At 42.5% G+C, this 144,179-nt stretch overlaps 4 protein-coding genes across 15 annotated transcripts in view; 3 read left to right on the top strand and 1 right to left on the bottom strand.

Moving 5' to 3' along the window:
- LOC138982834 (PDZ domain-containing protein 7-like) overlaps positions 1 to 613 on the top strand; it is a 53,805-nt gene extending 53,192 nt beyond the window's left edge. For both annotated transcript variants that reach the window (XM_070356191.1, XM_070356190.1), the window contains one exon: positions 1 to 613. This exon is cut by the window's left edge and continues 2,530 nt beyond it. The gene's annotated coding sequence lies outside the window, so the exon portion shown is untranslated.
- LOC138982835 (toll-like receptor 3) lies at positions 446 to 25,735 on the bottom strand. 4 transcript variants are annotated; one of them, XM_070356193.1, is made up of 6 exons: positions 24,811 to 25,047; positions 18,643 to 18,971; positions 16,409 to 16,815; positions 12,252 to 12,489; positions 1,784 to 2,062; positions 446 to 1,490 (listed from the first exon to the last, which is right to left on the bottom strand). In XM_070356193.1, exons 4-6 carry the CDS (start codon positions 12,438 to 12,440, stop codon positions 1,221 to 1,223), a joined length of 738 nt encoding a protein of 245 aa, XP_070212294.1. In that variant the 5' UTR covers positions 12,441 to 12,489; positions 16,409 to 16,815; positions 18,643 to 18,971; positions 24,811 to 25,047; the 3' UTR covers positions 446 to 1,220. The 4 variants fall into 4 exon arrangements, with proteins under 4 accessions (XP_070212294.1, XP_070212295.1, XP_070212296.1 ...); XM_070356194.1 differs by lacking the exons at positions 18,643 to 18,971; positions 24,811 to 25,047 and adding an exon at positions 25,591 to 25,735; XM_070356195.1 differs by lacking the exons at positions 18,643 to 18,971; positions 24,811 to 25,047 and having other exon boundaries at positions 16,409 to 16,964.
- Positions 25,736 to 28,062: 2,327 nt separating this feature from the next.
- LOC138982837 (SMC5-SMC6 complex localization factor protein 2-like) lies at positions 28,063 to 90,401 on the top strand. 6 transcript variants are annotated; one of them, XR_011460988.1, is made up of 22 exons: positions 28,063 to 28,321; positions 32,257 to 32,306; positions 45,692 to 51,838; positions 54,695 to 54,761; positions 55,617 to 55,674; positions 59,037 to 59,123; positions 59,804 to 59,848; positions 60,905 to 60,974; positions 63,873 to 63,910; positions 65,372 to 65,540; positions 66,914 to 67,009; positions 68,015 to 68,167; positions 68,927 to 68,984; positions 69,903 to 70,001; positions 71,581 to 71,658; positions 73,569 to 73,647; positions 74,471 to 74,656; positions 78,656 to 78,784; positions 82,778 to 82,861; positions 83,593 to 83,661; positions 86,723 to 87,872; positions 87,924 to 90,401. XR_011460988.1 is itself a non-coding variant. In XM_070356199.1 (22 exons), the coding sequence occupies exons 1-22, from the start codon at positions 28,275 to 28,277 to the stop codon at positions 86,993 to 86,995; spliced, it is 7,551 nt and encodes a 2,516-aa protein (XP_070212300.1). In that variant the 5' UTR covers positions 28,064 to 28,274; the 3' UTR covers positions 86,996 to 90,399. The 6 variants fall into 6 exon arrangements, 4 of the variants coding, with proteins under 4 accessions (XP_070212299.1, XP_070212300.1, XP_070212302.1 ...); XR_011460989.1 differs by having other exon boundaries at positions 86,723 to 87,822; positions 87,974 to 90,401; XM_070356199.1 differs by having other exon boundaries at positions 28,064 to 28,321; positions 45,692 to 51,232; positions 51,764 to 51,838; positions 86,723 to 90,399.
- A 10,169-nt stretch (positions 90,402 to 100,570) lies between these two features.
- On the top strand, positions 100,571 to 143,860 carry LOC138982839 (alpha-1,6-mannosyl-glycoprotein 2-beta-N-acetylglucosaminyltransferase-like). Of its 3 annotated transcripts, XR_011460990.1 has the most exons (11): positions 100,571 to 100,727; positions 122,553 to 122,970; positions 135,377 to 135,676; positions 136,683 to 136,780; positions 137,486 to 137,585; positions 138,293 to 138,423; positions 138,883 to 138,958; positions 140,084 to 140,109; positions 141,654 to 141,743; positions 142,574 to 142,698; positions 143,045 to 143,183. XR_011460990.1 is itself a non-coding variant. In XM_070356203.1 (10 exons), the coding sequence occupies exons 2-10, from the start codon at positions 122,668 to 122,670 to the stop codon at positions 143,271 to 143,273; spliced, it is 1,452 nt and encodes a 483-aa protein (XP_070212304.1). In that variant the 5' UTR covers positions 100,584 to 100,727; positions 122,553 to 122,667; the 3' UTR covers positions 143,274 to 143,860. The 3 variants fall into 3 exon arrangements, 2 of the variants coding, with proteins under 2 accessions (XP_070212304.1, XP_070212305.1); XM_070356203.1 differs by lacking the exon at positions 140,084 to 140,109 and having other exon boundaries at positions 100,584 to 100,727; positions 143,045 to 143,860; XM_070356204.1 differs by lacking the exons at positions 100,571 to 100,727; positions 140,084 to 140,109 and adding an exon at positions 120,270 to 120,332 and having other exon boundaries at positions 143,045 to 143,860.
- The last annotated feature ends 319 nt before the right edge of the window (positions 143,861 to 144,179 follow it).

Genomic DNA, 144,179 nt, shown 5'->3' on the forward strand with positions numbered 1-144,179 from the left:
ATTTCACTTATAATGTTTGCGTGATCTCTGAATTTCCCCCGTCCCCAACCCGTCATGATTTTGGTGATATTATGTACTTCTTTTTTTGTTTTTACCTGTGTTAGGAGGTTAACAATGCATTTCTTCAAACGCGATATTTTGGCTACCGTGATTACTGCTGTGAAGTTTGAACCACTTTCGCTACGGCCTTTTTTCTATCAGTGCCATCAAATGATATTTATTTCGACATCAAACCAACAATGCAGCGGAAAAGCACAACACAACACAAACATTTTGCCCCAAGCCCATTTTTAAACCATGTCGCTAAGACATTTTTGTGAAGTATTTATGGCAAGCCTTTAAAACAGCGGCCAGCCCACTCTATTTCAAACTAAACACACACACACACACACACACACACACACACACACACACACACACACACAAAGAAACAGAAAAACAAACACACTTTACAGTTGTTTATATTTCATTCTTCGCTCACGACTCGTGAAGGGAGGGACATTAGAAAATATATAACTGACATTAGAAATCATCTAGTAAATTGCCAATTTTACAGATACATTTATTATGTAGATATGTTTCTTGATTAAAGAATATATTTGTTTTATAACAACTCGTTTTTGTTGTTGTGTTTTTTTTTTTAACTCTGTGACTGATTGGGTACTTTGAATAATTTGCAGTCTTTGTTTTTCCTTCGTTCTGCTTTTTTTTATTTTTTTTTTTTTATTTTTATTTTTTTTTTTATCTTGACAGCAGTGACACGAGCTCGCATAGTTTGAATATCCACAGGTGTGGTATGCAAGACGTGTGGATAACAGCCAACACTTAAAAAGACACTACGTTCAACAGAATCGGGGTTAACTTACACCACAGCGAATTTCCTAGCTAACACTTCTTAAGGTCAAAATGGCAAGAAAACCTTTCGAAATGCTGCATATCTTTAAAAATAAAAATTCACAATAACTGTGGCAGAATGTCACTGTTTCTTGGTGATGTGGTGAGCCGAGGTCTTCCACACACGGTGTCGTAGAGGCGTGTCACTGTTTCTTGGTGATGTGGTGAGCCGAGGTCTTCCACACACGGTGGCGTAGAGGCGTGTCACTGTTTCTTGGTGATGTGGTGAGCCGAGGTCTTCCACACACGGTGCCGTAGAGGCGTGTCACTGTTTCTTGGTGATGTGGTGAGCCGAGGTCTTCCACACACGGTGCCGCAGAGGCGTGTCACTGTTCCTTGGTAATGAGGTGAGCCAGTGTCTTCCACACGTGGTGCCGTGGCGGGGTGTCTCTGTGCACGTGCAATATGTTGCTCTCTGGCACCATGCGCAGCAGCAACTGCAGTGAGGGCATGGCGGGCAGGACACGCGGCTCTTCCAGGAAGACGACGATGACACGGTCCGGCATGGTGTCTGTGATGCTGCGCTGCGCCTGCTGAACCGTGAAGCCACACGCCCACTCATCCCGAGAGAGCTCTCGCGTGACGAGCAGCAACACCTGAAGACAGAAAATAAGTGTGGGTAAAATGATGTTAATATTGACGTGTTTCAAGCAAATAAATAAATGAATCAATCTTATTGGTCTGAAGACGACCAAAAGCTATCGAACCTACATCGTCAAGAATTCGGTTGTCCGAACGCCCCGGCTCGATTTTCAACCCACCTCAGAGCGTACTCTCGCTGACTCGAAATCGAATACTGCCCTACTTGCAGCCTGATTTTGAACAACCTTTAATTGTATTAAAGTATCATAAAAATAAATAAATAAAAATGTGGCACGTGAAATATTACCTTCCAGCTGTCGTCAATATGCTGCACGATGCTCTCAGCTCTCACAGACCCAGGCAGCTCCTCTCGGTCACGCAGCAAGAGACGCACGCCGTACTGCTCCTCCAGACACTCACGCAGCGTCACGCAGGCCACGTCACACTCTGCGTCAGAGTACACGACGTAAGCGTCACAGCGGAAGTGGTGACGTCTCGGCAGACGGTGACGGCGGATGGCTTTCCAAGCGTAACACACCTGGGTCCACGAGCGTACGGTGACAAACGCCACGACGATGGACAGGATCTGGAGAAGAAGAACAAAAGTCATTTAAAGGGATATCTTCTATTGAACTGCCAGTTTGGGAGGAATTTCTGGCGAATTTGACGAATCTTGAGTATCCACTGTATAATCTGGACGCAGAGGGCACAATTTGCTCGAAAACGTAGGGGAAGGGCCCCTAATATGGACCACCTTTTGTTTATTGCTGATAACTAGCTTGTTTTTTTGCGAAGAAGTTTCATTTTGTGGTTGGTAGTCCTTCTCTCTTAGTTTAAAAGTTAGGCCTAATTAAAGTGAAATAGCTTTGATAGACCTTCAGCAAAAATTAAATACAGAAAAAAATCACAAATGGTCCCTATTAGGAGCCTGGGCGCCCAATATGGACCAGTGAAGCGGCCTTCACGAATCACTGTAAAAAGCCCCCTATACTTCAAAATAACATGATATAACTTAGTGTGCAAGTCAGACAAATTCAAATATGCTTTAGATTGAGCTGTTTCGGGTTGATGAGAGCATTATTTGAAGCACACCAGGAAACTGAAGAAGCTTATCAAAAACAGAGTGAAAATAAGTGAAATTATCAACTTCCACAAAAAAAAGACTATTTGTTATATTTGTTTTAAATCTCGAGGGCTAGTTATAGGTTATTTTCAGCAAGCTTCTTAATGAATTAATTAAAATTGCCTTTAGTTTTTATTTTCTTCGATTTGTTGAAGGTGGTCCATATTAGGGGTCTCACACATACTTTGAGGTTTTGCTATTATTTTTTGTTTGCAGTAGAAACTCGGGGTACACACTGTTAAAATGTAACAAATACTGTCTTAGCTGTCATATATTATAGCCATTTTTGTGTTATGAAAGCTTTGGCTGTGGACAGAAACGAGTCCGTTTTAGGCGGCAAATTTAGAGTGAACGCTGCCAAAAGTGAAAAAAAGCGAAAAAGCCTAACGGTTTTGAGGTTTGTGTTTCTGCAACTGGTTTGACATGTGCAACTTATCCAGAGAGGGTGAATAAAGCGAATGAAATTGTTTTGAGCGCTCTAGCGCCGTTAGTTTGTCAGAACAGGAGGTGGTCCATATTAGGAGCCGGTCCATATTAGGAGCCTTTCCCCTACCACAAGTGTGGTCATTAATTAAATAAAAGTGAATGAATGCGCTTCATGGTGCTACTTCTCTCACGGTGTTGGAAACAAAACTCGGAAGTCGAGAAGCGCCGCCGGGCGGCAAAACCGCTAGCGCCCTCTATGACGAGGCCGCCTTGCAACAAGCAGCTAGGATTCCATTCTTACGGCTGCGGTGCGGCTCCGGCTCCGGCGACGGCATCCGGCTCTGGCGAGAAAAACGCATCGTCGTGAACCGTATATAACGGCGACGTCGTCCGGATATGTTCTCTTCCCGCCAATGCCGCCATGGCCCAATGCCGCCATGGCCCATGGCTCCACATTCAATGTGGAGAATGTGAATAACGGCTGCCACATTATAATATATTTAATATGCCACATTCAATGTGACATTGGTCTCGTCTCATACAAAATACCAGACGGCGTCCGGCGACGGCAGTCCAGAAAGCTACATGGAGCTTTCTTGAAAAAACGCACGCACGCCGGGCCGTCGCCGTCGCCGTCGCCGTACCGCACCCGTGTGAATGGGGTCATCCCTTCTTTCATCAATGTTTTTCAAATTGCCGTCGCCGCTGCCGTCGCCGGAGCCGCACCGCAGCCGTAAGAATGGAATCCTAGCTTAACGTATACAAACAAGAGAAGTAACGCAGATGAAGTAACCCAACTCAATCATCACAAAAAAGGCTTCTTCTTTGTCTGTTCTACGACATTTAGTGAAGCTTTTAAAACACGTTTCCTTTTGCAAAGTGATGGCAGAAATAATATAAGATGTTTGGTGGCTTGTTGACAGACCAGCTTTTTTTGTTGGTCCAAGCAACAAACATTATGCATGCGTATCGCATGCGTATCGCATGCGTGAAAGCGTGCGTATCGCATGCGTGAAACGCATGCGATACGCATACGATTCTGTAACTTTTGTTTCGTGCGATACGCATGCGTCTTTTGCTCGGATATCGAGCGTGACACGCACCTCTAACGCAGGTCTACCGCATGCGTATCGCATGCGTATTCCATTCGTATTCCGGATTGTTTATGCTCTTTATAAAGCAGGTTTTTAGCTGCTCATATTTTCAGGCACTCTGACAACAACACTCACTCAAACCATGCAAGCAGAAACTCAAAAACAAATTGTTTCATCAAAATATTATGTTATTCAACAATTTTTATAAACATTCACAATCTTAGTGAAAATGCGTAATTAAATTTAGATACACTTACTGGGGCGGGGATGTAGCTCAGTCGGTAGCGCGCTGGATTTGTATCCAGTTGGCCGCTGTCAGCGTGAGTTCGTCCCCACGTTCGGCGAGAGATTTATTTATCAGAGTCAACTTTGTGTGCAGACTCTCCTCGGTGTCCGAACACCCCCGTGTGTACACGCAAGCACAAGACCAAGTGCGCACGAAAAAGATCCTGTAATCCATGTCAGAGTTCGGTGTGTTATAGAAACACGAAAATACCCAGCATGTTTCCTCCTAAATGGCGGGGTAAAAAACGGTCATACACGTAAAATTCCACTCGTGCAAAAAACACGAGTGTACGTAGCAGTTTCAGCCCACGAACGCAGAAGAAGAAGAAGAAGATACACTTACTTAGTTACAACTAAAATTATGAATCATATTCTACCTAGGCTTTACATTTTGAATTTGATGGCATTTTGACACATTTAACATTTTTGATTAGGACAAATATAATAAGAAACCCTTTGCGTATTAAAGAAATAGTCACATTTGTTTTAAAATACAAAACCATGTAATGCTGATCAATTAGTGATTTTGTTTGTTGGTTCATGGGCTGAAACTCCCACGTCTTTTACGTGTATGACCGTTTTTACCCCGCCATTTAGGCAGCCATACGCCGCTTTCGGAGGAAGCATGCTGGGTATTTTCGTGTTTCTATAACCCACCGAACTCTGACATGGATTACAGGATCTTTTTCGTGCGCACTTGGTCTTGTGCTTGCGTGTCCACACGGGGGTGTTCGGACACCGAGGAGAGTCTGCATACAAAGGTAACTCTGAGAAATAAACCTCTCGCCGAACGTGTGGACGAACTCACGCTGACAGCGGCCAACTGGATACAAATCCAGCGCGCTACCGACTGAGCTACATTCCCGCCCCATCAATTAGTGATAATTATCAACACTCAGAATACAATTTGTATTCACAATGCTGCGACTTTTCGGCTATCTCTGAATATATATGCAGCGAAAGGCAATGTGTTTAGTAAGGACTCCCAGTGCCGTGCTGACGTCCTCGGTGATCCATCACCAGGCATAAACAAGTGATGCGCCTTCCCTTCCTTCAAAAGATGAGACTCGATCTGCTTGGCTGCATTTGCTACCTCTCCTCTGCAGCCCAGGTCCAACAGAGTTTCCCTGAAACTAACAACAATTTATCAAATCATTAGTTAGTGTACATAGTCTGAAGCCACCTGAACACACGACAGCCATTTTCCTTCAGTTCTCCCCTTATTTATACTATAGGTACATGTTTTTAATTTATTTACACTCATCCTCATGGTACTGAAAAAGTGCCATGAAAGGCAGAAAATAAGAAATAGAAAGTCAAACAGAATGAGGCAGAGCGATGTTAAGATATCAAATAACCAAAGGGAAGTAATCGCTCAATGCATACAACATGTGTAATAGAGTAAGCGAGAGTTGTACGGAACCTTTTCTCCTGGCACCTGAGAGAATAACAAGCATTGAAATGAACAAGCGACTTTCATCCTCAAAAAAGAATGATCACCGCAAGCTCATATGCTCATCATTCTCCAAGGCACTCCAACTAACACCTACGTACAGTCATATACAAGAACCAGCTTTTATTCTCGACTGGACTTAGTCCTTAGATCAAGACTGGTTTTAAACAGAACAAATTCAATGTTCATTTCAATGCTTGTTATTCTCTCAGGTGCCAGGAGAAAAGGTTCCGTACAACTCTCGCTTACTCTATTACACATGTCATTGAGCGATTACTTCCCTTTGGTTATTTGATAAGAAATAGAAAATAAGGAGCTCAATATTAGCTGATTCTTCAAAGCTTCCTTCACATACAAAGTAACACACACATGAATACAAACACAAAGCCTGTATTACAACATAAGATAAAAATCAGGGACACATAATTCAGAAAACTTCCATAACACAAACATTTAAACCAGGAATGATGACACAAAGTGCTTTCCAAGAGTGTTATTTGTGACTGATCATGCCAAAACATCTTGACAGTACAGGCAAATACTGTGAAACTTATCTTACAGGCAGCTAATTGCACAGTGGAACCTTGTATTGAAGAAACTAGCTTTCCAAGTTTTCAGTTCACAATGTAATTATGTCTGAAAACAATTCCATTTAAAGATGGTTTCTCTCATAAGACGTGATCTGCTTTCAGTATATTTTTGTGTTAATAGTCAAGATCTTTGAAAGGTAGGTTCCATTGTACCCACAAACGAAACAAGTGTAAAACACAAACACTCACCAGTAATATTATTTGAGATTGATTTGTGAAACTCTACAGCAAGGGAACACATGGAATGTATGTGGCTGCCAGGGCTCTGAGTCTGACTTTCCTTGTTTCAGTGTCTCTCATTTGTGTTGACAGCATCGATTAGCAGCACCTTGATAAGCTACACAAAAGAAAAGAACATTGTCAATAAATAATATCTTTTTACATCAGTTTTTTTACATGTAAGTTCACGGATAAATCTAAAGTGCATTTCAGAGCCGTGTTCATCCCAGACACAGAGGACAATCAGCCAGTTAAACCTGCATGAATTCAAAATATATGTGGGTCAATATGTTCACAACAACGCATTGGTATGACCAGGTTAGCAGATAAACACAGCACTGGACCATTGTAAATGCAGGACTTGAAGTTCAATGGGTCCACTGAAAAAGAGATTGTGCACTTTGAAAAATCATAAACCTGGTATACTGGTAACCTTCGTGATAACAATCCTCTCCCTGTATGAATTCAGTTAAATTGAGTTTAAATAATACTTGTCCTAACTAACATTTTTGATAATGTGATATGGAGTTTATCAATCACAGTCATTTTGAGTCAGAACTTCAACCCTGAAAATTACTGACTACAAAGACATTCATTGATTCAAATTTCAGCAAAATATATCATATTTTGGCTTGTATGTCATGTAACTCTGAAAAGTGAAAGCATAAATTACTGAAGTTTCATTCACACACACACACACACACACACACACACACACACACACACACACACACACACACACACACCCACCCACAGTGACACATACACATAAACACACACAAAAACATTCATCATCAAAGGAAGCCTTAATCATACCTTTGCAGAACAGAAACAGCCAAGATCAATTCCCAATAGGAAACATGGTCCGAATGGTCAGCCGCTGTGTACTGGAAACATAATTGGCCACACTGTTACTTATTTTATATGTAACTCAGAATTACTCAGATAATTCCACAACTTACTAACATCACATAAAAAACACACACAAGCCACATTATGAGTCTGTATGGTTAAAGCATGGAATAGATTATAGAGGCAACAAAAAACCTAAGTACACATATACCTATATATATATATATATATATATATATATATGCCGTTCTTCAGAAGTGTTCAAATTAGAACATAAAGCCCCCAAAACCATCAGATACACACATTTTTACACAAAAAAGTAACAGAAAGCCAGAGTGATCTTTGAAATTTAAACTGCACACACAGCACAAAACACATACACTGTGTACATGAATAATAAAGAGGCAACTGACCTTTTCCAATTCAAGACAGCTGTGAGTGTGATGTTTCCATTGTGGGTGTCTCATCTCAAGGTGTGACATGTTACAACAGGATCCAGCTGGTATGCATCTGTAATAATTCAAATATCCTGCATACATCAGTATGCACTGTGCAACACAAACACATTTTATTTAAAACTCTAAGCATCGCTGTTTAAATTATAATTTGAGTCTTATGACACAGTAAAACACACACCACTAACTATATATGCAGTGGAAAAAAAACCACAAAAAATACCATTGAAGCTCGATCAGTAAATGAAATGATTTCTTTTTTGCTTGTGCGCTGAATTCCAAAGAATTTGAACTTGAGTGTAAAGTTAAAAATAACATACTACTAGACCTATACTATTTTTCATTCTTGCTCTACTTCACATCAGTGAGCAAACTACTTTGAATTTGATCGACCAGTTTGGGTCACAAATAAGCAAACACACTTATGGCATTTCCAATACCCGGGAAAATAATATCTACTCGATTCTTAACTCGACTAGAACAGCAAAATACAATGCGCCCCATTCAATGCACATATTAACACTCAACAGTTTAGAAGTTCAACTTCAACTTGTTCAAGGATAAAAAAAAAAAACACACACCAAGAAATGTAGGTTGTTGGAAAGCTTGTTATTGACAAAACAATACATTCCAGTCACAGATATTTCGACCCAGCTGTCTTTTCAGTGCACAGATAAACAAATATTAATTCAACAGTAAAAGACTGACCCTTTCATTGTTTCAATTCGCATCACCAAACATTGACAGACTGAGGCTGATCGAAGCACAGGCGAAGGTGTCGTTCTCTGGACCACTACTTCCATAGAAAGACTACAAGGTTTGACACTCAGCTTCGAGCCTTGCTCCACTAACTTCAGAAAAAAATATGCAAAAAATAATTGCCAATGTCAAGAATCTTTGTAACTTTACATATGCCGTGATAAATGAATGTTCTAACTAGCTGTACCTTTTATATTTAGCTGCCTGTCCGCTGCATGTTTTTAAACCGTATTTTGTGCGACCAAACGTGTCTGCCAACGGCATACCACTTAGACCCTGTGAGTAGGATGCCCGTCTATGTCCGAGGAGATAGTAGTTCGATGCGATCATTGGTTAATAACCGGATATTCGATGATTATTTTCATTGGTCGACTGAAATCGTCTGCATCGCTTCCGTTCATGGCTGTTGTTATTCCGTTGTTATGCAACGAAAATGGCAGAGGCCAACGTTATCGAAGCAGCTCTTGGGGGGCACAATTTTTGTGTGTTAGGCCAAGCCGGCACAGGAAAATCTACGTTAACTAAAAAGTTAAAATGTCTTATGGAAAAAGCAGGGAAAAAAGTCCGCATCACAGCGACAACAGGCATTGCAGCCAGTCAACTGAGCGGCACCACAATCCACAAATTCGCTGGTATTATGGATGGCCGTTTCAGTGACAATGATATCATTAGTCGTGTCATGCATGATGCGGACTGCACAGAAACACGACTAAGAATTTTGAACACTGATTGCGTGATAATTGATGAAATTTCCATGCTTTCACAAAAAATGTTCCTGCAGCTGGAAAAACTTTTCCGCAACATCCGTTTTAGACCAATGAGCACTGGTATGCATATTCGGTGCGGATGCATAATTGCTTGCAACCTACAGGGTGGTGGTTTGCAAACGAACATTCGTCCAAATGATGGTTAAAAACAACCTGCAGATGACGGAAGCTGAAAATTAAAGGTACATACAGTTAAAACAATCATTCAACTGTATTTATTTGACCTCACACATACTGTAGGAAGAGACAAACCGTCTTGAACAAATAAATTGTCCGCAGGAAGCGACTCCAAGAACACAGACGACTCGAAGCTGAGTGTCAAACCTTGTAGTCTTTCTATGGAAGTAGTGGTCTAGTGAACAGAGAACGACACCTTCGCCTGTGATCGAAGGTCAACTTCACGAAACAATTAGATCTAACTTGGCTTAAAACGGCGCCTCTGCACTTACCAAACCTTGATACGCGGTGCAGTGAACAGAATGCTTCGATACTATGCCTGCAAATACTTTCTTAAATAATGAAAACGTCAAAAATAGTGAAGAAACTTACCTGTCAAGCATTCTTGTCGTCCGCTGATTTGTGTTGACCGTTTATCGGAAATGCGGGCTTGTTAAGGAACGAAAACAGAGTTGTTTCCCCTCGTAATAGCAGACGACATTGTCACTGCAATGCTGCTTTTACACTGATTCTGTTCTTTAAACGCAGTTTTGACCTTTGTAAGTGTTCTCTCACGTACACTGCATGCTACCTTTTAAATGCAGATCTATAGATTGTGAATTCTAGAGATAGTCATCTACAGCAGGGGCGGACGAGGGGGGGGTTTCTGGGGTTTCCGGAACCCCCCCCCCCCCAGCCAAAAAATAAAAAATAAAATATATTTTTGGGGGGGTTGACGGTTTCAATTTTGGGGGTATTAATCAGTGACAAAATCTGCTGCCCGAAACTGGTAATGATCATCCTCAGAATGCACCAGATTGCACCATTTTGCATCCTTTTTTTCAAAATGTTCCGGGGGGGCATGACCCCCCTAGCAAGCTCGGCGCTTCGCGCCTTCACACCCATATCTTCACAATATACTTTTGGAAACCCCCCCCATAAAATGAACTGATCCGCCCCTGTACAGGCAAAACCAGTCGTGAGATAAGATTTCGAAAAACCGGAAGTGAAGATGTCGGAGCAAAATGTTTCGAAAAGAAATTAGCGCTTATAAAATATAAACATGAGTTTGAGTTTTCTGTGGGATCATCATCGATTTTCTTTCATTTTTTTAACTGAGAATTTGGCTTTTCTTTAATTTAAAAAGATTCAGAGGGACTGTGAGCTAAAAGATTGCACAGGGCATCGTCGCCAACAGTAATGACGTCAAATCTTGGACCTAATATGGAGGTCCAAGGTCAAATGCAATATAGCGTCATAAAAAGCATGCGTATCGCATGCGAGACGAGTTACAAAATCGTATGCGTATCGCATGCGTTTTCACGCATGAAAGCATGTCGCATTCACGTATGCGATACGCACTCGACTCGAGTGCAGAAATCCGTGTTCGATTTTGTGCATGCGTGACGCGCTCGATTCGAGTGCAGAAATTCGTGCCGAGTGTTTTACGCATGCGATCCGAGGGTGCAATGTTTGCTGGGAGGGGACCATATCGTCTTTTGTTTATCTTTATCGACCAAGGCGGAAGGCCGCGGTTGATAAATATGAGGCAAAAGGCGATATGCTCCCCGAGGACCAACAACAAAATGCTGGTCTGACAACAAGCCACCAAACATCGTTTTTGTCATCATTTTGGTTGTGCAACAAAATGCACAATAACCCACAGGGAGACGAATTTTTAGAATCCAACTCCGGGCCACAAAGCATCGTCACAGTAGCACGAGATAACACGTCAAACTTGTATGTAACGTCAAACGTAGCTTGTTGACGCTTTTCTTCCAGTCTGAAAATGTACAGAGCTGCGATCATACCTGTGAGTTCAGTAAGTGTTGAGCATATTTCTTTTCTTTTAAGTGTTTATGACTTTTCGTTGTGGATTTTGCGATTACAGAGATAAGTTGCAAATTGACCATGAGTCGCCGCGGTAATTATCAACATTGATTGGGTCTTTGAGAGTGAATGCTTGCAATCGTTGTCCTCGGAAACACAAATCCAAAGCCGCGATGGTTCCACACATCAAACAATCAGCCTGATTGGCTTTTACTTTGACAATCCACGTTTCACCTGAAAGCTCAAACCCATTCACCACCTCGATTTATTGCATGGGGAACATGAGATTTATTTCCCAGGTGTTTGTGAATGAAAACTCGTGAAAATGATGACAACATTATTTGTAACGCAGAACCCCATAGTATATATAACTATGGAAGCGATCTGTTGGCTTTTGTCCTCATGTATTATCCCTTTAATGCCCGTTTGCGTTCAACCTGTCTTTCTACTAACGAGATGCTGAAGAAGCATCAGATGATTGAACCTGCAGCAAAATGCACATAGACAGAGTGCCATATAGCCTACCTTTGAACATGTCAGGTTTAGGTTCAGGAATGCCAATTCGTTACAATTACGCTACATTCAATTTTGATATTTTGCACAAGGAATGGGGGGGGGGGGGGGGGGCTTTCAAAATGATGCTGCAGAAGGTTTAACTGAAGAATGACTAAAAAGGGAAAGCATGCTGTTGACGAGTAGGCTCAAGGTGTAATGTTCTCTTTTTTATTCCCTATCTGTGATTAAAAATATACTCAGTCTCGCTTACCTGCAAGAGAAAGGCAGAAAGGGCGATACCAAAGATCTGAACTCCCACACAGCGCCGCCAGTGACTCATCCACTGCGCCATCACGCGCTCCGTGCTGGTGATCTCCCCTGATCCCGTGGTGCACGTGTAGTTAGCTTCGCGTCCTTCGCCATCAAGCGACACGGAGGTGTGCCACAGCCACTTCACCATGTCCAGGTCGTAGCAGGCGCATTCCAGTGCATTTCCGAAGAGTTTCAGACTAAAAAAAAATGTTTTAAAGTGAACACTGAGGACACATAGCAAGCTCGGGCATCTTTCGTGTGCTTTTTTCATTCGCTTTTTTTTTTAATCGTTTCTTGAAACCAAAGTCACGAACATTCAGTACTAGGGCATGTTCGTTTGTTTAGTTTACAACGGCCACCCGATCCTAATCACGGGTTTGCTTCATACCTCCCAATCTGTTGACATGAGAAAAAGAACAGAATTTGGGGCTGTACGTCTGTTTGTTTGTTTGCTTAACGCCCAGCCGACCACGAAGGGCCATATCAGGGCGGTGCTGCTTTGACATTTAACGTGCGCAACACACAAGACAGAAGTCGCAGCACAGGCTTCGTGTCTCACCCAGTCACATTATTCTGACACCGGACCAACCAGTCCTAGCACTAACCCCATAATGCCAGACGCCAGGCGGAGCAGCCACTAGATTGCCAATTTTAAAGTCTTAGAGGTATGACCCGGCCGGGGTTCGAACCCACGACCTCCCGATCACGGGGCGGACGCCTTACCACTAGGCCAACCGTGCCGGTGGCTGTACGTCCTCACAGGGAAGTTCCTATTGAGGACATGTTTGTGGTGATATGCTGGCTATTGTCATGTGGGAGAGCTGAACTTTTACTTCAGGCCCGTGGTGGCTACCCAGAAAATATATGTATTTGAGACAGTGACAAAAGGTCAGGTGTCATGTCTACTGTCCCGAATGACACACGATTGCTGACATTTCACCATTGCCAAAAGAATAAACAAATAAGAAATAGGTAGAAAATGAATGTGAAAACTGACTTTAATTGGTGATCAGTATGTTCTATACCACTAACAAATAATCTACTTACACATAGCTGTTTGGCAAATGTATGTTGCATGGGACACACTGACATAAAAGTGGAAGATGTTTTTCCCTCTAGAGAAACTACATATCAAGTTACACTTTTTGTGCTCTTCCATTCCAGTTGGCAATCAATTGTTAACGCATGCTATTAGAAAAAATAGAACGAAAACAGATTAGATAGAATGAAAAATGTACTGGTTATGTCATTTGGGACATACTGACATGAAAACGTCACCTTTTGTCATTGTCTCATTTGTCTACATTTTGATATTCCCAAATGTTTTATTTTGTCATTGCATCGATTTAAAATGTATTGGTCATGATCAAGAAAACATGAAGATTTTGTGTGAGTTTTTTTCCATTGTATTCAATCTAAAGAGTTCTCCAATAAAAACGAGACAATGAAATAGCGATCACAAACGGAACAACTGATAGGTGGATTCTTTCTTTCGTTCATAATGTCTCTCCTTAACTTCTGTCCTTGAAGGTCATTTACTGTGTTTATCTATCTGTCTTTCTGTCAGTCCGCTTCTCTCTCTCTCTCTCTCTCTCTCTCTCTCTCTCTCTCTCTCTCTCTCTCTCTCTCTCTCTCTCTCTCTCTCTCTCTCAGTACCTGAATGCATGGCGACCAGCCAACCTGTCCAACGAGGACCGTTCTGATGACGTCAGAGTGGTGAGAAAGTTGTGTGAAAGGTCCAACACCTTCAGATCTCCATGGTTATCCACATTTACGGGAACCCTCTGGAAACGGTTGTAGGAAAAGTCCAGTTTACTCAGGCGTACCTGTGCTCTTAGCATTTCAGGATCCGCAAACTGTAGGTTGTTCCGTGACAGGTCCAAAACCTCCAACTGGTCCAGGTTTTGAAACAAACGCCAACCGCGTGACAAGAAGAAATGTGGATTTATTCCAAGATTGGATAAGCCGAGCTGCTTCAAGCTGTCCAGATAATCGAACATTTTCTCGCTGATATTGTAGCAGTAATTTCCATTGACATTTAAAGTTTTCAAGTTTTTCAGACCATACAAAGTGGCATAGCAGTTCGCGAGCCCCAAATAAGAAAAGTCTAATGCCTCTACCTTTGTAGCAGACGAGAATGTGACATTGACTGGCAATGGGTTGATGTGTGGAAAGAGAGACGAAATGTTGAGGTAGGTCAGATGTGGTAGAGGAATATTCAACACAAGAGAAGACAGGTGGTGAGAATGAAGAACGAGCTCATCCTTGCAATGCAAGTCTTGGCTCACCAAACACTGTGCGTCTCCAATGGAAAATGTCTTCTGATCTTGCATTGACAATGAGCGCAACGACCCTTTCGACATGATCAGTTTTAAAATAGCAGAAAGATCACCCCTAAGTCTGTTTCGTGATAGGTCTACGTGTTCAATACAGTCCATGAAAGGAGTGTTTCGAACAGTCAGAGCGTTGCCGGCTACTCTTTGAAGGCTACAGTGAGCCATTGACACACTTAAAACACAAATATTTCGGAGATATCTCGCTGAATGGCTGTCAATGACGTGCAAAAACTCCAAATGATCCCCCACGTCCACTAAGGCTATCTGGGTCATATTCTGGAACTGAAGGCCGTACAGAGACTGGAGCACTTTGTTTGGTGTCAGCCAGTGACCTTGCAGCACCCACAGTCGTTTCAACGAAGGCAGTTCACAAAATGCACACAGTTCTATGTCGTTCATGCGACAGTCATGAAAATGAAGAAACACCAATGACGAGTTCTTAAACCCCTCCAGCGAGTTGTTGGCCAAATGACGAATTTTGCAGTTTTCGCTGAGATGTAAGGTGTGGATATTACGAAGAGCTGCAAAGTCCTGCCCAAAGTGCACATCGTAGAACGTGTCGATGGTCAGAGACGTCAGAGAGACCAGGTCGTTGAACACGTTTTCAGGGTACTCTCCGATCGGGCTGTCGTCGTTGTGTTCAAGATGCAGAACCTGAAGTTTGCCCAGCGAGGCAAAGACCCGAGGGGGGAACACTGATGGTATGAGACTCAGCTGATTGTGTGACAAGTCCAGGTTGATCAGATTGTTCAGCCCTGTCATGGCGCCAGCCTCCAGTCTCTCCACGCGGTTGGACCCCACCTCGAGCCACGTGAGTTGAGTCAGGTGTGAGAAGGTGTCGTTGTGCAAAACCTGAAGGTAATTGTGGCCAAGGTCCAGGTGACGTAGGTGAGCCAGACCCTGGAAGACGTCCTTCTCCAGGGTCTTCAGGTTGTTGTGGTCAAGCTTCAGCACCTCCAGATTCGGAACATTGGCAAAGATCGATGTGGAAAAGGCATTCAGGTTGTTAATGCTCAGATCTAAACTACGCAGTTCCTGGAGTCCTAGGAAAGACTGTTGGTCTAGAGTCTGCAGAACGTTGTGACTCATATTCAAATGACGTAACTGGGTAAGGCGCGAAAACGAACTGCCATGTAAGACATACAATCTGTTGAAACTAAAGTCGAGTGAAGTGGCGTCGTGGAAATCCAAGGTAGGCATTGACTTGAGATTCAAATGACTGCAGTCCACAACAGTTCTGTTGTTGTCGTCATGCTGAACTAGGCAGGACAAAGTATCAGTGGAAACAATGTGTGCTACAAATATAGCTACCCAGGTGAAGAGGTTGGTTATATTCATTGTGGATGAACTTTCCTGGACCACGACTCAGTCGAACAGTGGAAGGTTTACTGCTTCCAGATTACTGTTTTCAACGCGAGATCAGAAAATGTAGAGTACATGTACATTTTTCCCCACTTTTACCAGCCTTTTAGCATATCACTAACTCATGTCCCTAATAGGAACATTTTCTGTGAGGACGTAAAGGATACCCTAGTTAGTTTAGTAGAGTACACAGCTCTGTGTTACCGTTTCTGGTGAGAACTCTAGGCTGGTGTCTGGGGTACATAATGTTTGGTTTAAATTGTGCGTTTGCCCTTTCTGACGCGAGACACTCGCAGAAAATGTATACATGTATTATTACCCTAGTAAAACCTTATCGTGCTGTTGAACACACCTGCAGCTATAGATACGTACAGGGGAAAGTACGTACTACGGGACACATGTAACTGATAGGACAAACCTCCACAGGTACCCGCTCTCTGCCACTGCAATTGGCTTTGTCACAGCTCTGCCAATCGTGAGAAGACTTTTTTTTTCGTTAGGAAGGACACTTGTCTTACTGGACTTTGTCTGACATCTTCAGAAGTAGTCTTTATGCCTTGCTTCTGAACACATCATTTGACAGAAGCGTCGGCATTCAGGGAAAACATAACAGATGGTCACAAGTTATTGTTGTTGTTGTTGTTGTTGTTAACAGATATAATGGTCACAAGTTATTGTTGTTGTTGTTGTTGTTAACAGATGGTCACAAGTTATTGTTGTTGTTGTTGTTGTTGTTGTTGTTCGTCGTCGTCGTCACCGATTTGCAGCTTCCCTTGGCTGTATTGCGTCGTTGGATATACTTGCTATAGGGCTGCGCTGTTGCGACTGAAACAGAGAATGGTGACATGGAAATAATGCTTCCAGAACGGGAATACAGTTCCGTTGACTTGTTAACAACGACAATAACAGATGTGTTTCTTATCTCTAGCACTAAGTATGCTAACTACACACTTGTACAGCTTGAAATGAAACAGAGAGATATGACGACGGAACCTAGGGAGAGGTTAGACATTGTGTGATGACAGATGAACTCGCAGTCAGCAAACCCCCCGCGGGTTAGGGGGAAGAATTTACCCGATGCTCCCCAGCATGTCGTAAGAGGCGACTAACGGATTCTGTTTCTCCTTTTACCCTTGTTAACTGTTTCTTGTATAGAATATAGTCAATTTTTGTAAAGATTTTAGTCAAGCAGTATGTAAGAAATGTTAAGTCCTTTGTACTGGAAACTTGCATTCTCCCAGTAAGGTCATATATTGTACTACGTTGCAAGCCCCTGGAGCAAAGTTTTGATTAGTGCTTTTGTGAACAAGAAACAATTGACAAGTGGCTCTATCCCATCTCCCCCCTTTCCCCGTCGCGATATAACCTTCGTGGTTGAAAACGACGTTAAACACCAAATAAAGAAAGAAAGAAAGTAGTCAGCAAAAAGGAATTCCACAGGCAAAGAAAGCGTTGGGGGTTTCCCCCTCCTTTTTACATTCAGTCAATATTTGACTTGATGGTTTGTTGAGGGTGGAGACCAAATGTTTGACTGGATATCACAGGAGCTTGTATTAGAGCGGCGGTCGATCGAAAATGTCTACTCCTTCATCCTTTCGGTAGGTTTTCTTTCACAGACTTGTTATAGCCCTATTAATTGATGACTTCCTTTTTGCGTGTCATTAAAAGTTGAGGGGGCTCGTTGGTTTGTCTGCCCTTCCGGTACGTGTCATTGACTGAATTATGGCTAATCACGCTTCGGTGTTCTTGTTTACCTTTCTTCTTCGTTCCTGGTGCAATGTAAGCCTACACTTCTCGCTTTGCGGCCTTGAACAATTCTAATTTTCAATTGCATGTTTTGAATACGCACCACTCCAGTCTTCCGCTTCGCATATATATATAGCTGGACTGGGTGGCCGAGTGGTAACGCACTTGCGCTCGGAATCGAGAGGTTGCGTGTTCGACCCTGGGTCAGGCCGCTATTTTCTCCCCCCTTTCCTAACCTAGGTGGTGGGTTCAAGTGCTATTCTTTCGGATGAGACGAAAAACCGAGGTCCCTTCCTGTACACTACATTGGGGTGTGCACGTTAAAGATCCCACGATTGACAAAAGGGTCTTTCCTGGCAAAATTGTACAGGCATAGATAAAAATTGTCCACCAAATACCCGTGTGACTTGGAATAACAGGCCGTAAAAAGTAAATATTCGCCGTAATGGCTTGAGATTTACTGGCCGATGTGAATGCGTGATGTATTGTGTAAAAAATTCCATCTCACACGGCAGAAATTAATATGTAAATCGCCGTGAGCTCTTGTGAGAAGGGGCGATAAATAAATGTCCATTATTATTATTATTATAGCATGACTGACAAAACACACGACAACACAATTAGATAGCCAGAGGAAATTGTTGCTGTGCTTCTGTCGATGATAATTAACCAAAAATCAGTGACTAAGAAGTAAAAGCGCAGGTTCCATTTTTAGCAAAGAATGTATTTTATTATTTATTTTATTATTTTTTTTATTTTATAGAATACTAGCAAGGACTATCCGGCTTCGCCCAGCTCTCACTGGGATACAACCAAATACGTACCCGTGCCTATTTAAACACAACAATGTAAGAGGGAGAAAAAAACATCTCCTGCTCAGATGCAACAAAATACGTTCCTACTTACACATGAAGGTGGAAGGTAAAAATAAATGACATTAAATACAAAAATGTATCCCGCTTCTTCTTCTTGGCGTTCGCAGAGGTTACACAATCAGTCCAGCACTGGTGATAAATGTTGTCGTTTTCTCCAACTCCTGTCGACTGCCGTATAGTTTGGTCTGCAAGGGAGTTGGTGACGGCCACACTTCTTTTCGTTCCTCATCTAGTAAGGATGTATCCCGCTAATATACGAAAGAAAAACGTTCAACCAAATACCTACCTATAGTGACAAAAGAAAAAGACAACCGATGAATTTAAAATTAACAAAAAAAGTAATCCGACCTGGCATTGAACCTGTTAGGAAACGCTACCGTTGCTGAGCTTTGGTTCAGTTTTGTGTGTTGCATGTAGTTGACTTATTTGTACTTTGTGGGAAAGTACCGATATTATATTTTGTAAACACACTATTTATGCTTGGACGAGAATGCAGGTGAACTTTCTAGTCCTGTCAAAACAAGTTGTTTACCATGCTGTTTTAGTCGTGAGTTCGTGGCGTTCGTTCGGATTAAGTGTGTCGGCGCTTTTGATGTACGTCAGAGAGAATGTCGCTAGTTTAGTCCATGCACGGCTCGTATAATGTAGTTGTATCGTGTTCGGTCTGGAATATTCTCGAGATTGAGTATTTACTATATATGCCAGCGCGATTTGAATGTTAAAAAAGCTTCTATTTGAGTTCTGCTACGTTGTGCAGTTGTATGTATTGAATGCTGAATAAATCCTCGAACTCAATTTGACGAGTTGTTTTCTGCTGCTGCGAAGACGGGCGACGTAGAATAAAAGAACACAACTATACGACATTTGAGAACTTGTGGCAATCTCAAGTGTCGTGTAACAATTGGGGGCCAAGCCAAGGATCTACGTTTAACGCCAAGGGTTTTCCAGCAACAAGGACCAGTGTCAAGACAGTCACAGGAGGTAGCCATCAATCGGGTGTATCCTGAGGGATCAGTATTGAGACTACGGAACCGTGGATTCGGTGTGACTGGTGAAGAGTTTGGTAATCGCCGCAGCTCGGTACGGTGAGCGACGCCGGAGTGTATCGGGATTACAGAGGTTAGCTGCCGTTTGGACGAGACGGACTTCGTCGCGGAGCTAGTGCATTAATACTACGAAATACGACTGAGGTACGTCGTGTACGTATCGTGAGCAGAGTGCGCCGTCACGTTAGACGAGGAGGGTGGCAGCCTGCGTCTACGAAGGTGAACAGCGACGAGAGAAGCATCGGAGGTGCAGTAGAGACTGTGTTCTTTTAGAAGACTACATTCGTCTACGTTCGTGGCTGTGAAAGAATACAGACGAACGCACCGGAAAAGACCAGAATGGCTGAGTTCTGGGCAAAAGGAGTTGAACTGGGACTGAAAGGCAAGCAGCTGACGGAGTTCGTCGAGTCCCAGACACAACTGCTAGCGCAGCGTGAAGAAAGACAAGCGCAGCGTGAGCGTGAAGAAAGACAAGCGCAGCGTGAGCGAGAAGAAAAAGAAAGACAAGCGCAGCGTGAGCGTGAAGAAAGACAAGCGCAGCGTGAGCGTGAAGAAAGAGAAGCACAGCGTGAAGAAAGGCAAATGGAGCTGAAACGCGTAGAGCTCCAGATAGAAATGGAGACGAAGCGCTTAGAGCTTCAGACAGAAATGGTGCGTGTTCAAAATGAGCAAGCGGCACCACGCCAAAGAGATAACCAGCAGCAAATGCTACACAGGGCACCGAAACTTCCAGCATTCGCTGACGGGAAGGACCAGATCGACTGCTACCTTGCAAGATTCGAGAGGTTCGCCGAGAGTGCTAGATGGCAGCGCGACGACTGGGCGATTCAACTCAGCGCACATTTGACTGGGGCAGCACTTGAGGTCTACACTAGACTTTCAAATGATGACGCCAGAGACTATGATGTACTGAAGGAAGCTCTGTTGCGTTGCTACAACTTCACTGAAAGGGGCTACCGTCAACGCTTCCGCGAATGCCAGCCATTGTCTGGAGAGACACCGAGCCAGTTTGTGGAGCGCCTGTCGTCATACCTGCAGAAGTGGGTGGAGTTATCAGGTGAAGAGCAGTCATACGAGAGTCTGCGGGACTTGATCGTGAAGGAGCAGTTCCTTAATGCCTGCCCGAAGGACCTGGCGACCCGCTTGGAAGAGCAAAAACTGCGGGGTTTGAAGGACATTACTGATGCTGCTGAGCGTTATCTCATTGCTCATGGAAGGACCCTGGGGACGTCAAAGTCATCGAAACCTTTCCAGAAGAGCGGGAACCAGGGAAACCAACCTGCCAAGGGACAAACTGAGTCCGCACCATCATCCAATGAAGGGCAGAACATAACGTGTTTCCATTGCAATGCCAAGGGTCACCGAGTCGCCAACTGTCCCCAAAAGAAAAATAACGGACATGTCAATGACAAAGCGCAAGAACATCGACGGAGATATTACGACAACAAGAGGCAAACGAGTGGCTCGAACCAACAAGTATGTGCGAGCAGCGTCATACTCCCAAGGGCTGCCGAGCAAGTGGATACACCATCGGACGTGGAAGAATGTATATCTGATGGCCAGCTTCTACTCGCCAATGGCAGGTCAATCTCTGTCGTCGCCAGCGCAGCTGTGTCAGTGTCGAACATGCCCGTGTCGAAGGGATTTGTTGAGAAGCAGGAAGTGACTGTTCTCAGAGATTCGGGCTGCAATGGAGTCATTGTCAAAGAGGATCTGGTGCCAACAGAGAAGTTCACTGGTGACTTCAAGTGGACGCTCATGGCTGACAGCAAATGCGTGAGGGCACCAGTGGCAAAGATCCAGATAGATACTCCATACTTCACCGGAGAAGTTGAGGCCGTCTGCCTGAAGAAGCCCTTGTACGATCTACTAATTGGGAACATTGGGGGTGCGAGACGTCCTGATGACCCTGATTTCGAATGGAGAATGGGCTCAGCTCAGCCTGCTGCTGAGGAGGAAGACCCACTGCCATTCGCGAATGAAGATATCAGCGAACTGTTACGAGATGACAGAGCAACTGTGCATCGCCGCGACCAGCCGCAGGTTGTAAGCGCTGTGACGACCAGAGCCCAGGCGAAGAAGGACAAAACAACTACGCCACTCAGGGTCACCAACAGTTCTGCAACTGCTGTCGTGGACAGGGATCGGCTGATTCAGCTACAGGAAGCTGATTCGACCTTAACAAAGTACAGGAGTCGTCCTGCCAAGGAGATGACTAAGGGCGAAGGCACTGTGCAATTTGAAGTGAAGGCCAAGATTCTGTACAGAGTGTTCCAGCACGCGAGAGTCAACGGTGGGAAGTCATTACGTCAAGTTCTGGTGCCTCAACCACTTAGGCGCCAGGTGATGGAGGTGGCCCACGACTCTATTATGGGAGGTCACCTGGGGGTCAAGAAGACATCGGACAGAATCCAGGCTGCGTTTTACTGGCCAGGACTGCATGCAGATGTGACTCAATTCTGTCGATCGTGCGATATTTGCCAGGAAACCATACCTCGAGGAAGGGTCCCGAAAGTACCGTTGCAGAAGATGCCTTTGATCGACCGACCTTTCAAGAGGGTGGCCATTGACCTCATCGGCGAGATCAAACCGCCAAGTGAAGCGGGTCATCGTTGGGTACTGACCCTGGTAGACTATGCAACCAGGTACCCAGAAGCCGTGCCTCTGAAGAAAATTGACACAGAGACTGTTGCCGAGGCACTTGTGGACATTTTCATGCGAGAGAAAACTTGAGAAAGTCTCAGGATAGTGGAAAGCACTACTACGACCGCAAAGCCGTAAACAGGAAGTTTACACCAGGTAACAAAGTGCTGATACTGCTTCCCACTGATCACAACAAACTACTGATGCAGTGGAAAGGCCCATACGAGGTTGAGGCCGTGGTAGGGATCAACGACTACAAGGTGAATGTCGGCAAGAAGTCCAAGATCTACCACGCTAACCTCCTGAAACTGTATGTGGAGAGACCTCCGGAAGCAGTACAGGTCGCAGCAATGGTGGAAGAACCAGCCGAACTAGACGAGTTCGACGGTGAGGAACTACTGGAGTTGGGAGACCTCCACAAGAAAGAGGGAGTGGATGACGTCAAGTTAGGACCTGACCTGACAGAAGACCAGCAGAAGGAGCTGCATGATTTTATGGGCGACTTCACCCATAGGTTCTCTGATGTTCCAGGCTCTACGTCCTTGGTCGAACATGAAGTCCACCTCACATCTGACGTTCCTGTTCGCTCAAAACCATACCCTATCCCGTTTCAGGCTCGGGAATCCTTGAAGAAGGACATCGACAGCATGTTGAAGATGGGGGTCATCCGTGAATCATCATCCCCTTACTCATCTCCCGTTGTTGTTGTCAAGAAGAAAGACGGTACAAACAGGGTATGCATTGACTTCAGGAAAGTGAATAAGATCACCGTGTTTGACCCTGAACCAATGCCGACGGCGGCTGATCTGTTCCGACGGTTGACTGGCAGTAAGATCTTCTCAAAGATCGATCTCAGCAAGGGATATTGGCAGATTCCTGTGCGCGAAGAGGACATACCAAAGACCGCCTTTGCAACTCCAGACGGAACGTATGAGTGCCTGCGGATGCCTTTTGGCATGGTGAACAGTGGTGCTACCCTTAAGAGGGGAATGCGAAAAATGCTCAAAGGAATGAAGAATGTTGTGTACTACTGGGATGATCTGCTAGTCCACACGGAGACCTTTGCGGAGCATCTGGAGACTTTGAGGGAACTGTTTTCCCGCCTGACAAAAGCTAATCTGACCGTGAGACCCAGCAAGTGCATTTTGGGGACCGACAACGTTGACTTCATAGGTCATTCACTGAAGGAAGGTCAAAAGGGGCTTTTGTTGGAAAACGTCACCAAGATCCTCAATGCGCCACGTCCTGAAACCAAGAAGCAGGTGCGATCCTTCCTTGGATTGGCTGGGTACTACAGAGAGTTCATTCCAAACTTCGCCGCCATAACGGCGCCTTTGTCGGACATGACCCGAAAAGGATGCCCCAACCGAATACTCTGGGGACCAGCTCAGGAGAAGGCATACCAGACCGTGCGCGACCTGATGTCACGAGACCCGGTGCTACGCCTTCCTGATACTGCCAAAGAGTTCATCTTGCGTACAGACGCATCGGACGAAGGGATCGGCGCCATGCTTATGCAAGAGCATGGAGGTAAACCGTTTCCGGTCAGCTATGCCAGCAAGAAGCTGTCAGGAGCCGAGAAGAACTACTCGACCATGGAGAAAGAGTGTTTAGCCATCGTGTGGGGAATCAAGAAATTTGAACTCTACCTCCAAGGGGTGAAATTCGTGCTTCAGACTGATCACAAACCCCTCACCTACCTGAACTCTGCAAAGTTTGTAAATAATCGTATCATGAGGTGGGTGATGTACTTGCAGAACTTTGATATGCGAGTGGAATCGATCAAGGGTTCAGACAATGTTGGAGCAGATTTTCTCAGCCGAGTATGTGAGTAAAACTGTGTTCATTCTCCAACAGACTAATGTACATACCTGGATTTTAATCTGTTATGTATACATAATATGTGTACAGGTAGCGTTTCAATGATTGAAAGAAATTAGGTAAATTTCTTCTGGTGTTGGGGGTAATGTTAGGAAACGCTACCGTTGCTGAGCTTTGGTTCAGTTTTGTGTGTTGCATGTAGTTGACTTATTTGTACTTTGTGGGAAAGTACCGATATTATATTTTGTAAACACAATATTTATGCTTGGACGAGAATGCAGGTGAACTTTCTAGTCCTGTCAAAACAAGTTGTTTACCATGCTGTTTTAGTCGTGAGTTCGTGGCGTTCGTTCGGATTAAGTGTGTCGGCGCTTTTGATGTACGTCAGAGAGAATGTCGCTAGTTTAGTCCATGCACGGCTCGTATAATGTAGTTGTATCGTGTTCGGTCTGGAATATTCTCGAGATTGAGTATTTACTATATATGCCAGCGCGATTTGAATGTTAAAAAAGCTTCTATTTGAGTTCTGCTACGTTGTGCAGTTGTATGTATTGAATGCTGAATAAATCCTCGAACTCAATTTGACGAGTTGTTTTCTGCTGCTGCGAAGACGGGCGACGTAGAATAAAAGAACACAACTATACGACATTTGAGAACTTGTGGCAATCTCAAGTGTCGTGTAACAGAACCACACCGCTTTAGAGCACGGAATCATCACACTGAACCACAAAGATCGTTGGCAAAAAGAGGGACATTGGAAATATAAAACGTAACGCAGGAATCTCCAACCGATGCATGATAGAGCTTCGATGGAAAACTTTCGTGATCGATATGTTCTATTAAAAATCAACATTTTGTGACCTATATCGTGCTATATAACCTGACCATCAGTGGCATGAACGCACACACAAATTAAATTTAGGAACGATTCGTTCAGAAATGGCCGCTTCCATAATATTATAGTGTCAATGCAATTATTGCAGACACACACACACACACACACACACACACACACACACACACACACACACAGAGAATGATCCAATAAATAGGGCCTACTTGTCATTCTGTCTGTCTGAGACAATTTTGTTTGTATTGCTTTTGTTGAGATTTATAAACACAGTTCCGCGTAGGTTTTTGCAACTGTGAATACATGTATAACGAAAATGAACGTCGGTGGGTGTTTAAACAGTAATAAACACCCAGAAAACACTTTCTGCTTATGATCTTCGCTCGATGTTTCTTGGGTTGGCCTTTATCGCTAGTCTCCTGCATTTCTGTCTTGTGAAAACTGGGAAAGACATTTTTAAAGAAGAAAACAACCTAAAGGTCCATCAGGAAGAAGAACAGTTTATTCTCAGGAAACAAATATTTTGTAGAAAAAAAAGCCTGAGAAAGTCCGAGTTCGTTTCAAAGATGGCTTTTTAGTTTCTGTGTATTTTAAGACAAGCTTTCAACAATAGCGGTACCTGAACTTGGCACTGTCGTCGTGGAAATTATCGCTGCCATACCCGAACCAGAAGAGTAGAGAAGGAACAGCTAGGTCGACTTAAGGGTAAATCAACAGCTACCAGGAAGGTGAGAACGTACACGGTCCAAAACCCCTCGCGTCAGAACTTTCCGGGGGGGGGGGGGGGGGGGGGGGAGGGGGCCGGTGAGCGTACGCGTAGCACGGCAAACGGGGAACCAAAATCCCCCAAATCGTGTGATATCATACACAGCAGTACGTGACAATAATCAATGTTGTGGTTCTAGCTGTGTAAACAGGGGTCCCACGTAACCACAGGCACGCTTTTTTTTCCAAAAATGAACCTACTACATGTATAGGGGGATGGGTTTTAATCTTTTGGGGAAGAGGGTGTATCGGTTATCCTTATGATATCGGGGCCTACACCTAGCATGACCTAACCGCCAACACAAATCAAATATAAACGGCAAGCCGGTTGAATAAGGCCAGACCGGTCTGCTTCCAGCGACAAGATCTGGAGTCAGATCTTTCTTGGCGGTCGTCTTGCTTCGGTGCCGTGGATGGTGAAGTCAGTTTTGTGAGGTCGGGCTGATTGGCTAACATGGGGAGATTAATCAGGTCGTGAACAACCCTTACCCTAACCCTTACCCTAATCCTAACCCTAATCCTAACGGCCTTACCCTAATCCTAACCCTAATCCTAGGCTAACCCTAACCGCCTAACCACGGACTTACATTACTTGTACGTCCGTGGCCTAACCCATGGTTCGTTCGGTCAAAGGGTCGCATTGCGCGGCATTGACCGCAATGAGAAGGATTGTTCAGCAGAGGTTTCAGTTCGTGACACCGGTGTCACGATTTCATCTTTCGCCTGTGTACATATTTCCCCCTCGATATATACTCAAGACTGAAATGTTGTTTCCTGGTAAAATTAAGAAGTGAAATTATTGATGGACGAAAAGCATGTCAGTTTCTTGCATGTGAAGAAAATTGGTGGTGAAATGTAATAGATTTCACCCCCAAAATTGATTTATTCGAAAACGTGTACCGAGTGGTTACGTCCCTTGAGTAAGAAGGGAAACATTTTAGGATGAATCACATTTCTAAGTTAAATAAAAAAAAAATTGGTTGGACAAATTTGGCCCCATGAATATAAGGTACACAAGGTCGATCATCAGTACTATTGAAGGGTGTTTTTTTGTTCAGTGTAGAGTTTATACTAGATCAACGAGGCCGAGAATCGAAATATCACCACGGCGAAAGATGAAAACGTCACACCGGCTCGGAGTTGGTTCGGCTCATTTTTGTGTTTGATTGGTTGGGTTGGGTGTGTTTGTTTTTATATTTAGTCAAGTTTTGACTAAATATTTTAACATCGAGGGGGAATCGAAACGAGGGTCGTGGTGTATGTGCGTGTGTGCGTGTGTGTGTGTGTGTGTGTGTGTGTGTGTGTGTGTAGAGCGATTCAGACTAAACTACTGGACCGATCTTTATGAAATTTGACATGAGAGTTCCTGGGTATGAAATCCCCGAATGTTTTCTTCATTTTTTTGATAAATGTCTTTGATGACGTCATATCCGGCTTTTCGTGAAAGTTGAGGCGGCACTGTCACGCCCTCATTTTTCAACCAAATTGGTTGAAATTTTGGTCAAGTAATCTTCGACAAAGCCCGGACTTCGGTATTGCATTTCAGCTTGGTGGCTTAAAAATTAATTAATGACTTTGGTCATTAAAAATCTGAAAATTGTAAAAAAAAATAAAAATTTATAAAACGATCCAAATTTACGTTTATCTTATTCTCCATCATTTGCTGATTCCAAAAACATATAAATATGTTATATTCGGATTAAAAACAAGCTCTGAAAATTAAATATATAAAAATTATTATCAAAATTAAATTGTCCAAATCAATTTAAAAACACTTTCATCTTATTCCTTGTCGGTTCCTGATTCCAAAAACATATAGATATGATATGTTTGGATTAAAAACACGCTCAGAAAGTTAAAACAAAGAGAGGTACAGAAAAGCGTGCTATCCTTCTTAGCGCAACTACTACCCCGCTCTTCTTGTCAATTTCACTGCCTTTGCCATGAGCGGTGGACTGACGATGCTACGAGTATACGGTCTTGCTGAAAAATGGCATTGCGTTCAGTTTCATTCTGTGAGTTCGACAGCTACTTGACTAAATATTGTATTTTCGCCTTACGCGACTTGTTTTTTGTTAGGGGCAGGGGATGGGGTAGGCAGCCTCAGTAGTGCACACATTAATCGTGTGTGTTCAGCTGCGTATTGTCTTGGTGAAATAATCACGGACTTACATTTCCTCATCTCATGTAGGCTACGTCCGTGGCCGGAAAAAATGCAGTGCGTTCAATCAGTTTCATTCCGTGATTTCGACAAATCATGACTAAATGTTGTAATTTCGCCTTACGCGGCTTGTTAGTTTTTTGTCGTCTCTTCAGGGAGCTTTTCAGAATATTGTTCATTTTACTGAGTCGCGTTATTATTGTTGACCTAAATGTAAATAATTTCAACTGACATGGAGACTTGCGTTGGTCCCAAATAGCCATATCGGTTTGTTAACAGTTCATTAGTAAGTCAGTACATTTATACGGTAAAAAGACAATTTGCAAGGGCCAGTAACTCACGTTTGAGCATGGCGGAAAATGGCGTGAGAGAATAAAATGGCGAAGACACAAAGGTTTAGAAGGAGCTCACCTCAGGCTCGAAGGTACAGAAAATGTGTACTTTGTACTGAGTCTTCTGCTTCCTTTATCGTACCGAATTACTATGTACGGGTTCTACGGCTGCTGTATAAACAGCGGCAGAAAAATGAAAGTTGTGCGCTGCACAGAACGGAGTGAACTTCCGGATGTTTCAGCGAACACATAAAAAGCAAAATTTGCGTTACAAGCAGCTGTTAATAAATGATAGAGTGCAGATTAAGTAAAGTTAGTAATCGTTGCCGTGCAATTTTTATACAAAAAAGAGTTGATCCGTCAGAAGATGTTTCACATAGATCCAACAAATGAAATTTAATGTTTGCGTTGAAATTGAAACATGCAGCTAGTACACTAAGTACAGGGAGGACGTCAGCCGGCTTTGTTTATCTCACATAAACTCATTACTATTCCCCTCCCCTCCAAAGTGCTGCTGATTGAACTTTAGACCATCTATTCCACTCTTGGAGTCTAATTTGTGACGAAAAATGGTATTTTGACTTTGAAATTAGGACGTACCTAAGGCCTAAAAAAAAATAGGTGTGGTTACGGTAACCCGACCTACCCTATTTTTACGGGCCGACCCTATAACTTTTTATTACATTTGTCAAAAAAACCAAAAAAACCAACCAAGAAAACGAGTGCAGAAAACGCAATGAAAGCGAAAGCGCCCGAGTCGCACACTTATTTCCCTGTCAAGTAGGTTTAATTTGTACACATTAGAAAAAAAGTAAAAAAATAAAAAAAAAGTGATTGCCTACCTTCCTACCCTATTTTTTTGGGCTATGTTACCGTAACCACACCTATTTTTTTTGTGGCCTAACCGAAATTAGCTTCAAAGCAAAATCGTTCTTTTCTTATTCAAGGGACATAACCACTTGGTGCGTTTTCGAATAAATCGAATTTGGGGGTAAAATCTATCGAATTTCATCACAAATCTGCTTTAATTGCAAGATCTTGACATGCTTTTCTCCCTCTAATTATTTGTACCACTTGAAATTGGCGGAGAAACATTGTCTGAAGTTAATTTTGGCTGACGCCTGGCTGACGTCCTCCCAATAGCTGCATGTGAAATTGAATGCAGGGTTCGACACTAGTGGGGGCGGGGGGCGGAACGCCCCAGAGTTTTGTGTTCCGCCCCAAACATTGCCGAAGCTTGGGGCCCACTCCGCCCCAGGATAAATTCCAAAAATGACAAACCGAAAATTCTAATGCCAGAGCCAATCACTAAAAATCGCCAGTCACAGTCGTCACTGAAATTTGCGTTACGATCAATGCCGCAGTCAAGAAAAAAAAACATTGAAATCGTTGAAGGACAATGCCGCAAGGGAAATAACTCCCAGATTGCGCTCTTTAGCGTGAGAGATAAGTATCGCCTTCAAATGCCAAACGCAAAATGTGGCAACATATCCCTGGTGTAAAAAAACCATGGAAATGAAGATGAAGAACAGGGTGGAGAGAAACGAAAAAAGGAGACCGATGCAGCCAAAAGCGCGAAGCGCTGTCGTAATTTCAATGTCAAATGGTTGAAACAATGAAAGAATGTGTACGATGAAGAAAAACAAACAATGTAGACTATTGCCGCACGTGAATACTGAGAGTGAGCCCCAGATTTTTGTTTTCCGCCCTGGGCAATTTCCATCTCTGGGGCCAGTGTGGCCCCAGGCCAAATAAGTTAGTGTCGACCCCTGGAATGACATGCAGCTATTGGGAGGACTTCAGCCAGGCGTCAGCCAAAATTAACTGTAGACTGAATGTTTCTCTCTAATTTCTTCTTCTTCTTCTTCTTCTGCGTTCGACGGTTGTGTCTAGGGTCGTAGTTCCGCTGCTGTCGTGAACTGGAACGTCGCTTTCAGGTCTTCTGACGTTCCCCAGAGCTTGGTCTCCAGTGTAGCTCCTTCTGGCCAGATTCTCTAATTTCAAGCGGTACAGTTATCTTGAAGGAGAAAAGCATATCAAGATCTTGCAACCGAAGCAGATGAGTGATGCAATTCGATTGATTTGACCCCAAATTCAATTTATTTGAAAACACACTGAGTGGTTATGTCCCTTGAATAAGAAATTTAATATTTTGCCTTGAAACTAATTTCAAAGTCAAACTACCATTTCTCATCACTAATTAAAATCCAAGGGGGAAATACATGATCCAAAGTTCGACCAGCAGCACTTGACCCTTCGGATGGGAGGGGAATAGTCAGTATTAAGTTTGTGTGAGATAAACAAAGTCCTCCCTATAGCTGCAAGTAATTGAATGTAACCCGGCTACTTTTACACACATGTATACTATGAGATCTATACACTAACCAGCTTTGACTTTCTGTTTGTGATTGTGAAAAAATAGAGATGTGTACACACAATTCAACATTTGCTCATGAGATAAGATCGTATTCATAGACGCAATGTTTTGTAAATACAGGCCGCAAGGCTTAGGCTCAGTCTTACTCTTACTACTACTGTACTAGTACTAAATACTAGTCTTTAGTTTTAGCCAGTTCCTACAGAACTAATAAAAGAAAAACTCAGTATTTGTAGTTTAGTACTACAGTCTGTAGTAGTACTGTCAGTGTCACATATATGATATATGATACAGCACAGTTAGCTAAATTAGTAGATAAGTCTCTTCTCTGTTAATTTGATTTAATCTGTAGCTGATTCAGTGATATGTTTCTTTGGTTTTTGTATGTTTTCTAGTACTCAGCATTTTGTACCTCGGTTTATTACTTTATTGCACAATTTTCACAGAATAAAAAGTCACGTGCCTGTTTACTGAAAAAAATGAAATAAAAAACCATTTAAATTTTAATTAAAAAATTTATATTATTTATATAACCCGAAAAAAAAATTGGTGCCTTGTCAATGTCATCAGACAATTTTTTGTTTTCTACTTTAGAAAAACTTCAATGTAGGAGACCACACCAGTTTCAACTGCTAGTGCTACTACTTATTACTACTATGTTGTCAATGTATTGTGTGTATGACATCATGAATGGACTCTATCAGTCTATGGCATAACACTGACAGTGACATTGTGACAAATCCAATGGAATTGGAAGTGAGAAAACAGAGTAGGATCACATGGATAGACTATAGAGTGTAGTTCCAAACTCAAAAGACAGTTGGACCTGGATTAAATTTGACAACATGTGTTAAACTTAAAATGTCCTGACTACAAAAAAAACCAAAATGTCACAAATTGTTATCTCTCTGGACAGGAAATGTGTTTATACATGTAGTTCGAAATTGGTTCGCTTTGATTTATGGTAGCACCGACTGCTTCGGATGAGATGGAATATTATAAAGGCCAAAGTCACTGTCTCATGTGCACATGTTCACCAAGACAGACACCCACAAACACATACAAACCATGGAACCTACTGCCAAAGAGATGGAAACTTCGACCGCTTAGAACATAAAATATTTATTCAGAAGACCTACAGGAAAAAGACCTTTTAAAACTGTCTGATGGTCAACCGACCAGGTGTAATAAGAACATCTGGTGGAAAAAAACATACGTCAGTGATGGAAAACCGAGGGCAAAAACAACACTATACATTTATACAAATAGAGCTGTATACTAAGGCAGTTTATCTGCCGAAATATTGAAAAAGACAAATCTAACCTGGTTACTGATGTGTCCGCTTTTGTTTAAAATATTTTGTAGAAGTGCCAGCACAGATCTTTGCCCACACTGTAGACTGCGGGGGAAAAAAACTCACACTCACAGGGGGAATGTATTTTAAGTTTCACTTTCCGATGTTTCATCAGCACATTCAAATTGTCAATGACTCACAGTGACGTGTACACACGTACACACAGTCACTTACCCAACTGTTTGGGTCTGTTTTCCTCAAATAGGAGAGGTGGGCAGTGATGGCTCTGATTGACATGCTGACAAGTATTATTTGTTTAACCAGTTCACCTGTTGCACTGGTGTTTTCTGTTTCAGTCATTCAACAAGGACAGGAAAGCACAGAGTTCTGAAGAGAAACCGAGATGGTATGTAAATTGTTATCAGGTGCAATTTGACCTTTTTTGTTGTTGTATAGTGCATCAATCAAGCCAACCGTGCCGGTTGGCCTAGTGGTAAGCCCCGTGATCGGGAGGTCGTGGGTTCGAACACTGGCCGGGTCATACCTAAGACTTTAAAATTGGCAATCTAGTGGCTGCTCCGCCTGGCGTCTGGCATTATGGGGTTAGTGCTAGGACTGGTTGGTCCGGTGTCAGAATAATGTGACTGGGTGAGACATGAAGCCTGTGCTGCGACTTCTGTCTTGTGTGTGGCGCATGTTATATGTCAAAGCAGCACCGCCCTGATATGGCCCTTCGTGGTCGGCTGGGCGTTGAGCAAACAAAAAAACAAATCAATCAAGCCAGCTTGCTGCAGCCGTGTAGTACATTTCATCGAGTTCTATCCTTTCATGTTTTCAGCTTTGGTTTCTTGAGTCCTCCCAGATGTCTGCCCCATTAAAATTATTAAATTAATGAGCCGTGTCTGACATGTTTGTATTCTCTTTGCTTTGTTTATTACCATTGCATTGAGCATGGCTAGAAGTAGGATAAGGAGGCTGCTGCGCAACGTTTCTACTCGGATGTAACTCCTTCAGCATTTTGGCATCTTAACAACATTTTAATTTAAAAAATGAACACTTTTTGGGGGAAGATTTGGGGGAAGATTATTACTGTCTTACTTAGATAAATCACCTTTTTGTCCTCTTTTCTGCTGTGTGAAGATTGAGGGGTAACGGTAAGTGCTTTCTTTACTAATGGCGTAATGCACGTTGCGCCATTTTTGTTGTTTGCATGTTCGGTTTGTTTTCAACTACATGGAGTTGAGTAACACCTGAGCCAAATCACTGACTTAACTTGTTGCACATGCATTTTGGGATTTTTAATAACAAAGATAAATGTCACTACGTTGTCAATATGTACTTGGTGGGATATGATGTACATTGTGTACTGATTTTAGTTCTATTGTTAATTGTTATTCATAATGATTTAAACTATGCATTGGAGATGGTCTGATTTAATTACATTTATTTGATTTGACTTGTAAAAGAGTTAGAGAAAGAGTTAGGGAGCTGTTCAGTCTATTTTGACATAAATTTAAAAAAAAAAGATATTTGCTTCAAATCTAGTGCATACTAATACTCAATATACAGTGGAACCCCCCTTTTAAGATCCAAACATCTGAGAAAATCGAGTCTTAAAATGGAATTTTACAGACGTTATGAACAGAAAGTCTGAAAAAACAAGGTCTTAAAAAGGAGGGCGTCTTAAAATGGGGGTAATTTTACAGACGTTATGAACAGAAAGTCTGAAAAAACAAGGTCTTAAAAAGGAGGGAGTCTTAAACTGGGGGTCTTGAAAGAGGGGTTCCACTGTAATAGCTCCCCAGCTTTTTACCACTTACGCTTTTGTAATAATTACATTGTGGCTTCCAGTTCCATGTGGACATTTGGTATGCTCAGAAGAAAATGTTGTTCATGTTACTGATTTTCTGTGCTGAGTCATTTATTTTTTTCAGAATGAAGCAGCGACTTGTAATGTGTTGTGCTGCTGCAATTGTTTAACTGTTTTCGCTTTTTAATTGTAATTCTATGTTGTGAAGCTTTTTTAACAACGCACAGAAAAAGTAGTTACACTTACACATTTACGGTATGGGAGCTTTGAATGTTGTTCGTAGTGCCAGGTATTTGACAGCACATGCTAACACTGATGTTATATAGGTAACTGCTTAATAATTTGTTTATTTGAAACAAAAATCTCATTGGAGCAACTTGCTAGAAATTAGAATAGTCAGAGATTTTAACTTTAAGGGGTATTGTTCATGGAGGACTTGATCTGAAACGACCGACCTTTTGTTTTGCAACTGACTCGTATTACAGCTACAGTTAAATCGATTGAAACGGATACAACACAAATTGTCTAATTTCTAGACTAGTTTTAAAACTGTAAGAAATTGGTGTCAATATCAACATTAACCCAAGGCAGTTCGCTTTAATCCCTCTTTCGTGGCACTTACAAAAGAAAGGCGCTAAATTCAAACACACGCCAAACATTGTGACCTAAAGTATATATATAACAAAAATGGACCCATGAATCACTTCCATTGATGGAGTCGGTACTGTTACTTTGAGCAGAAACTACTTTGGTAAATTTGCAGCTCATTAACTCAACTGGAACAAGTTTGGTCTTTTGCTGTGTTCACGCGAACTAAAAATTTATGTTTTGTTGTTGTTTTTAATGTGAAAACACCGCAAATGGGGTGGGTGTGTTAAGATGGGGGGGGGGGGGGGGGGGGGGGGGGGCGGGGTCAGCTGTATGTGAAAAAATATTGCTGCTTCAAACAAAGCCCCTTTAAAAAGATAAATGGACAATTCCCCCGGCCCGCTGCCTGTTGTTTCTTTTTACATTAATTTCTTTAAATTACCTGACCTGTAGTACTTATTGAAATTGACATATTAATGGCATTCGCAGGTCACTTCACACTTGTACAGTTGTAGTTAAGACTAAGAGTGAACAAACAAGTGTAGATTGACAAAACAAACTGATTTAAAAAAAAAAAGATGTTAAAAAAAGTATAGGTTACCACAATTGGGGAAAATAAAAATGTGAATAAAGATATATACATTTACAAACAAACTTTACTTGCTGCCTAAGTCATGCTGCTCAAAAAATAAACTAAATGACTGATTCGACATACACTCACTTGAAATAAAGAAATACCATGACAATTTCATTAATGATAATTCAGGGAGGCATGCAAAGAATCTATATATATATATATATATATACGACTAGTGTCTGTCTGTCTGTTCGCGATGCACGGCCAAGGTTCTCGGTAGATCTTTTTCAAATTTGGACACCGTATTCAGCTACACCCCGGACACAACCTCATCGATGAGATATTTCAACACGTGCTCTCAGCGCGCAGCGCTGTGCGCGCTGAACCGATTTTGTTTTTGGTTTTTGAGTCACTTGAGAAAAAGTGACTATGTAATCGGTCAGTGTTAGTCTGTCCGGCCGGCCATTTGGCCGGCCGTCCGGCCGGCCGGCCGTCCGTAGACACCACCTTAACGTTGGACTTTTCTCGGAAACTATCAAAGCGATCCGGCTCATATTTTGTTTAGTCGTGACCTCCAATGACCTCTACACTTTAACGATGGTTTCGTTGACCTTTGACCTTTTTCAAGGTCACAGGTCAGCGTCAAAGGAAAAATTAGACATTTTATATCTTTGACAAAGTTCATCGGATGTGATTGAAACTTTGTAGGATTATTCTTTACATCAAAGTATTTACATCTGTAGCCTTTTACGAACGTTATCAGAAAAACAAGGGAGATAACTAGCCTTTTCTGTTCGGCAACACACAACTTAACGTTGGGCTTTTCTCGGAAACTATAAAAGTGACCGGGCTCAAATTTTATGTGAACGTGACTCCCAGTGACCTCTACACTTTGACGTCTGCTTTGGTGACCTTTGACCTTTTTCAAGGTCACAGGTATGTCTTGAAGGAAAAAAATTGAAATATCATATCTCTGAAACTATTCATCGGATTTGATTCAAACTTTATAGGATTATTCTTTACATCAAATTATTTACATCTGTATTGTGTTGTGAATAGCAATTTCTTCCTGTCCATCTGATGCCTCATATAATATTCAGAACTGCGAAAGTGACTCGATCGAGCGTTTGCTCTTCTTGTTTGTTGTTGTCGGGATCCACTACCAGTAACTCTTCCTTATCTTCTCCAGTGCTTTCAGTCGCGATTATCTCCCTTCCTCCGTGTGGCGTCAATCCATATTCCCGTTACTACGTTACTATTTTTAGAAGGTCACTGCACGTTACTATTTTTAGAAGGTCTCCAGTGTTTTGCGCGTTTATCTCCTTTCCTTTGTGCACCGGCGTACACCCGGAAAAGCCGGGTCCCAGGCGCAGCCTGGTATTCGGCTCTACTTCTTCCCGGCGAAGCCGGTAATCATCTAGTGAAATATATTATTCACATTGATGTTACGTAGTGCTTTACTTTTTTTTCTGTTTTTTGTTTTTTTTGTTTTTTTAACCTCAGTTGCATGCAGGTTTGCTACTACAATTATTGTTTGCCTTGTGTGTGTGTGTGTGTGTGTGTGTGTGTGTGTGTGTGTGTGTGTGTGTGTGTGTGTGTGGCTTAGAGCAAACCTTCTTCATGTGTCTTTTCTTTTCTCAGTCAAATGTGTACATTTTTAAATCAACAAACTTTATCAGTAAACTAATATGTTTAAATAAATAAATAAAAATAATCATAACATGAATTTATTCCTAATGTTCAGCTCAGTTTCCAATAATACACCCAAATCTAACTTTTTCCCATATTTAATTTAAATTTAAATACGTAGTGCTTTACCTTCCTGAACATATATCAGGCTGTGTGCTTAATGGCTTCCAATTAGTGCTGCTTACTGTATGTTTTCAGGGCGGGACTTCAATACAAGTCCACATTCACACAACTTTACGCTGACAGAGAAAAAAGGGCAGTTGCACTTTAACGTGGGATAAAAAGACATTAGATCATCCAAAGCACTAGGCAGAGTTTTTCTTTTGGAATGTGTTTGCATTCTGCTGGAAAATGTCCTTGTTTTCTGAAAGTGGACAGGTTGGTCTACAGCAAATAAGGTGCTTTTTGCTTTGAAAAACTTTGCTTGCTCAGGGTATTTGACTGTTGAAGAAAAAGCAAAGGCCTTGAGGATGGGCAGGTTCAACCAAAATGGTAATTTGCGTCAAAGCAGGACAAGATCAGCGGCTGAATCTAGTTGGGTTAGAGATCACTGTTACAGGCGCTCACCCCGGTATCCCCAAGAGGGTCGGCAGGTACATGCAGATCAGATCGAAGATGAAGAAATGGAACGGTGGGATCTTTTGCCGAATCCACCTGATGGACCTATGCCATATCCACCAGATGGACTTATGCCTTATCCACCCGATGAACTTATGCAGAATCCACCTGATGGACCTATGCCATATCCACCAGATGGACCTATGCCATATCCACCAGATGGACCTATGCCATATCCACCAGATGGAAATATGCCATATCCACCAGATGGACCTATGCCATATCCACCAGATGGACCTATGCCATATCCACCAGATGAACTTTTGTCTTATCCACCTGATGGACTTGTGCCGTTTCCACCTGATAGACCTATGCCGTACCATATTGATAGACCTATGCCATATCCACCCTATGGACCTATGCCTTATCCACCCAGTGGAGACAGAGAAAGTGCTTTGCATCGTGGCAGACCCGTGCGTGTGGACCACGAAAGAGTTCAGCTTGGTGATAGACTAGAAGACATGGAAAGAGCCAGGCATATTGGGTTGATTAATGAAGATCGAGGCAGAGCTTGGCGTGGTGACAGGCCAAGGCGTGAAGATCGAGGCAGAGCTTGGTGTGGTGACAGTCCAAGGCGTGAAGATCGAGGCAGAGCTTGGCGTGGTGACAGTCCAAGGCATGAAGATCAAGGCAGAGCTTGGCATGGTGACAGTCCAAGGCATGAAGATCGAGGCAGAGCTTGGCGTCCAAGGCTTGAAGATCAAGGCAGAGCTTGGCATGGTGACAGTCCAAGGCATGAAGATCAAGGCAGAGCTTGGCATGATGACCGCCCAAGGCGTGAAGATCGAGGCAGAGCTTGGCAAGATGACAGTCCTAGGCGTGAAGATCGAGGCAGAGCTTGCCATGATGACCGCCCAAGGCGTGAAGATCGAGGCAGAGCTTGCCATGATGACCGCCCAAGGCGTGAAGATCGAGGCAGAGCTTGGCAAGATGACCGCCCAAGGCGTGAAGATCGAGGCAGAGCTTGGCAAGATGACAGTCCAAGGCGTGAAGATCGAGGCAGAGCTTGGCATGATGACAGTCCAAGGCGTGAAGATCGAGGCAGAGCTTGGCATGATGACAGTCCAAGGCATGAAGATCAAGGCAGAGCTTGGCATGATGACAGTCCAAGGCATGAAGATCAAGGCAGAGCTTGGCATGATGACAGTCCAAGGCGTGAAGATCGAGGCAGAGCTTGGCAAGATGACCGGCCAAGGCGTGAAGATCGAGGCAGAGCTTGGCAAGATGACCGCCCAAGGCGTGAAGATCGAGGCAGAGCTTGGCATGATGACATCTCAAGGCGTGAAGATCGAGGCAGAGCTCGGCATGATGACCGCCCAAGGCGTGAAGATCGAGGCAGAGCTTGGCATGATGACCGCCCAAGGCGTGAAGATCGAGGCATAGCTTGGCATGATGAAAGATCAAGGCAGGAAGGCCCTGAAAGAGCTGAGCTTGATGGCATTGACAGACAATTGCTTGAAGACCTAGAACTAGAAAGACATTTGCGTGATGGCAGACGAGAGCGTGAACCCATTTCTTATGACCCATTTGAAGATCTGGTGCACGGTCAGTCCCTTGCCTTGGCTCTCAGTGGAAGAGAACAAGTTCGGCGCGGAAGGAGTGAGGAACACAGATCTTGGAGTAGCAGCAGAGAGCCACAAGGAAGCACATCTACATATGCTAGAAATTCAGACAGGCAACCTTCACAAAAGTTGCCGTACAGACTGAGAAATGTAGATATAAGTACAATTCCACCTCTGATTCCAGGATTAGTAAGCAAACCTGAAGGCAAAATCCCACCTCTGATTCTGGAATTAGTAAACAAATCTAAACCAGCCATGTATGCTGTTAGAAGCAGTCCACAAAGACACAGGTCCAAGTCTGAGGATTTGGAGGGGAAGGAAAAGAGAAGGAATTTGTCAAACACAGGCAGATCTTCATCATCATCCGTCACCTCTGCCCCTTCCAAGTCTAAGCCTCCATCTGGGAAAGGCAATCGTTCTTTATCTGACACTGACAGTGCTCTCCCTTCATCATCACCTCTGATTCTGGAATTAGTAAACAAATCTAAACCAGCCGTGTATGCCGTCAGAAGAAAATCTGCAAGCGGTTCACAAAGACACAGGTCCAAGTCTGAGGATTTGGAGGGGAAGGAAAAGGGAAGGAATTTGTCAAACACAGGCAGATCTTCATCATCCGTCACCTCTGCCTCTTCCAAGTCTAAGCCTCCATCTGGGAAAGGCAATCGTTCTTTATCTGACACTGACAGTGCTCTCCCTTCATCATCACCTCTGATTCTGGAATTAGTAAACAAATCAAAACCAGCCGTGTATGCCGTTAGAAGAAAATCTGCAAGCAGTTCACAAAGACACAGGTCCAAGTCTGAGGATTTGGAGGGGAAGGAAAAGGGAAGGAATTTGTCAAACACAGGCAGATCTTCATCATCCGTCACCTCTGCCTCTTCCAAGTCTAAGCCTCCATCTGGGAAAGGCAATCGTTCTTTATCTGACACTGACAGTGCTCTCCCTTCATCATCACCTCTGATTCTGGAATTAGTAAACAAATCTAAACCAGCCGTGTATGCCGTCAGAAGAAAATCTGCAAGCAGTTCACAAAGACACAGGTCCAAGTCTGAGGATTTGGAGGGGAAGGAAAAGGGAAGGAATTTGTCAAACACAGGCAGATCTTCATCATCCGTCACCTCTGCCTCTCCCAAGTCTAAGCCTCCATCTGGGAAAGGCAATCGTTCTTTATCTGACACTGACAGTGCTCTCCCTTCATCATCACCTCTGATTCTGGAATTAGTAAACAAATCTAAACCAGCCGTGTATGCCGTTAGAAGAAAATCTGCAAGCAGTTCACAAAGACACAGGTCCAAGTCTGAGGATTTGGAGGGGAAGGAAAAGGGAAGGAATTTGTCAAACACAGGCAGATCTTCATCATCTGTGGCAGCCAGTGAGTCACTAGCTCTCACTTCTCAGTCTTCATCATCTGTGGCAGCCAGCGAGTCACTAGCTCTCACTTCTCAGTCTTCATCATCTGTCAGCTCTAAACCATCAACATCTGCTGCTACTCAGCAGTCAGCATCTGTAAGTTGTGATTCATTGTCAGTGGGCTCTTTGCCATCCGCATCTGACAGTACACAGCAATCACAATCGGTTACTCTTGGTTCTCCATCTGTCAGCTCTAAACTGTCAGCATCACCACTGATCACCACTCAAGGATCATCATCTGTTACAGCTACTTTTGGTTCATCTTTAGTTGGCACTAAACTGGTAACATCTGTCACAACTAAGTCTACACCATCAGTTAGTTTTAACTCTAAGCCATCGACAACTTCTTCCGCTACTCTGCTCTCACAATCAGTAAGCTCTGAATCATCCTCAGTCGGCTGCAAACCATCATCATCTGTCACTGCTGAGCCCTCACTATCTTCTATTTGTGGTTCATCATCAGTGAGGTCTAAACCACCAGCATCCACACGTACTGTGTCATCATCATCTGTCAGTTGTAATTCACTGTCTGTCAGTAGTAGGCCATCTGCATCTGTCGCTGTTCAGCCTTCTCACTCTGTTGGTTGTGATTCATCATCAGGTAGCACTAATCCAGCATCTGTTGGTTCTCGCCCAATTCCTTCGTCTAGCTGTGGCTCATCAGACGTCTCTAGAGCGTCAATATCTGTTACGTCTCAGCCTTTGTTGCCTATCGATTACTCTCAGCCATCACCATCTGGTAGCTGTAAGTCACAAGTGAACGCCTCTCAACAGTCTTCACCCACCAGCTCTGAACATCTGTCATCTGATGTCTCACAGTCAGCACTATGTGTCAGCCCTGATCAGTCGGCATCCACCAGGTCCGTAAGCTCTCATTATCCAATGCCTGTCAGCATTCTGTCATCGCTGTCTGTCAGCTCTGAGTCTTTACTGCCTGCTAGAACCGCCTCACCACAAAGCACCAGTTCTCCTGATGCCTCCACCTGTTCAGCTGCCTCGAAGCCTTTACCTGGGAATTCAACTTCTGTAGACAGTGAGACCATGATTTTGCCTCCTGAAGATGCAGCGCGTTATGAAGCACTGCGTTCATCGACAACCACTCCCTCCTTTGAACCTGCAAGTTTGGTCAACTTAACAGCTGAGGCTGCAGACAGCTGCACACAAACACCATCATCAAACAGCACATCTGTTGTATTGGATAGAATGGAAAATGCTGATGTTCGTGCACACAAATCATTTTGTCCTGATGAAGTTGACAGCGACGACAGTCAGAATGACAGTCAAATATCCCACTCTTCACAACAACAAGAAACTGAAGACACTAAGCTCCTTGCCAAGAACAGCGAATTAACTGACATTTCTGAAGCCTGTGCTCTCAGTAAACAGTTGGAGTTGTGTTCAGTTGATGATAGCTATGTGAATGAATCAGTGCAACTTGCTAAAGCGCCAGTGACATCCCCGGGTTTGCCACCGCCCATGTCAAACCATGAGTCTGGGATGGAAGGATTGTCATACCAGAAAGACAGCTTCGATGATTCGGAGTTGATGAAGCAAAGGCTGAATGCGTTGGGTCACGTCACAGGCTTAGTGGGACACGAACGTGACATCAACACACAAACAACAGCTGGCGCTATCACCAGTGATTCTGTGCACAGCTCCTGTGCTGCACAATTAAATGCGGAGTCTCAGAGTTCAGGATTGGAACTGGACTTCATAACACTGGAACTGGATGACGAGGATCCCAACGTATTTGAGCAAGTCCCGATGGAGAGGGATTCAGCCGACCAAGATGAAGGGCTTGCTGAAGCTTCCAATGCAAGTACAGAGGAATCCGTCAAACAAGGAAGCCAGGTCGTCATTTGCACAGTTGCTTCCAAAACGGACACGTTCGGTGCCTATCAGCAAAAGTTACCAGAAGGTATGGGTCATTTTCACAAAAACGTCTGTAGGTGGTGGCTTTGGATATGTTTTTGTGCTGTTTGTGCAGCATTTGTACCAACCATTCTGTAATGGTGACTGATAATTCCTTTGTCGGTGTCTTGTTTCAACATGATTGGACGTATCCCATATTTAGTTTTAGGACTAGTGTTATGGCGCATATCGCGAGAATGTCACTGCTGTTAGTGTTAGCAGTTACCATTCTTGCTTAGAACTACTTTGTAGTAAGATTTGCTAATATTATTGTACTACATTTGTATTCAGGACTCTAGTGCCTGTCATTGGTGGTTGATCTTTTTGTGAAAAGAGTTAGCACTCAATGATGACATGATAATGCTTTTATTGAGCTTATGAGACATCTGCACATAAAGCTGTACTGTACCTTTCGTCAAAATGTGTTGCCTAAAATCAGTTTTCAGTAAGCTTTCATTAACATAAAGTCACGACAGTTGTTAGGATAGTATCAGGGTTGAACAGTGCATAGAGTAAATGAAATCTGTGGGCGTTAGATTTCTGATATCACCCTGATAACAGAAGAATTGTGTTTTAGTTTTATGACTTTCTGACATTGTACTCACTGCCTGATATGATGCATTGCGTGAGCTGTTTCTTCTTGTGGCTAAAATTCAAGTGTAGGAAACAATTTTTTTGTTTAAAAAAAACAAAAAAACATGAATCATTGAAAGGAAGGAGCTTTTTGCTGCCAGTATCAACAGGACATTAGATGTTTTTAATTGTTATTCAGATTGTTATGAGTGATGTTCCAAGAAAAAATCATTCATTAAAAATTCAATTTAGAAAGATTTAACTTTTGAAACATCTTTTTATTTTTGTAGTGGTTGTAATGTTTGTGCATCGGTTTTGAATATTACATGTATTCAAAGAGGTTTTATTACATTGCACATATATGTGACCCTCCACCACGGAATGAGTCGCATGTCACCTTGCGCGGTTCTGCGCTAGGCTTAATGTAAGTCCGGGGGATGTCCGGTAACAGTGTGAGGGTCACCTTAGTCACAGGTTTATAACTCGAAAAGTTTTTGCTCTTTTCTAAAACGATTTCCACCTCTGGATAGAGCATAAAAAACTCTTTAGAAAAATGTAAAAAAATATAAAAATCATACAAAGGTGACATGCGACTCATTCCGTTATGGAGGGTCACATATCTCAAGGATCATGAGCACTGACCTTTTATCTTCTTAGCGTGAAGAACCTGATGACAGGTTTGGTTCAAACAGTTGTTTCAAAACATGCGTATTATCACTCATTGGCTGTATGTTCTCATTCTACACTTTGTGCAGACATTTTTTGGGAAAATGACCCATATGATTCATCATCTTACAAGAATGTGGCACCTTCAATTGATATTAGTTATTAGTTATGGTTCTGTGGATAGATCGTGTGAATGTAGCATTAATCTCATACCCTTCTAATCCTCTTGTCTCTGCATATTGTTGTCTCCTTCAGTCCTTCTCATAATTTAATTCAAATAGTATAAATTCGAAGTTCATTTCATATCAGCAGTTAAAGTGTATGTTTAAACTTAAGGCTTAGGCCAACAACAAAAAATAGTCTGTTTACGGTAACCGGACCAACCCTATTTTTTTCGCGCGACCCTAGACTTTTTTTTTGGCATTTAAGAAAGGAAAAAAAAATCTTTTGTTTTTTTGGCAAAATAACGTAAAAAATATGGTTTTTTGGAGAGAAAAAAAAAAAATTTCCCGACATACCGACCCTATTTTTTTGGCCTATGTTACCGTAAACAGACCTATTTTTTTTGTTGGCCTTAATGTTACTTTACTTGGACTAGGGAGTAGGATGTGCTGTTAAACATTATGGAATCAGTTACTTTACAGTTGTTTCTGTTGCTATTCAACTTTTGCTCAACTCAGTTATTCATATCCCAGTCTGGGGACAGTTTCATGTCACCCAGGGGTTTATGAATTCTTGAATTTGTGTTCATAAGATTGCTTTCAACGTACTTTTTTGTGTCTGCCAAACGCTTCACGTCCGCATCTGAACTTAGGGGTAGTTTTTATATAGTCTTTGTGTGATATTGAAAGTGTGACTTACATAATTAAATAATTTCTTTTTGCTGATCGAACAGAATATAGTGTTGAACGTTTTTTTTGGTTTATTTTTTTGGAATAATTTTCCAAGGTTTGTTTGGCTTTGAACTCTTAAGCTATTCGTCATGAAGTTGGTAGTTGATAAACTTTAGCCAGTCTGTACTGGATGATACAAAGGATGCTATTTTAAGCCTTGTGTTTTTTAAAACCTGCAAAGCTGTTTGCAGAAGTGGGGATCTGTAGCATGTTTGCTCCTGATTTCTCTGATTTAATTAGAGCTGCCGCCCGCCCGTAGCTAAGCTGTTCATACATGACATGTGTGACCATTCCAGCATCCTAATTCAACAAATTGTACTAGTGAATTCTTTATGGACTCTTTTTACTAATAGTAATACCTAACCCAGAATTCACATTTTCATGAACCTACTATTGTAGGCTTGCTTACAATAGTATTTTTTTCATCGCTCAGTATTGACTTGTGTAGTAGACTTGCTGTAGCTTCCCTTGTGTTTCTTTCTCACCCCGTCGCGATATAACCTTCGTGGTTGAAAACGACGTTAAACACCAAATAAACAAACAAATTCTCTTCTCACCATTAACATTCTGTGTTTTTGTTTGTCCTGACAGTAGCTGTCTCCATGCTGGTATAAATAGACCAAATGACTAAAAGGTTTTTGGTAATGTCACCGACTACATTTCTGGGTAGCTTACATGTGTTCAACTGGTTTTTCAAGTTCAAGGCTCTCCCCTGTTCTCTGCCTTCAAATTCTCCCCTCACAAACTCATCAGCCCTCCCCAAGAAAATAACAGAAAGGCTGGGAAGAATGAAGAGGGGGGAGAAACAGGAGATATAGCTCAGTTGGTAGCGCACTGGATTTGTATTCAGTTGGCCGCTGTCAGCGTGAGTTCGATCCCAGGTTCGGCGGAAATTTATTTCAGAGTCAAATTTGTGTGCAGACTCTCTTCGGTGTCCGAACTCCCCCCCCCCCCCCCCCCCCCGTGTACACTACATTGGGTGTGCCTGTTAAAGATCCCACGATTGACAAAAGGGTCTTTCCTGGCAAAAATTGCTTAGGCACAGTTAATAATTGTCTACCTATACCCGTGTGACTTGGAATAATAGGCCGTGAAAGGTAAATATGCGCCGAAATGGCTGCAATTACTGGCCGTATAAAATTTCATCTCACACGGCATCACTGCAGAGCGCCTAGAACTGTACCCACGGAATATGCGCGATATAAGACTCATTGATTGATTGATTGATTGAGAAAAGGGGACATATAAACAAAATTATATTCAGTGGTTGGTTGACTTACCAGACTCTTTTTTGTGATAATTGTTGGTCTTAATGTACAATGAGAACACCTTGTCGCATACTGCAGGGACTGGATGAACTACAACTGCTTTCCACATGTTTGCTTTTCACTGTCAGCTTGCAGCTTATCTCTGTGCCGTTCACATTTGATAGATTAACACGAAAAAGGAAAGCACGGCATTAAAACTGAATTTAATCTGGGTGTCTTTTTGTAGACAGCAACGAGAGAAGGGTACCGTACACTTCCGGCAACCGCAGGCACGTCTACAGGAATTCGCCAGATCCGCACAGACGGAGGCCTGGTAGAAACCAGCAGCGATCAACCACAGACACCGCAAACTTTACCAGAAGGCAAAGGACAGGTGGTTTTGGTCAACATTCAGGTGGTCGTGGTCAACATTCAGCTGGTCGTGGTCAACATTCAGCTGGTCGTGATCAACATTCAGCTGGTCGTGGTCAACATTCAGCTGGTCGTGGTCAACATTCAGTACAACAGCAGTGGAGGCCAACTCGGGGTCAACGGCCCTTCGGGAGAGGTAAATTGTCTTTTAGAGGGAAACGACCGTTCCAAAGTCAGCAGACTGTCCAGGGTCAACAGTTTACTCCCAGGGGCGGTTGGCAAGGGAGAGGTCATCGACGGCGACAATGGTTGCCAAGGGAACAAACACGCTTTATGGCCCACTCTGATACTACTGACTTAGACTCGTTAAACACAGGAGCTCATGGAGTGGACCGAGCTGGACATGGAATAGACCAAGCTTCAAGAAGCAACTTAAGAGTAGACCGAATTTCAAGAAGTAGCTCAAGAGTAAACCAAGTTTCAAGAAGCAGCTCTCAAATTTCACAAAGCAGTCTGCCTGATATTGTCAGCGATAAACAGGGAACAACAAGCACGTTGGAACAGTTAATTAACCAAGCGGTTGACTCCATTTCTGACCTAGACACACCCCCTGGCTCTGTGGGATCGGTCGACACAAGTGATTCATCTGCTGATGACCCAGAACCGTCTGACTCTGTCCAAAAAAGAAAGAAGAAAAAAAGTAAGATGAGGTTAACGAGGAGCGGCAAGCCTTCCCGCTGGGATGTCCCCCCTCCCCCTAGTCCCTGTTCCGACCAAGAGGAGACAAATACTGTAGCCAACGCCACTCAGCAAGCTGAAGGTCATCATGTACAGGACAGACTTCTGGGTTTATCTGGTTCTCTGGAGAAGAACGATCCACAGCACGCAATTAATCAATTGACAGAAAAGCTGCGATCACTTACTAGTGCTTTACCGGCCCCTTCGGAAGATGCGCTGGCAGCTCTGGCACCTTTACCATCACCAGAAATCATCGCCAGCAGTTCTGCCTCAATCACCACCAGTCCAAAGAAGGTGCCTCGGCCTGTGGACCAGATGAAAAAAAAGAAAGGGAGAAATCAAACCCCAATGAACCGGAAGTACCAATTGACGAAAAACCTGCGATCACCAACTAGTGCTTTACCGGCCCCTTCGGAAGATGCGCTGGCAGCTCTGGCACCGTTACCATCACCAGAAATTGTCGCCAGCAGTTCTGCTTCAATCACCACCAGCCCAAAGAAGGTGCTGTCCACAAAGAAGCCTGTCCACGTGAAAGAAAAGAAAGTAAATAAGCAAAACCCAGTAAACGTATCGCACGAAAGTTTACCTGCCCGGTGGCAGGCTGTCGATCTTCCAGCAGCACATTCATCATGTGAGCAGTTTGGTTGCTTAGGCACGGGAATACACAGCAAAACATCTCGCAGAAAACCCCAGGCGAAGATGGACGAAAAACCTGTGGGATATGATCCAGACCAGATTTTAGCAGCAGTAGAACCTGAGCCAGGGAAATCAGTTTCAACGAAAAGGACTGTCAGACTGAAAGCTAAACCTGCAACATCAGGAAAAATTCCAGACAAGGAAAAACTGAAAGTAAAACCACAGTCTGGAGTGCCGGAGTCAGAGCCCAGAAGGCTTGTCAAAATTAAAACACCCCAGACGTCGATTAGAGCCGTTCATGACCAAGACACCCGGGGCTGTGAGAAGTCGGCATCTAGGGTTAAGGAGAAGGCGTTGAATGAGTCAGTGCAGACATCACCTCTGAAACAAAATCCCAACAGCAGCACCTATCAAGGGGACCCACGAGAAATGCCTCGTCATTCAAGACAGGCTGAAAGAGCTGAAGATGAAGACGCCTTAGCGGACTCCCTTGCCCACGCTTCCCTACAGCCAACCAGAGATTTTGATTTCAGTCAGTTTTTCCAGCATTCCCGTTCAGAGGAACAATGCTTCATCGACTCTCTGGCACAGAAGTGTTCAGAGATCAAGCTTGATAAAAGCACCGTAATGAACCTGAACAGTGAGGCAGGGGATGCAGGCAGAACACAGCGTGAAGAAGATGCTTTAGTAGGCTCTACCAGCTGGGCAACATCTGACCATTGGCACCAAGGTCTTGAAGAGAACACTTCACTCACGGACCATCAACAGGCATCTGCGGGTCTAGATCCATACCAAGCTGCCAACATTCCTGCAGATGCAGGTCTATGGAACCAAGGTGCTCACCAGACAAACCCAGTTACCACTAATGCTGTGGACAATTCTGGAGATGCAGCTGCATGGCAACATGGTACTACCCAGACAGACTCAATGACAACTAATGCTGCCTACATTCCAGGAGATGCAGGCGTATGGAACCAAGGTGCCCGCCAGACAGGTCCAATTACACAGGTATCAGCGAACATAGATCCAAACCAAGCTGCCTACATTCCTGGAAATGCAGGTGTATGGAACCAAGGTGCTCACCAGACAGGTCCAATTACACAGGTATCAGCGAACATAGATCCAAACCAAGCTACCTACATTCCTGGAAATGCAGGTGTATGGAACCAAGGGGCTCACCAGACAGGTCCAGTTACACAGGTATCAGCGAACATAGATCCAAAACAAGCTGCCTACATTCCTGGAAATGCAGGTGTATGGAACCAAGGTGCTCGCCAGACACACCCAGTTACCGGTAATTCTGCCTACATTCCTGCAAACCAAGGAGCTCACCAGACAAGCTCAGTTACACAGGTATCAACGAGTCGAGATCCATACCAAGCTGCCTACATTCCTGGAAATGCAGGTGTATGGCAACAAGATGCTCACCAGACAGACTCGGTTACACAGGTATCAACGAGTCGAGATCTATACCAAGCTGCCTACATTCCTGGAAATGCAGGTGTATGGCAACAAGATGCTCACCAGACAGACTCGGTTACCAGCAATGTTGGACAATTCTCAGCAAACAAAGACACGGCAACATGTCAGGGGGATGGTAAGAATACAGGGGAGAGGAGACTCACAGAAGTTAGGACAGCCCAACCATTCACAGAAGCTAAGACAACACAAGCAGTCTCACCTACGGAAGTTAAGATAACCCAATCAGTCCCACTCCCACAAGTTAAGACAACTCACCCAGTGCCTTCTGGTCTTGGTCCTTCAAAGACCACACCAAGACCAGAAGGCACTGGAATCAGCACACAGGCCAGAACAAGGGTTCCAGTAGTGAAGAAGGCGAGAAAAGGCAGTGTCACCAATATGAACGAGAGGGACAAACTGAAGGCTTTGTTTTCAGTGAGAAAGAAGCCACCAATGACAAGGATGGATTCATCTGAAACTCAGCAGTTCAAGTCACCCAGCAAATCTATCAAAGGGGACCCGTTTTCCAGTGCAGTAAAAACTTCACCTGTAGAAAAAGACGTCAGCATGTCCTGCATATTTACGGTTTCCAAAACAACCGATGCACGTAGTGATGCTGAAAAATCATTTTCCCAGTCAGTTCCCAACCCAAAGAAAGCCTTGCCTGAAGTCAAGGGTGTTGCGAAGCCCATGTTGCACATGCACACAGTTACTTCAAGACAAGCACCTTCAGCCCCAGTCCCAAGCGTGGCATATGGTATGTTAGATGACTTGGATCAGAGCGGTGATCATGAAAAGTACATTGACGATGACGATATTTTGCGTGAGATTGACTCTTGTCTAGCGTCACCTAAATCAAGGATCAAGAATGATACGAGGGAGAAGGAAGAGGTACAGACCAGGAAAGATCTTGCCAGCTGCAGACCTATGAATCGCTCTCACCCCAGCGATGATACCGTGACAGCAAGTGTTGATGTGGCAGCTGATGGCACTAGAAAGACAAACACCCCTAAAGCTGCGGTCGCATCCACGGCTGGTCCTGGCACAGAGGTGTTGGAAACAAGCAAACACAGTACTATCAGGTCAAAGGACTTCACTGTAAAGTCACCCGAGTCTTCTTCTGTAGATGACCTTCTGCAATCAACAATTGTAGTTGAACAAGACCCCTCTGGGACAACAGAGATTAACATCTCCGTGGCCATAACTGCTGATGATGATAGCGGGAAGAACCAAGTCAGAGCTGGTGGGGCTGCTTCACTACATGTAGAGGGGACCTCAAGCAGACCAGCAACAGGAGAGCTGAAAGATACTGCAGCGGATGCAGCTGATGACAGCGAATATGTGACCACCTGCTTTGACTTGCGTTTGCCTCGGCAGCAGTCCTTGGAGATCCATTTGAAACCCATGCTGCAGACTGGAGATGATCTAGGCGACAAAATTGAGGTTGAAGTATCCACTGAAGCTGGCAGCGTTACTCATACTGCAAGTAATCTGTTGGCAGAAACGCATGTATCGAGGAGTGTTATCTGTTCTGAAAGAACAATCTCTGTCGTTGTGGACAACAACGGTGACAGTGAGAGGTGCTCTTGCTTGGATGAGGCATGCGTAATCAAGGAGATGGATGTTGAAATTGCAGACATCCCTGAACAGTTATCAGTAGAGAGAGTCTCAGCCTCTAAGGAACATGCAGACATCCCTGAACAGTTATCAGTAGAGAGAGTCTCAGCCTCAAAGGAACATGCAGACATCCCTGAACAGTTATCAGTAGAGAGAGACTCAGCCTCAAAGGAACATGCAGACATCCCTGAACAGTTATCAGTAGAGAGAGACTCAGCCTCAAAGGAACATGCAGACATCCCTGAACAGTTATCAGTAGAGAGAGACTCAGCCTCAAAGGAACATGCAGACATCCCTGAACAGTTATCAGTAGAGAGAGTCTCAGCCTCAAAGGAGCATGCAGACACAGATATAACCGAAGAAAATACAATGCCAGATTATCCGGATGCTTGCGAATCTCAAGGTACGCTCTCGGACTCTGAAAAAGAAGATAAGGGAAGTGAAAGTAGGAAACAAAGCAGAACACTCCAAAAGTCTTGCAGTATGGGTGCAGATGAATTGGATGAAACTGAAAGCAGTACTGTTGACGGTGCACAGGAAGGAAACCTTGAGGATGGTAGCAACAAGAAGGTCCAAATACTTAGAAAAATCAGCCAGGAAGAAGAAACTCTGGCCCAGTCACAGACAGAGGATGCAGTTGGATTTCCTACAGGAGAGTCAAGCCAGGGGGACTTGCAGGAGAATGAAACGGTTGGAGTCCTCCCAGGGACGTTGAACAAAGAATTAGACAATCCAGCTGAGCTGCAGGAAAGATTGGCAGAAGAAAATTCACATGATGTTCGCACAGCCTCACACAGCAACCGCGTGCAGCCTAGTGGTGTTACTGATGGGTCCTGTATGGAAACAGAAAAAGGAGAGTCCAACGATGTCCACACAGACTTGCACAGCAGCCAAGAGCAGCCTGATGGGGAGTCCTTCATGGACACGGACTTGGAAGTGTCAGGTCTCTGTGGCTCGGCAGCAGGTAAGCCAGAGAGCGGCAGCCCCACCTCTCCTCCCTGTCTCCGTCAGTGGGATGAATGCGTACCGGGAGCTGCGGGTGTGTGTGCCTCTCCCCCGCACCTCGAACCCCAGGCCTCTCTCAGCACCCCCACCTCTCCCTCTGTATCCCCCACCTCTCTCTCCCAGCCTGTATCCCCCACCTCTCTCTCCCAGCCTGCTGTCCTGGACCTCAACGGCAACTCTGTCCCTGAGCACAAGCAGCGTAGCGGTGGCTGTGCATGCTGTAGAAGTAGTCGCGCTAGTTCCTGTGTGTGTAACCAGACTAAACAGACTCTCTTGGTGGTGGAGCCTTCTCTTCCTAATCTTTCTACGCACCAGGCACTGTCCCCTGATAGGCTGTCCTGTGTGTTTGGCGAGCGTGATGCACGTGCACAGTGTGGAGAGAGTGTAGATGGTGGTGGTGGTGGTCATATGGGGGTTGACCTTGTGAGTGTCATGTCCAAGCACCCAGAGGTCCAGCAGAAGAGCTTTAGCCATGTAGATCTGTTCTCAGCACCAGCCGCCATGCCTGGGACCACGACAAGCACCACACCTGCAGAAACCCTGGAGCTCGAAGACTCTTTCTCTGGTGAGGAGGCTTGCATTTCTGGAACGTAGGTTTGATTAAAGGCAGTCCTTCCTGTGAAAACAATTCAGCTCACCATCTCAGATTTGGTCAATCTTTTTACATGGGATAACACCATTTCTGCAACAACACCCCCCCCCCCCCCCCCCCCCCCCCCCCCCCCGCGGGTTAGGGGGAGTCCCATATTGGTTGGGACCAGAAAAAATTTACCCGATGCTCCCCAGCATGTCGTAAGAGCAGGCATGGTACTCTTCCGCCGATCGGCGGAAATCCGCCGAAAACGTAAATCAAAAAAAAAATTCAAAAAATCAAAAAAAAATCAAAAAAAATCCGCCCATTCACTTGAGATTATTATTTTTTCTTACTCAAGCCTTGTTATCTTTCACTTATATCCCTCTCAGCTTCAAGGAGAGGGCACTAAACACATTTGAATTAGTAAAAAGTCGTCAGCTTCAGGGGGCAACGCCCCCTGACCCCCACAAAGGGCGCTGCCCCTTGACCCCGCCAGGGGACCTAAGCGGCCCCCTGGCTTTATTTCAGCTGAAACTGCCATTCCTTCAGTACCATGCCTGTAAGAGGCGACTAACGGATTCTGTTTCTCCTTTTACCCTTGTTAAGTGTTTCTTGTATAGAATATAATCAATTTTAGTCAAGCAGTATGTAAGAAATGTTAAGTCCTTAATGTACTGGAAACTTGCATTCTCCCAGTAAGGTAATATAATTATTGTACTACGTAGCAAGCCCCTGGAGCACATTTTTGATTAGTGCTTTTGTGAACAAGAAACAATTGACAAGTGGCTCTATGGCATCTTCCCCCTTTCCCCGTCGCGATATAACCCTTCCTGGTTGAAAACGACGTTAAACACCAAATAAATAAATCTTAACATAACATAAATGTGTAACAACATTTATGTTCAAGAAATTAACCAACAAAAACGTAATTCAATCTCAACGAGAATCCTCTTAAAAACGTCACACTAGAATTTAGTGCACTTTGCATACACTAACATTTTACATTCCAGCTATGTATTCAAGCTTCAATATTATACAACATAATAACTCATTTACCTTAAGAGACCCGTCTCAAGAAGGAGTGCTTGTTCCCAGAAGAAGACGACAAGCGCAAACAGGCATGAAAATTCTCCGTATTTTCCGTATTTTTGAAAAAAATAAACCGTATTATTTTTTTCTTCCGTATTTTTCCTTTTTTTTTTTTTATTTATTTTTTTTATTTTTTTTTTTTTTTTCCTTCCTAGTCATAGTTATAGTAAAATAGTTTTGGGGCCATGTTTGAATCCAATTTTAAGGCTCAGATAGCCCCACATTGCACCAAATTGCACGATTTTGTTTTCAGTATTTTTTTTTTTTTTTCAGTTTTCATGCCTGGCAAACCAACCTCCTTGGTTTCTAGTTTGATACGCTGTAACTCTCTCTCGGTCTCGAAACCAGCTATATTGCTCAAACTCGTAAACACAATTATGTTCAGCCAGGGCTATTTCCTCGTGAATCACACGAAACCCGTGATATCGCTTCTAACCTGTCTACGCATCAACAATCCATTCTTTAGGGAGGTTAAAATCACGACGTATTTACAAAGCTCAACCTATCTCCAAATACCTTACTCACATCTTTCTCGTCGCGATATAACCTTCGTGGTTGAAAACGACGTTAAACACCAAATAAAGAAAGACACATCTTTGTGACACTTATCCCAGGTAAAGCCTGGCCACACCTGAGATGGTGAGCTGAATTGTTTTTACAGGCAGGACTGTACCTTTAATCATCTACAACTACTGTCAGATTTATTGAAACTTAATGAAAGGCTTAAAGGCACGGTAAGCCTCCCGTAAACCATCACAAATACTGTAAGGCTTTTACACACGGTACAAACACCCTTTCGTTTAAACACTCACCGCTTGAGAACATCCTAGGTGCCCTACGTAAAGAGCGAGCAATTTTCAAAGAATTAATTTTGGATGTTCTCAAGCGGCGAGTGTTTAAATGAAAGGGTGTTTGTATTGTGTGTAAAAGCCTGACAGTGTCTGTGATGGTTTACGGGAGGCTGACTGTGCCTTAAAGCTTTGGATGCAAAAGAAAGTCTGAGTGATAACATCAGGACTACTGGCTATAATGTAATGACTGTGACATGATGTCTGAAACTTTGAATCTGTTCATAATACAGCCACTACAAATGTACAATGAATATGTCAATTAGGAATTGGAAAGGATGCATCTTTTTGTCGCTAGGATGAATATGCTACAGGGTGTCTGTTTTAGAATTGCTCCTACAGTGTTGCTCAGCCTGCTTGGTAGATTGGTGTCGGTGTCAGTGTAAAAAAAAAAGTAGAAAAAAATCTCTTGTCTTCGAAGTATTTTTCTGACACTCAAAAAAGTGAAAGGACGTGTCCTTTCCAGTGCGTGACAGATAGGCCCAATTAGTGTGGAGGATTTTTGTTGTACAGTGGAACCCCCTTTTAAGACCCCCCAATTTAAGACTCCCTCCCTTTTAAGACCCCATTTTTTTTCACATTTTCTGTTCATAACCTGTGTAAAAAAAATATTTAAAAAAAATTTTAAAAAATGATCACAGTAATAATAATAATAATAAATGTGTCACCCCATTTTAAGACTCCCTCCTTTTTAAGACCTGATTTTCTCGAATTTTTGAAGGTCTTAAAAGGGGGGGTTCCACTGTAGTGATGAATTTAGTGCATAGCTGTTTCAATCCTTTGAATGATGTTGCGATCTCTCAGTGTTTCTGATGCCAGCAGGCCATCTAAACATATAATTCATTTCAGATAATAGTAAGGAAATGTAATGCTTATTGTTGTTTACTATTGAATGTCATTTTCTGTGCAGAGAACCGGTCACCAGTGTCTGATGACTCTGATGACTCCCTGAGTGATGGACCAGATTTTGGTTCAAGGTTTGTGTTCTTATCAAAGTAATTTTTTTCAAGGGTTCCGCAAATTGAGTGCAGAAGTGTGTGTGTAAATGTTGCATTTTTTGCAGCACACTCCGCCATTCTGAATAGCTGCATAAAAGTTCATTGGATTTTGTGGTCCTTGTTTTATTGGGAAATGAATGGGCGGGGATGTAGCTCAGTCGGTAGCGCGCTGGATTTGTATCCAGTTGGCCGCTGTCAGCGTGAGTTCGTCCCCACGTTCGGCGAGAGATTTATTTCTCAGAGTCAACTTTGTGTGCATACTCTCCTCGGTGTCCGAACACCCTTCGTGTGTACACGCAAGCACAAGACCAAGTGCGCACGAAAAAGATCCTGTAATCCATGTCAGAGTTCGGTGGGTTATAGAAACACGAAAATACCCAGCATGCTTCCTCCGAAAACGGCGTATGGCTGCCTAAATGGCGGGTTAAAAAAAACGGTCATACACGTAAAATTCCACTCGTGCAAAAAACACGAGTGTATGTGGGAGTTTCAGCCCACGAACGCAGAAAAAGAAGAAGAATGGGGAAATGAATGAGAAATTATGTGTTTTGGTCTAAATTGGTGTTCCAACCAGGTTTGTTAGCTTTGTTTTGGGGGTGCTGTTCTATATTGCCAGTTTATGTCGTTTTTGTTTGTTTGGTTGTTTTAGTATTTTTTTTAATGTATCATCCTTTGCGCATACTCCATTGTGTTCAATGCCACAGGAAGATACTCTCATCCAATGAAAATGCCTGAACAGTGGTTAACTTGATCGCTTATAACAGACAAAAATGCACTTAATTTTTAAGCTGGTTTTCCTTGAAAATGAAATGTTTACTTGTCTTTGGTTTTCAGTGTCATTCGCAGCACATTATCCACTGTGAACACAAATGTGTCTCCTCAAGGAGGAAGGGTAAGCTTACATGTCCCATGACAACAAGTACAGAAAAGATTTTGTTTGTTAAAGAGGTCACCTTTATATGACAGGACAACAAGTACAGAAAGGATTTTGTTGAGTCACTTGAGAAAATGTGACTCTATGTAATCGGTCAGTGTTAGTCTGTCCGGCCGGACACCACCTTAACGTTGGACTTTTCTCGGAAACTATCAAAGCGATCGGGCTCATATTTTGTTTAGTCGTGACCTCCAATGACCTCTACACTTTAACGATGGTTTCGTTGACCTTTGACCTTTTTCAAGGTCACAGGTCAGCGTCAAAGGAAAAATTAGACATTTTATATCTTTGACAAAGTTCATCGGATGTGATTGAAACTTTGTAGGATTATTCTTTACATCAAAGTATTTACATCTGTAGCCTTTTACGAACGTTATCAGAAAAACAAGGGAGATAACTAGCCTTTTCTGTTCGGCAACACACAACTTAACGTTGGGCTTTTCTCGGAAACTATAAAAGTGACCGGGCTCAAATTTTATGTGAACGTGACTCCCAGTGACCTCTACACTTTGACGTCTGCTTTGGTGACCTTTGACCTTTTTCAAGGTCACAGGTATGTCTTGAAGGAAAAAAATTGAAATATCATATCTCTGAAACTATTCATCGGATTTGATTCAAACTTTATAGGATTATTCTTTACATCAAATTATTTACATCTGTATTGTGTTGTGAATAGCAATTTCTTCCTGTCCATCTGATGCCTCATATAATATTCAGAACTGCGAAAGTGACTCGATCGAGCGTTTGCTCTTCTTGTTTGTTAAAGAGGTCACCTTTATATGACAGGACTACAAGTACAGAAAGGATTTTGTTTGTTAAAGAGGTCACCTTTATATGACAGGACAACAAGTACAGAAAGGATTTTGTTTGTTAAAGAGGTCACTTTTATATGACAGGACAACAAGTACAGAAAGGATTTTGTTTGTTAAAGAGGTCACCTTTATATGACAGGACAACAAGTACAGAAAGGATTTTGTTTGTTAAAGAGGTCACTTTTATATGACAGGACAACAAGTACAGAAAGGATTTTGTTTGTTAAAGAGGTCACCTTTATATGACAGGACAACAAGTACAGAAAGGATTTTGTTTGTTAAAGAGGTCACCTTTATATGACAGGACAACAAGTACAGAAAGGATTTTGTTTGTTAAAGAGGTCACCTTTATATGACAGGACAACAAGTACAGAAAGGATTTTGTTTGTTAAAGAGGTCACCTTTATATGACAGGACAACAAGTACAGAAAGGATTTTGTTTGTTAAAGAGGTCACCTTTATATGACAGGACAACAAGTACAGAAAGGATTTTGTTTGTTAAAGAGGTCACTTTTATATGACAGGACAACAAGTACAGAAAGGATTTTGTTTGTTAAAGAGGTCACCTTTATATGACAGGACAACAAGTACAGAAAGGATTTTGTTTGTTAAAGAGGTCACTTTTATATGACAGGACAACAAGTACAGAAAGGATTTTGTTTGTTAAAGAGGTCACCTTTATATGACAGGACAACAAGTACAGAAAGGATTTTGTTTGTTAAAGAGGTCACCTTTATATGACAGGACAACAAGTACAGAAAGGATTTTGTTTGTTAAAGAGGTCACTTTTATATGACAGGACAACAAGTACAGAAAGGATTTTGTTTGTTAAAGAGGTCACCTTTATATGACAGGACAACAAGTACAGAAAGGATTTTGTTTGTTAAAGAGGTCACCTTTATATGACAGGACAACAAGTACAGAAAGGATTTTGTTTGTTAAAGAGGTCACTTTTATATGACAGGACAACAAGTACAGAAAGGATTTTGTTTGTTAAAGAGGTCACTTTTATATGACAGGACAACAAGTACAGAAAGGATTTTGTTTGTTAAAGAGGTCACTTTTATATGACAGGACAACAAGTACAGAAAGGATTTTGTTTGTTAAAGAGGTCACCTTTATATGACAGGACAACAAGTACAGAAAGGATTTTGTTTGTTAAAGAGGTCACCTTTATATGACAGGACAACAAGTACAGAAAGGATTTTGTTTGTTAAAGAGGTCACCTTTATATGACAGGACAACAAGTACAGAAAGGATTTTGTTTGTTAAAGAGGTCACCTTTATATGACAGGACAACAAGTACAGAAAGGATTTTGTTTGTTAAAGAGGTCACCTTTATATGACAGGACAACAAGTACAGAAAGGATTTTGTTTGTTAAAGAGGTCACTTTTATATGACAGGACAACAAGTACAGAAAGGATTTTGTTTGTTAAAGAGGTCACCTTTATATGACAGGACAACAAGTACAGAAAGGATTTTGTTTGTTAAAGAGGTCACTTTTATATGACAGGACAACAAGTACAGAAAGGATTTTGTTTGTTAAAGAGGTCACCTTTATATGACAGGACAACAAGTACAGAAAGGATTTTGTTTGTTAAAGAGGTCACCTTTATATGACAGGACAACAAGTACAGAAAGGATTTTGTTTGTTAAAGAGGTCACCTTTATATGACAGGACAACAAGTACAGAAAGGATTTTGTTTGTTAAAGAGGTCACCTTTATATGACAGGACAACAAGTACAGAAAGGATTTTGTTTGTTAAAGAGGTCACCTTTATATGACAGGACTACAAGTACAGAAAGGATTTTGTTTGTTAAAGAGGTCACCTTTATATGACAGGACAACAAGTACAGAAAGGATTTTGTTTGTTAAAGATGTCACCTTTATATGACAGGACACCTGCGTGCAGAATGGAAAAACTGCCATTACCCAGTGATGCCGTGACATTGTGACGTTACATGAGCCATAGCTCTGCTCTTCTACTCTCAAATTCAAAGAAAATGTTGGTCCTTTGAGGACCTAAACAGTTTGAATCAAATGTAAAATTTTGAATACTTATGAGCTAAACAGCAAATCAAAGGCAGAAACGAATGAGGAAAGTATTAGAAAGAGGGCCAGCTGCATAAGGTGCAGATATGGTGATAATGATACTGTTGGTTAAAGTTCTCATAAAATACAGCTTCCTTAACCACGCCACGGCTCTCTTCAGCACACATACTCATGGGCTGTGACCCGAGGAGTGTGTATCATTTTTCCAAAGATGTACAACTTTTTTTTTCAACACTCAATCCTGGATGTCAGAAACTCAGTATTTTTTTCCAAAGTGTTCAACCGACAATAAATGATCCTTGTTATCTTCTACTCAATTCTAGATGTCAAAGACTCAATATCTTTTTCCAGAGTATTCATGCAACCGACGAAAAATGCTCCTCGGTCTCTTCATAGATTACAATTCTTTGGTTTTAACCGTTAAAGACATTTCTTGTTTTTGTAACCATTATAGAGCCTGCCAGCTGGGAAGCAGTCACACGCATCAGACGAACGTCCCACATTCTCCCTTGACTCTCTGCTGTCAGACACTAAGAATGATGTAAGTAAATATGATCTGTTTCAAACCCCCCACGGGTTAGGGGGAAGAATTTACCCGATGCTCCCCAGCATGTCGTAAGAGGCGACTAACGGATTCTGTTTCTCTCCTTTTACCCTTGTTAAGTGTTTCTTGTATAGAATATAGTCAATTTTTGTGAAGATTTTAGTCAAGCCGTATGTAAGAAATGTTAAGTCCTTTGTACTGGAAACTTGCATTCTCCCAGTAAGGTAATATATATTTGTACTACGTTGCAAGCCCCTGGAGCAAATTTTTGATTAGTGCTTTTGTGAACAAGAAACAATTGACAAGTGGCTCTATCCCCTCTCCCCCCTTTCCATAAAATAAAAAAAGAATCTGTTTCAAGCTGGTTATAGGAGGTATATATACACAGCCTATTGTAAGTGGCTGAAGTTATCTCGCAAGATGCCGGTATTGTTTAGGAAAAGGAGGAGGGTGCTCTGAAAGCAAGTAACGGGATTGTATGGGAAATAAGTAATCATTTTTGTTTGTGTGTCAAAGTAATTTCAATGTTGTTTGCTAGGTAACACACATGGACAAGGTTCAGAATCATTTCTGCGTGTAAATGCATAAATATATATATAAAATATAATTCTGTGTGTTGAGAAAGAAATTGCAGAACATAACCATATTCTGATATTTACTGTTTTGATCATGTACAGGAGGCAGAAGAGCACGAGATTCGTTTGATGCAGAGGGATCTGAAGGTCAGTCTCTCTGTCTCTCTCTCTCTTTCTCTCTCTCTCTCTCTCTCTCTCTCTCTCTCTCTCTCTCTCTCTCTCTCTCTCTCTCTCTCTCTCTCTCTCTCTCTCTCTCTCTCTCTCTCTCTCTCTCTCTCTCTCTCTCTCTCTCTCTCTCTCTCTCTCTCTCTCTCTCTGTTAGCTCGCATACACACTCATGCACTCGCACAGAGCCCTTGTACTTATGAGAGGAGTTTGCTTTAGTCTGTGACTCTCTTACCTGTGCCTGACCATGCTTGATGGACTGCTGGACTTTACCTAGTGGTGTGTGGCTTGTTCCTCTCCCAGTTTAACCCCTTCACTGCCCACCCCGTATGTATTACGTGGTCATTTTTGGTTTGTCGTACGCCCATAACCGTACCTAGTACGTGGGATTTGCGTCAGCAACATTTCAGGACATTTCTGAAAACTAAATGGGAGGTAACCACTGTCCAAGTTCTTGTATGGGGTTCTAAACACAGTTCTTTCCCACTTGACCGTTCGGATAAGTTACTACCACGTGTTGAAAACTTTGTTAGACTTGTAGAACCATAGATAGAATTCACAATGGCGGCCGAAAGTCGGACCTCAACTCGTAGACCTGTTTTCAAGCGATGCAGTGTTCTTGAAGCTCTGCAAGAAGTGATTTATGGATTACCACACAGAAGAATACTTTTATGGGCTGTAATGTGAGTACCTGAGTTTTAGCAGTGTTTTTGTGTGGTTTTACATGCTGCAATGTGTGTGTGTAAGTCCGGAAACAGTAGTTTTTGACAAAAATGGTCATTATATAAATTGTTACTATAACAATCACAAACAAACTCCAATGATCATGTCATCACATACTAGCCCAGGGTATAAGCAAAACACATGCCAAAGATCTAAGAGATATCTCAATAAATGATCGAGCAGTGAACAGATTGGTGAACCTACCGAAGAAAGTGACATTTTGCCCTGGCACACAGCAATACCAAAATGCTGTTATGCTGTGGCAGTGAAGAGGTTAATTCATTCGCATATTATATTGTCATGCTTTATTTTCAGAGGGATTTGCTTTCCAGCAAAGGAATAGGCATCGCTGCAGAAGAGGAAGATGATACAGAAGCAGACGAAGGTGAGAACCATTATTCTCGTTATTTTGGATGTCAAGAGCAGGTCAGCTGTAAAATTCTGTCAGGATATTTCAGAAAAATGTTTAAAAAAATTAATTAAAAAAAGATAGACGAGTCCACATCTGGTGTGTTTTTTTAATTTTTTTATCAACTATTCATTTTACTTCAGATAAAAAGTATAAGGTATCACTATCAGTGAGTGTGACACTTTCAAAAACAAATTTGATGGGCGCAGTGGCGTGGTGGTAAGGCATCGGCCTCCTAATCGGGAGGTCGTGAGTTCAAATCCCGGCCGCTGCCGCCTGGTGGGTTAAGAGTGGAGATTTTTCCGATCTCCCAGGTCAACTTATGTGCAGACCTGCTAGTGACTTAACCCCCTTCATGTGTACACGCAAGCACAAAACCACGTGCGCACGGAAAAGATCCTGTAATCATTGTTCGGTGGGCTATAGAAACACAAAAATACCCAGCATGCCTCCCCCGAAATCGGCGTATGCTGCCTGAATGGCAGGGTGAAAACGGTCATACACGTGAAAATCCACTCGTGCAAAAAACATGAGTGAACGTGGGAGTCTCAGCCCATGAACGAAGAAGAAGAAGAAGATAAACAAATTTTATTTTAGCTTTTGGTTGTGAAAGTGGGTTGTTGGTTTTGGTTTTTTTTTTACTTGGTTTTTTTTTTTACTTTGTTAAGTTACTTGACTCTGCCTAAAAATACCTAACTATATAAAATATTGTGTAAATCAGCAGAGAATAGTCCAGGCTTTCACACGGGGTCAGAGCATTCCTCCACTTGTACACATACCAACAATCTACAGCCTGGCTGATGTTTGTGCAGAGTGGGGATGTGTTGCTGAATCTTCTTCTTCTTCTTCAGTGTTCCAGAATTTTCTGGTTACGTGTGAGCTCGTTTGCCCATTTGGGTTCCCCACACTATACTCTGAGAGCATAGTCAGCTCACTCCGCTTTCGTTGAGTAGGCATGCTGGGTATTTTCGTGTTTCCATAACCCACCGAACTCTGACATGGATTACAGGATCTTTTCCGTGCGCACTTGGTCTTGTGCTTACGTGTACACACGAAGGGGGTTAAGTCACTAGCAGGTCTGCACATAAGTTGACCTGGGAGATCGGAGACTGTTTACATACTTGACTGGGAGGGGAGATATCTGTTGTTAACTCCTCCAGTTACCCGCCTTCTGGTTTATGGAAGCCTATGACAGCATGTTGATATACAGTGGTACTCCCGACGAACGACCCCCCCATCAGAGACCCTCTCCCTTCTCAGACCTCATTCTTGCTGACGGATTAGTTTTGCTATATACATCACCCCCATGGCCGACTCCCCCCAGAACCCGATTTGCGACCGACTAGTTGTTACAATTTACGACCTTGTAACGACATTTTCAAATCAAAACCTAACAAAAAATAGTAACGTTTTGCTTGAATCTCTGAAAAAAGATCGCAAAAATCACTCGGCCGGAAATATAACAGACGACGCGTTTAGGTCTCGATTGCGCATGTCCGGCGTTCACAATTTTACGATCCCAACATGCCCTTTTCTTTGTCCACTTCCTTTCGAAAAATCAACAAACACACGCGCGAGCATCAACGATCTTCTTCTTCGACCATGGCTTCGAACTCTCCTTCAACTTCAAACGCTCAATCGCGCGGAAAGAAGAGGAAAATTTTGACTCTGAAACAGAGGATGGAAGTGGTGAAACGGAGCCGTAAGGGCGAAACGGCAATTTTGATCGCGCGGTCGTTTGAGGTAGGAAAAACTCAGATTCAATCGATCGTCAGCGACCAAGAAAACGTGGTCAATCGATGGGAGACCGGCGAAAATTGTGACCGCAAATACTTATGCGGTTTGCTTTGGCCAATAACTTTCCCGACATGGCTGATGTCTTGCTCAATTTTGACAGTCAAATTAAGAAAGACCACTTGAAGAGAAAGTCTCAAGCTTCTCAGACTTCCATGAAATCTTTCTTCAAACCAGTGTAAAATGTGACAGGTGTATAGTCCTCTTCCAAATACTGACACCCATATGAACATAAACTCTTTTGACTCCCAAATATTTTTTTAAATACATGTAGAGGATACAATTAAAGTTAAAAAAAAAAGAAAAAATACATCTCTTGCTTTTTATTGAATTAGATTATCAAATTAATTCACCAAACCACAACTGTAATTATGCCACAACTTCAACGGACCCTGAAGGTATTTCTCTCTTTCTCTCTGTCACTGATTTTTTCTCTCTCACTTGTCTTTTTCTGACCTGACCTCACCCCCCATGTAAGACCCCCCCCCCCCCCCCCCCCCTTTTAAGACCTAAATTTGTCAGATTTTGGGAGGTCTTTTATGGGGAGTACCACTGTATAAGAATGCTCTAAGGTACTGTGTTTACACCCCCGGTATAGGGGTGTGTATAGGTTTCGCTCGATGTGTTTGTTTGTTTGTTTGTTTGTTTGTTTGTGTTCGCATATAGATCTCAAGAATGAACGGACCGATCGTCACCAAACTTGGTAAACAGGTTCTATACATTCCTGAGACGGTCCTTACAAAAATTGGGACCAGTCAAACACACGGTTAGGGAGTTATTGGTGGATTAAAATTATACAAGGATTTATACAGGGACATCTTAATGGTCAAAGGGAAATAACCATTCTCACTCAGTCACTGCCACCAACTGAGAAGGTTATTTCCCTTTGCCGGGGGTGTTTTTCCTACCTCGTAGGAATTTCTTGTTTTTGTTTGGGTTTGATTATCATTGTGTGTGTGTGTGTGTGTGTGTGTGTGTGTGTGTGTGTGTGTGTGTGTGTGTGTGTGTGTGTGTGTGTGTGTGTGTGTGTGTGTGTGTGTTTAATCCTGCTGAATATCTTTCCTGTTGGTTCTATTGCAGAGAACTTTACAGATGAACAGAGGAATCAATTGCTGACGGTAAGATGCAGGGACAAATAACGACATGTACATGTATAGGAAATGATAATAACGTAGCATAAATTTCATACTTTTCAACCTCCTGCTGGGGATGTTGCCAATAACAAATAGTATTTTTTTTAAACCTAAAACATTGATAGTTATGGATTTATCTGGCAAGTTTGTGAGTTATTCTTGTTGTGTAGGACCCTGGGATGGTATTGACAAGGCAAAGCTAGCATTTGACCAGCTGTAAATTGAAAATGTCAGAATTAAATTTTGCAACCAGTCAAACCAAGCCGTTCATATTTTCTTGTGACACATTTTCTGAAAACACTGCGCCTTTCAGCTCAAAAGGTCATACAGGTAGACTGCAAATGTTCAAAAATAAAGACCCAAAACTGGAAAGGGTTACTTACGGAACGTTTAATTGAAAACGGGCTACAAAACAACCACAGATCACTGTGTCTTTCTGCTTCTGTGATAAAAGGAAAATGTGCAGGCGGAGGGACAAGCTGTGTGCTTGTTCCCTTACAGTGGGCTTACACTGGTTTGTTGGCTGGCTTGTCGGCTGGCTTGTTGGCTGGTTTGTTGGCTGGCTTGTCAGCTGGCTTGTTGGCTGGTTTGTTGGCTGGTTTGTTGGCTGGTTTGTTGGCTGGTTTGTCGGCTGGCTTGTTGGCTGGCTTGTTGGCTGGTTTGTTGGCTGGCTTGTTGGCTGGTTTGTTGGCTGGCTTGTCGGCTGGCTTGTCGGCTGGCTTGTCGGCTGGCTTGTCGGCTGGCTTGTCGGCTGGTTTGTTGACTGGCTTGTTGGCTGGCTTGTTGGCTGGTTTGTTGGCTGGCTTGTCGGCTGGCTTGTTGGCTGGCTTGTTGGCTGGTTTGTTGGCTGGTTTGTTGGCTGGTTTGTTGGCTGGCTTGTTGGCTGGTTTGTTGGCTGGCTTGTTGGCTGGTTTGTTGGCTGGCTTGTTGGCTGGCTTGTTGGCTGGCTTGTCGGCTGGCTTGTTGGCTGGTTTGTTGGCTGGCTTGTCGGCTGGCTTGTCGGCTGGCTTGTTGGCTGGCTTGTTGGCTGGCTTGTTGGCTGGTTTGTTGGCTGGCTTGTTGGCTGGCTTGTCGGCTGGCTTGTCGGCTGGCTTGTCGGCTGGTTTGTTGGCTGGCTTGTTGGCTGGTTTGTTGGCTGGTTTGTTGGCTGGCTTGTCGGCTGGCTTGTTGGCTGGTTTGTTGGCTGGCTTGTTGGATAATTGGCAAAGTACAGTGGAACCCCCCTTTTAAGATCTCAGAAAATTGGGTCTTAAAAAGCAGGGAGTCTTAAAATGGGGGTTATTTTACAGAGTTTATGAACAGAAAGTCTGAGAAAACAAGGTCTTAAAAAGAAGGAAATCTTATATTGGGGGGGGGGGGGGGGGTGGGTGTCTTCAAAGGGGGTTCCACTGTAGCTGGTGACAGCATAATTATGTGTATGTGTGCATTCTTTGTTCTCTGTGACAGTTCCAACAAGAGGAAGGTCAGATTCGAGAGATTCACCCTGGGGAGGCAGTGCTTTCTCACCATCCGTGTGGACACCTGTTTACAAACAATCTCTTGCCCACTGACTGTGGAGTGGTGACCAGTGCCACACACAATCCACTCAGCCAGCTGCTGACCAACTACCAGCCAGGTACCATCTCTATGGTTATCTCCCTTGACATTCTGGGCACCAAACCTGATACCCCTGAGTTATCATGGATCCAGCAGCCTGTCTTTCATTTTCCATCCTTTGCTTCATGACGGTCCTTGAGGAAGTATAAAGAATACAATTATGGTTCTGGGAATGTGAACATTCGCATCACATGGGTGTACAGGGGTACCTGCGATGAAAGGACACCCTTGGGACCAACTAAACATGTCCCTACATTGCAGGTGGCCTGTCATGACAGGTATATTTTGGTAGAGATAATAGACAAAGGGACCCCAGAATGTGTCCTTTTAATGGAGGTGTCCTCTCATCAGAGGGGCCACACATCGCAGGTACCACTGTATATGCAAAAGGCACCCCCTCTTTCTGAACAACTGCCTGTTTGTCATTCAGCCTGTCTAATTCCTGAGGGGATGTTTTGTCGTCGTTGTTATAATGTCTGACGCCTTTTTATATTTAGTCAAGTTTTGACTAAATATTTTAACATCGAGGGGGAATCGAAACGAGGGTCGTGGTGTATGTGCGTGCGTGCGTGTGTGTGTGTGTGTGTGTAGAGCGATTCAGACTAAACTACTGGACCGATCTTTATGAAATTTGACATGAGAGTTCCTGGGTATGAAATCCCCGAACGTTTTTTTTCATTTTTTTGATAAATGTCTTTGATGACGTCATATCCGGCTTTTCGTGAAAGTTGAGGCGGCACTGTCACGCCCTCATTTTTCAACCAAATTGGTTCAAATTTTGGTCAAGTATTCTTCGACGAAGCCCGGGGTTCGGTATTGCATTTCAGCTTGGTGGCTTAAAAATTAATTAATGACTTTGGTCATTAAAAATCGGAAAATTGTAAAAAAAAATAAAAATTTATAAAACGATCCAAATTTACGTTTATCTTATTCTCCATCATTTGCTGATTCCAAAAACATATAAATATGTTATATTCGGATTAAAAACAAGCTCTGAAAATTAAATATATAAAAATTATTATCAAAATTAAATGTTCCAAATCAATTTAAAAACACTTTCATCTTATTCCTTGTCGGTTCCTGATTCCAAAAACATATAGATATGATATGTTTGGATTAAAAACACGCTCAGAAAGTTAAAACAAAGATCGGTACAGAAAAGCGTGCTATCCTTCTTAGCGCAACTACTACCCCGCTCTTCTTGTCAATTTCACTGCCTTTGCCATGAGCGGTGGACTGACGATGCTACGAGTATACGGTCTTGCTGAAAAATGGCAGCTACTTGACTAAATATTGTATTTTCGCCTTACGCGACTTGTTTTTTGTTGAATTTGGGCTGTGTTGTGGAAAGGCTTTGTGTGCCCTGAAATAACTTAACTGTTTTTGTTTCAGAAATGTTGATGGACATCCTGTCATCAGACATTATTTCCCTTGCGTACGGCAGTCTTCCCTGCAAAGAACAAGTTCAGCGGTGGCTCCTCTTCTTATGTATGTTTATATCTGTTCACAATTTCTGTAAAGTCTAGATTTCTTTATTGTTAAACATGGCGTATTTTTACACTCTTTCTGCTCAGCCTTGCGGTCTTTCTGTGATAGCAGATAGTGACGGCAATGTGAGGCACTACAATTACCAAAATTTAAACTTGGAGAATACATGGAAATACTTTGTTTCTGGGTAGTTATTAAAGTGACTTATAAAAAGAAATGACAGATTTGCAAATACTAAAGGACATAGTTGCTATGGAAACTGGCATAAACAGCGCCATATTGGATTTCTAGGAAACGGTTTTACAGCTACATCATACATCAGAAATGCTTGATATTCGGCACAATGATACACAAGACTTATATCTGCAATCATATAGAACGATTTTTTTTACTAAAGACTACAGTTGAATTTAAATTAATTTTTGTAATAATTAGAAGAAGGTGTCCTTTCAATTTCATGGGAGGTGTCCACTCATCAGAGGGGGCTCACGTCACAGGTACCATTGTAGCGGGTACTTTCTCATCAGAGGGGGCTCACGTCGCAGGTACCACTGTAGTGTGTACTTTCTCAGTACCAGAAAATGCAGGAGTGTGAAGCATTCTGAGTGATTAATATAAAAAATCTAAATGTTTAAATAACTTGGCACCTGATTACATCAACCCAGTTCATTGTGAAAGTTGTCAAAGGAGAAACACTTCATAGATCTACTGTGTGTGGTCAGCAGCTTCCCTTGCAAAAAATTGTGTATTCCCATGTGTACAGGTTGGGTAGTCAGTAATGTTATGCACGTAACTGAAAACACATTGATATTTCATGTGTTTGTGTTTGTATGTGTGTGTCTGTGCCTCTGTGTGTGTCTCTACCTAAATGTGTGTGTGTGTGTGTGTGTGTGTGTTTTGTTTGCGTGTGTGTGTGTGTGTGTGTGTGTGTGTGTGTGTGTGTGTGTGTGTGTGTGTGTGTGTGCGTGCCTGTGTGTGTGTGTGTGTGTGTGTGTGTGTGTGCAGTGTCATGTCACAGCAATGCCACTGTGGTGCAGAAGTGTGGAGACCAGTTGCTACAGGTATTGCAGTGGCAGATGGAAGACATCATTGAAGGGAATGACAAGCACACATGGGCCCCACGCATTTTGGACATTCTTCGCATCTTGGTCAACTGGGGTAACATTTCATTAGGCCAAAAAAGAAATAGGTCTGTTTACGGTAACATAGGCCCAAAAAATAGGGTCGGTAGGTCGGGATTTTTTTTTGTTTTGTTTTTTTTTCTCTTCCAAAAAACCATATTTTTATGTTATTTTTTTTTTTTTTCCCAAATGCCAAAGAAAAGTCTAGGGTCGCGCGAAAAAAATAGGGTCGGTCAGGTTACCGTAAACAGACTTTTTTTTTTTTTTTTTGCCTTACCTACCTGTCTTCTCTGAGTGCATGGTTGCCTGGTGAACATATGACTGATCCATTGTTACTGTTAGCAAGAATTGTTATTGTGGCTTTGTTTTTTGTTTTTAAAAGCAAGAGTGATCATTGCAATAAGCTTTGTTGTTTTTTTCCATGCGCTCTCAATCCTGTTTTCTTGATCCCTGTGAGGATGACTTAAAAGTTACTTGTCTTAATTCTCTTTTCTCGATCCCTGTTAGAATGGACTTATTCAAGTTCGTCTTAACTGTGCACACTCTTCTGATGTAATATGCTACACTGGTGTATTCACAGCAAATGAAGACTACCAAGAATTAATCTTCAGAGTTCTTATGTTCAAAGTCAGAGTAATTTGTCTTGGATTTTCTTGCAATTTGAATGACACATAATTCAGTAAATACAGGTAGAGCAGACTTATGTTTTGTTTCTGGTGGAGTATTGGAGCATCAAACGACTCTATTCTGTCTATACAAAGAATTGATATTTTATCATCTTACTTTTTGCCTACAGGTGCTAATAAAGATGAACTGGTTTTTGACACTGCCGCTGCTGATGCCACACAACTTGGGTAATTTTGTTTTTTTTGTTTTTTTGTTTTTGTTATGCAGTGCTCAAGGGAAAAATACAAGTCATGTGTCTTATGCGCCCATATCATTTGTAAAACAGCTTGTTTAATTGCTTGTTACCAAATCTGACAATATGTATTTGGTCGTAAAAGCAATAATTCTGGCGATTATGATCATATATTTGAAAGGTAAGAACGAGTAACTTAGAAGTAGCATTGCTGTACTTTCACACATACTGGATTATTTTAACTTTAAAAACAAAAAAATTAACTGTAAAATCCGAATTTGGGGTTTTTGATTTGAGAAATGCAGAGTAATGCAGTGACCTTGTTTGATCCAGATCCTAAAGTGCTTGAAGGTCTGTCGTGGTGGTGTGATTGAATATTTTAACACATTTTATTACCATCCTGAAGAGGTCAGCGACAAGCTGCCGAACATTTGATAAAGAATTTACCAAAACTTGTTTCTGTTGGGTTTTCTTTTCGTTTTCATATTTTAACACTTGCAGAATACAGAATCTTTAATTGCCCAAGGTTGGGAATTTGTGATGACATTGCGGTTAACCCCTTCACTGCCCACCCCGTATGTAATACGTGGTCATTTTCGGTTTGTCCTACGCCCATAACCGTATCTCATACGTGGGATTTGTGTCAACAACATTTCAGGACATTTCTGAAAACTAAATGGGAGGTAACCACTGTCCAAGTACTTGTAGGGGTTCTAAACACATTTCTTTCCCATAGACAGTTCGGATAATGCTGTTATACTGTGGCAGTGAAGGGGTTAAGAAACATTTTAATCCAGCCATATACACCAACACACGCATCATTTATACAAACTGATTTATACAAACATGTATGTTTTGTTAGTGTCATAAAAAAATGGTATTTAATTCTGACTTATGACAACATTATTTTCAGAGAGGTTGTGCCGTTACATGATAACGGAGGCTTGCCGCCTGTGGGCCAGAGAAATGTGGAGTCCGTGCTGAAAGTGTTGTCCTGCTTGCTGCAAGCCAGGTGTGTGATATAGACACAGGGTTTCATTTACTAGTGCGCCCTGCGCCATTGGCGCATTCAATCTGAAAATGTCCCATCACAATTCCCTTCAGTGCGTCAAAGGGCGCATTGAGATTACGTACCACTGCGCCACCAAATGTACACTTTACATCGGATTACACACACACACGCACGCACGCATGCACACACACCTACACACACACACACACACACACACACACACACACAGATAACTCGATATAGCGGCTAATTCTCAAATGGCACCATATTGCACCCTTTTGCGTCTTTGGTCAAAACACGTACAGGCCTCTTTGGCGCTTCTTGCCTTCGACTATGTCCCATCGGTATTTTGGTTGAGTGGGACAAATGTCCCATTGCCTTTTTCTCCCAGGCTAAACCATGTAGACATGTTCCTTTGACAAATAGACGGATTTCGGAAATAACTCTGTTGAGTTTGTATACGCTATGAAAGAGTGAATTCCCTTGCTTTTTCGGGGACACATAATCGACACGTGGTTCCTGTACGCATATTTGAGACATACACCGTTGCTAGTGACTGGCCTATGATATCACGCAGGAAAATGAAACAGGAACAACGTGTCGATTATTTGTCCCGAAAAAGCAAGAGTACCCACTCTTTCACAACCTATACAAACATGACACCGGAATTCGCCTTTTGTCCATCATTTTAACTCCTCTGGTGGGTCTATGACATGGGAACTATTCAGACCCCTTGACCCCTCTGGTTCACACATAATTTATCCTGTCTTGTAGAGTTTTCTTCATCACAAAGTTTTTGCAATTTCCTGTTTACAGAACATGTACCGTACTTTCCGGGTGACAAGGCGCTTCTTATACAAGACGCACCCCCTTCTTTTTAAAAAAAAATGTAATCCAGTCACCCATTGGACGCAGGGGGTCGATAGGGCGCACCAAAATGACCCACTTTTTGCCATGAGAGGTGGTTCCCCTGTCATATCTGAGAGAGGAAACACTTCCTGCACCGGGGTCAGTGACCGACTTTAACTGAGTGAAAATATGTGTGCTCTGTGTGTGCGGCCAGATCAAAGGCATTGTGATAGCTGGGTGGCCTTGTTTTTAGACACGACCTACTTCCCAGGGGTCAATGACCCAGTTTTTGCCATGAGAGGTGGTTCCTCTGTCATATCTGAGAGAGAAAACACTTCCTGCATCGGGGTCAGTGACCGGTCAGTGACCGAGTTTAACAGAGTGGAAATCTGTGTGTGCGGCCAGATCAAAGGCAGGGCAGTACCTAGTAGCTGAAACATGCATTATCACAAGTTGTTTGACTGGTACTCAAGCGGTCTCTTTGATTTTTTTCATATTTCATACAGGGATTAGGCGCTTTGTTATACAAGACGCAGGGGTCGAACTCGAGGAAAAAAGTCGCGCCTTATGACCCGGAAAGTACGGTATTACTTTGATGTGTTGTTCCTGAACTGTGTAGCGGGTAGATTCTTTTTTGCGATGTTGCTTTTACTGTTGGCGTCTTTTGTTATCTTTTTTTTCCTCAACGTTTTTTTTTTAATATTTTTTTTTATATAAAAAATGTGTGCAGGCCCCCCTACAGCACAGAAGAACTGAATCAGCTACTGGTGATGGTGTGTAAGGTGTCCCTGGACCAGTCCCTTCTCAGGTAAATTGCTTGTATTGCTCTCCGGACATGCACACCTTTTCTTGCTGTGCTCATGCACTGAGTCATTTACACAGTTGAATCCCTGCCAGACGGGCGCAGTGGCGTGGTGGTAAGACGTCGGCCTCCTAATCGGGAGGTCGTGAGTTCGAATCCCCGTCGCTGCCGCCTGGTGGGTTAAGAGTGGAGATTATTCCGATCTCCCAGGTCAACTTATGTGCAGACCTGCTAGTGACTTAACCCCCTTAGTGTGTACACGCAAGCTCAAGACCAAGTGCGCACGGAAAAGATCCGGTAATCCATGTCAGAGTCCGGTGGGTTATGGAAACACGAAAATACCCAGCATGCCTACTCAACGAAAGCGGAGTGAGCGGACTATGCTCTCAGAGTATAGTGTGGGGAACCCAAATCGGCAAACGAGCTCACACATAACCAGAAAATTCTGGAACGCTGAAGAAGAAGAAGAAGAATCCCTGCCTCTTTTATAAGACCTCCAACAATCAAGGCTAAAAGGGGAGATGATTCCACTGATCTTATGAAGAGACAATCTTCAACAGCAGGGTCTTCAAAAGGGAGAAGTGTTAAATCAGGACGAGGGGGGAGGCAGTGGTGGGTCTTACTGGATTATTTCCACTTTATTCTAACCCTTACCCTGGTGCAATTCTGTAACACATGTTACATAGCTACTGGTGAATTAACACAGAGAAAAATAAAGAAAAACAGTCATAGGTTTTCACATCCATGGGAGGTAATCGGAACCGACCAAACAGACGGAGCCAGTAGCGCGACAACCAGCCTAAGGGTTATGAAGTCTTTCAAATGAAGATTGAATTACATATTCTTACCCCAATTCTCAAAGGGCAGGTAATTTGAGTAGTTTTTCGACATCTAGCATGTGAGATTGAAGTCAATGCATTTGTGAGAATTGGGTAAGTATATTAATGAAAAGAAAATTTACTATTTTCCATTATGCATCAGTGGTGTTTGGAAGTGAAACATGTTTCAGATTGAATACTGTGAGAGCTAGATAATGTGCATGTACATTTTAAAGGGCTCTGTTCTCCAACACACACAAACAAGCACACACTCACGCACGCACAAACACACACACACACATAAACTCACACGTACACACATGTACACGCATGCACGCATGCACATATAGAGTAAGTTTCTGTGGGGCGGGGATATAGCTCAGTTGGTAGTGCGCTGGATTTGTATTCAGTTGGCCGCTGTCAGCGTGAGTTCGATCCCAGGTTCGGCGGAAATTTATTTCAGAGTCAACTTTGTGTGCAGACTCTCTTCGGTGTCCGAACTCCCCCCCGTGTACACTACATTGGGTGTGCACGTTAAAGATCCCACGATTGACAAAAGGGTCTTTCCTGGCAAAATTGCTTAGGCACAGTTAATAATTGTCTACCTATACCCGTGTGACTTGGAATAATAGGCCGTGAAAGGTAAATATGCGCCGAAATGGCTGCAATTACTGGCCGTATAAAATTTCATCTCACACGGCATCACTGCAGAGCGCCTAGAACTGTACCCACGGAATATGCGCGATATAAGCCTCATTGATTGATTGATTGATTGAAATCATAGTCACAGTAACTACTGGTGTAGAAGCATTGCAGTCACATTTGTGTGTTTGTGTCTTGTCTGTCTGTGTCTATGTGCAGAACCATTGCCATAATCTAGTGTGTGTCGATGTGTGTGGGTGTGTTTGGCTATCTGTGTCAATGTCTGTTTTCATACAAATCCTTGTTGAGCCTTGAATGAGAATTTGTCTGCTGCACTTGATAGATAAGCCATACTGATAAGCTTGCTGCATGTGTTGTATTATTTACACTCAAGTGTACAATGCTGAATTACCCCCCTTGCTAATTGACCTCATTTACTGCCATGCTGTGCTGCAGAGAATGCCTACTCAGTGACCTTCAAGTGTGCATGGCCTCAATTCTGGACTGTTATGCAGCAAGCAAGTGGCACACAGCTGTGAGTAGCCTGACAGGTTTTTTTTCTTTCATTTTTTTAAACACCTGCTGTGTGACAATGATCAGCAGTATCTAGAGCATCATACATACATGTTACTATCCATTGAAATCTGCGCAGAATTCACACACACACACACACACACACACAAACACACACACACTATTATCCTTTGTTTTGTCAGTGATTAAGAAATGTAGAACATGTTAAAATAAATGTAAAATATATGAAGATTTAAAAATTGTGCTAGACACTGGTGTATATTAATTTTTGTAGAGTAATTTTTATAGATTATGCGAATGTTATAGGATAGTGCAAAGAAAAGGCATTTCATCGAAATCCTTGCATGCGCTCCTAATCAGTTACAATCCAAGTGTCACGTCATGTTCAATAGCAAAGAAAAACACGAAAATTAGAGTTGGTGTATTATTAACATTTCCCCCCCCCCCCCCCCCCCCCCCCCCCCCCCCCCCATTCCCAAATACAATACAATAATACTTTATTATCTTTATTATCTCAAAATAGAAATTACATTGTGGCTAAACACATAATAATTAACATTAAAATGCATCAATATATAAACAACAATTACACACAGATACAAACACACACACACACACATACACACACACACACTGTACACACACACACACACACACATGTTGCACACACACATGTTGCACACACATACACACACACACCTCACAAATACAAAATGATACATTCATGCAAGTTAATGAGTGATCTTATCAATTGTATATTGCACTTTCTGTTTGAAGTGGATGTGACCCTTTTTATTATTTTTATTATTCCTTTTTCCCCCCAGGTGCCGTGGCTTTGTCGCGTGCTGGGTGGGCTAAGCAGCCATCATCACAACCAGGTGTACGTGACTCAGCTGTTCAGCCCCACCAGTCTGCGTGGTGGCCACATCCAGCAAAGGCTGGCCTTCTTCTGTCTCCACAATGTCGTCAACCACTGTAGCCCCACTGACCAGCAGCTGCGCGATTTCCAGGTGTGTATTGCTGGAGTGGCATAGTGGTTAGAGCAGAGCTTCCAACTGGTACGCTAAGCTTAAAATTGCTACGCATAAACAAATAATCATATGCATGCAATAGCTCCCTCTATTTTGTGAGTCCTGGCACTCATTCCTGCTTTCACGGGCGGGGATGTAGCTCAGTCGGTAGCGCGCTGGATTTGTATCCAGTTGGCCGCTGTCAGCGTGAGTTCGTCCCCACGTTCGGCGAGAGATTTATTTCTCAGAGTCAACTTTGTGTGCAGACTCTCCTTGGTGTCCGAACACCCCCGTGTGTACACGCAAGCACAAGACCAAGTGCGCACGAAAAAGATCCTGTAATCCATGTCAGAGTTCGGTGGGTTATAGAAACACGAAAATACCCAGCATGCTTCCTCCGAAAGCGGCGTATGGCTGCCTAAATGGCGGGGTAAAAACGGTCATACACGTAAAAGCCGTGGGAGTTTCAGCCACCAACGAACAAACAAACAAACAAAATTGCTGCTTCCCTCTCCGTGTAGCGGTCAAAAATGGGTCATAAAACATTGCCTACACTAAAAAAAAGTTGCACTGCAGATACTCTCTAATGGGCATTAAATTACATACCTTGCCCAACTCACATATAGCAATTAACCCTAGTTCAGTGCTGGTAACGCTGTACGCGTCCCCTTGGTAACAAGGGAGACAACTCTAAAAAAGAGTGACCAATAGCCAAGGCCAGACCAATACTGAGTCTGTCTTCCGTATGCGTGCGCATACGCCACCATTTGTAGTCATTCCTACCTCAGCGCTCAGTCAAGTTGGTCGCTATTTTGTACGCTCTGGCTGTTGTACAGCCGTTTTCACTGAGTCTTTTGACTTTGTTACATTCCTCTTGGTTTTCTACTCTTCGTTTTGACTTCGCTACAGCAGTCCCTGCAATGTACGGCCCCCGGCGTGAGCGGACACCTGACATGTACGGACACATTTGCTCGGCACGGAGTGTTTTCCTTCTATATTTGCCCCCCCTTAAACGGACACCTGCAAAACGTGGACGCGGACACTCATTTTCGGTCCCAACAGCAGGTCATACCTCCAATGTACGGACAGACCATCGTCAAATTTTCACCTTAACAAAATCGATAACAGAGCAGTCCGGCTCTTGGTACAAAGATCACAGCCGCAATGGCGTGACGACAGTCACTGGTAACTTGAGTGCACCTGTACCCATCAGGAGGGGGGGTAGTTTTGGTAAGGAGTGGAGTACATGCGAAGATGCCAACATGAAACTGCACTGTGCTCTTTATTCTTGTCTGTTGGACGTAAACAACAGAAACCACAGTCGATGAAGGTCCTGAGCGAAAGAGAGTGAAAAACCGGCCACAGTTCTCAGCATCGTGTGTCTGTGTGTAACCTCTTTCATTGACAAGATACTCTTGTTTCCCCTCAGCCTTGACCAGTGAGTCGGTTGCCTAATCTGTGAACCCTTCAGTTGTCTTGCTTTGTCAAAAGTTACGACACAGTCAACTGGTTTTGCTCTGAGTGAACAGTTGGAGCTGACCTCTCTGGCCACAGCCCCAAACAGTCCATGGCTGGAGGGAGTGAGAGAGAGAGGGGGGGGTGGAGGGGTAGCTGGCTAAACTCGGTGGGGTGTCCGGTGTCACTGCATGTCAGCAGGAAGAGCATTGGAGAGAAATAGAGAGGTGTACTCTTCCACACAATTTCCAAGCATCAGTTGTCACGGCTTGGGGTAGGCACTAGTGAGGGAAAGTGGGAGCTGTGTTATGTACAGTGTATTTCCGACTGAAGAGTGAAAAGTCACTGCCATGCCACATGATCGGCATGCAGTCAATAAAGCCAGACAAGATGAAAATAAATTACATGATTATGACATGCAGCTCTATCTGCTGCTATTTATTCAAACTGGTTTTCAAGCTTATTCTTGCAAAGCATCTGCACACGCTCCTCTGTGCTGTGTTTGTGTGGCTGCTTTCGTATGTCAGTGCATGGTGAGTGTGTTCACTGCCTTGAGGATTTATTTTATCTCTTCTTTTCAACACTTTTCATACAAATCATTTTTACAGAACGTTTAAAGAAGTATTAGGAGTTTATTGTTTAGTAGCCACAAGAAGTGATTAGCATAGACTCAATCCTGTTGTTTGTGTGTCTCTGTGTGAGTGTATGGGGGAGGGGGTGGTGTGGTCACCCCTCCCATGACCGGACACCTGCAATGTACGGACAGTTTTGCTATGGCCCAAGGGTGTCCGTTCATGAGAGGGACTGCTGTACTATGTTGAGGTGAGATCTTTCCTTGTCTTTTCATGATTTTGGCGGCATTTTTGGCCACAATTTGGACTTCCGCTATGGGGGAATGCACTGAATTCAGGTTGCCGCACAAGCTGTCAAACGCTGTTGCGTTGGCAGCGGAAACAGCTTTCAAGTATTTTGAGGAAGGGGTGGTTGAGTCTAAGGCTCAGTTGGTTCCACCACCTTCTGCTCTTGGTGATTTCCGGAGTTCCAAGGAGACTAAATGTCCTTTCCGGTTCCGGGAATCACCGTCTGTGGCCTTCACAGATGTCGTCGTTGGGTAGTTTTGGGTTTGTTTTACTACCATAGGAGGAGTTTTGAACTGTAAATGCACTCAGCTGCAACAAAAACGCAAAACGAAGGCTGTGAGCTGCACTGTGCCTTTAAAAACAGGCAATAAAAAGCACTATTGACAGAATGATCGAATGATTGTTGTTTGTTGTTGCTGGTTGTTGTGCGTGTGTGTGTTTTGTTGGGGGGGGGGGGGGGAGGAGGTATGATTTTGCTTTTTAACTCAATCAATGAGTCTTATATCGCGCATATTCCGTGGGTACAGTTCTAGGCGCTCTGCAGTGATGCCGTGTGAGATGAAATTTTATACGGCCAGTAGATTGCAGCCATTTCGGCGCATATTTACCTTTCACGGCCTATTATTCCAAGTCACACGGGTATAGGTAGACAATTATTAACTGTGCCTAAGCAATTTTGCCAGGAAAGACCCTTTTGTCAATCGTGGGATCTTTAACGTGCACACCCAATGTAGTGTACACGGGGGGAGGTTCGTACACCGAAGAGAATCTGCACACAAAGTTGACTCTGTGAAATAAATTTCCGCCGAACCTGGGATCGAACTCACGCTGACAGCGGCCAACTGAATACAAATCCAGCGCGCTACCAACTGAGCTATATCCCCGCCCCAACTGGGTTTTTTGCTGGTAGTGTAATCAAACATGCTGGATGTTACGGGTGTGTTTTTCCTTACGGTTAACATTTTGCTGTTGGTTGGCTGTTTGCTTTATTGAATTTGTTTGCTTTTTGGATATTTAGCATCAGGAGACATTTTTGTGTTTTCAGTTTGTTAGAAGTGATTGTGGGGTTTGATATTTTTGTTGTTGTTGTTGTTGAGTCACTTGAGAAAAAGTGACTCTATGTAATCGGTCAGTGTTAGTCTGTCCGGCCGGCCGGCCGTCCGTCCGGCCGTCCGTCCGTAGACACCACCTTAACGTTGGACTTTTCTCGGAAACTATCAAAGCGATCGGGCTCATATTTTGTTTAGTCGTGACCTCCAATGACCTCTACACTTTAACGATGGTTTCGTTGACCTTTGACCTTTTTCAAGGTCACAGGTCAGCGTCAAAGGAAAAATTAGACATTTTATATCTTTGACAAAGTTCATCGGATGTGATTGAAACTTTGTAGGATTATTCTTTACATCAAAGTATTTACATCTGTAGCCTTTTACGAACGTTATCAGAAAAACAAGGGAGATAACTAGCCTTTTCTGTTCGGCAACACACAACTTAACGTTGGGCTTTTCTCGGAAACTATAAAAGTGACCGGGCTCAAATTTTATGTGAACGTGACTCATTGTGTTGTGAATAGCAATTTCTTCCTGTCCATTTGATGCCTCATATAATATTCAGAACTGCGAAAGTGACTCGATCGAGCGTTTGCTCTTTTTTATCATGTTTTTTAAATTTTGTATACACCCAGATCCAGGACCTGTGTGAGTTGATATCGGGGCTGCGACCATTGCTGCAGAGTGATAACTACCAGCTGTCCAGCCTGATCCACCTGTTGGACGTGAGCGTTGGCCCCGCGGTGCAGCACATCACACAACGGGTAGGTCACCTTTTTTTCCTCAGGCACAAATGTTTCTTCATTTCCATGGAAACTCCTGGGTTTTATTAACAATTTAATTCCTCGTTTTTAAAAATTGTCCTTGTAAAAAAGAAAAAAGAAAATAGAGAACATTGTGGGGGTCTGCAAGAAAAGTAAACCATCTGGATAAACCTGTTTTTATGCCAGAAATTCCTGCTGTTCTTCTTCTTCTTCTGCGTTCGTGAGCTGAAACTCCCACGTACACTCGTGTTTTTTGCACGAGTGGAATTTTACGTGTATGACCGTTTTTTACCCCGCCATTTAGGCAGCCATACGCCGTTTTCGGAGGAAGCATGCTGGGTATTTTCGTGTTTCTATAATCCACCGAACTCTGACATGGATTACAGGATCTTTTTCGTGCGCACTTGGTCTTGTGCTTGCGTGTACACACGGGGGGTGTTCGGACACCGAGGAGAGTCTGCACACAAAGTTGACTCTGAGAAATAAATCTCTCGGCGAACGTGGCGACGAACTCACGCTGACAGCGGCCAACTGGATACAAATCCAGCGCGCTACCGACTGAGCTACATCCCCGCCCCATTTCTGCTGTTTAAAGGCACAGTGCTTCACGTGGAAACGGTGCTGCTCATTATCTATACATATAAATAAAAGAGAGTGTCTGTCTGTCTGTGTGTGTGTGTGTGTGTCTGTCTGTGGTCGCCATACCTCTGAGATGGCAAGAGGCAGGAACAAGATAGTGTGCACGTACACTCCCTAGGTGCCGCAGATGTGCACCTGGGTTTTAGTTTCTTGATTCATTCTTTCCTTTACCTCCCATTTATTGAATACAGCCTATATGGTGCAAGACCAGTTCAGTGCCTACTGTTCACCTGTAGCAAGCACATCATGCCAGTGATATTAGAGACTCGCTATTGCTCCTATGAGGGGAAGAAATGAAGAATGAAAAATTAACTGGACAGTTCCGGAAATTTCTAGAAGGTAAGGGAGATAACTCTTTTTTTGTATCCAAACAAAGGAGGTAAAGCTAATGATAATGGGATAGCGAGCATCTTAAATTGCTACAGGGCTCCGCTTACTCCCGGGCGAAGCCGGGCTTAACTGCTAGTTTCAAATATGCCAAGGCCATCCCATCCCGCCGCCTCTTCATGGACACAAATTCAATATCTTGGCTGCTTCCTCTGCAGAGTTGAATCTTTTGGATAAATTAATTTCTTGGCAGACACCAGTGGCAATCTGTGATGTTAACCCTTACACTGGTGCAATTCTGTAACACATGTTACATAGCCACTGGTGAATTAACAGGGAGAAAAATAAAGAAGAACGGTCATAAGGTTTTCGAATCCATGGGAGGTAATCGGAACCGACCAAAATGACTGAGCCAGGAGCGCGACATATGTCGTGACAACCAGGTGACAGTATATATACGTAAAGTAGCGCGACATATGTCGCGACAACCAGCCTAAGGGTTATTAAGTTACATATTCTTACCCCAATTCTCATAAATGCATTGACTTCAATCTCACATGCTAAATGTAAAAAAACTACTCAAATTACCTGCCCTTGCAAGGGTGGTAACCAAGCTAAAAAAAACAGACGCCATAGCCGTTGCTATGACCTGTCCCACCTGGTTACCCATGACCCACCGCGCACCATGTGAGCGCCGGCATCCGGAATAATCATTCTCGACTTTCGACGACGCACGTAGGATGTGCGGAATTCGACTGCTCACTTGGACTTCACTAGCCCTCGTCTTTTAGACGATACAGACTTGCTGGGTCCTTTACCTGTTCGCCATTCATTGGTGAGATCTGCCCTTTTTATTGAATTGTTGTTGTTAGCTGCTTGGTTTTACAGCCGCGTCGGAAATTTACGTTTCTGGTCGGCTATGGTTTTTGGCCATTTAGCTTTTCGAAGATGGCCGATACCAAGCAGTAACTCAGTGCGAGGCAGGAAGGGGAGAAGGCTTATAGCCTTATTTAGAAACCTCCGTGCGGGTCGATGACCCTTTGAGTAGTACTTCTTTTGTAGTAGCTATTCAGGCGGATAAGGTTTCGTTTTTTCTCCCCAGCCCGCATCTTTTCGTAAGGAGAACCAGTCAGTGTCTTCCACTTTCGGTGGGCTTAACGATGAAATATGTGTTTTTATTTCTCAGCAGTTTCAGGCACGATCGGCGGTTCCCGTCTCCCGCCCTCTGTGGCGGACACTTTTTGCTGGCTGGAGGGGGCCCTTTGGCCTAGGCGACGTCTGCCAGCGTACTCCTTGGCAGCCCTACTACTTCAGCTTCGCGCCGTGGTCTGGTGCAAATGGCCAGTTCGGTTCAGCCCTTTCTGCCTCTGGTAGCACTGGGTTGTTCACGAGCACCCTTTCCTCTCCTCTCCGCCCAAAGTCATCCGCGGAAGAGGGAGGAAGAGAGACACCCTGCTCTGAATCCGCCCCCTTCCGGGAAAAAGTAAGCTGCCACAGCAGCCGCTTTTTGCATAGCGAGCCTACAAGCAGTAGGCAGCGCTACACACTCTTCCTCCTCCACCGAGGAGTCCGAATCCCCACTAGCAGTTGTGTCAAAACGCAAAGGCGGGGAGACGGGGGAGGCACCGCACTAAAACTCCTGCTGATAACACCGCCAAGAGTGAGAGTGAAAAGCGTGATCCGTCTCTGCCTGCCAACCCAAACCACCCACATGACCCGAGGGGGGAGAGGGGTTGGTGGTTGGCACAGCGCCCTGCCGAGAAGGAGGGCGAGTGGGGGTACGAGACAAAGCCGAGCCCGGCCAGCCGTATCCCACCCGCTGTGCGAGAGAAGCGTCCCAGTGCTGAGAACCAGTCTGCCTGGTTTGAGCCACGCCGCGCCCCGAGTGAGGAGGGGGGTGGTTTGTCACGAAAGACTGAATGAGAGACACAACCGTAAACGGCCGTTCCTCACTCGTCCACCTTCTGACGTCCTGTAGCCCCACCGCTCACCCACCCCGAGGGGGGGGGGGGGGGGGGCGGTTGCTGGCTGAGGACAATGACCACTGGTAAGGCGGTACTCCTAGAACGATGACAGCAAGTAGTGATCATACGACTACGAATTGGTCACTGTCGTCCTCAACGCCCACATGTTCAGGAAGCTGAAGCTGACCCCATCACCAACCTGTCCCTGTGGTCTGGAAGACCAGACTCCAGAACATGTCTTAATGACATGCCCCCATGCAAGGGCAGGTAATTTGAGTAGTTTTTCGACATCTAGCATGTGAGATTGAAGTCAATGCATTTATGAGAATTGGGTAAGTATATTAATCAAATGAAAATGTACTATTGAAATTTTCCAATTCTTCACAAATTCTCAGTCATGATGTTGATTTTTTGTGGAGGGATGGCCTCATCATCCTTTGTAACAGCTTGGCCAGATCTGAGATAGTGAGCCGAATTGTTTACGCAGGAAGGACTGTGTCTTTGAATTAAACATTGTAAATGTATTTAGGCGTTATTTTATGAATATTCAATTGTGCATGTCTCGTTCATGGCTATAAATGGCTCAACTAAATTCCAAGTCAGTGTGTCCAATCTTACTCGTATTACTTTTTATGCTACCGGCACGGTGGCCTAGTGGTAAGGCGTCCGCCCTCTGATCGGGAGGTCGTGGGTTTGAACCCCGGCCGGGTCATACCTAAGACGTTAAAATTGGCAATTTAGTGGCTGCTCCGCCTGGCGTCTGGCATTATGGGGTTAGTGCTAGGACTGGTTGGTCCGGTGTCAGAATAATGTGACTGGGTGAGACATGAAGCCTGTGCTGCGACTTCTGTCTTGTGTGTGGCGCACGTTATATGTCAAAGCAGCACCGCCCTGATATGGCCCTTCGTGGTCGGCTGGGCGTTAAGCAAACAAACAAACAAAAAACAAAAAACAAAAAACTTTTTATGCTGGCTTATTATGAAATCAGCTTTGCTGGAATGAAGCAATTAACATGTTGACAGGCAGTGGTTTAATTAATTTTGTTATCTGTCATCTATTTCAGAAACAGCTCTGTCGTTTGCTGGAATCTGTGAGGTTAATAGTTTCCGAAATACGAGACAGTGTGCAGCAACTGGATTACACAAAGGTGAGCACGAAAGGTTGTAGAGGCTGCACAAGTTAATGAGAAGCTGTAGTGATCTGTAAGTCTTCATGCTAAACTCTGGATACCTACTTCAGACCTGGGAATCCACACGATTTCGCCATATTTTGTACGCATGATTGTCGAGAATACGATCAGTACGGTCAGTGGGGAAAAAATACGACAAGAAAAATTCCTAGACTACTTTTCTTCACAAGCCCATCCCAAAGCCGATCCAGTATTTTGACACATGACTACAGTTTTTGTCAGTAAACATTGAAAAAAGCTCCTCTTTTTTGTATGTATAGGTAAACTTAATTAACAGTGTGACGGACGCCTGTGAAGCATGTTTCAAGCATGGATGTTCAAATGCTGTGAGGAGTATGCTCATTTTTCTAAAAAAATACACAAAGTTTGTTTGAGAATACTCTAGGTGCAAAAAGGGGGTTCCCAGGTCTGCTACTTTCTAAATCAACCTTATTTTCAGCCTGTGGCTGTTTGTGATTTGATGTATCTGATTTCCTTGCCTGTGCAATATCATTTTCATGCCTTGAGTGTGTCATGCTTTGCTTTTCAGTTAATTCGGTTTTGTCAAGTTCAGTTGTTTTCGTCTCCTACACTATTTTGTCAAAAACATGTCTGTAATCATTGTGTAATACGAAATCTTGCTTTTAGAAACTTATTTCATTCTGAGATTTGTTCATTAAATGACATTTGTTAATCAAATGATTTTGCAGGTGAAAGGTATGCTGCTGCATCTATGCCTCAAGTGGGATCTGTCCGTTAAAGCCAGTAACACTAAGCAGGTACTGTGACATTTCTAGAAATCTTTGACAAGCACCAAGTGCTCAGAATTGAGTGTAATGCAACAAAGAGTGCTGTACCAAAGTTGAATTTATTTCTACATGGTCAAGGTGGTCAGTCGCATTCAAAGTTGTTGTGTTTGTACACTGTTTCTTGAGCTTTTGAGCCATTGTAGATTTCTGAATGAAAACAAGAATGGTTGTACAGTCGACTCCGGTTAATCGGCCACTTTTGGGACTGACTGAACTATGGCGATTATCCGAAGTGGCCGATTAACCGAACATTTTGACACATAAGTTCTACGTATGAAGAAAAGATTCGGTCCCAGGGAAAATTGGCCGATTATCCGGAATTGGCCGATTATCCGGATGGCCGATTAACCGGAATTGACTGTACAATTAAACCTGCATCTAGCGGACCCTTATTTCGGCGGACACCTTAGCATAACGGACAATTCAAGTGAGGACAGATGTATTTTACACTCAAAAACACCTGAAAAGAGCGAACACCTCAAAGGCGCGGACGCGGACACCCTTTTTTGGTCCCGATTGGGTTCGTTACTTGTCAAAAACGAACAAACCCTTGAAGCAGACAGCTTTTAGCAGACGCTGGTCCACCATCTTGGTTCTGCAAATACAATCTCGCTGGCGATGTGAACGCGCGAGAAGCTTATTTTGTAAGCCAATGACAGCACTTGTATGGTGCACACTCATTGGTCGATGCCGTGAACTCACAAACAAAAACACGGGTTTCTACTTTCTGTACTGTGATGCATCTTCATCTCATCCTTCGTCTTCGTCTCATCATGCCAAAACGAAAATTTTTGACTTTAGAAGAGAGAGTCGATGTGATAAGAAATTGGACATGGGGCTGTCCGTTCGAAAAGTTGCTCATGAGCTGAATTGCGAAAAAACTCAAATTTACAACATAAAAGCTGATCGAACACAAATTCTCAGTCAGTGGAAATCCGGTGCCAGATCGACGGCAACATGTGTTAAGAGAAGAAAAACAACCTATGATGAGTTGAACGAAGAACTCTTCGAGTGGTTTTCAACAGCTCGATCAAAGAATCTTCCCGTGAATGGCCCATTGCTTCAGGTCGTAAGAAACCGATTGCACCTCTCTCTCTCTCTCTCTCTCTATCGCTTGCTTGCTCGCTCGTTCTCTCTCTCTCTCTCTCTGACTTTTTCCGCAAACCCCAGTGATAAACTTACTGATTGTGGTTTTGTACATACATGTTGCATACTATCCTTGAACTTTTTCTCTTTGTCACTTTCTGCATGACTAATGCACAGTTTGGAATTTTTTTTTTGAACATCAAGTTTTGGTTTTAATTTTTATTACATGTAATGAAAGAAAATGAAAGAACTAAACATGCATAGACGCTCTATTTACATTTATATATAAACATGCACACATACATACAATAAAACTACATGTACCACTAACAAACAATCATGTAATTCATTTGGCTGTTGGTTTTTTGTTTTTTTTTTAATTTTAGCGCATTCATATTCATAAGAAAAGACACCTTGCTACAAAGGACAGTGGCAAGGCTCCCCAAGAGCGTCCTTTGCTCGCAGGACTTTTCAATCAATCAATCAATGAGTCTTATATCGCGCATATTCCGTGGGTACAGTTCTAGGCGCTCTGCAGTGATGCCGTGTGAGATGAAATTTTATATAGAAGGTCCAGTAAGGCAATGCTTACTTTGCTGAACAGATCACTTTTTCATGGGCACATATACCTATAACCAGAAAACCAGCAATTTCATAAATATGACAGCTGGAACTAGTGTACTAGGAGGAAAGGTCTGACGTATGGACCAGAAGATAGGAGGAAAGGTCTGACGTATGGACCAGAAGAGTGACGACCATCCCATGCTATTGTTGGTTCCAAGAGTTGTTTTCATGTCCTGCCTGCACCCATGAGTTTTCTAGCATCTGGAGGCTTTCTTTGATTTAAAGGCACACACCTTCTCGTGAAAACATAGTTTGACTCGTCATCTCAGATCTGACCAGGCTGTGACCGGGGCATGACCATCTCTCCACTTAGCTACACACCACAAATGCCTGGGACCGGCACGGTTGGCCTAGTGGTAAGGCGTCCGCCCCGTGATTGGGAGGTCGTGGGTTTGAACCCCGGCCGGGTCATACCTAAGACTTTAAAATTGGCAATCTTGTGGCTGCTCCGCATTATGGGGTTAGTGCTAGGACTGGTTGGTCCGGTGTCAGAATAGTGTGACTGGGTGAGACATGAAGCCTGTGCTGCGACTTCTGTCTTGTGTGTGACGCACGTTATATGTGAAAGCAGCACCGCCCTGATATGGCCCCCCCCCCCCCCCCCAAAAAAAATGCCTGGGTGCTCTGTGCACAGTGTGAATTTTGTGTTAATGAAATAATTTATAAATGCAACCAGTGTCTCTTGAAGAAATGTATTCCTACGAATATTATTCACAGTACACAGATGGCTCTATCCCATCTCCCCCCTTCCCCCGTCGCGATATAACCTTCGTGGTTGAAAACGACGAAAAACACCAAATAAAGAAAGAAAGAACAGTACACAGAGAGCAACCAGGCTGTTTTGGTTTGGTTTGTGCCCAAGTGGAAAGACGGTCTTGTCCCATAGCCAGATCTGAGATGGCACACCTAACTGCTTTCACCAGACGGTCTTGTCCCATGGCCACATCTGAGATGGCACACCTAACTGCTTTCACCAGACGGTCTTGTCCCATGGCCAGATCTGAGATGGCACACCTAACTGCTTTCACCAGACGGTCTTGTCCCATGGCCAGATCTGAGATGGCACACCTAACTGCTTTCACCAGATGGAGTGTGCCTTTAAATGCAGACATGCGATTTCTATCCAAAAAAACAAAACGATTTTCTTAAAATGGCAAAGCCCAAGCTAAAGGGTATTTATGATTTTATCAATCAAAATCAACGCTAAAAAGTATAGGTAATAACCACACCTCTGCTCACTGTTAGTAATTTCAGTTCAAATTATTTCAAAATCCCATAATATGTGCATGCTAAATACCTGTGTGGATTGTTTTGTCTTCAGAGAAAGATCTTCAACTGTTTGCTGAGCAGGCCTGTCCTTGTGGAGAAACTGGAAGACCGAGGGCAAATGTGCAACGAGGAGGAGGGAGCGGATGACCTGGGTTTTTCTCTCAGTGACGACCAGCATTCGGACGAGGGAGAAAGTGAAGGTGGGGGAGGGAAAAGACTGAAGACAGACGGTGAATTGACGCACAGAGATAGAGACAAGAACCTGAAAGAACCCAGACACGGTTGTGAGGGAGCGGCAACTTCAGAAAGCCTCTCCAGCAGCTGAGAGCTATCGAAATTCTTTATTTTGGTGTTTTTTGTTTTGTTTCAGGCATTGCTAGTAGATATGACATAGCAAGGTAGAAGCGAAGAAGGAAGAAGAAGAAGCATGGTAAGGTTGTTAGCCGTTCTTGGATTCACTGTCGGGCTCTGATGATTGTGGGGATTAATCAGTGTGTTAAGGGGGTGTTAATGACCTTATTAAAACGTGTTGATCTTGGAAGTACAGTGAAACCCCCTTTTAAGACATCCAACAATCTGTGAAAATTAGCTCTTCAAAATGGAGGGAACTTCAAAATGGAGGTAAATTGAAAATGTGAAAAAGCAAGGTGTTGAAAGAATTGGAAAGAGTTAATTCAGGCTGTCTTCAAACTAAGTTAAAAGGTGAAAGATGGAAAGAGTTAATTCAGGCTGTCTTCAAACTAAGTTAAAAGGTGAAAGATGGAAAGAGTTAATTCAGGCTGTCTTCAAACTAAGTTCAAAGGTGAAAGATGGAAAGAGTTAATTCAGGCTGTCTTCAAACTAAGTTCAAAGGTGAAAGATGAAAAGAGTTAATTCAGGCTGTCTTCAAACTAAGTTCAAAGGTGAGAGATGGAAAGAGTTAATTCAGGCTGTCTTCAAACTAAGTTCAAAGGTGAAAGATGAAAAGAGTTAATTCAGGCTGTCTTCAAACTAAGTTCAAAGGTGAAAGATGGAAAGAGTTAATTCAGGCTGTCTTCAAACTAAGTTAAAAGGTGAAAGATGGAAAGAGTTAATTCAGGCTGTCTTCAAACTAAGTTAAAAGGTGAAAGATGGAAAGAGTTAATTCAGGCTGTCTTCAAACTAAGTTAAAAGGTGAAAGATGGAAAGAGTTAATTCAGGCTGTCTTCAAACTAAGTTCAAAGGTGAAAGATGAAAAGAGTTAATTCAGGCTGTCTTCAAACTTAAGTTCAAAGGTGAAAGATGAAAAGAATTAATTCAGGCTGTCTTCAAACTAAGTTCAAAGGTGAAAGATGGAAAGAGTTAATTCAGGCTGTCTTCAAACTAAGTTCAAAGGGAGGTCCCACTTTTTCACTATGTGTCCGAAAACACCTCCACGCGGAGGGGTTTTGCAGCCAGCGCAGTGAAGATAAAAGAGGGAACATTTTCTCGGTCCGCACGGCAGCAAGCAGGATGTCTCTAGACTGTGTTTGGCCATAGCAGTTTGTATGAGCTAGTCACTTTCTAAAAGCACAGCCTGCTGCCCGTTTTGAATGGCCACTGTTACAGGGTAGACACCATGCCTGCTTTCCAAAATACCTAATGTTCCAACTTGCTATCATAGCATGAGTATAAACATCTATCTTTGAGGTCATCAGCCAAAGCGAAAATAATTTTCCCACAGGTCTGTGTTACTGTGGTATTGTCTCCATAACCATAGCTTGAAGACACCTTCCTTCCTTCCCATTGAAATCTTGTCAATCACAAAGATTCAGCAAGGATTTCATGTGGAATAAAGAACATCAATATACATGGACATACCCCCCGCGGGTTAGGGGGAAGAATTTACCCGATGCTCCCCAGCATGTCGTAAGAGGCCACTAACGGATTCTGTTTCTCCTTTTACCCTTGTTAAGTGTTTCTTGTATAGAATATAGTCAATGTTTGTAAAGATTTTAGAAAGATGTAAGAAATGTTAAGTCCTTTATACTGGAAACCTGCATTCTCCCAGTAAGGTAATATATTGTACTACGTTGCAAGCCCCTGGAGCAATTTTTTGATTAGTGCTTTTGTGAACAAGAAACAATTGACAAGTGGCTCTATCCCATCTCCCCCTTTTCCCCGTCGCGATATAACCTTCGTGGTTGAAAACGACGTTAAACACCAAATAAAGAAAGATACATGGACATATTCCCCGAATATACAGCTTAGCAGCTTTCTCTGCAGACAGTGCGTTTTTTTTCTCGTTTTTTTTGGGTTTATTCTTGCTAAATTACTTGATATTTATATTAATCTGAGATATAAATTTAGCCAAAATTCCCACTCTTCAAAGGAAGCAGTCAAGCTGTCGTTGTTTGGTTTAGGTTCAAATGGATGAGAGTTCTTATCCCATGTTGAAGCCTGGATAGACCGTTGCTGGTGTACATGATCACTTATATGGGAAGGAAGGTACATGTATCTTTGGAGATATCTTCCTTGCCATTTGTACCATTTTGTGTTAAAAAAAAAATTATTAAAAAATTTAAAACTTACAAAACCAAGATCCTGCCATGGGATAGGAGCATCTTTGCACTTGGACACATACCAAAAATCAACAGCCTGGCCGCTTCCTGTGCTGAGTGGACATTTTCTGCTCAATCAATTCTGTAAAAGCCTGTGTCACTTGCCAAAATGAATTCAGACAAAAATACACTGCATAGAAATCAGCAGGCTGCTGATCTTTGGTATGTGTTCACGTGGAAGGATGCTTTTATCAGATGTAAAGGCCTGGACAGCTCTGTGATGGCTTTATCAGATGTAAAGGCCTGGACAGCTCTGTGATGGCTTTATCAGATGTAAAGGCCTGGACAGCTCTGTGATGGTTTTATCAGATGTAAAGGCCTGGACAGCTCTGTGATGGCTTTATCAGATGTAAAGGCCTGGACAGCTCTGTGATGGCTTTATCAGATGTAAAGGCCTGGACAGCTCTGTGATGGCTTTATCAGATGGAAAGGCCTGGACAGCTCTGTGATGGCTTTATCAGATGTAAAGGCCTGGACAGCTCTGTGATGGCTTTATCAGATGTAAAGGCCTGGACAGCTCTGTGATGGCTTTATCAGATGTAAAGGCCTGGACAGCTCTGTGATGGCTTTATCAGATGGAAAGGCCTGGACAGCTCTGTGATGGCTTTATCAGATGGAAAGGCCTGGGCAGCTCTGTAATGGCTTTATCAGATGGAAAGGCCTGGACAGCTCTGTGATGGTTTTATCAGATGGAAAGGCCTGGACAGCTCTGTGATGGTTTGGACAATCTTTCTATGGAAAGGAAGGTGTCTTTAAGCTTGGATGCAACACCCCAATGCAGATGTGCAGCTGAAAAAAGTGTCACAGTAAGGAGAGGATGGGAGGTGGGGGCTGGGATGATAGGTTTGTGGGAGCATCTGTGAGGGAAAGTGGTTGTTTAAGTGCTGTGGAAACTGGAGAGAGGACAAATTGGATGTATGTGTGTGTTTGTGCTTGCTTAAGCAAATTCAGTTGACATCTGTGTATGTAAGCAGGAGAGTTAGAATGGTGATTGCAAGCAGCAAAAAAGAAACAAGTCGCGTAAGGCGAAAATACAACATTTAGTCAAGTAGCTGTCGAACTCACAGAATGAAACTGAACGCAATGCCATTTTTCAGCAAGACCGTATACTCGTAGCATCGTCAGTCCACCGCTCATGGCAAAGGCAGTGAAATTGACAAGAAGAGCGGGGTAGTAGTTGCGCTAAGAAGGATAGCACGCTTTTCTGTACCTCTCTTTGTTTTAACTTTCTGAGCGTGTTTTTAATCCAAACATATCATATCTATATGTTTTTGGAATCAGGAACCGACAAGGAATAAGATGAAAGTGTTTTTAAATTGATTTCGACAATTTAATTTTGATAATAATTTTTATATATTTAATTTTCAGAGCTTGTTTTTAATCCAAATATAACATATTTATATGTTTTTGGAATCAGAAAATGATGGAGAATAAGATGAACGTAAATTTGGATCGTTTTATAAATTTTTATTTTTTTTTACAATTTTCAGATTTTTAATGACCAAAGTCATTAATTAATTTTTAAGCCACCAAGCTGAAATGCAATACCGAAGTCCGGGCTTCGTCGAAGATTGCTTGACCAAAATTTCAATCAATTTGGTTGAAAAATGAGAGCGTGACAGTGCCGCCTCAACTTTCACGAAAAGCCGGATATGACGTCATCAAAGACATTTATCAAAAAAATGAAAAAAACGTTCGGGGATTTCATACCCAGGAACTCTCATGTCAAATTTCATAAAGATCGGTCCAGTAGTTTAGTCTGAATCGCTCTACACACACACACACACACACACAGACACACACACGCACATACACCACGACCCTCGTCTCGATTCCCCCCTCGATGTTAAAACATTTAGTCATAACTTGACTAAATGTAAAAAGCGTGTGTGTGTGTGCGCTCTTTTCTGTTGTTGTTGAGCGGTATGGTGTTGGTACAGTGTCATCTGACATTTTGATTTTTTTGCGTAACGTGTGTGTGCACATTCACAATACTGGTAACGGAAGAAACATTGATGAGTGACCAAATTTGATCATCCATAAACTTACCCACATAAAACCTTGGATGCAGATGATGATTTGACGTGATGTATGCATTTTCTGTCAAACAGTAAATGAAGTATTTGCTGATCAATGTTGCACATAGTTCTTGTAGATTTTTGAGTCACTTGAGAAAAAGTGACTCTATGTAATCGGTCAGTGTTAGTCTGTCCGGCCGGCCGTCCGTAGACACCACCTTAACGTTGGACTTTTCTCGGAAACTATCAAAGCGATCGGGCTCATATTTTGTTTAGTCGTGACCTCCAATGACCTCTACACTTTAACGATGGTTTCGTTGACCTTTGACCTTTTTCAAGGTCACAGGTCAGCGTCAAAGGAAAAATTAGACATTTTATATCTTTGACAAAGTTCATCGGATGTGATTGAAACTTTGTAGGATTATTCTTTACATCAAAGTATTTACATCTGTAGCCTTTTACGAACGTTATCAGAAAAACAAGGGAGATAACTAGCCTTTTCTGTTCGGCAACACACAACTTAACGTTGGGCTTTTCTCGGAAACTATAAAAGTGACCGGGCTCAAATTTTATGTGAACGTGACTCATTGTGTTGTGAATAGCAATTTCTTCCTGTCCATCTGATGCCTCATATAATATTCAGAACTGCGAAAGTGACTCGATCGAGCGTTTGCTCTTCTTGTTAAGGGGATGCTGACACATCTGAGATTAGGCACACAAAAAAAAATAGTCTGTTTACGGTAACCCGACCGACCCTATTTTTTTCGCACGACCCTAGACTTTTTTTTTGGCATTTGGGAAAAGAAAAAAAAACCCGTAAAAGTATGGTTTTTGGGGGGGGGAAAAAAAAAAATCCCGACCTACCGACCCTATTTTTTTGGCCTATGTTACCGTAAACAGACCTTTTTTTTTTTTTTGGCCTTAATGGCAGATTGGAAATGTGTCCATGCCTCAAAACCATTACCCAGTATTATGGTCATGCTCATGCAAGTCATTTTGATTATTTTTGTTGCTCTGTTGAACGAGATGGTATTGCATCCAGTGATGCATGGCCTCATGTTTATTTCTGTAATAAATGTTTCACAAAATGTATTGTCTTCTTCTGATTGTGTGTTTATTTCTGTTTCTCCTTGTGTTCATAATGCAATCTATTTCACATGTGTGTGTTTACCTGTCTGAGTAAGTTATATTAGTTCCATCCTCTGTGCATGTGTTGTAATTTCCTGTATTATGTGGAATTTAAAGGCACAGTACGCCTCCCGTAAACCATCACAGATACTGTCAGGCTTTTACACACAGTACAAACACCCTTCCATTTGAGCGCTCACCGAACGGGAACATCCTAGATGCCCTACGTAAAGAGCAAGCAATTTTCAAAGAATTAATTTTGCGGATTGTCTGATAACAAAATCGGACCGTAGTGCGTTTTGGCACTAGACCTAACTTTTAAAATCTGAATAATAAATTGACAGCTTGTTACACAAACATTCTTAAATCATAAAAGAATTCTTTTTTCATCAAGACAACATCAGTACAATTCGAAGTAATGAAAGTTTGAAAAAAGAAAAGCCCGCAAGCAGGGTCACGCAAGGTCGTGGTTCTCGTAGCAGATGACAGTTTATGCCTATCGCCAGTTCCTCTGAACAGTCAAAAGCCATCGCTAGAGTTCTTGTGAATCACAGCCGTTTGTTTCGTTTAGATTCAGAGGTACATAATAACGTGCTATTGCAGATAAGCTTACAGTGAGTCGCATTCAAATTACAAACTGACGACTACATTGTGAATAAAGGAAACTGGATCACAAGGGTTCACGATGGCTCAGGGGTAAGATAAACCACGCAAAAATAAATTCTTTGAAAATTGCTCGCTCTTTACGGAGGGCACCTGGGATGTTCTCAAGCGGTAAGTGTTTAAATGGAAGGGTGTTTGTACTGTGTGTAAAAGCCTGACAATATCTGTGATGGTTTACGGGAGGCTTACTGTGACACTGCCTTTAAAGACAAAGGCATCTCTCTCTTTCTCTCTCAAACATCTCCTACACTTTGATAAAGTTGACTTACTTCAGCCTAAACAATCATGATTTAGGACAAATCAGTCTTTTCATATTGCACTAATACATTTCTTTGATCACTGGTTGGGTTGCATTAATGATCAGTTCTGTACTGCTCTGTTCATCGATTTTGACAAGGCATTTGATTTCATTAACCAGCCATCGAAATGTAGACACCATGTCAAAAAGTCTTCAGAACAACATTGACCAACTACTAAAATGGTCTGAACTTCACCACAATTCATTAGATTCTGATAAAACAAAGTAAATGTTATAAACAGCGAGGCAAAAGCGCAAAAAACTGAATTTACGGCCTCTCAAAATAAAAAATAAAACTATTACACAAGTACAAAATCACAAAGTTGTAGGTGTAATGATTGATAATAACATATCTTGGAATAACCATATTTAAGAAATTTGCAAAACAGTTTCAAAAAAGATGAATGTTCTATAGTATCTACACTACTCGTCATAAAAAAACTTTACAGATGCGTTTGAGGGCAGATCTTTCTGATGAGGCCGTTTATAGTAAAACCAATTATATGACTGGAAAGGCCGTTTATTCCCCTAACTTATTCAGTAAACAAATTGAGTTTACATGACGTAGTGTCGATACAGTGGAACCTACAACACAGACAAGTAACCTTCGCAAATAACCTTCGCAAAATCAAGGTTCCCGCGTTAAAATTGACAAAAAATTGCTAAAACGAAACATGTTTAGCATGTCATTAGACAGAACAATCACATCTGCATCCAAATCAGTCTGTTTTGTTCATATATCTTGTCCAACATGGACGCTAAGGCATGGCTGAGCAGTGGCGGTTAACGGTTCAGAGGAACTGGCGCCAGGCAGCGTCGTCTGCTACGAGAACCACGACCTTGCTTCCGGACTATCTTTTCTTAAACTTTCAAAACTTCATATTGTTCTGATCTTGTCTTGATGAAAAAAGATTTCTTTTATGATTTAAAGGCATACTAACGCACTCCCGTGTTTACAAAGTGTAGTTTGCCCACAATCGATGTCAAACGCACCATAAGACCATATAATGACGATACGTCACCATGCGCGGACCATAATACATGCATTACAGCTTGTTCTAGCCTCTGAAAAAGTGAGGATGTCAACAAAGCCGCGGTGTTCTCTCCCTTGCATCAACGTTACATGTGTTGCCAAATCTATAAATAGGACGATCCAGATCAAAATGAAAATTCAAATATCTCAACATTTAAGGGGTCCTAGACCACAATATTTTGCAGGGAACTTAATTTAGTCTGTCTCCAGCTGTTGGTAAAGCAATTAGCGTGTATAGTCATCGAGTACATATGGCTTTAAGAATGTTTGTGTAACAAGCTGTCAATTTATTATTTAGATTTCAAAAGTTAGGTCAGAATTAAGCGCAAAAAAGCACCGTCCGATTGTCTGACAGACAATCCGCAAAATTAATTCTTTGAAAATTGCTAACTCTTTACGTAGGATGTTCCCGTTCGGTGAGCGTTCAAATGGAAGGGTGTTTGTACTGTGTGTAAAAGCCTGACAGTATCTGTGATGGTTTACGGGAGGCTTACTGTGCCTTTAATGTACACCAGATATGAAATAATGGCGCTGAACACATGTAGAAGTTATTTAGCATTTTGGGGGGTCACCCTGTACATGCTCTTTTTTTTTAGCAACAGAATGTGCATTTTCTTTGTAAGTTCTTTTAACCAGGCTTATTTTGCTGGATTTGTTTATTTCAAAAGTCTCTGAAGATACAGCAGAAGCGTAAAGCAATTTTCTGATTTTCTTTATACGATTTTGTTCATTTTGAATTAAAACAAGTGCTGACCTTAAAATGGGGTCGAGACACACCCGTTCCGCATCTAGTAGAATTCCAAACCAGGCTGTGTGTGCGTATGTGTGTGTGTGAGAGAGAGAGAGACTGAGACTGAGAGCGAGCGAGCTGTTTTAACAATTCAATACCGACATTCAAACACTCACGCAGGCCCGCACTCGCGCGCATGCACACACATACACCCACGCACACGTGTCTCTCTCTCTCTCTCTCTCTTCCCGCAGTGGGGCACTGCGGTTATGAAATTAAAGGCCCCTCCTGTTTTTGGAACCGCAGGAGCTTTCTAGTTTGCTGTTAGGTAGATTTTTGGTTCCTCTTTCCTGTCATGCTCTCTTTTTCTTCATGAATTCTTTTCTTTTTTCTGCCTTCTTGCTCATTCACCTGTATTTTTTCCAAAAATCTCTTCTCTTGCCGCTTGTCTCGCGATTCATGTATAGTTTAATCTGTTAGTGTTCTGATGTAAGTCCAGCAGTAGATAGGTTAAGCCTATTTTAACATACTGGAAACTGGTAATCTTCCAGTAGGTATTAATTTAGTTTTACTAAAGCCTGCTGGGACACAAGTAATGGGTTAGTGCATTTGTAAACAGGAATCGCTTGACAAGTGGCCCCCTTCATTCCCCCCTTCCTCGTCCTGATATGGCTCTGCGTAGTCGGCTGGACGTTAAGCAACAAATAAACAAACAAACAAACAAACAAACTCTCTCTCTCTCTCTCTCTCTCTCCCTGATTTCGCCTCAACTACTCCCGAATCTCCACCGTCTGTTTGGAAGCGCGCTCTGGCAGCTAGCAGACCGTCATCGATAATGTGACGCCTGACCTCCAAATCGTTTAACAATAGAGAGGGAGGGGGGGATTCACGGACTTGGAGAGAAAAACACGAGAGCGATAATTGGGTGATGTAAATCTCTCTACTACGGCGGCATCGCGCGAAAGATCAATCAAAAGTATTTTCGATTAGAGTTTAAAAGGGCAGCACCCGCTGTCGGGGTTGCCACAAATGCGCGGAGACGCGTGCAAAAACGCATTTTAAAGTTTTCTGAATAGATTCAACAAAAGACTGTTGATTGGATCCACAAGAACACACTTTTATTTACAGGTTGAAACGATAAAAATGTGTGAAACTTGATGCTAGTACTCACAACGATGCTGTACATAAACGATCTCCCGTCAAACCTGACCTCGACTGCGCGACTTTTCGCCGACGACACAGCGTGCCACGCTGACGTCAAGACAACAGCGGACCAAGAAAACCTCCAAACAGACCTCGACAGACTGGCGTCCTGGGAACAGAAGTGGAAGATGGCATTCCATCCTGCCAAATGCAACACAGTACACATGACCCGACGCCGTACCACCCTACCATACGAGTACCAGCTCCACGGCCAGAAACTCCAGGAGGAGACCCAGGCCAAGTACCTCGGCGTCACCCTGACCAAAGACCTGAAGTGGAACACCCACATCGCCAACATCACCACCAAGGCGAACAGAGCACTTGGCTTTGCTAGACGCAACATCAAGCTCAGCAACAAGAAGGTCAAGGCGGCTGCATACAAGGCACTAGTACGACCCATCCTAGAGTATGCCAGCCCAGTATGGGACCCACACACCGCTGAAGACAGTGCCTCTCTCGAAAAGGTCCAAAGAAGAGCAGCCAGATGGGTGTCGCATCGCTTCCGCCAGACCTCCAGCGTCAACAACATGCTCGAAGACCTTGAGTGGCCTACGCTTGAGAGCAGACGGAGGCGAGCGAGACTAACAACTTTCTACAAAGTCCACCACGACCTTGTCGCAGTGAAGAGTAACCACGCACCAAAGCCAAGACCACCCAAGTGCACGACCAGGCAGACCCACGCTCTGTCCTACGAAATCCCCCACTCCAGGACAGCCTACAGGCAGAAAACATTCTTCCCGCGCACCATTCCAGAGTGGAACCGCCTGCCTGTAGAAACTGCCACAGCGCCATCCCTGGCATCCTTTCAGGCCAGGCTGGCAACTCTCCACTGACCCATCATCCCTCCCCCCCCCCCCCTACCCCCAACCTCCCCCCCCCCCCCCCCTGAACTTCACCCCTGACCAAGCAATAGACCGGAACCACCATCACCCAAGCGTAGCAGATTCATCACCATGCTGATGTTGGCTACCTATCACTAAGAAGAAGAAGAATACAATCTGCAACGACGCGAAATCCGCGACCGACAACTCTGGGGTGCGTATCGCTAGCGCTACGTCATTTGTGCTACGTGTCATTTGTCCTACGTGTCATTTGTGCTACGTGCCGCTATCGCTACGTTGATTAGTGCTACAAATAATTTGTCTATGAGTCACTTTCATTCGTTCATTGTCACTACGTGTCGACAGCACTACATCTTTTAGCGCTACGTGTCATTATCACTACGTGTCAGTACCACTACTTACTGACGACTCTCTCTTTCTCATTTTTTCTCTCGCTCTCACTCCTTCTGGTTTGTGTGTGTATATGTATGTCTGTGTATGTGTGTGTGTGTCTGTTTCAGTGTGTGTGTGTGTGTATGTGTGTCTTGCAGTCTATCTCTCTCTCAATCTTGCTCACTCGCTCGCTTTCTGACCGTCTGTCTCTCTCTCTCTGCCCCTCTCTGTGGCCTCAATATAATAAACCATTCTGAGTTCTCTCTCTCTCTCTCTCTCTCTCTCTGTTATGTTATGTTAGCTTGTATGTATGTTTTTGCATTTAGTCAAGTTTTGACTAAAATGTTTTAACATGGAGGGGGAATCGAGACGAGGGTCGTGGTGTATACAAGTGTGTGTGGTGTATGTGTGTGTGTGTGTGTGTGTGTGTGTGTGTCTGTGCGTGTGTGTGTGTAGAGCGATTCAGAGTAAACTACTGGACCGATCTTTATGAAATTTTACATGAGAGTTCCTGGGTATGATATCCCCAGACGTTTTTTTCATTTTTTCGATAAATGTCTTTTATGACGTCATATCCGGCTTTTTGTAAAAGTTGAGGCGCTTGTTTGTGTACGTTTCTGTTTGTTAGTTTTCTATAAGAAGAAATGTTTGCATGTGAATAAGGCCCAGGGATGAATGTTGGGTAAGGCCCGATGTTTTAAAGCTTGAATTACTCTGAATTCAGTTAGCCAGATGATACAATGATGCATTTAGTGATTTACGCAAGTTTCTGTTCGAACAGTTGAAGCATGTTTAAATGGCAGGCGCTTGCGTGTGGAAGACAAGTGAGTGACGGCAGCAGATTACTTTTCCTCTTGTTCCGATATCTCTTAAATTTCACCCCAAACAATTTGCTTTTCCTTCAGGTAGAGCTTACTTTTTACATTTAGTCAAGTTTTGACTAAATGTTTTAACATAGAGGGGGGAATCGAGACGAGGGTCGTGGTGTAATTGTGTGTGTGTGTGTGTGTGTGTGTCTGTGTGTGTGTGTGTAGAGCGATTCAGAGAAAACTACTGGAGCGATCTTCATGAAAGTGAGAGTTCCTGGGTATGATATGCCCAGACATTTTTTTCATTTTTTTTATAAATGTCTTTGATGACGTCATATCCGGCATTTTGTAAACGTTGAGGCGGCACTGTCACAACCTCATTTTTCAATACAATTGATTGACATTTTGGCCAAGCAATCTTCGACGAAGGCCGGACTTTGGTATTGCATTTCAGCTTGGTGGCTTAAAATTGATTAATGACTTTGGTCATTAAAAATCTGAAAATTGTAATTAAAATTATTTTTTTATAAAACGATCCAAAATTACGTTTGTCGTGTTCTTCATCATTTTCTGATTCCAAAAACATATAATCATGTTATATTCGGATTAAAAACAAGCTCTGAAAATTAAAATTATAAAAATTATGATTAAAATTAAATTTTTGAAATCGATTCAAAAACAATTTCATCGTATTCCTTGTCCGTTCCTGATTCCAAAAACATATAGATATGATATGTTTGGATTAAAAACACATTCAGAGAGTTAAAAAGAATAGAGATATAGAAAAGCGTGCTATCCTCCTCAGCGCAACCACTACCGCGCTTTTCTGGATTGTTAATTTCACTGCCTTTGCCACGAGCGGTGGACAGACGATGCTACGAGTGTACGGTCTTGCGGAAAAAATGCAATGCGTTCAGTTTCATTCTGTGAGTTCGACTAAGCTTAACTAAATGTTGTATTTTCGCCTTACGCGACTTGTTTTACATTTAGTCAAGTTGTGACTAAATGTTTTAACATAACGAGACGAGGGTCGTGGTGTATGTGTGTGTGCGTGTGTGTCTGTCTGTCTGTCTGTGTGTGTGTGTGTGTGTGTGTCTGTCTGTCTGTCTGTCTGTCTGTGCGTGTGTGTGTAGAGCGATTCAGAGTAAACTACTGGACCGATCTTTATAAAATTTTACGTGAGAGTTCTTGGGTATGATATCCCCAGACTTTTTTTTCTTATTTTCCATAAATGTCTCATGACGTCATATCCGGCTTTTTGTAAAAGTTGAGGCGGCACTGTCACACCTTCATTTTTCAATCAAATTGATTGACATTTTGGCCAAGCAATCTTCGACGAAGGCCGGACTTCGGTATTGCATTTCAGCATGGAGGCTTAAAAATTAATTAATGACTTTGGTCATTAAAAATCTGAAAATTGTAATTAAAATTATTTTTTTTATAAAATGATCCAAAATTACTTTTATTTTATTCTTTATCATGTTCTGATTCCAAAAACATATAAATATGTTATATTCGGATTAAAAACAAGCTCTGAAAATTAAAAATATAAAAATTATGATTAAAATTAAATTTCCGAAATCGTTTTAAAAACAATTTCATCTTATTCCTTGTCGGTTCCTGATTCCAAAAACATATAGATATGATATGTTTGGATTAAAAACACGCTCAGAAAGTTAAAACGAAGAGAGGTACAGTAAAGCGTGCTATGCAGCACAGTGCAACTGCTATCGCGCTAAACAGGCTCGTCACTTTCACTGCCTTTTGCCCTAGCGGCGGACTACGGTCATTGTGAAAAAATGCAGTGCGTTCAGTTTCATTCTGTGAGTTCCACAGTTTGACTAAATGTAGTAATTTCGCTTTACGCGACTTGTTATTATAATCACTGAGCTTGTTGCGGCCAAGGCTAAAACTTATTCTGACTTAGTGACTGACTGACTCAACGGGATTTCTGTCCACACTGACGAGCACTAGGGACCTATAACGGACATGACTTGGTTTATGCGCGAAAATACTGCCCAAATCTGCACTTTTTATGTGTTCCAAGCCGCTCAAGCAAAGAAGACACAAGCTGCTGGTCGTCTGTGTAAACATGCACATTCGCGCGCCTATGCCGGGTAGGTGTGACTGCAAGGCGGTATGATGACCGATCGGAAATGCAAAAGAAGCGCTATGAAAAATATGTTTAAATTTGTGTATGCCTGTCAGCAAGGACAATATCACTGTTGATCTGTCTCATTGCACCTTCTATGCGTAAAGAAATGCGGTTTGGTTAAAATACGTGTTTCGTTTTGACAACTTTTGTGCATTCCGTGTTTTGTAATGACACAACAGGAAGGGTGAAAACATGGCGACGACGCCAGCTTTGATAAATTCTGCTAGGCGTGACGGCAAACAAGAATGGTAAGATTATCTTCTTTGGTGGCAAATTACTTTGTTGTGTGTGATTTTTATACTCCGTTAGAGCCCGAATGGGAAGTCTTTTAAGACCTGCGCTTTGAAAGAAACGGCGCTCTGTGGATCTTCGTCAACAATAACAAAACATAGCCTTCTTCCTTCACTGATTGGCACTTACGAACTAAAAAGAAGGTATTTTGTGATTGCAGTGAGTTGTTCGTTAGTTAGAATTACAGGTTTAAACAGACCCGGTACATATATATGCACAGTTTGCATGTAAGGTAAAACTCTGTAAGTGTAACACATACATGTCCAACCCACCGGTAGGTTGAAGGAAGTTGTGCCTCAGTGTGAGTTTAAACGCCGAGGGTTCACATGCCTCAAGGCTATGCACACCTTTCATCCTCAGGACAAGCATTTAAGACAAGCTGTCTTGACAGACAAATAGACATAGGCAGACCTTCAAAAGCAGACGTAAAGACTCAAGGAGTGGGAGTTCAAAATAGTTTCAAGGTAAATGAGCCTGAAGAGATCAGAAAGGTTGCCCACCACCCCCAGCCCCATACTGAAAGGAAGAAAAGGATAAAAAAAATATAAAAAAACAGAAAGAAAAACTAAACCCAAATGACAAGGTGAAGAAGAGAACATGCACTTTTGAAAACTGATCATCTGTAAGTTGTGGTATCTGGTTGGACTTGTGCTAGTCTGGTACTGTGATGTATTAACGGTGACCCCGCCAAAGCAGAGTCAAGTGTGTGTGCTTTTGATGAAACCCAATGCTGAGTTCTTCCAGGTGTGTATTTCAGCACCAGTTTATATGTCACATGGAGGCCAGGTGGTCAAACACATCTGTCAACTAAACAATCGCCACATGTGAATGTGCGCAAACACGCGCCACAAGACGTTACTTAATTGAACAGCCAATGCAATATGAACTTCAAAATTGTAAATTATGTACCTGACTCGCACATGTCTCTGTTTAAAAGACCAAGTCCGCCTCACAGATTTACAAAACAATGACAATTGACACATTTTCACTAAAACAGCATTACTTACCTGATGCAACACACTCGCAATTTAGCATTCAATAACATTAAGGCAAAAGCTATACGCACTCCGAGTGTATATGTTACAGGCATTAAGTGAAACCAGGCATTACGCGTAATGCCTGAAATGTTCAGGCATTACGCGTAATGCCGGTGACCACTAGGCATTACACGTAATGCCTAAAAATACCAGGCATTACGTGTAATGCCTGAAAAGCATTGCCAGGCATTACACGTAATGCCTGAAACCTGTTTGATAGAATCGGTCGAGCAACAACACCTTTGACTCTCGCTCGTTTCTTCTTCTTCTGACACTCTGCGCACAAAGATGTGTAAAGTGGGGTTCACGTAGGACAGGGTCCAGATTGCATTCATTTTGCTAAAACAACAACAGCATGTCAATGTACCCGAGCGCTACATTCAAACTACTAAAGATCGTGAACAACTTACGTCGAATAATAATAACAAATCTCCTTTATGAGAAAAAAAACCCCGTTTACACAGTGTTTCTCAAGCGAACATTAATAATAATTTGATATCGTAGCTTATTTAACAGCCCCGGTATGTGAGATAACACAACACAATTTTCTTATTAGCTGTTTTTGTTCCAGCAAGAACGATACAGTCAGTGTACTAAGCCTTTTTTACATTTAGTCAAGTTTTGACTAAATGTTTAAACATAGAGGGGGAATCGAGACGAGGGTCGTAATGTGTGTGTGTATGTGTGAGTGTGTGTGTGTGTGTGTGTGTGTGTGTGTGTGTGTGTGTGTAGAGCGATTCAGAGTAAACTACTGGACCGATCTTTATGACATTTTACATGAGAGTTCCTGGGATATCCCCAGACGTTTTTTTCTTTTTTTCGATAAATGTCTTTTATGACGTCATATCCGGCTTTTTGTAAAAGTTGAGGCGGCACTGTCACACCTTCATTTTTAAATCAAATTGATTTACATTTTGGCCAAGCAATCTTCGACGAAGGCTGGACTTTGGTATTGCATTTCAGCATGGAGGCTTACAAATTAATTAATGACTTTGATCATTAAAAATATGAAAATTGTAATTATCTTTTTATAAAACGATCCAAAGTTACTTTTATTTTATTCTTCATCATGTTCTGATTCCAAAAACATATGAATATTTTATGTTCGGATTGAAAACAAGCTCTGAAAATTAAAAATATAAAAATTATGATTAAAATTAATTTTCCGAAATCGTTTTAAAAACAATTTCATTTTATTTCTTGTCGGTTCCTGATTCCAAAAACATATAGATATGATATGTTTGGATTAAAAACACGCTCAGAAAGTTAAAACGAAGAGAGGTACAGTAAAGCGTGCTATGCAGCACAGAGCAACCGCTACCGCGCTTAACAGGCTCGTCACTTTCACTGCCTTTTGCACTAGCGGCGGGCTACGGTCATTGTGAAAAAATGCAGTGCGTTCAGTTTAAGTCTGTGAGTTCCACAGCTTGACTAAATGTAAGTTCGCCTTACGCGACTTGTTACCTCCCTTTGACATTATAATTATGTGTCAATTACTCTATCAGAGACAGCATTGGAGATAACCCGGTTTCAGTATTGTTTCACGATAGACGTAGAGCTGAATACCAACACTCAAATCTGTTTTTGACAAACACCACACGTACATCACTTTCTTTCCCAAGAGATGGTACTCATGACGTGACTTTGTCGTTTTCTGGAAGGCAGTTTTTACTTCTTCGATTGTTCTGAAGTACACTCGGGAGCAACTTTCTGCCGTCCTTTTCATAATGTTCAAACAAACGTCGAGTAAACAATTGTTCTTTTTCATTATCCTCCATGGTGACGAATAAGCAACTGGTGAAAACTCGACTCGAAATATTGGACCTCGGCTTTCCATTGTGGCATGCACTCATTCTTACGTGAAATTCAAACTGTGGTGAACACTATGTCAGAAATACATTATTTTGCATTACGAACCATCACTCATAATCGCACAATAAAATGTGCATTCATTTCAAAGCTCACTTGATTGAATGTCAGTTACTATATTCACACCATGACATTTTGTCAACACTTTGTCATAAAAAAAATGTTCTCACTGTCATCCAAGAGGTAATGTGTATTGCCTGAATTGCTTCAGGCAATAAGCGTAATTTTGAGTCAAATTTCAGGCATTACGTGTAATGCCTGGTATTTTTAGGCATTACGTGTAATGCCTAGTGGTCACAGGCATTACACGTAATGCCTGAACATTTCAGGCATTACGCGTAATGCCTGGTTTCACTTAATGCCTGTAACATATACAGGATCGAAGAGTCTGTATACACTCCGACAATGAAAAGCTCTGTTACAAATCTGTAGCCAATGAAATGCCCCCTAAAAAGTTGTTAGGAAGTAGCCAATGAAAAATCAGTCTGACGTATGGACTTCCGCTATCTCTTTTTTGGAGTGTCGAGGGTTGGCAAATAATGTACATTCATGAGTATACAACCGTTTCGAGGTCGATACACACTCCGAGTGTGTCCCAAACTCCGACAATAAACTGCCGTGTAGCATCCGTTTTGTGTGTGTGTGTTTGTTTTTGTCTGTGTTTGTTCCCACCGTGTTTTTGTCTGTGTTTGTCCCCAGCGTACTGTGATACCATGAATCGAAAGTGAAGCGAGCCTTCGCAAAATGGCGTCGAATGACGCTCTGAGTGTTGATGCGGTTCACTGCTGGTCTTTTCAGTACACGCAAAAAATGTTATCTACGTTACAGCAAAGGCAGTGCATCATCATATTGTTTTCGTTTCTTTAAACTCTAGTCTTATTATCAACTGCTCTGCATTCCTATCACAAAGCCGTGTCGAATGTCAAATTTGCTTCACGACCGGAGGTTAACGCGATTCTGACTCCTGTATACACTCCGAGTGTGTATAGCCAGTGGGTAACATTAAATCAATAAATTCCACTCTCAAATCACTTGAATGGCTCTTTAGCACACATAAACCACACAGCAGCTCTCATGGTTTATTCAGCACCCAATATTGAACTTGAAGAAATAAAGAATACAACAAACGATATGCACATTTTGCATGGGTTTATAGAGAGGAGTTGAGATCATTCGCTGGCCGCTTAGCCCAAAGGCATGCAGAACGATTTGCGATTCAGATCCAAACATTTTACACAAGAGACGACTAGCAATACAGAACTGAACAGAGAGAAAGGGAGTAATCGCAGTTACAGCTGATATTCAGCAGGCAACTGATATTCAATCTGAAATTGACTTTGTTTGTCAAGGTACATAACTCTGGAAAAGTTGTCGTAGCTTGGAGCTCACTTAGATCCATCCCAATGGCAAAATCAATATCAAAAGTGTTACCAACAAATAAAATCAAACGTTAGACTATCTGTTTTCTTATTTGCTTTGGCTCAAAGTGCATTGATTCGATGAATAACTGAATCCTCTAGTAGAAGTGATTGAAAGGGCTGTTTTAATTGTCGTCGGCTATACCTGTGTGAACCGATGTTCAGCAAGAAATATCCACTCCAGTAAAAGTGTAGACACAAAAAGACGTTGAGACGCTGGGGACATGGTGAAGATCAAGGGAGCAGAAAAGGGTATGAACTATGATCGTAATGTTTATGCAACTGCAAGGGAATTATGCCTACTGCGTTAGATATATCCAATATTTGGTGTTCAAACTCAAGAGTAGGTCAAAGTCGACAGCAATGTGCCGCGCTCTCCAGACAGAACAATTACATTTTACAGGCTTAATGTTTACAACAGGCGAACTATGAAAGTTAGGCTCACCTTAATTAAACATGATGACTGAATATATTTAAGTTAATCAAAATGTGAAAACCGAAACAGAACAGCTTGAACAACCATAAATCTAGCACTCATCATCATCAATTTTTCAATCACCGACTCCCTCTGTGACCAACAATGCAAACCGACTTGGGTCACCGATGGTGCAAACTGGCGTTGCAACTGGCATTGCTGTCAATGTGATCTTGTGCATTTTAGGAAAAACAAACAACCTGGTATACTGAATCAGTTATAATGAAGCCATAAGTAAAACTTGCACAAAGATATTTTTTTTACTTTTCACTGATTTAATTTCACCGTAACTGGTTTTGCCCAAGACGGACCAGTGCATTGATATTCTGTCTGAAGGGGAAGAAACAAGTTTTGACAATTTTTAGTGCAAATATCTGGTTGTTGTGCAGATTAGGTCTTCACTGTGTCTTATACTTTTAAACATTAGAGTTACTCCTCGGCAGGGCCTTATCAGTAAAATTCCTTTTCAGCATATATATTTCATACGTGCAAATGGCAGACGTTCACATCTAGAACAGTACTGTGTGACATGAAGGCATATATCATGGAGTGGTAGTGTGTGAGGCTTGGTGGAGGAACTGGTTTGTCATGAATCTTTGTAGTTTTTATGATCAATATGCATTCAATGATTCATGAAAAAGTCCTTCATTTGATAATGGTCAAATCGATTTCTGGTAAGCATACCAGAAATCAATTCACCAAAAATAAATACAATCCCCTGAAAAAAAGTGTTACAAAACAGATACAAAAACCAATTATCAAGGTACCTCAAATTGAGCTACATTAGTGCAGTACCAGCCCATTTGTTAAACATTAAGGGTGGTCAGATTGACATGAAGCAATAGTGCAAATATATGCAGCTACATTAGAAATGAAGGCTAACTCATACCCTGATGTAACTGTAAATAGGACAAGTCAATCTGGGGCAAGCAGACTCATGGGAACAAATTGGATAACTGTTTAATATATATTATATTTGGAAAAGGCATCATTTTACAGAGTGTGTCAAAAGGATATATGCACACATCCTGTTGTCTGAACTTAACTATAAGCTCCTTTTGAACTGTCAGGCTTGTTTTGTTACAAAATCTTGAAATTTAGAACAGCAGTAGCATTTACATAAAAGCAACTTCATTCTTCAACATCATTCGGTCCAATTACAGTATAATTATATTATAGTACAGTGTCCGTGTAAATGTTTATAAAATCTACATTGAGCAAAATGCAGATTGTAATGGTTTTAATTTTATCATGCGTCTGGTTGTCAATTTTTATGCTATTCACAAAACAGCAGGCTCAAATTGCTGTGTTGAAGACAACATTTGTGGTTTATTAAGTTGCTCATCGGGCCATGCGCATCTGACAACTCTGACAGAATATTGACCAATATGAATAGACCCTATCTTTGTATATTTTATTTCAAGCAGTTCAGAGCATGGTATGATGTACATTATCTTGCCAGATGGTTGCATAACGATTTTTGTGTGGCAGCTAGCCTAGTGTGACTGAACATTTTGATGTCTTGTGTTACTGGTCCAGCACCATAAATACAATGTATGTGCTGGGGGATTATTGTGGCAAATACTCACTGCATTGTCTCACTGCCTTTTTCCCTCCATTTATTTATTGGTTATTTGTGGTTTTTGAGTCACTTGAGAAAAAGTGACTCTATGTAATCGGTCAGTGTTAGTCTGTCCGGCCGTCCGGCCGGCCGTCCGGCCGGCCGTCCGTAGACACCACCTTAACGTTGGACTTTTCTCGGAAACTATCAAAGCGATCGGGCTCATATTTTGTTTAGTCGTGACCTCCAATGACCTCTACACTTTAACGATGGTTTCGTTGACCTTTGACCTTTTTCAAGGTCACAGGTCAGCGTCAAAGGAAAAATTAGACATTTTATATCTTTGACAAACTTTTCTCGGAAACTATCAAAGCGATCGGGCTCATATTTTGTTTAGTCGTGACCTCCAATGACCTCTACACTTTAACGATGGTTTCGTTGACCTTTGACCTTTTTCAAGGTCACAGGTCAGCGTCAAAGGAAAAATTAGACATTTTATATCTTTGACAAAGTTCATCGGATGTGATTGAAACTTTGTAGGATTATTCTTTACATCAAAGTATTTACATCTGTAGCCTTTTACGAACGTTATCAGAAAAACAAGGGAGATAACTAGCCTTTTCTGTTCGGCAACACACAACTTAACGTTGGGCTTTTCTCGGAAACTATAAAAGTGACCGGGCTCAAATTTTATGTGAACGTGACTCATTGTGTTGTGAATAGCAATTTCTTCCTGTCCATCTGATGCCTCATATAATATTCAGAACTGCGAAAGTGACTCGATCGAGCGTTTGCTCTTCTTGTTATCTATTGTCTGATTCTGAATGATTGATTGGTTCACTGACTAATTTATTGAGGTTTTAAGTTTGTGATTGCTATGCTTCTTTGTGCGGACAATGGGGCCATACAGTAATCTACTATATAATACTGGTAGGGTTTTCGGTGGTTTTTCGATTCCTGTGACCAAACCGCGCGGATTTGTGCCTTCTCCTTCGGTTGCTATGCCAACGTGACCCAGGAAATCGATTCCGCTAGGTCCCGACTTCCAATTTTGTCCACGAACAAAGTTTGAAGAGGTTTGTCTCGCAAATTTGAGCAGACAACAGTGAACTTTGACCTGAACTTTGACATCGCGGCGAAAGAGATCTGTGATTGGTTCTTCTTCAACTTTCGGTTCGACTAAACACGCGACCGCACCTCAGACGAACCTAGCTGTGTGTTTTATTTCTCTACCCCAGACGAACCTAAAATAATAAGAAGATAGATAGATCTGTTTATCTGTTAATGGAACTCCAAAATATTCCATAGATTTGTTTACTAAATAGTTCGAAACATTATCACCTGATAAGTCGCCGTATAACCTTATAGGTTCCAGCGACTAAATATTTTCCCCCGTGCAACCATAGACATGTACGTCATCATGATCTCCCCTTAATTTGACCGTTATTTTGGCTGTCTTAGTGAAATGGTAAGATATATCTCTATGTTTTTTACATGTAAGTGTTCGGAAAAAATACAGTTATAGCAGTTATGTACAAAAATAAGCAGCATATGCTCTTTTCGCCAAAGTAAAGTCCTTTTTTCTTCTGGTTTCTTATATGTGTCACAGCACACCGCAAGCTTTTAGGCGAATAGCAAGTGAGTGGTATATATATATCATCAATTTTATAGTAGGTAACGGTGTAAATTAGTTGCCATGTTCATGTCCATTATACGTTTTCCATATGTGTGTTGCTTGATGTTGCTTGATGCCATGTATGTATGTATGTTTGTATGTGTGTGTACATGACTTTAAATAAGCATGGATGGATGTGTGCACTCGATTGTGTGTGTGAACCATGTATATATTTTCTGTTGTCAATGTTGTCAATTACATATGTTATACTATGCGTTTGAATCATTAAGTATTTTAGACGTCATACTTTTTTTCGTATCTTCACGATGGCTTTTTACCCGTTTAAATTTTAATGCTTCCAACTTTCAAAGCGCTGCACGGCTGGGAAGAGATGCGCACTTTTATCACTGTTGTTCATGTTGACGTAATCATGGATTCATGCAAACGTCATACCTGCTGTATTTTATTTTGTTTGTTTGTATAGTCGCGTGCGGTCGCGCAGTCTTTTTGGTCAGTTCCGATTACCTCCCATTGATGCGAAAACCTATATGACTGTTTTTTTGTTATTTTTCTCTCTGTTAATTCACCAGTGGCTATGTAACATGTGTTATACCTTATAGGTTCCAGCGACTAAATATTTTCCCCCGTGCAACCATAGACATGTACGTCATCATGATCTCCCCTTAATTTGACCGTTATTTTGGCTGTCTTAGTGAAATGGTAAGATATATCTCTATGTTTTTTACATGTAAGTGTTCGGAAAAAATACAGTTATAGCAGTTATGTACAAAAATAAGCAGCATATGCTCTTTTCGCCAAAGTAAAGTCCTTTTTTCTTCTGGTTTCTTATATGTGTCACAGCACACCGCAAGCTTTTAGGCGAATAGCAAGTGAGTGGTATATATATATATCATCAATTTTATAGTAGGTAACGGTGTAAATTACTTGCCATGTTCATGTCCATTATACGTTTTCCATATTCCATATGTGTCATTTAATTGTGTGTTGCTTGATGCCATGTATGTATGTGTGTGTGTACATGACTTTAAATAAGCATGGATGGATGTGTGCACTCGATTGTGTGTGTGAACCATGTATATATTTTCTGTTGTCAATTACATATGTTATACTATGCGTTTGAATCATTAAGTATTTTAGACGTCATACTTTTTTTCGTATCTTCACGATGGCTTTTTACCCGTTTAAATTTTAATGCTTCCAACTTTCAAAGCGCTGCACGGCTGGGAAGAGATGCGCACTTTTATCACTGTTGTTCATGTAGACGTAATCATGGATTCATGCAAACGTCATACCTGCTGTATTTTATTTTGTTTGTTTGTATAGTCGCGTGCGGTCGCGCAGTCTTTTTGGTCAGTTCCGATTACCTCCCATTGATGCGAAAACCTATATGACTGTTTTTTGTTATTTTTCTCTCTGTTAATTCACAAGTGGCTATGTAACATGTGTTACAGAATTGCACCGGTGTAAGGGTTAACATTTTATTTTTCACCAAGAGAATATAATTCATTATATGCGGGATAATGTGCGGGGGGGGGAGGGGTGCAAACAACATTTTCACAAGCACATAACCAACAAAATGACATCGCATGCGCAGCACACAAAGTGCGTAGCACGGGTACCACTAGTAGTTTATAATGTTTAGCCGTGGCTGTTGTCAGTTTGAAGTGGAAGCAGCGGTGTTAGTTTGCACTTTGTGAGTGTGCAGTGCTGAGCTCTCAGTTTGTTTGGAACATTTGGAAGCGTCAACATTGAAGGGCTCATGTACGACTAGGCTATGCAATGTAATACATGTAATGTGAGATGCCTCTTTCTTCGTCTTCTGAGTTAAAAAAAACACAAAAAAACCAACTAAGGTGTGTTTCCATATATATGCGCCACGTGATGGCAACAATGATGTGCTGTGCTGTGGTTTGGAGCGAATGGAGCAAAACAAATTGCTGCCGTGCTGTATTTTTATTTTAGTGGTCTTAGTCTTTCCAAATGTTTGAAGACCTCGTACAACCAGGCAATTTGTGGCCCAAAGTATCAGAATAGCGCAAACTCAGACTGCAGGGCCGGACTAGGGGGGGGGGGGGGGGGGGGGGGGGGGGGGGGGGGGGGGGGGGGGGGGGGGGGTTATGGGGGTTGGGCAACCCCCCCCCCCCCCCCCCCAGCCGAAACATGTACCTCATTTATTTAAAACATTTTTTATTATTGTTTATTTTATGCCGTTTCATGCAAGGAGCGACCATTTTCCTATCTCAGAATGTGACCTACCCATTAGCTTGCCTGACCCCCACAAGGGGCTCTGCCCCTTGACCCCGCCAGGGGGAACATCCCCCTGGACCACCTCTGGCAAACACCCCCCCTCCCCCCCTCCTCTTAGCCTGGCCCTGGACTGTATCATGTTACCAGGCTGTAAGCTTACTCCAATGTAAACTCAGTGCATAGAGTGGAGTACTGGTACAGTAGGTAATCTCTGTGCCCCCTGACTGGTTGATCGGAATTCCTGTGGGTAATATTCAGATTTCCTGTTCATAACCTCTGTAAATTGACCCCATTTTAAGACTGCCTGCATTTATTCTACGACCTGATTTTGTGAGGCTTTTTTCACATTTTGAAAGGGTTCAGGTTTCACTGTATGTCTGATGTTGTAAGCTATGCAACAGGTGGTAGACTGCATGCTAATTATTTTAATGGTTCTTACCAGGCACGCACACCTAACACAATTCTGTGCCATTTGGTTGCGCCTAGAGTGGTTTTCTCAATAGAGATACCATCATTCTTGTTTTACAATGTGGAATACATGAGCTCAGTGCCCATTGCCTTTGAAGGACACCTGGCCCCCTGTTGACAGCCCAGTGAAAAGGGATGATGCAGTTAAGGCCTTAATATAATCATCTCGTCTGTTACCCCACTGACAGTTATTTCAAGCAGCCTGACACCACATGGCAATTAATGCCTTTGCAATAACTACCCTTTATTTCAAACATGTATATGTCACGGTAGAGACAAAGATCTGGTGTCGTTTCTACCGGTAGAGACGACGATCCTCGTTTCTACCGGTAGAAACGACAATCCTTGTTTCTACCGGTAGAAACGTCACAGACGACGATCGTCGTTTCTACCGGTAGAAACGACGTTTCTACCGGTTGAAACGAAGAAATAATACACACGAGTTTTTAAAACAGATGGTTGCGAGTTGAAAGCGAGAGAAACTTTGATCTTGTCATTAAAACCGCTGGTAAAAGTCACCTCACATAGCACAACTAATACACAAGAGTCTTTAAAACAGCTGGTAAAAGTCACCTCACATAGCACAAATAATACACAAGTCTTTAAAACAGCTGGTAAAAGTCAACTCATATAGCAAAAATAATACACAAGGGAACTCTCTCCCTCCCTCCGGGGCCCCCCCCCCCCCCCCCATAAAAGGCTTGCTCATCACTAGACAGTTTGGAACTGCATTTAGTGCACTAGAAGAATTGTCAGAAGAGGGGTACACTCACCCACCAGAGTGATTGTCTTTGTTCAGACACGATCGGGTGGATTTAGGGTGACATTTTGTAGAGCAGGGTACTGCTGCTCGCTTGCACTTGCATTTAGCGGTGTTACATTTTCCCCTGCACGTGCACACGGAGGCCCCCTTTGCCCAGTTGGTGACTTGTCTTGACGCTTGAATGACGCTGATGTCTTCTAAACTCTCAATGTCGACGTCCAGGAGAGTGTCAAATTGCACATTTCTCAGATCTATCAAATCTGCCTGTTTAAATGTGTTCTTCAGCTTTCCTTTGTTTGTGAAAAGCTTGTAGACAATTTCAGACCCATTTTCAGTAGTCTTTTTCTCTACAGTCTGGACTTTGCAGGGGAGAAGTTTAGGATCTGTGTTTGTTCTGTCCACCTCATGAATGCGTATCCCAACTGTATCGTTTTCATTGTAAGAAATCGACTTTTTTGCCATCTTTGAGTCGAAGTTTACTTGCTGCCTGTTTGCTGACTTTAGATACTTATCTGTTGCGAGTTTTCGGATCTTGCTGTGACGGTTGTCGACAGATTGTGGCACGACGTGTGTTTTTTCCCAGATCGTGTATTGACCCTGGTTTAGGGGCTCACTAAACGGGTTGTTGGTTCTCGGGATAAACTCAGGATCTACGACTTGGGTTATCAGCTCAAACACCGATTGACTTTCTGTGTCAACGGCTTGTCCGTGGACGGTCTCTCTGCCAAGGATCTCCGTTGCAACTGCCACGACTCCCGTCTCGTTTAACAGATTGTATTCACGGCCATGTTTATATCGGTTGGTTGTGGCACGAGTGTTGTCGAGCACATCTGCTGGCGTCACAGCTGCGTTATCCCAGATCGTGTATTGACCCTTGTTTAGGGGCTCACTAAACGGGTTGTTGGTTCTCGGGATAAACTCTGGATCTACGACTTGGGTTATCTCAAACACCGATTGACTTTCTGTGTGAACAACTTGTCCGTGGACGATGTCTCTGTTGGTGATCTCCGTCGCTATTGCCACAATGCCAGAATCGCTTAAAAGATGGTACTTGTTGTTGTGACGATCATTGGATGAAGTGATTGGTGTTTGCAGCGGCTCCAAAAGCTCCGAAACTGTGGCATGAGTGGTCTCTGGTTGTGAGGGATCATCTTAATTAACATGTTCGATATTTCATGGTTATCTTCTTCAAGCAAGACGCCTTGTTTAGCCAGGATTTCCAGCGGGCTGCAGTGAGTCCTGGGCGGTTGTCCGAAGACCACCTCATACGGCGATTTCCCTGTTGTTTCGCTGACAGAGGTGTTGATGGCGTATGTGATGTGTAGCAGACCTTGGGTCCACCCTTTGTCTTCGTTTGCCTCCATCCATTTTCCCAGCTTTAGTTGCAAATCTCCATTCCCTCTTTCAACACAGCCTTGGGACTGTGGGTGGTGTGGACGTCCAGTAATGATAATCATTCCTTCCCAGATCTTCACCAGCTCCAAAATAACCCCTGCTACAAATTCCTTGCCGTTGTCAGATTGTAGAATCTTTGGCGCACCGAATAAGTAGAACGTCTTCAAGACATTTTCGGCCACTTCGACTGCGCGCTTGGATGTCATTGGGTGGACCCAGCTGAATTTTGAGTAGTGGTCTCTCAAGTGTATGATCCATGAGAAGTCGCCATCGGGTCTTGTTCTCATGTCGATCAGATCCATTTGAACTCGCGTCAAAAACCCTAACGAAATAATTGGTTTCCCAACTGCTGGTTTGTTGACAGTGGCACGGGTCGCACATTCTTGACAGGTCCGCAAGAACGACTGCACCAGATCATGGCGAATCCACGCGTAATTGGAACGAAGTTCTTGCCATGTCTTCGTTCTCCCGGAATGGCCAACTCTCAAGTGACATCTGGAAACAGGAAGGGCCATATTAATTAATCCATTTATAACACACACACACACACACACACACACACACACACACACACACACACACGCGCATGCACACACATAAATATTGCGGGAGAGAGGGAGAGGGGGGGAGAGAGAGTGAGAGAGAAAACGAAGGGAGAGAAGAGAAAGAGAGAGAAAGAAAACGAAGAGAGAAAAGAGAGAGAGAAAGAGAGAGAGATTATCCCGACTTACCTTTTGATGACATTGTAGAGGTCTTCCTTGCACACTACGGGCACACTTGCTTTTTTGCAATACAATATGATTTGGCCACCGATTCTCTGCAGTTTGAAGTGCCTCAGACACCAAGACTTAAACCCAGCGCCATTCCCACACTTCTCGCCCTTATCCAACTGCAAGGCAGATATAGCCTGTGTGTACTTGTCTTGTACGTGTTATCGTAAACGAGTCTCTTTTTGTTGAATCAAGGCTATCAATGTGAAGCCTTAACAATTTGTAGAACTCTTCTTTTTGTTCCATTGTCAACAATCTTTAGCAACAATTAAAATAGCCGGCTATAAGAATGTTGAAGGTCTGTGGAATACTGTTTTCGGAAGTCAAACTAACAGAGATATTTCACGAATTGTGTTCACTCTGAAGGAAAAAAAAGTTGTGATTGCTGTCTTCGTCTGGTCAGTGAAGGCAGTTGTAGTAGGTGAACAATATTTGCTGACATTCTCAATACATTTCCCACAAATGCACGTGCTCTGTAAACAACGTTAAAAATGAGTTCATTCCGGTAAGATAGAACTGTGTTCATAATTGACAAAATCACCTACATTGCACACACACACACAAACGTTTTATTCCGATCGTCGTTTCTACCGGTAGAAACTCCGATCGTCGTCTCTACTGGTAGAAACGTCGTTTCTACTGGTAGAAACGTCGTTTCTACCGGTAGAAACTCCGATCGTCGTCTCTACCAGATCTTCGTCTCTACCGTGACATATACATGCTCTCTCTCTCTCTCTCTCTCTATCTCTATCTCTATCTCTCTCTCTCTCTCTCTCTCTCTCTCTCTCTCTCTCTCTCTCTCTCTCTCTCTCTCTCTCTCTCTCTCTCTCTCTCTCTCTCTCGATCCATCTCTCTAATTTTGACAGTTTAAATCTTTTCTGATAAAGAAACAATGAATTTTGCTGGTCTTATGAATGCTTACGTTTTATGACAAATATTTATTCTATTCTATTCATACACAGACACACACAGACACACACACACACACACACACACAGTCACACCACGGACACACGCTAACACGTACACTGTGTCTCGATTCCCAGTCTACTATAATACAGTAAGTCAGTTACATGCAGTCAAAAGTGACTAATTGAAGAAGACCAAAGTGGGGCAGGGGTAATGTTGCAAGGGTATGTAGCATAATTCAGGGTGGTGAAAAAGGGACTCATAGAATTCTTCTTCTTCTTCTTCTTCTTCTTCTTCTTCTTCGTTCATGGGCTTAGACTCCCACGTTCACTCATGGTTTTAGCACGAGTGGATTTGTACGTGTATGACCGTTTTTACCCCACCATTCAGGCAGCATACGCCGATTTCGGGAGAAGCATGCTGGGTATTTTTGTGTTTCCATAACCCACCGAACTCTGACATGGATTACAGGATCTTTTCCGTGCGCACTTGGTCTTGTGCTTGCGTGTACACACGAAGGGGGTTAAGTCACTAGCTGGTCTGCACATAAGTTGACCTGGGAGATCGGAAAAATCTCCACTCTTAACCCACCAGGCGGCAGCGACCGGGATTCGAACTCACGACCTCCTGATTAGGAGGTCGACGTCTTACCACCACGCCACTGCGCCTCTAGAATTCAGTCTTCCATGTCCACGCAATGGCCAATACTGGCCATAGAGAGTGTTCTTAGTGCCACCTTCAGTGTGGACAATGTTTTATGACACAAATTCTGACCTTTATACAGAGTGGGAATCAGAATTGAGTTCCAGGCCTCACAAGAAAGAATAAACTGTTGCATGCTTGTGATAAAGTGTTTGAGTGTTGCAATTCTAAGTTAGGCGTATCAGTGTAGCAATTTGTCTGAAAACGTAGCATGCAACGCTGAAAGTTAAGCGTAACAGTTGGCAGCTCTGCTCAAGCTCACACAAGTTTTCTAGCCTGATCATTCTGGCCAGATAAAACAATACAGTTTACTTTCTCAGAGGGTGACACGAGGTAGAGCGTTGAAATTGAAGTGGCTGCGTTGATTAACATCATTTTGTGCTCTATAAGCTGGTTGGTTTTATTGCCAATAAGTCTGGCTCATGATCTTTATGAGATTTGTGTATCAAAGTCTGACTCTCTGCACTCCACCCTTTTTCAGCTACTTTGCTACAAATCCGAAAACAAAGAGACTGCCAACGTTCCAAAATTCAGAATAAAAAACCAAGAAAGGTAAGTTGTTGGAACGTTGTTATTGACAAAATTACGAATTCAGTTTTCGCCCACTCGCCAGGAAACTGACAAATATCCCAATAAACTTATTTTGATGGAATTCAGTTTTCGCCCACTCGCCAGGAAGCTGAGCGAATGAATCCTGGCGAGTGGGTGAAAACTGAATTCCATCAAGATAAGTTTATTGGGATATTTGTTTGTTTACTTGACCCTTTGGCTGGTTGTTGCGACATATGTCGCGCTACTTTACGAAAACTGTCACCTGGTTGTCACGACATATGTCTCGCTACTGGCTCAGTCTGGTTTGGTCAGTTCCGATTACTCCCCATGGGTTAAAAGACCCTTGGGTCGACATATTTGTGACTGTAACGTAATTTTGTCAATAACAACGTTCCAACAACTTACCTTTCTTGTTTTTTTACTTTAATACAAGTATTACATGTACATTTTAAAGCAATTTTGTGTTAAATGTTGACCTGGGTGGGATGTTTGATGATCAAGAAATCAGATATCCTTGGTATTTCTTCTACCTATGGTAACATGCTGTGCATTGGAAGATGTTCATTTAGAGAATATACAGTTGGATCTGTCTGTAAGGACCACACTCAAGACAGGTGGTCGCTATGGAAAAGGGAATCATTAAAGGAAACTATCAGGGATCCTTTGGGGTGGTGGTTGTAGGCAGGTGGTTGATATCGAGTGGGGTTCTCCAAAGCAGGTTCCACTGTATGATATATGTGCATTTAGATTCAATTCTCAAAGTTAAAGGAAGGTTTTGACCGCCGAGTGTTAATGGAAAACACAAATGACGAATTGGAGTTGGAAAGTATCACATGCATTTTTAAAAACTGAAATTTGAAGTAAACCCAGCAAAACAAATATCTGGACAGTTTTTGCACCCTAACTAAAACATGTACGCCTTTGTCATTTCACTCAAACTTTCTATGCCGTTAAAGGCATTTAACTTGGCTATATGGCACACTTGGCTACATGGCGCACTTGGCTATATGGCACACTTTTGAATTGAAGATACTTCTTTCTCAGGGGTCACATGATCACCACTCAAATAAGGGTACCCCCAATATCAACCCAACAAGAACGTAAGGTGCGTAAAAAAAATAAAAAATGGACTTAAACTTTGAATAAGGCACAACTCAGCAACTTGGCATACAAGCAGCTTGGATGGTCATGAGCCGTGAGGGCTAAAAGCAAGAGGTGACTAGCACATGCATGCACTACGACAACACAATACAGACCTATCACACAACCAATAAATTTTGTTGGGCAAGTGATAATTCACCCCCCGCGGGTTAGGGGGAGTCCCATATTGGTTGGGACGAGAAAGAATTTACCCGATGCTAACCAGCATGTCGTAAGAGGCGACTAACAGGTTCTGTTTCTCCTTTTACCCTTGTTAAGTGTTTCTTGTATAGAATATAGTCAATGTTTGTAAAGATTTTAGTCAAGCAGTATGTAAGAAATGTTACGTCCTTTGTACTGGAAACTTGCATTCTCCCATTAAGGTCATATATTGTACTACGTTGCAAGCCCCTGGAACAATTTTTTTATTTGCTTTTGTGAACAAGAAACAATTAACAAGTGGCTCTATCCCATCTCCCCCCTTTCCCCTATCCCATCTCCCCCCTTCCCCCGTCGCGATATAACCTTGAATGGTTGAACACGACGTTAAACACCAAATAAAGAAAGAAAGAAAGTGATAATTCAAGTTTGATAGGTCCATTATTTTGCAAGGCAGCTCAGGTTTGTGGTATTTCAAATTGGATATTGTTTTTTGTGTGTGTTTTGTGTGTGTAATAATAATTGTTTAGCACAATAGCTAAAAATAGAAAGTTGAGGTTTTTGAGATCAATTCACTTTGATAACTTTGTTTGAGCAAAACTGCTGGACAAAGAAAGTTGAATCAGATGTGATGGTATTTTCACACCTTGAGTTCTGTGTATGGGTGTAAAAAGTTCAGCTGGTGGCTGGAAGATTACAATAATAGCTGGCAATGGTGTTTTAGACTCAAGGTTGGGAGATGACAGCTGGCAATTGTGTTGTTAGATGTATGGAAGCTGATAGTCTCCAGTTGTAAAGGTATCACCTTCTTCTTGTATTGGTGGTCGACATGACCACCACAGAACACTATACAGCTGCCCAGGCTGTTTTACAGGGTAAGAGCATATCTTTCCGCTTGGACACATACCCATCCCCCGGCGGGTTAGGGGGAAGAATTTACCCGATGCTCCCCAGCATGTCGTAAGAGGCGACTAACGGATTCTGTTTCTCCTTTTACCCTTGTTAAGTGTTTCTTGTATAGAATATAGTCAATGTTTGTAAAGATTTTAGTCAAGCAGTATGTAAGAAATGTTAAGTCCTTTGTACTGGAAACTTGCATTCTCCCAGTAAGGTCATATATTGTACTACGTTGCAAGCCCCTGGAGCAATTTTTTGATTAGTGCTTTTGTGAACAAGAAACAATTGACAAGTGGCTCTATCCCATCTCCCCCCTTTCCCCGTCGCGATATAACCTTGAACGGTTGAAAAGGACGTTAAACACCAATTAAAGTAAAAGTAAAGTAAAGACACATACCCTGAAACTCAGCAGCCTGGCTGCTTCCTGTGCAGAGCGGGAAGTTTTGCAGAATTAATTTAGCAGGTAGCTGCCAACTGGTAGCTTTGAAAGTAGGAATGCATAAAACAATCCCATTCTGCGCAGAAATCAGACATGGTGAGGATTTTTGGTCTGCCCCCAAGTGGAAAGATAATTGTTATTCCATGTACAGTACAAGACAGGAGAGGAGTGTGGTGTTTTTCATGACAGTTTACACAGGCAGAGCTGCCAACTGTTAGTCGCTTTCAAGCGTAGCATGCCATGTTTTTAAGAAGAATTGTTACGCCAAGCTTAGAACTGCTACACTCAAACAAATAATCACAAGCATGCAACAGTTTGCTCTTTCTAATTAGTGAGTTCTTGTACTCATTTCTGATTCTAACTCTGTGTAGCGGTAAGAATTTGTGTCATCAAACATTGTTCGCACTGTAAAATGGCACTGTAGACACTCTCTATTGGCCATTATGTTTCTTTTTTTCTTCTATATAAACTTATTTTAAATATATATTTTCTTGCACGAAATAGCCTTAATGTGGATGTGTGAATAAATGTTCGACAATGCTACTCTTAAACACCATTTGCTACGCTGAAAATTTAAAAAGAAATCAAATTGCTACACTTGGGGTTTCACATTAGGTTGGTAGGTCTGCACAGGAAGGAAGGTGCATTTAACTGAGAGCAGCACACCTGCCGCTGTGCTCGCCATCATATTCTCATCAGCAGCCAACAGTATTACATCATATCTCTGCCACATTACCATTTGGATATAATCTTAACTCAGGCCTGTCTTTTATGTGGCTTTTTCCTTTTGTGTGTGAGCTAGTGTGTGGTTATTCTTGTTTCTCTGTTATTCATTGTCATTTTGAGGTGGCAGTTTTGTGTGTATCATTAAGCAGTGAGTGTGTGTGTGTGTGTGTGTGTGTGTGAGTGTGTGTGTGTGACTGAAGAACAGCTGGACATAATACTATTGACAGGGAAAGCGATTATTACCAGAAATTTCCGGTATTATACCGGTTTTGGGTTTCATTGCCCGTTTTTTTTCCCCTGCAAATATAAGTGAATATGTGTGTACTTGGTTTGGCTATATGCAGAACTTAGTGTTGGATTTCAGATTTCACAAGGCTCTGCTTTGGTATCTTTTGACAGGTTTGATATTATAAGATGTTTGGTGTCTTGTTGACAGACCAGCTTTTTTGTTGGTCCAAGGGGACCATAGCGTCTTTTGTTTCATCTTTATCAACCAAGGCCGAAGGCCGCGGTTGATAAATATGAGACAAAAGGCGATATGCTCCCCGAGGACCAACAACAAAATGCTGGTCTGACAACAAGCCACCAAACATCGTTTTTGTCATCATTTTGGTTGTGCAACAAAATGCACAATAACCCACAGGGAGACGAATTTTTAGAATCCAACTCCGGGCCACAAAGCATCGTCACAGTAGCACGAGATAACACGTCAAACTTGTATGTGACGTCAAACGTAGCTTGTTGACGCTTTTCTTCCAGTCTGAAAATGTACAGAGCTGCGATCATACCGACATACGTGTGAGTTCAGTAAGTGTTGAGCATATTTCTTTTCTTTTAAGTGTTTATGACTTTTCGTTGTGGATTTTGCAATACAGAGATAAGTTGCAAATTGACCACGAGTCGCCGCGGTAATTATCAACATTGATTGGGTCTTTGAGAGTGAATGCTTACAATCGTTGTCCTCGGAAACACAAATCCAAAGCCGCGATGGTTCCACACATCAAACAATCAGCCTGATTGGCTTTTACTTTGACAATCCACGTTTAACCTGAAAGCTCAAACCCATTCACCACCTCGATTTATTGCATGGGGAACATGAGATTTATTTCCCAGGTGTTTGTGAATGAAAACTCGTGAAAATGATGACAATATATATTATTAAGCATGAAGATTATTGGTAAAGCCTCACTAACTATCATAAGACAGGTTGAAACGTGTGAGGTTGTTTACCCCCCGCGGGTTAGGGGGAAGAATTTACCGGATGCTCCCCAGCATGTGGTAAGAGGCGACTAACGGATTCTGTTTCTCCTTTTACTCTTGTTAAGTGTTTCTTGTATAGAATATAGTCAATTTTTGTAAAGATTTTAGTCAAGCAGTATGTAAGAAATGTTAAGTCCTTTGTACTGGAAACTTGCGTTCTCCCAGTAAGGTAATATATTGTACTACGTTGCAAGCCCCTGGAGCAAATTTTTGATTAGTGCTTTTATGAACAAGAAACAATTGACAAGTGGCTCTATCCCCTCTCCCCCCTTTCCCCGTCGCGATATAACCTTCGTGGTTGAAAACGACGTTAAACACCAAATAAAGAAAGAAAGCGTGAGGTTGTTTCAGTGTGGAAGAAATTTTAAATAAAGTAGAAATTGAGAAACACACAATGTGACAAAAATTTGTTTTGATTATCTTGTTCAACTCAGACTTGATTTTGATAATGTCATCAGTCATGACCCGAACTGCCATGACAAGTTTTCTTTGCAGGAATGGATATGTTTTCTCTTTCTTACTTTTGTGTCTTCTGCTCTCCCACACACACCCCCCCCCCCCCCCCCCCCATAGTGAAGGAGGGAAAAGGAAGCTGGTACTGTTACAATTGTATGACCAATATTGCATGCAGTTAACTAATTACATATTACTGTTGTGTCATTAAAAGGTGGGGTTTTTTAGTGTTTTTTTTTAAATGTCTTTGTTTTTATTCACAGTTCAAAGCTTCAGACAGTAAATACCAGTATCACAGGTCAGGATGTGAACAGCTCATCTTTCTTTTTTTGTGCTTTTTCTTTTGACCTGCATTTTGAATGTTATATTTAACCCCTGTAGCTTTGAGTTTGATATTTTTACTGTGATGAAGCAAACTGTGATGCTGGCTATTGATCTGTTCGCCACGGTCAATCGTATTACTCTAGTAAGTGCTCACCACAGGCTGTTGACAATTTATTGAAATTGAAAAGGCGCATCTGTTTCACTCCAATCTAACCCATGTGCCTATAATCCGCGGCTACCGGCTTGTCCGATGGTGAATTGCACTTTGTCACTGGATGATATCAGTTCCACATTGACTCGCACTTAACTTACCTGAACTGAGAATTAGTTAATGACAGTGGTGCGATTGCCGCGGATGAGTGAAGAAGAGATTTTGACAGTATACTTTTTTCACCACTCCATGGCTGCATGGTTAAGTGCTCAGTGAAAAATGAGTTGTGCTAATTGCAGGTGGTTTTACTGTTGCCAAGCAAACTGTGATGCTGGCTATTGGTTAACTCCACTGTCAATCATATTACCACCAGTGCTCACCACCGGCAGTTTTACTGAAAATGAGTTGTGCTTAATTGCTGCTGTGTGCAGGATATCCAGAGGATGTCAGCGGAAGTAGAGCGACAGAGAGCTACGTGGATTTCCCCTTGCGTCCGGCCAGGGCGTGAGACCCAGACTTGGTGACGAACGTTGTACGCGAGGGGGAATGTTCAGAATGCGCCTGCACCCCCGGCGAGCTCTTCGCATCGTGCTGGTGGTGTCCATGGTTCTCTTCGTCATCCTCAACTTCCAGATGATCCCCGACTCGTCGGAAGAGCAGCGGCTGAGAAACCACCACATGGTGGCGGGCGGGGGGCTAGCGGTGGAGGACATGCATGTGCAGCTGGGGAACAGCCAGCGCAACGCGCGTCATGGCGATGATCACAAAAGCGATGCAGATTTTCGTGTCAGTCTTTCAAGGCCTGTGCATCCTAAGATTGTCATCGCAGCCGGGTCCAACCAAACACAGGTGAGTTTTAACTTAAGAAAGAGTCTGAGAGATTCTTGCTTCTTTGTAGATGTGTTCTTCTTTGCTGCTGGTCGCAAAAGGAGGAATCAGGGTAAAAAATGAAGCAGCTTCAAGCTTATCTAAATTTGGTTATCGATGTTGCACATACATCCTCTTTTAACACAAAGGTAAAACAAAAGCAGTGTGGACATCCACCGCAAGGCAGTGTATTTTAGGTTTGAATATGGTAGCTTTGGTGTTCAGATCTCAATATCTACAGTAATGAGCTCTTTGTAGCAGTAGTCCTTTCCCCCATCTAACAGAGAGGATTTGTTTGAGAACAAAATAAACGCATGTTTAGAATGTGACACCGCATGAAACGTGCGTTATGGTGGAGATCAAGTGGAAAGTACCTCTAGGGCATATAAAGCTGAGATGGATCTGTGATAGATTGCATTTTAACTTTAGATTACCTTGGAAGGCAGCATAATCTTTGATAAGCTGCAGCAACCAATACATACTTTATTAGACATACCCACAGAGATATAGAATAGAGCCACCAAGCGCTGTGCTGGCAGCGGAAACGATTGCAGCTACCGGGCCGCCATTTCGCTGTGCCCATCCCACAGCCTGACCAGTGTACATTTCAGTGGTAATGTGGCACACTGGGCTTCTTATCTCCGTCGGTTGATTAGAATCAGCTGGCATAATGTTATTGAGTAATGAAGAAACTATTCAGAAAATAATATGGTCTGCTAGTGGCGGTACCTGGTGGATGGAAGGGGGAGAATGGTATTTCTTACCGCATACTAAATGTAGATGTACGCGTTGCTTCATACGTTACACTGATCGAAAGAGAGAAAAAAAACGGGCGCACAGTCACACACACACGAACGAACGAACGAACGAACACACACACACACACACACACACACACAAACAAACACACACACACAACACACACACACACACACACACACACACATACACACACACACACACACACACATGCACACACACACCTGAGACTGTCAGACAGATTGAGACAAAAAGGTTATACGAAACCAAGAACATTTATAACAATAAAAAAAATGCTGCAAAACCAGTTAGTGTCACAAGAGAAGCCAATCAGACGAAGCAAACATCAAGATGACAAAGTTAAACAAATTTGTAGATGTTACTCATAAACCTCTCTCTCTCTCTCTCTCAGTTATTCTCTGTATATATTTTCCAAGGACAGGTTCGAAGATTAGGCTTAGCCTAAAACCTTTATCCTTATGATTGTAATAAAGTTCTGACTTCTGAGTTCTCTCTCTGCAAATGAAACAAAAAAGCGTCTCTCTCTCTCTCTCTCTCTCTCTCTCTCTCTCTCTCTCTCTCTCTCTCTCTCTCTCTCTCTCTCTCTCTCTCTCTCTCTCTCTCTCTCTCTCTCTCTCTCTCTCTCTCTCTCCAAATGAAACAAATCTTTGGTAATAAGAAACACAAAACATCAAAGCTTAATTTGTCAATACAAGCATATGATATAATTATATACACGAGTGAATAAAAAAAAGGTAACAATAAAAGAAAAAAAGGATAACATTTGTATAGTCAGCCTGTAATTCCAGTGATTTCGTGTGACTACTGGTTCTTAAAGAGGATGAGTTTCGTCATTTTTGACTCACATGCGAAGCAAAAGTGAGTCTATGTACTCACCCGAGTCGTCCGTCCGTCCGTCCCCCCCGTCCATCCGTCCGTCCGGAAAACTTTAACGTTGGATATTTCTTGGACACTATTCAGTCTATCAGTACCAAATTTGGCAAGATGGTGTATGATGACAAGGCCCCAAAAAACATACATAGCATCTTGACCTTGCTTCAAGGTCAAGGTCGCAGGGGCCATAAATGTTGTCTAAAAAACAGCTATTTTTCACATTTTTCACATTTTCTCTGAAGTTTTTGAGATTCAATACCTCACCTATATATGATATATAGGGCAAAGTAAGCCCCATCTTTTGATACCAGTTTGGTTTACCTTGCTTCAAGGTCAAGGTCACAGGAGCTCTTCAAAGTTGGATTGTATACATATTTTGAAGTGACCTTGACCCTGAACTATGGAAGATAACTGTTTCAAACTTAAAAATTATGTGGGGCACATGTTATGCTTTTATCATGAGACACATTTGGTCACATATGATCAAGGTCAAGGTCACTTTGACCCTTATGAAATGTGACCAAAATAAGGTAGTGAACCACTAAAAGTGACCATATCTCATGGTAGAAAGAGCCAATAAGCACCATTGTACTTCCTATGTCTTGAATTAACAGCTTTGTGTTGCATGACCTTGGATGACCTTGACCTTGGGTCAAGGTCACATGTATTTTGGTAGGAAAAATGTGTAAAGCAGTTCTTAGTGTATGATGTCATTGCTAGGTTTAGTTATTTGACCTTGACCCTGAAGGTCAAGGTCATGTAAAGGTCAAGGTCAAGCATGTGAGTCGTATGGGCTTTGCCCTTCTTGTTTTCCGAATGTGCTGTCCTGTGATCTTTGTGTTGAACTGTTTTGCAAGATGATGCATGCGAATTTTGCAGAAGGCAGGGGCCGATACTTTGATGAATGCAAATATGTGGTTGTTGTCCGGTTCTGTGTCCATCATATGGTCAGTGAGTGTGTGAAACACGTGTCCCGCCACTTCTTGCAACACTGCGTGTGACAGTGCTGAGGGGAATCCAGTGCCTTGGGGTAGTCTTCCGTCGTTGACAAACAACATTCTCTGAAAGAGCTTCTCAGTCACTGCGCAGATTTTGACGAGGCTATCGGATGGCTTTGTCAGTCCCCCTCGGTCTTTCTGCAATACCAGGCAAAGGCTGGGCTGCGTGCCGTCCAGACACTTTGTTGTCAAAGCCGATCGACAGTCGGGACAGTGAGTGCTTCGGGCTACCATCTTGGCGACATATCCGGCAATGTAGCCCACTGCAGCTTCCCGAAAAATGGACAGCTCGGGCAGGTCTGGCACTTCCTCGGTGATGTCGTCGTCATCTAGGTGTGATGTTGAAGTCATGCCATAACGACGCGCAATCAGCATGTCCTGTGAGGAGTCAGGGACAGCCCTCCTCATTGTGTTGCATGAAGTGGCCGTGGTCAAGACTGCGGTGAAGTCCTGTGGTGCTGAATTCCTGGTCACAATCCGGACATCATGGCGCATCAAGAGGCGCTTGTAGATGGCAACAAACTGCCGGGCTGTTGGTTTGTTGGAAAAGCCTCCCGAAGCCCGAACTGCCCCAAAAAAGAGCTCAAGGTGATCCTGTGAAAGTTTGTATGTGAGCAGATACTGGAGGGGTTTCTGCGGGCCAACATGCTGCTCGTACAAGGCCTTTGTAGCTTTTATTGCTGCCATGAAACCAAGGAAGGCTGTTTTCTTGGGTGTTGTGCACATGAGGTTGCCAGCGACGTCTCGTACTGATGATAAGTAGCCGTATGCTTTGTCCAAGAACGCAAAGGAATCTGCTGCTGTTTCGGGCTTGAGGGCTCCTCTATTTCTTTAAGCGAACTTATTCCTTGAGTTCAGGATGTCAAAGAGCTTATCTGCGGTGCGAATGAAGTCTACCGTACCCTGGCAGTTGTTGAACTGACCCAGCTTGAGAAAGTCCCTGCAGAACACGAGAGCGTCAGCCACACTGTTGCCCAATGTCTGAGCCGCCAGCTTGACTTTCATTTTTTGGCTCGGCCATGACAGGTGTTCCTTTCTTAGTCTGTTTCCCAAATGCAGTCCCTCCCTCTCCTGAATCTCGTGGAGTTCCTCTAAGTACTTCCATCGAATGATTCGGCCTGAACCGTCTTTTAACAAGCCGCAAGAGGCAAAGCCGTTTCTGAGCAGCTTCAGCATGTGACAGACGTCAAGAAGGACTTGTACCTTGTCTTCTGGGTGTGATGGGTGTTGAAAGGCAGGTTCGATTTTGTCGTGGTGCATTGAGGCTCCAAGGTCCCTGAGCATGGAGAAGTGGCAAGACGGGCCGTCACAGGTTAACGACACTATACCTTAACTCCGGTGTCTGCTACCTTCATCAAACATTGCCGGATCAGATTAGCTCGTTCGGAGCCTGACATGCCTTTGATCAAAAAGCAGACCTGTTTACACTACACATTGAGCGTAGTAAACTACGATTTTGGTCCCCAAACTACGCAACTACGCATGCTTGTCTTATACTACGCAAACGTTTCGTTTCGACTACACATTTTGACATTTTGAATACGCAAAAACGCGAGCGAGTTCCGATCCATAATTTGTACTAACCGGTTGTGTACTGCGTGCAAAACATGCCCGGCGCCCGCGAGAGTAGCGTAGTCAGTTGGTCTTGCTGCTGTTATTACAACTATCGCGGGCGTTTCAGCACATACTTTTCTGAACGCGGTCACTTCGTAGCTCATTCTTTCTGGAGGGAAAAAAATGGCTACAGCGACGAACACGGATTCAGAAGACTTTGGCGATCAACCGCCACGGAGCAAAAAAAAGAAGCTTGGTCAAACTCCCAGCAAGGCTTTTCTGCCAAAGTACTATGAGGAGCATCCATGCCTAGTTTCGTGGAGAAAAGGGAAGCATTTTGCCCACTGCACTGTGTGCAACACGGCTTTTTCAGAGAAGCACAGTGGGCTTTACGACCGTGTAACCGCCACAAGAAAAGCACTTCTCATGAGGAATTCGAGAAATCCCGACCAAAGCAGAGGAAAAATTGGACTGTTTTGTGAAGAAACCCGTGCCAGGGAAAGAAGACCAAGACAAGCTCACTTTTGAGAGATCGGTAACCAGAGCAGAGGCAATGACCTGCCATATTATTATTATTGCCGACGCAAACCTGTTCTGTTTATATGCAAATTTGCCTTCATGTTGATACACATACTCCCAGTCCCTACTTTTTGTGACTTGATGTTCTCAGATTGTCACAGGTCTTGAATAGGGGGTCCCACTGTATATGAACTGCATACCCCTCAACATAGCTTTTTTTTTAACAAATGCATGGGTGAAACTTTTCCGCCTTAGGGCGGAAATCCGCCAAATGAAATTGGTCAAATAAAGAATTCCTTATTTTGAAAATCTGTAAAAAAAAAATAAAAAAAATATTTTTTTTTTTTTTCGCCGGCGATCCGATCTGTATTTTCTCTAACACAGTGACCGGACATCGCTGAATCTTTGTTTCCCTGAGCGCGCGAATTATCGGACTACAGCTTGGCATTTGTTATCATTGTTTACTGTGCAAATTTGTGTGTTTGAGATACCAGGAAAGGCCTACTTTTACCCTTAAAAAGCCTGATTTTTCGTTTTCTTCCGGGGGGCTTCGCCCCCCTGGGCCCCCTAAGAGGGCGTTGCCCCTGCACCCCACCAGGGCGTGGGCGGCCCCTGGACCCCGGCCTCATTTTCCTTATTTTTAATTCTGATCAGTTTCACCCATGCAAATGTTCCAAACTAGTTAATAATTTTTTTCTTAACAAATAAACTTAATGCTTGGCTTGTATTTTTGTGGGGGCTTTGTTTGTATTTGTATGAGGAGTATTGTTCACATTGTAATAGTTTTGTTTGGAGTGTTGAGTGTTTGTTTTAGTACGGTATAAGTAACTGTTCTGTTTTGCGGTTTGGGTTGATCAAATTGAAATACTACACATTCACCTGCCAAACTACACATTTGCCTTATTTTCACACCCAAAACTACACATGGTACATTTCAGGGGTAGGCAGGTCTGAAAAAGTATCCAACAGGTACCTTCCAAGATCCGTTGATGCAGACTAGCATGAAGACGAGAGCGTCTGTTGCTGGGGGAGCAGAGTCGTCAATCACACCCGCACCAACGTCAACAAAACCAACCATCTTTTCGCCGTTCCATTCGACGTGTTTTTTTATGGACATCTCGTCGATCATCAAGCTGCATACAACTTCTGTCTTGTTCTCCTTTGCTTCTTTTACATTCCGCTCAAGTGACGTGAATACCTCGATCAGAGGTGAAACCAGGCTCCCCGTCGATCCCACCAAACCACCGTCTGATGGTATTCAGGTGTGGAAGTCCCAGTCCGAAGGTGTCCCTGACATAGTTGTATGCCTTCGAAGAGTAAAATTGCAAAGTCAACGCAAAAGATTTCAAGGCAGGGTGGTACTCAGCTGTCGATTTGCTACCTTTCGTTTTCATGAGTCGACGCATTAGCTGATGGGGAACACACGGGAACGAAGTTTCCAGATGTTCTGCACAGTTATCTGAAATCAAATTTGTCTGCTTGAGATTGTCAACGACGCCTTTTAGAGTTTTTACTCTGTTCCTGCAATCTTCTGTTTTGATCTCGAGCGAGCTTAAGCTTCTTCTGGAAGTCACCAATCGTTTCAATCGCTAAGTCAAGTTTTCTTTTCATTTTAACGGGAGTGTTGAGCCCATATGAATGATCACAAAAAAACATTCAATTCACTCTGCCCTGCCCTGGTACTTGTAGATGGTGATGGTGGGTCATCTTCCGTCAGTGTCACAGTCCTAGCAGCTGGAGCTCTCCGGGTCTGTTGTTTCTGTGGAAACAAATCATTATATTAACCTTGAATTGTTTAATTATATTCCCGCAAACAACAGATACCCCCCAACCAGCGCAAACACAATGCTTACTCTCTCTCTCTCTCTCTCTCTCTCTCTCTCTCTCTCTCTCTCTCTCTCTCTCTCTCTCTCTCTCTCTCTCTCTCTCTCTCTCTTTATTTCATAATTGATGGAAATGATCGCTGTTTTACTGTTGCTGTGTATTTCTTTAAGTTTTGCATTATTCAGCTTACCTTGACTTGCAGGTGCTGTGGAAAGTCGAACAGCGTGGGAACAGCAGTTTTCACAAGACGTGTAGTTTGACCAAATGGGTCAAAGCAAGATTCTTCAAAATGACTTGAGCACAGAACCATGGTGTTTGTCGCTTGGAAGCCTTCCCTTCGAAGCGCTCTGGTCCATATGTTACGTCTTTCTGGGTCTTTTGGGAACCTACAAATAAAAAAATCATGGATTACGTACTTGATTAGCACGCGATTCCCATTCTGTGTTTCCAATTGGCATATTACAGGTGAGGTTATTTCGATGACACGTGTAAGCGCGAATGAAAAAACAAATGTAACTTACCGGTGCACCGTTGTTCCTGTTTCTTTTCCCTTTAGTCCTTTCCCATCGGTCCTGTAGTGGCACCCCCATGCCACGCACTGTGGCATACCTTTGCTTTAGATCGTCTGTTGGATCTCTGAGGAATAAATAAACAAAATGGATAGGTAATTGAACACAAAGTATGTTCTCTTTTATAATAGAGGATAAGCTTATATTTAACCGTCGCGCAGACAATAAAATAGATCTAAAACTGATCAGATGTTTACAAAAGTACCCACTGTGTAACCCAATTTAGTCTGGAAAATCCAAAGATGTGTCACTGAAATATGTAGTTTAAGACATGACCTATACACAAGTAGGCCTATACGTGTTCAGTGAAACTGAATTGTCCGGCTTCCCGACGAGTGTAATTAACTATTAAGAATACATTTTAAGTTCACTAACTTAAATGTTGAGGATGAGAGCTGTTTAATTCGGCAGTGAAAAAAATGCACTTACCATGCAGGCAGCTTGTTTATTGAAGAGGAGAGTCAAATGTCGGCACCACTGACTGATTAGCAGAGCGAAAGCAGGGTGTGCCAGCGAAAGAATGGGCACACCGCGATGGCCGGCGCGTGGGTCTCGGTTACTGCATGTGTTCCGGCGCTTGGTGGCTCTATTCTATATCTCTGTGGACATACCTATGAAAGCGATGGAACATCACCGTCAGTGTGATGTCAGATTACAACTTTTGACATTTGTCCATTCAACTTCCTGGTGAAGACCTCCAAAAATGGATGTAAATCTACGGCATGCGTGATGAAGAGACAAAGAGAGATAGCAGTCTTAGCCCTTTGATCCCAACGCTCTAAGCCTGCTAAGGCAGCACTCCCAGCCCTTTGATCCCAACGCTCTAAGCCTGCTAAGGCAGCACTCCCAGCCTGAGGGGTTTGGGCCTGACTGACAAATCGAGTTTTACGCCCTCTTAGCACCAATCGGTCGATTAAATTACATATTCTTACTCCGAATCACATAAAGCATTGACACAGTCTGAGATGCTAAGGTCTGAAAAGGCTACCCGTCTTAAACAATTTTAAAGGGAAGCAACCCCACCACAAAAAAAGTGTAAACGGAGCCATGGTAATGACCACACACCCAGGGAGTTACCTCTCATTGGTGTGTACTACGTCACTACCATTCCTCAACACGTGGTCAAGATCATACGACTTTTTCAGCTTCTGAGAGAAGGTCGTGGATTTTTGGCGCTCTCGTGGCTTTTGCTGTTTGGTGTCTGCTTGACACCCACCGGCACCCACTTACCCGTCTTATTACCTTCTGCGTTGGTAGTTGGTGAGCTTGTTCCTTTTTATATTTAGTCAAGTTTTGACTAAATGTTTTAACATAGAGGGGGGAATCGAGACGAGGGTCGTGGTGTATGTGTGTGTGTGTGTGTGTCTGTCTGTGTGTGTGTGTAGAGCGATTCAGACCAAACTACTGGACCGATCTTTATGAAATTTGACATGAGAGTTCCTGGGAATGATATCCCCGGACGTTTTTTTCTTTTTTTCGATAAATGTCTTTGATGACGTCATATCCGGCTTTTTGAGTCACTTGAGAAAAAGTGACTCTATGTAATCGGTCAGTGTTAGTCTGTCCGGCCGGCCGGCCGGCCGGCCGTCCGGCCAGCCGGCCGTCCGTAGACACCACCTTAACGTTGGACTTTTCTCGGAAACTATCAAAGCGATCGGGCTCATATTTTGTTTAGTCGTGACCTCCAATGACCTCTACACTTTAACGATGGTTTCGTTGACCTTTGACCTTTTTCAAGGTCACAGGTCAGCGTCAAAGGAAAAATTAGACATTTTATATCTTTGACAAAGTTCATCGGATGTGATTGAAACTTTGTAGGATTATTCTTTACATCAAAGTATTTACATCTGTAGCCTTTTACGAACGTTATCAGAAAAACAAGGGAGATAACTAGCCTTTTCTGTTCGGCAACACACAACTTAACGTTGGGCTTTTCTCGGAAACTATAAAAGTGACCGGGCTCAAATTTTATGTGAACGTGACTCATTGTGTTGTGAATAGCAATTTCTTCCTGTCCATCTGATGCCTCATATAATATTCAGAACTGCGAAAGTGACTCGATCGAGCGTTTGCTCTTCTTGTTGTAAAAGTTGAGGCGGAACTGTCACACCCTCATTTTTCAATCAAATTGATTGAAATTTTGGCCAAGCAATCTTCGACGAAGGCCGGGGTTTGGTATTGCATTTCAGCTTGGTGGCTTAAAAACTAATGAGTGAGTTTGGTCATTAAAAATCGGAAACTTGTAATTAAAATTATTTTTTTATTAAACGATCCAAAAACAATTTCATCTTATTCTTCGTCATTTGCTGATTCCAAAAACATATACATATGTTATATTTGGATTAAAAACAAGCTCTGAAAATTAAAAATATAAAAATTATGATCAAAATTAAATTTCCAAAATCGATTTAAAAACAATTCCGTCTTATTCCTTGTCGGTTCCTGATTCCAAAAACATATAGATATGATATGTTTGGATTAAAAACACGCTCAGAAAGTTAAAACGAAGAGAGGTACAGAAAAGCGTGCTATGCAGCACAGCGAAACCACTACAGCGCTGAACAGGCTCGTCAGTTTCACTCTGTTTTGCACAAGCGGCGGACTACGGTCATTGTGAACAAATGCAGTAGTGCGTTCAGTTTCATTCTGTGAGTTCGACTGAGCTTGACTAAATGTTGTATTTCGCCTTACGCGACTTGTTATTTTTTGTTGACAGGAATTTTCGTAGTTGCTGATATATTTTCGTCCATGTTTTGGACTTGTATTTTTCAGTAACTTTTGCGGTTTGGCCGCCATTTTGTGCGTCAGCATGTCTGACAGCGATAAAAAACGCGGCAAGGCTGATGTTAAGGGCAAAGTTAAATCCGTTTGAACAAGGGCTGTCCTTCCTCTTGACTCTGCTCGAGCCCATGAAACTCGGGCTTGGGCTTCCTCTTTGGCCGTTTTGCGGTCGAGGAGACTGGAGGATGTACTGCATACTGCGTACTGGCGCTCTGAGGATGTCTTCTTAAATTTTTATCTGAGAGACATCTCTGCTGTTCGTCAGAACGGCTCCAGAGCTCTTCCTGCCATGATTGCAGGAGGCCAGTTTTTGGCAAGGACTTGAGTGAGTTGGATTTTTCTTTTCCACCACCTTGTTGAAGCTATCTGCTTTATGTGATTCGGAGTAAGAATATGTAATTTAATCGAAAATTTTATAAGTAAATTTTCATTTGATTAATATACTTACCCGAATCACACAGTTAATTCCCTCCCGCCAACCCCGCTTATGGTTTTTTAGTTTTCTTTAAAGCCGTATGATCTTGACCACGTGTTGAGGAGCGGTAGTGACGTAGTACACACCAATGGGAGGTAACTCCCTGGGTGTGTAGTCATTACCATGGCTCCGTTTACACTTTCTTGTGGTGGGGTTGCTTCCCTTTAAAATTGTTTAAGACAGGTAGCCTTTTCAGACCTTAGCATCTCAGACTGTGTCAATGCTTTATGTGATTCGGGTAAGTATATTAATCAAATGAAAATTTACTTATAAAATTTTCGATTTAACTTGGGACAGGGGTTTTGGGCCTGCATACCTCTGCGTTCAGAACTTCTAAACTTACCTGCACAGTACAGCCTTCACATTTTTTTCACATACCTTTTGTGAAGACGTTGAAGTTGATGCTATTTTCATATCTTCAGCATTAGGATCAATGTCACCGTCAGAATCTCATGCAACATTGCAAGACTTGTTGCGCAGTGAAACGTGCCTGCTAGGCCATGAAGTTGATCAAACATTTGTGACAACAGCAAAAGCCATGCAGCTTCTTTCTGGTGCAGTTTCCAGTATTACGTGAACATTGCAAGTGTAGAAGTAGTAACGTAAATAACATAAATATGCTTGCTTTTGAAGCAAGCCTTCCAGTTTAAAATGAATTGGTGTGAACGGCAGTAGATTCTACAGCCTTAGGTGCTGAGAAACATTTTGAGGTAAGAGTAAATTCTACAGCCGCAGGGCTCACTGAGCTAAAAAAAAATTAAAAAAACACTTTGCAGGAACCTATTTTTATAAAGTGAACAAATCTGTTCACAATTGCAAATTGTCAGCCATCACCATTTGAATCATTGTCACTCGGGTACCGTATTTGACGGACTACAAGCCGCGACTTTTTTTTAAAAAAAAGCGCATTGCGGCTTATAAAAAGATGCGGCTAAAACGTTACCTAAACTTCAATCAATCAATCAATCAATGAGTCTTATATCGCGCATATTCCGTGGGTACAGTTCTAGGCGCTCTGCAGTGATGCCGTGTGAGATGAAATTTTATACGGCCAGTAGATTGCAGCCATTTTGGCGCATATTTACCTTTCACGGCCTATTATTCCAAGTCACACGGGTATAGGTAGACAATTATTAACTGTGCCTAAGCAATTTTGCCAGGAAAGACCCTTTTGTCAATCGTGGGATCTTTAACGTGCACACCCAATGTAGTGTACACGGGGGGAGGTTCGGACACCGAAGAGAGTCTGCACACAAAGTTGACTCTGTGAAATAAATTTCCGCCGAACCTGGGATCGAACTCACGCTGACAGCGGCCAACTGAATACAAATCCAGCGCGCTACCAACTGAGCTATATCCCCGCCGAATAGCATTCACCTAATGGAAGTCGCCGCGGATTTTCATTTTTCTCGATTAGCGATTACCGGTACTTTATTAGCTCTCTACTCAAGACTCAGCGCTTTTCTATTTCTTTCGCGAATCTTTGTTTGTCAACAAGATAGCGTACAGAGAAACACCGGATGTATCAGGATCTCGCGCAGGCGAGATTTCGATTTTTTTGTGTCTCGCGATAGTTGGAGGAGCGAGAGCCGCCATGTTGTGTTTTCGTCTGCTCGAAATGTGCGCAAAAATCGTAAATCATCCCAAAAAAGCTTATTCTGGGCGGGACTACATGTGTGTGTTGGTTACAAATTGTGTGTGTGATATTTTTCTTCAAACTTTTTCACTTTTCTTCTTTGTTTCACTTGTTTATTCTCGGAGCCGATTTCGCCAAATACCGTACTTTCGTTTGCCTGGTTGTTTTGATTGATTGACACGATCTGATTATATTTTTTTCGACGGCGGCTAATATAGTGACGCGGCCTATACGTGGCTCGTCCCAATTTTTTTGTTAAAAGTCGGGGGTGCGGCTTATAAAACGGTGCGTCTTGTAATCCGTCAAATACGGTAAGTACATGTGTACAGTTAATACATCAATGATTACTAAGCTACTGTTGTGTGTTGGTCTGTTGCAGCCTGCTTCCCTGCAGGGGCCCAGTCTCACTCTCAACACCAGCAACCTAGAGGAAATCAAGCAGGAGATCCAGCGTCTGAACAAAGAACAATATGTCCATAACCTTGACAAGTTTGGTCTGGCGCTGGGGTCAGAGAGCATTGTCATGGTGATTCAGGCCCACAACCGAGCGGACCATTTGAAGCTGCTGATTTCCTCGCTCAGCAAAGTCAGGGGCATTGACAATGTGTTGTTAGTCGTCTCACACGATGTCTACTCTCATGAACTGAACGAGCTCATTGGCAGCATCACATTTTGTCCCGTAAGTTTGTCTTTCTTACTTAGCCAGGTTATCAGTTTTTTTGTGTTTTGTTGAATTTTTAAGGGACTTGTAGGTGGATCCACGTAAGTTTGCGTTAACTGTAAGTCTTAAACACATTAAATGACCCATTTTTGGTGTCAGAATTATATATATTTCTCAGCTTCATTAGGCATCCCAGAAGCGGGTCATGCCCCAGTAAGTTGTTTTCATTTCCACTCAAGTCTCACCCTTGATTTGTTACTACGTGTATTTAACATTCACTGGTCATCTAAAATTTGAACATCATTGGTTCTGTGACATTCAAAGTATGCACATTTGTTTTGGGCGTTAAGGTTCTGTTTTGCTAATAATTGACAGACTTTGTCCCTTTATGTAGAAACTCGTTTTTGTAGTAGTACAATGTCAATTTTCTTATTCTAGTTTACTTCTACTGTGTGCCTGCAAAATGTTCTGAAGATAATGTTCTCTTGCTTTGAACATAAAGTTGTATTGTTAATTTAATCAATGAACAGTAAACTTAACACTTTTGGGGATGAAGTCATTGACTCAAGTTTTAAACAAAACTTTAACACTTTTACCATTTTGACCTCAAATCAAAAGAAAGAATTCACTAAAAACTTGCCTGTGTTGGTTGAGCACCTGGCCAGAGATGTGCCTGTTGGGATTATTAACGTTATATGTATAGCTGTTGGCTTGGTTGTTACCCCTGTATTATACCAGTGCATAGCTGTAGCTGTTGAAATATCATTCAGGTCTATTTCCCATGTTAGGAGTTGTGAGTGTGTTCAACAATTTCCTTGGGCATCAGGAATGTAACACTGGTCAAATCCATCACATGTTAATTTGACGTATCTTTTATAAAATCTTCCGAACTGTCTTCACTTTTGAAAGCAGAATTTGTCTGTCTATGTATTGGTATTTTCCTGTACCCCAGAACTCCAATTGTGACAAGGTCCTTCACGGCGACATTCTTTCTTTCTTGATGAAGTGTTGTGTTGTGTTTCAGGTCCTACAGATATTCTTCCCTCACTCCCAGCAGATTTACCACAACAGGTTTCCAGGAGAGGATCCCAACGACTGTCCGAGGGATATCAAGAAGGACCAGTGAGACATGCTTTTCAAGCATAGACTCTTGATATATTGTCTAGTTATCTTTTTTTGTTATCAAAACATGCTCGTAGTTGGTCACTGCTGATACTGAGGACTTTAAAATGTTAATTTCATTGTACGTTATCTGGTCCACACTGAAAACACACTACTGATTTAAAATTCATTAACGGCAAAGAATGTTTTTGTTGATAAGCTATTACAGTCACAGATTTCATGGTAATGTTGAACATTAAAGTATCTTCTGCAGTGCATGTATTGATGACTGTTTGACCTGAAGCACAGAGTAGGCATAGCCCTGTTACCCACTCAGGTGGTATGTAATGCATCCAGCCTAATGCAGTTTTATCACCGCTTTGTAATCTTCGCTGACTTCCATGGCACCATGCCTTGCCCTCAGCTTAGAAATTGTGGAACTATAGTGAGCAGCAAGCTGGTAGGTCACTCTTTGAGCCAGAGTTCTGGCATACACCTTTTGTTGAATTTTATAATTTGATACCAGTGGTTTTGATTTTAAGATTAAGAGTAAGGTTGCAGTTCAAAAACTCATTACCATTGAAACCGGACATTTATTGGAAGTGCATCTGTTTCAGAATTCTCACATGACTGACATATTATTAATGACCTGTAATAGATTGGGGTAAGGTTTGACTGCAAGTGATTGTTTTAAATCTTTACCAAATTTTACTTTTTTATGTACAGGGCTGTGTTGAAACAATGCAACAATGCAGGGCACCCAGATAAATACGGTCATTACAGAGAATCCAAATACTGCCAGACCAAACACCACTGGATTTGGAAGGTATGTACCATAAAAAGCTAAACTGCAAGTGATACCAACAAGACTTGGTTATAGCCATTGTGATTTCTTTTGGATATTAGGATCTGGTATTTTGACAAGATAACCCTGATCTGAGAAATTTATTGATAAGGCCTAAAAAAAAAATAGGTGTGGTTACGGTAACCCGACCTACCCTATTTTTAGGGGCCGACCCTATAACTTTTTTTTACATTTGTCAACAACAAACAAAAGAGTGCAGAAAACGCAATGAAAGCGAAAGCGCTCGAGTCGCACACTTATTTCCCTGTCAAGTAGGTTTAATTTGTACACATTAGAAAAAAAAGTTTAAAAAAAAAAGTGATTGCCTACCTTCCTACCCTATTTTTTTTGGCTATGTTACCTTAACCACACCTATTTTTTTTTGGCCTAAGCCATGTTCGGTTTGTTTGGTGTAAGATTGCCATGAAATTGTGAAGATAACATGCAAAAAAACCTGATGAGTTGTACTGGCGTGTACTCATGTGAGACACTTCTCTTGTTTTGTGTGTGTTTGTGTGTGTGTAAGATATTGTGAAGTAAATGATGCAGGCATGAGGGGGGGGGGGGGGGCGGGGCAAAAAAAAAAGAAAGAGTGTGTGTGTGTGTGTGTGTGTTCACTGATTTGTGTGTGTCTGTTTATATCTCTCTGTCTGTCTCTCTTATACTGACTCATGTCTTTGTTTTTGCAGCTACGGTTCGTATTTGAGGAAGTGAGACTACTGGAGGGTTATGAGGGCCATGTGTTGCTGCTGGAAGATGATTATTACGTGTCAGAAGACATTCTCTTCTCACTGCAGATGATGCAAAACGTCAGAAACAAGTGAGTACCACTCTTCTAAACAGAGTTGTCTGAAAGGCATCCGGCATTCACAGAATCACAGCCTTTTGTTTTTGTGCAAAGAGGTCAATATACGATGCAAACAGAATTGATACATCAAGGAGCGTTTCATAATTGAAGATTATCCTCCCTCTCTCTCTCTCTCTCTCTCTCTCTCTCTCTCTCTCTCTCTCTGTCTCTCTCTCTCTCTCTCTCTCTCTCTCTCTCTCTCTCTCTCTCTCTCTCTGTCTCTCTCTCTCACACACACACACAGACACACGGACCATGATTATGGTAAAATCACAATTTCAGACATTGGAAGACAAACATTAGATAACACATAATATTGAAGTTCCCAAAAAGCTCCTATGAGAAAGACTTCGCTGTACTTTCTTTGGAAGAATCAATTTCATTTTCTCTGTCCTTTTCTTTCAAAATTCTGTTGTTGTTTTTGTCTTGCAGAGACTGCGCAGACTGCCGTATGCTTGTTCTGGGCAACTACGACAAGTCTCAAAACTATAAAGTTAATGGGGGAAAGGTAAGGTTGAATTTACCTTGAGTGTTTCGATTGTAATTGAATGGCTGCAGAAAGATTGCAGTGCCCTAGTGTTGTATAGCTGTACAGAGTGGATATACATTTATATTTGAGTTGGAATTGTGTACAGAATAATTTATTTATGTATGGTGTTGTGAGGCGCTTAGAACTATTTTAGGATTTGCGTCATATAAATATCCTCATTATTAGTATTAGTATTTTTATTATTAGTATTAGTATTATTATTATGTGCACAAGTTGATAGTATTTCTGTCAAAGATGGACACTGCATGAAAAAACAGACGAGGCCTCCTTGCTGTTATCTGTTCAGTTATTTGTGTTTGTCTATCTATCTGTCTGTCTGTCTATGTATGTTAATGTATCGATTGGAGATTGGATTTCTCTTCTTTGAGTCATGTGATGTCAGAGGCCTACAAAACTTTATAATTGGGCGTTTCAGGTTGACCGAAACTTTAAAAGGAACTACAAAACACACGTCATGTGTTTGATTGCATGTGTGTGTGCTGTTCAATGTCAAAACAACAACAAAGTCAGTACATGACGTGTGTTTTGTAGTTCCTTTGAAGTTTCGGTCAACCTGAAACGCCCAAATATGAAGCTTGTGTGTTTGATTGCATGTGTGTGTGCCCGGGCTCGTTCAATCGTCAAAACAACAACAAAGTCATAGTACCTGAAAGGAATTCGATCGATACATAAATGTTATTTGCGTTTTTGACCAAAATATGACATTTTACACAGATCTCGACAGTCATTGTTCACCTCGATCGCTATCGCGGTCTCGGAGAACAATGACTGTCTCGATCTGTGTAAAATGTCATATTTTGGTCAAAAAAGCAAATAACGTATAATGTATGTGTGTCTGTCTGTCTTGTCTTTCTATGTGTGTCTGTGTGTTTACTGTCTTGATGCCGTGTGTGTTTAATGGCTTGTGTGTGCATATTGTGACGTGTGCGCGCTCGCTAGTGTATATTTGTATGTGTGTGTGTTTTTCGTGTGCAAACTATGCTAATATTTAAGACCTTAAACAAACTGTAAATTGAAGCCAGAATGAAATGAACAGCATGGTAACTATCGTTTTGGCTTGCTACCTGGGTTTCTGTTAACCAGATGAGAACTTTGCTCGCAGTCCACAGGTAATGGTTGGTTTTGATTGTGATTGTTATCAAACGTTAAACCAAATAGGTTTTGATTGTGATTGTTATCAAACGTTAAACCAAATAGGTTTGAATTTGTTTTGAGTTGCTGTTCAGTTTGGATTTTCTTAGTTAATCACATTTATTACCTTCCTCTTTTCTGTTTGTTTCACATGTTTATTCATGATTTTTAGTCCATTTTATTTTTAGTGGAGTTGAGAATGACTCCATGTTTCTTTTTAGCATTTATCAGCTGGTACCTTTCAATGCCTTCTGTGATAGTTTTAACAGACTCTAATTCACAGTCCTGCTTCAAATCATCAGGAGATTGACCTTAAAAATGATCTGCGGGAATCCTTATTACAAGTTACAAGTCATGTAATTCAAGTGGCATCACTCGGCTAGCTTTCACTTTCAGGCAAGGTGTGAAGTATGGATCAGGTATATTAGAGAAAGAGGTACAGACCCAGAGAGTTCCCCCTCATTATTTTATTTATGAAGCGTTTTCTTCTTTCCAATTTGTTGTGGCAGTAACTGTGGCAGTAACTGTGGCAGTAACTGTGGCAGTAACTGTGGCAGCAGTTTGTACAGTGCTCAAGTTGACTACAGTGGAACCCATCTGTCAAGACCCCCCAGTATAAGAATCCCTCCCTTTTTTTTCTTCTTCTTCTTCTTCTGCGTTTCAAGGGCTGAAACTCCCATGTGCACTCGTGTTTTTTGCACGAGTGGAATTTTACGTGTATGACCGTTTTTTACCCTGCCATTTAGGCAGCCATACACCGTTTTCGGAGGAAGCATGCTGGGTATTTTCGTGTTTCTATAACCCACCGAACTCTGACATGGATTACAGGATCTTTTTCGTGCGCACTTGGTCTTGTGCTTGCGTGTACACACGGGGGTGTTCGGACACCGAGGAGAGTCTGCACACAAAGTAAACTCTGAGAAATAAATCTCTCGCCGAACGTGGGGACGAACTGAGCTACATCCCCGCCCTGAAACTCCCATGTGCACTCGTGTTTTTTGCACGAGTGGAATTTTACGTGTATGACCGTTTTTTACCCTGCCTTTTAGGCAGCCATACGCCGTTTTCGGAGGAAGCATGCTGGGTATTTTCGTGTTTCTATAACCCACCGAACTCTGACATGGATTACAGGATCTTTTTCGTGCGCACTTGGTCTTGTGCTTGCGTGTACACACGGGGGTGTTCGGACACCGAGGAGAGTCTGCACACAAAGTAAACTCTGAGAAATAAATCTCTCGCCGAACGTGGGGACGAACTCACGCTGACAGCGGCCAACTGGATACAAATCCAGACTGAGCTACATCCCCGCCCTTCCCCCCCTTTTAAGACCTTGTTTTCTCTGATTTTCTGTTTATAACCTCTGAAAATTTACCTCCCTTTTGAGACTTGATTTTTTAAAGATTTAATTTAGGGGGGTTCCACTGCAGCAAAATACAAGCCTAGCTGCTTTTGAAGGAATGAAAGAAGCATGACAAGTGTCATTAGATGTTTATGTTTGGTTTTGATTATGTATAATTTACAGGTTGAAAGGGCCTACTGGATCTCTTCAAAACACAACATGGGTATGGCGTTCACCCGCAACTTGTGGACAGAAATCAAAAAGTGTGGAAAAGTGAGTCACTTATTTTGTTGTTGCAGTGTCATTGATGATATTTGTGTGATCCTGGTCTCTTTTTGCTGTGGACTTCATGTCTTAAAGCTGTGGTCTCTCTAGAACTATCCGGGGCTAGGTGTTCGAAAAGACAGGAAGTAACCAGCGCAAAAGTCAAGCGTTGAATGAAGCTGTCAAGGTCATGCGGGCAGTGTTGTGAGGGTTTCAGGCCGCCCTCTGTACATGATTCTCAGCCCTATCTTTTCAAACACCTAGCCCCGGATAGTCTTAGAAAGACCACAGCTTTAATGAAGCAATATATCTGGCACTAGATCAATCTGATGAATATATGTGTGAAATGTACAACTGCTGAAAGTTAGCTTTCATCAGATAGTAGCTAAAGAGTAATCTATATTTTCATCAGATAGTAGCTAAAGAGTAATCTATATTTTCATCAGATAGTAGCTAAAGAGCAATCTATATTTTCAAAAATGTGTCTGGAATGTACCAGAACTTCTGAGCTGGTGATGTAAATGACATTACATGGGTATGTTTTCTGGTATTATGGCAAAGCACCCTGAAAAGACAGTCACTGTACCTGTGATGTAAGACCTTTCTGATTAGCAGACACCTCCCATTAAGCGACACTTTCTGTCAATTACCTTCAACAAAATATACCTTTTAAAATACGAAGCTTCTTAGCACAGTTCTTTAGGAAACAACAAACATGGGAAGACATTTTTTTCTCTCTTTTTTGTGTGCTTTTTTATCTTATTTTTCCCCCCAAGTAGTTTAGTTATAAAAAAGAAATAAGTCGTTTTATATTTAATGTTGTTGTTTTTCCTACTCAGGAATTTTGTGATCATGATGATTACAACTGGGACTGGACACTGCAACATCTCAGCATGAAGTGTGTACCCAACAAGATACGTCTTCTCAAGATGAAGGCAACACGGGTTTTTCACATTGGAGAATGGTATGGTTCTGATGGATGAACATTACATTAATTAATAGATTAATGGATTGTAGGCTCACTTTCTTTTACCCATTACATCTCAACACTTAATTATGGATGGTTCAAGTGTGCTTGATCTCTCAGCTGGCGTTTGTTTTGGATATTTGAAGGTGGTTTTTCAAGGGTAACAGTTTGTTGTGAGCGAGAAGCCAAAAGAGAGTGATGGAGTGTGTGTGTGTGCACATGTGTGTCCTTGTTTGAGTGTAAGTGTGTGTGCTTGTTAGTGTGTGTATGGACGTGTGTGTGTGCGTTTGTTTATGTGTTCAGTATAGAGCAATAAGTAGTATTTTTCCCCTGTTTGTTTCAGTGGGATGCACACCAAGTCCAAGAACTGTGATCCTGCGGCCAAAGTGCGGCAAGTGGAGACGCAGCTCACACAAAACAGACAGTATCTCTTCCCCAACACCGTGGCGGTGGACGGGGACTCCAGGTTCAAACTGCGCGATCCTAAAGCCAACGGGGGCTGGGGGGACAACAGGGATCGCAACATGTGTCACAGCTTCTTCAACAAATCTATCCCACCTTTCCTCAGATGATAAATACAAATGTTTTAAGACTGGATTGAGGGCCATAAGTAGGTGATGCAAATGTGTCAAGTTCTACGGATGGCTGGAAGTCCTGCGCGTGGCTAGGTTACCTCGGGTCTGCAGACAAGAAATTGCCCTCTCTGTGTTTTGACTTCAGGTTCGGCAATAGAAGCAGTTGTTTTTATAATGCAGTGCCGTTTGCATTGATGCATCAGATGCAGAGAAAAGCAGTTGTGTTTGTCAGATTATGACCTTGTGTTGCATGGAATGATGTGAAAGACACCGGTGTGACTAAATTGCCCTGTGTACAGGTGTCACTGTGAGAGAAGCAAGTGTGTTTGATACAGAGATACCCCTCGTAAAAGACCTCCACAAATCTGAGAAAAGCAGGTCTGAAAAAGGAAAGAGTCTTAAAATGGGGGTACATTTACACAGGTTATCAACAGAAAGTCTGAGAAAAGGTATCACAAGGGAGGGAGTCTTAAAATGGGGGTACATTTACACAGGTTATCAACAGAAAGTCTGAGAAAAGGTATCACAAGGGAGGGAGTCTTAAAATGGGGGTACATTTACACAGGTTATCAACAGAAAGTCGGAGAAAACTAAGTCTTAAAATGGGGGTACATTTACACAGGTTATCAACAGAAAGTCGGAGAAAACTAAGTCTTAAAATGGGGGTACATTTACACAGGTTATCAACAGAAAGTCCGAGAAAAGGTATCACAAGGGAGGGAGTCTTAAAATGGGGGTACATTTACACAGGTTATCAACAGAAAGTCTGAGAAAAGGTATCACAAGGGAGGGAGTCTTAAAATGGGGGTACATTTACACAGGTTATCAACAGAAAGTCTGAGAAAAGGTATCACAAGGGAGGGAGTCTTAAAATGGGGGTACATTTACACAGGTTATCAACAG

Source organism: Littorina saxatilis, linkage group LG12 (assembly GCF_037325665.1).
Source record: "Littorina saxatilis isolate snail1 linkage group LG12, US_GU_Lsax_2.0, whole genome shotgun sequence".
Taxonomy (NCBI): Eukaryota; Metazoa; Mollusca; class Gastropoda; order Littorinimorpha; family Littorinidae; genus Littorina; species Littorina saxatilis.

Excerpts from the sequence above, each read along its gene's own strand:
- LOC138982837 (XM_070356198.1), top strand. The coding sequence starts at position 28,275 with ATGGCGAAGACACAAAGGTTTAGAAGGAGCTCACCTCAGGCTCGAAG. Across the intron at positions 68,168-68,926 it reads TCGCATCTTGGTCAACTGGG|GTGCTAATAAAGATGAACTG; the intron begins GTAACATTTCAT and ends TTTTGCCTACAG. Across the intron at positions 82,862-83,592 it reads AGCAACTGGATTACACAAAG|GTGAAAGGTATGCTGCTGCA; the intron begins GTGAGCACGAAA and ends ATGATTTTGCAG.
- LOC138982835 (XM_070356192.1), bottom strand. The coding sequence starts at position 15,966 with ATGAATATAACCAACCTCTTCACCTGGGTAGCTATATTTGTAGCACAC. Across the intron at positions 12,490-13,948 it reads GCTGGTCGCCATGCATTCAG|TCTGAAACTCTTCGGAAATG; the intron begins GTACTGAGAGAG and ends ATTTTTTTTTAG. Across the intron at positions 1,491-1,783 it reads ATATTGACGACAGCTGGAAG|GTGTTGCTGCTCGTCACGCG; the intron begins GTAATATTTCAC and ends TTCTGTCTTCAG.
- LOC138982839 (XM_070356203.1), top strand. The coding sequence starts at position 122,668 with ATGTTCAGAATGCGCCTGCACCCCCGGCGAGCTCTTCGCATCGTGCTG. Across the intron at positions 138,959-141,653 it reads ATAAAGTTAATGGGGGAAAG|GTTGAAAGGGCCTACTGGAT; the intron begins GTAAGGTTGAAT and ends TATAATTTACAG. Across the intron at positions 141,744-142,573 it reads AAATCAAAAAGTGTGGAAAA|GAATTTTGTGATCATGATGA; the intron begins GTGAGTCACTTA and ends TTTCCTACTCAG.